Source organism: Leucoraja erinacea, chromosome 17 (assembly GCF_028641065.1).
Source record: "Leucoraja erinacea ecotype New England chromosome 17, Leri_hhj_1, whole genome shotgun sequence".
NCBI classification, from domain to species: Eukaryota; Metazoa; Chordata; class Chondrichthyes; order Rajiformes; family Rajidae; genus Leucoraja; species Leucoraja erinaceus.
Window position 1 is genome coordinate 37,958,249 of NC_073393.1, and position 144,179 is coordinate 38,102,427.

General features: G+C 41.9%; 2 protein-coding genes across 2 annotated transcripts; one reads left to right on the forward strand and one right to left on the reverse strand.

Moving 5' to 3' along the window:
* Positions 1 to 18,515: 18,515 nt before the first annotated feature.
* LOC129705509 (polycystic kidney disease protein 1-like 2) lies at positions 18,516 to 83,393 on the forward strand. The gene is made up of 27 exons (XM_055649096.1): positions 18,516 to 18,776; positions 21,509 to 21,679; positions 30,361 to 30,488; positions 30,808 to 30,928; positions 35,094 to 35,222; positions 35,478 to 35,706; positions 39,586 to 39,779; positions 42,602 to 42,832; positions 44,527 to 44,628; positions 45,253 to 45,431; positions 45,607 to 45,753; positions 49,408 to 49,607; positions 51,437 to 51,651; positions 54,183 to 54,363; positions 55,474 to 55,804; positions 57,438 to 57,657; positions 60,094 to 60,190; positions 62,484 to 62,627; positions 66,294 to 66,479; positions 67,405 to 67,723; positions 69,435 to 69,568; positions 69,985 to 70,112; positions 73,161 to 73,321; positions 76,827 to 77,037; positions 77,501 to 77,602; positions 78,812 to 78,943; positions 81,185 to 83,393. Exons 1-27 carry the CDS (start codon positions 18,591 to 18,593, stop codon positions 81,305 to 81,307), a joined length of 4,701 nt encoding a protein of 1,566 aa, XP_055505071.1. The 5' UTR covers positions 18,516 to 18,590; the 3' UTR covers positions 81,308 to 83,393.
* A 28,566-nt stretch (positions 83,394 to 111,959) lies between these two features.
* Positions 111,960 to 116,415, reverse strand: LOC129705479 (polycystic kidney disease protein 1-like 2). Its single transcript, XM_055649069.1, has 3 exons — positions 116,334 to 116,415; positions 114,160 to 114,337; positions 111,960 to 112,641 (listed from the first exon to the last, which is right to left on the reverse strand). The coding sequence occupies exons 1-3, from the start codon at positions 116,413 to 116,415 to the stop codon at positions 112,383 to 112,385; spliced, it is 519 nt and encodes a 172-aa protein (XP_055505044.1). The 3' UTR covers positions 111,960 to 112,382.
* Between the last annotated feature and the right edge of the window lie 27,764 nt (positions 116,416 to 144,179).

Consider the following 144,179-nt stretch of genomic DNA (forward strand, 5'->3'; position numbering starts at 1 on the left):
CACAACAACTGCATTTAACTAGACAAAAAAATAAAAAAAAGGACAGACAGGCTGCAGGGGCACAAACAGAATAAAGCAATTGGACTCCTGGAGGATGGCTGCTGTCTTGGAGTTGTCCTGGAATATTGGGCATGTGAATATGAAGATATTTTTGTACTTGTACTTGCGTCGCATATTTATGAAGTGGAAGATTTTGTGCTTGGCAAAGACTGAGTAAGCTCAGGATACCTTCTTTGCCATATGCTACAGTTAATTGACTAAAGACAGACACAACATGCTGTCCAGGCAACATCTCTGGAGAGAAGAAATGGGTGACGTTTTGGTTCGAGACCGTTCTCAGTCATCTGCGGCTAGAATTTGTTTGTAACAATCTGCAGGAGTTTGCTGAAGCATGGCAGAAGGTTGCGTGTAATGACGTCCTTTGCAAACTCTGATAAAGTGTACGTTAGGTCTGCTGAAAATTGAAATCAAAACTAAAACACATACAACATTTGGCAAAAATTTAATTGAATTAGAATCAACTTTATTTTGAATCTATAGTTAATTGCAAATCTATAAGTATTCAGTAACAGTGAGATGAATTAATTGCCATTCAACGTTAATTAATTATCAATTCATGTAAGTGGTAGGAAATTTTCTTGCTGCACTAAAGTATTGTCAAAAATGAAATATCCAATCACAGTTATTTCATAGTCCTGCTACCAACATTCAGACCCTCATCTCAGCATTTGGTTCTTTCTCTTATATCTTGCATATATTATCTATATTGAATCTTAATGTACAAAAATGATGGAGAATAAGTTTAATCTTTTTGGAAATCTGTTTATTTTCTTCATGCCAACAAACGGGATCATCACCGACATCAGCCAAAATGGTGGCTGGCAAAAGAATGAAACGGTGACGCAAGTCTCCAGAAACCCCATGACCCCGGCTGGTGTAGAGAACAACTAATGACTAAACATTAAACTAACATTTTTTAATTTGTTTCTGTTTTCAGCTCTTTCTTGGTTGGATGGATCTGCATTAAATTACAGTAACTGGGAATATGCTCAGCCATCCACTTCTCCAGCAGATTGTACCTATGTTCACAATCACTCTGGCTATTTAAAGTGGGCCATGATTAACTGCAACAACCTGCTTCCCTTCATTTGTGCATTTGGTATGATCATTTTTTATATTCCAGACTAATGGAAAATAAATTGGGGAGGGAAACTCAGTGTCAGAATTTTATGCATTCAACAAGTGTCTTGCAAGTGACTCTGAGGTCAGGTTTCCTCATCAATAGACAATAGGTGCAGGAGTAGGCCATTTGCCCGCCATTCAATGTGATCATGGCTGATCATCCCCCAATCAGTACCCCATTCCTGCCGTCTCCCCATATCCCCTGACTCCGCTATTTTTAATTCCTGATGTGATTGGAATTTAAGTAGCGCCTGATTCCTTTTGTGAAAAGGAAGACTTAGATTTGTATAGTACTTTTTACAATCTCATGACTCCCATACAACAGTAATGTACTTTTGAAATTTAGTCACTGCTGTGATGTAGGAAAGGCAGCAGTCAATATGCACCAAGTAAGATGCGCAAACAGCAAATGAGACGGGCTGTATAATCTGTGGTGAATATGGAGTGTCAGAATCTGCAATCTTTATTACTAAAAAGACAATGGGCCGGCGTGAGAAATATTGGTTGCCACGTCACTATTATTTGAGATTAAATTTACCAAATATGCTTGGGCAAAGAAAGAGTGAGCTTTACTGCAGCTGGTTTTGGATATACCTGATCAAAGAACATTTGATCTTGATAATAAATCTGCCACAATAGTGCACTCCACTCCTAAACCACAAGCTTGCTAAAATTAGAACTCAAAAATAGATGAGTAATAAAATGTGCAAATAAGATTTATCACATTATTTGACTAATTTTAGCTCATTATTAAAATTGCTATGGTGCAAACATATTTGAAGCAAATGGTGATGTCAGGAACACATGGAAAGTACATGTCAGTGGTTTTAGTTTTGCAAAGAGCCATCAGGGCTGTAATAATTATGTTATTATGTGCTTAAATATGCTGACTAGATTCCAATTCAATATCTCTTTTGCAAAATGTAACATAAATCAGTCATTGTAACTGCTTTTTGTCATTTAAGTATCTTCACAAGTATAAAGCCAATGTATAATGCGTTAATATTGTTCCTGTTGGATCTAGTGACTATCAACAATAGTAATTGGCACAAATTACTTTAGTGCAAATAAGACAACTTTGGCGTTGGTTATTCATGTTTAATAGCGATGTGATACTTTGTCAAGACTTACAGATGTCACCTGCCAAGAGCTATTCAGTCTTCCACATAATTATCCCTCTGGAATGGCAACTTAATCCATACTTGGGAAAGTTCTCATGCACATTTTCCACAGGAGATGGCAAAATGTATTATGTAGATCGCCAAGACCAGTGAGTAACTCTTAAAAATGTGCTTATCTTTCTTTTCAATGGAATGATAATTGTGAATGAAGTATTGAAGAAACAAATAAATGAAATTACTTCGAATGAAATATGCAACTGGTTTTCATTATTAGATGGACTAAGAGACTATCTTTTTCTTCATAATTTTTATATTTCATTTCCCACATGGCAACTCCAATCTCGTGGGATTTGATGGAAAAACAATGTGGAAAGTCTGAGGATAAAGGGGAAGAGTATGGAAAGCCCGCGATAGCAGCGAGGGAAGAGTGTTACAATTTGAGAGGCAGAGATGAGAGGGAGGAATAAAGAGAAGTGAGAACATTATGAAGGGAAGAGAGCCAGAGAGAAACAGATGTTGACAAGTGGGGGAATAACAAATGAAGAATGAAAGGGGAGAATGTGTGAAATTTGTATGATCCAAACTCTGCTTATCTATTTTTAATTTTGAGAAAACCACAAACAAATGAAACTGGTGTATTTACTGATGCATAAAATTAACCTCCTGAGCAGTAAATATACATGGGGTGATAAAGCTGTAATAACACATACTTATTAAGCTGTTCACACAAATGTGCCTTTAAATGCTTATCCTTTCAATGAACCGAATGACTAAGTCAACTTGATGATATTGATCTTCATCTCATTTATTTTCCCTTTTGTTCCTTCTTGTGTTTTATTAAGACCATTCACAGCTGCACATTTATATAACGCCGCAGGTGCTTATGCCATCTCCATTGAATGTCAGACCAGCAAAAGCCATTGGGCTGTTGACAGGAGCAACATTATACTTGAGCCAATTAATCAAATGGATGGTTTGCGGTGTTTCAGTCCCAGACAATTGGACACAATTCTTAACTGCGCTGTTCGTTATGGAGACACGTTGTGGATTCAGACAAAAAATGACACTGGTATAGTTCATTTAAGCTTAATGTCGGCATTGCAAATTTAAACGATTCAATCTCTTAGATTAGAACTCTTTGTTTTAAGATTTTACATTAGGATTTTAATTAGTAGCAAAACAACTCTTTAGACTTTCTAATGTCTAAAACAATATTTTATGGTTATCATCATCATCATCATCCTGGACCACAATTTAAAATGTGTTTTGAAATATAAAATGTGAAAAAAACTGCAGATTACTTTTTAACAAACTTCTTATATTTAGAAAATAAAATGTAAAACGGTGGAAATACTCAGCAGGAGAAATGGCATCTGCAGAGAAAAAATACAGAAGTGATGTTTCAGGTTTGTTTAAGAAAGAACTGCAGATGCTGGAAAATTCAAAGGTAGACAAAAATGCTGGAGAAACTCAGCGGGTGAGGCAGCATCTATGGAGAGAAGGAATAGGTGACGTTTCGGACCGAGATGAAAAAGTTACTTTTATAACAACTAAACGGGTTCGCTTCTTAATAAGCAGACACCACACAAACTGTTTGGTAGACCAGTTCAAAACTTTATTTATTATCAGCCGATGGAAGGGAGGGAGAACTCCAGTCAAGTGACCAATATAAACACTTCACTGTCCTCAGTCCACTTCTCTGAACAACAGAATTACATTGTATTATATAGTGTTTTTTTTTGTCACTTTAGCACATTCCACCGACATCAGTCATGGTCAGAGGTACAGGAAAATAAAGGTTTCTACAGAATGCATCCCATCAAAGGCATTTTTTCACATGGTACAAGATATATTAAAAACATTGGCCATTTGGTTTACGACATTTTATTTTTCAAATACATCAAAGAGATTTAGTTACTTCTGTGGTCTCTCTCACGTCACCTCGTCCCTCATAAACATAGGACACTTGGTTTACGATATCTTACTTTTCCAATACATCAAAGAGATCTAGTTACTTCTCTGGTTCCTCTCTCGTCACCTCGTCACCTGGGAGACAAATGTCTTTCTCTATTAATCTACTGGAGAAAAGCCTAATTCGGGACTAAATACAAGCTGTAAACTAGCCCAGGAATCACTTTAATATCTTCTTATATTTGTAACTTAATTAGGCTTTATCAGAGACCCTTCTTCAGGTTTGTGATCTTTCATATAGAGATAGGAAAAGTAATGCCCCTAAAGGAGGAGGGTAGAGAGAAAAAAGGGAAAGTCAGAGATCAGGCAAATTCCAAGAAGGACAGAATGGAGCTGGCAGAGAGAGGAGGGTGTGAATTGTTGATCACCACATTAACTTAAAGCAGAAGGAGCTGAATGAAGGAGATAAGGAGCGAGGCAAAAAAAAAAAAAAAATGCTGGAACCGTGAGATAGAAAAACTGTCGATGCTGGAAGGTCAAAATAAAACCAGGCAATATTCAATGGGTCGTGCAACAAATGTGGAGTAGAGAAACGGTGTTAACATAACAGATTAATGGCTGAACATGATATAGGATGGAAAAGCTAATTATTGCCAATTGTTGAATTCGGTGTTGGGTCTGCAACATTGTACTGTACCAAGTTGGTAGATGAGGTCCTGCTGTTTTAGGAGGCCAATGATGAAGAGGTAAGAGTGAGATAGATAATTGATGTGACAAGCAATTGGAGCGCCGTCTCAGTCCCGAGTCGTGCCGCTGCCAATGGAACGCCGGAACGCTGCCGCAGCTCGAAGACGGCCAGCCTCACGTTGTAAGTCCTGGCTGGCTCTGCTTCCGGAGCCTCGAGGTCGGTCGCAGTTGGAGGCGGCTAGCTCCGCCATTAGGCCTCAGCAAAGACGGAGGCAGAGAGGGGGGGATACGACAGAAAAAGTCGCATTCCCCCGAAGGGAGAGACAGAAAACCATGTTTCAGCTCCCCCCACACACATAACACAACCTAATAACTAAAATTTGACTAAAACAAGACAAAAAAAAACAACAACAAAAAATAGACAGACGGACTGCAGGCGAGCCGCAGCCACTTCCGCCAATACTTACTAAACAAAATCACCACAAAATATCACAAAAATAAGTTTTAGTAAATAATATTAAACAACTAAAGGCAGTTTAATACAGAAGGTTAATGACGGAAAAATGTATTATTTTTGAGTTTCAAATAGTTAAGTTTGAACTGTTCCATACGTTTTTATTCATAACATACAACATATAAATATTAATAAAGGGACATTTTATTAGCTGCATCTGATTATACGGTTATAAGTGATAGGAGCAGAATTAGGCCATTCGGCCCATCAAGTCTACTCCACCATTTAATCATGGCTGATCAACCGCTCCCTCCTAACCCCATTCTGCAGCCTTCTCCCCATAACCCCTGACACCCGTACTAATCAAATGTATGTTTTGGTTTTATGTACTGTGTATATAAATTAAATGAAGATATTTTTCTCCTGTAGGTTTTGATATGATCTACACTGCATCAGTTGGAAATGTTGTTCTTCAGGCATCCACTCTACTACCAGGAGTTATCCCATTTGACCAATCTTCACAGTTGCTTATCGGGCCGGGCCGACATAATGTTACTGTAACCGCAACAAATAGTTCGACGGAGATATCTCAGAATTTGACAATTTACCTTCTTGTTGAGATCAGTGGCTTGCAAGCAACGTTAGAGCCACCTGTCCTGAAACCTGGCGATAATATCACCGTACAGGTGTCTGTATCTGAGGGTGCACCAGTAAACCTACAGTTTGATTTTATTAGTTCTTATAATGTTTCAACATATGCAGTGGAGAGCTCAACTGGAATACTTCCAGTTTATACATTTCCAATTAACCAGGAAGGTAACATTTTCCACTGTCATTGCATTTAATTGTATTTTTCCAGTTATCTGCTAAGTACAACTTCAGATTAAATTGAATTGCATTAATTTACACAGAACATACCTGAGTTTTAGTTACCTGTCCACCTAATTATATTAATGTAAATGATAATGCCCAGTCAGAATCGCGGTTGCTAACCATTTTGACTCCCCCTCCACATTTCCATATCAACCTTTCTGTGCTCAGCTTCCTCCATTGCCAGATGAGCACACACGCAAACTCTTATTCTGTTTGGGTAGCGCTTAACCCAATGGTATGACCATTGAATTCTCCAGTTTCAAGTCACCACCCCACCACCTCTCTCTTTCCCCCCCCCCCCCCCCATCCCAACAGTACACATAGCTCCCAAAATCTCCCATCCCCCAGTCGCTCTGCTCCTTTACTCCCCATTCATGCACTCATCTCTAATCACTAAGTACAACATTTCCTTTTTATCCACTACTGCTGTCACCAGTGTCCTTCCGCCTACTCCCCACCCTCCAGCTTTACATTTCACTCCTTGTCTCTCCATATCCGACATCTTTCCCGTTCACCTTTAACCTTTGTCACCTAGTCGACCTGTGCCAATCAACCCCCCCACCTGTATCCACCTATCACTTGCTGGGTTCTGTCCCATCCTCGCCTCCCTTTTCCAACTTTCTCCCACCTACTTTAATCAGTCTGAAGGAAGGTTCCCCCCAAATTACATCAGTTCATTTCCATCCACAGATGCTGCCTGACCCATTGAGTTCCTCTAGCTCTCTGTTTATTCTCACGATTCCAGCAACTGCAGTGCCTTACATCTCCAAAATTATGCCATAACGCTTCTAATTAAAGACATGAGAAGCCCACACCCATCCCTTTGCTACCTCTGGAGCTAACAACTATCCCAATAATTGCCAGCTGGACTCCCTTCTTCAAACCTGAGTATATCTATTACTTTGCTGTCTATTAAGGCGCTTGCACACATTGCGTCTGATCTATTTTAGTTTCTCTATAAGAAATGTCTTGGTTTTACAATGCTCACTGTGTTTTTAAAGCTAAAGCTAATAAGGGCCTTGAACTTTTCCATCTCTGTAATGTCCTTCAGCCCTGAAGTCTCTGAAATGTCCACAGTTGTCCATCTCGGGCTTCTTGAGCATCCTTGATTACAATTGGTCCATTATCAGCAGCCGTGCCATTGCTGTCCATATTCTGCCCGTTTCCGTTCCTGCTTTCTTCATTCAAGATGCCCCTTAAGATATCCGACCAAAGATTTTGACATCTGTGTGAAAGTGTTCCTTTGTGTTTGCTATCAAATTTTGTTGAAGTGAGTTGGGATGTTTTATGATGTTGTTGAAGGTGTGGCATACAAATAAGTTAATGTTCTTCCCTTCTCCTAAATTTGATGCTAATTCAACTCTGGCTTTGTATCCAAAGGAAGAAAAAAACTGAGCATTCGAAAAACGCAAAATGTATTTTGACTCTATAGATGCTGTTTGACATAATGAGTTCTTCCTGTTCTGTTTTTTGGTTCCAATAGACAATAGGTGCAGGAGTAGCCCATTCAGTCCTTCGAACCAGCACCGCCATTTAATGTGATCATGGCTGATCATCCCCAATCAGTACCCCCGTTCCTGCCTTCTCCCCATATCCCCTGACTCCGCCATCTTTAAGAGCCCTATTTAGCTCTCTCTTGAAAGTATCCAGAGAACCGGCCTCCATCGCCCTCTGAGGCAGAGAATTCCACACTCACAACTCTCTGTGAGAAAAGGTGTTTCCTCGTCTCCAATTCTCAATGGCTTACCCCTTATTCTTAAACTGTGGCCCCTGGTTCTGTACTCCCTCAACATCGGGAACATGTTTCCTGCCTCTAGTGTGTCCAAACCCTTAATAATCTTATATGTTTCAACAATATGCCCTCACATCCTTCTAAACTCCAGAGTGTACAAGCCCAGCCGCTCCATTCTCTCAGCATATGACAGTCCCGCAATCCCGGGAATTAACCTTGTAAACCTACGCTGCACTCCCTCAATAGCAAGAATGTCCTTCCTCAAATTAGGGGACCAAAACTGCACACAATACTCCAGGTGTGGTCTCACTAGGGCCCTATACAGCAGCAGGCAGAAGGACCTCTTTGCTCCTATACTCCTCTTTTTATAAAGGCCAACATGCCATTCGCTTTCTTCACTGCCTGCTGTACCTGCATGCTTACTTTAATTGACTGATGAACAAGGACCCCAAGGTCCCATTGTACTTCCCCTTTACCCAACTTGACACCATTTAGATAGTAATCTGCCTTCCTGTTTTTACTACCAAAGTGGATAACTTCACATTTATCCACATTAAACTGCATCTGCCATGCATCTGCCCACTCACCCAACCTATCCAAGTCACCCTGCATTCTCATAGCATCCTCCTCACAGTTCACACTGCCACCCAGCTTTGTGTCACCTACAAATTTGCTAATGTTACTTTGAATCCCTTTATCTAAATCATTGATGTATATTGTAAATAGCTGCGGTCCCAGCACCGAGCCTTGCGGTACCCCACCAGTCACTGCCTGCCATTCTGAAAGGGACCCGTTAATCCCTACTCTTTGTTTCCTGTCTGATATCCAATTTTCTATCCATGTCAGCACTCTACCCTCAATACCATGTGCCCTAATTTTGTCCACTGATCTCCTATGTGGGACCTTACCAAATGGTTTCTGAAAGTCCAGGTACACTATATCCATTGGCTCTCCCTTGTCCATTTTCCTAGTTACATCCTCAAAAAATTTCAGAAGATTAGTCAAGCATGATTTCCCCTTCGTAAATCCATGCTGACTGGATTCTAGCATCTGCAATCTCTTCAGTATTTTTTGTATCCAATGTGTCTGCTTCAATCATTCACTGATGCAGCCCACGTTCTGGCTCACGCAATGGTATAAAATGGAATAGGGCTAAGAAAAAGCGGACCTCCCGACATAGGTCCAACTCTCTCCCTATACCATCTCTTGATATTCGCCATCAATGATAAGAGTCAAAGTGATTACGGTGGAAATCAATTAAATGAAATAACAACATTTAATGTTGAGACGTACTGATTTTTTAAAGTTGCCATTTCAGTATTTTCCTTCTGCTGACTACAGGCACATTTCTTGTGAGAGTCACTGCTTCGAACTTCATATCTGTTGACCAACATGTCGCTGGACATGTCATTGTCACAAACAATCTCTCCAAAAGGAGCATTGGAAAAGGTAAGGACAGCGACGATTTTCTGAACACTATTGACGTTTAAGATCTAATTTTTCAGATTTGATAGTTAAGCAAGTGGGGACACTGCAGGTGTAGGGAAGGAACTGCAGATGCTGGTTTACACTGAAGATAGAGTCATAGAGTGATATAGTGTGGAAACAGGTCCTTCGGCCCAACTTGCCCACTCCGGCCACATGTCCCAGCTACGGTAGTCCCACCTGCCTGCGCTTTGGCCTTGTCCCTCCAAACTTGTCCTATTCATGTACTGTCTGTTTTTTAAACGTTGGGATAGTCCCAGCCACAACTACCTCCTCTGGCAGCTAGTTCCATACACCCACCACCCTTTGTGTGAAAAGGTTACCCCTCAGATTCCTATTAGATCTTTCCCCCTTCAACCTATGTCCCCTGGTTCTCGATTCTCCTACTCTGGGCAAGAGATTTTGTGCATATACCAGAGCAAAACACAAAGTGCTAGAATAACTTAGCAGGTTAGGCAGCATCTGTGGAGGAAATAGATAGGTGGTTCTTCTGAAGAGGGGTCCCAATCCGAAATGCCTCAGTGACCACAGCTATCCATTCATCTATCCATTTCCTCTGCTCAGTAGGTTACTCCAGCACTTTGTATTTTGAGTAAGTAACACAAATCATCAACGTGAAATAATAACTCTGCTTCTTTCTCCCCAATTGCTGCCAGACTTGATGAGAGTTGCCAGCATTTTCACCTGAAATTACAGATTTTCTTTTGTTTTAGTTTACTTCCAATAGTCAATAGTCAATTTAATTGTCATTATGACAAAGTAAATATGATTGCTTCAAATAAAAGCTGAAAATATAATGCATGCAATCCCTCTAATTGCAAATGTGCAGAGATACAGTCTATTAATATTTTAAGTGTGTTTCTACCTTAGATTAGAAATCCCATATGTTCACCTGTGTTGGCTCTATACTGATTGACATGCAATGCACTTCCTTGGTTTACTCTTGAAGTTAATTCATAGAGCCATATCGACTATATATTTTTTGAGCAGTAAATATTTGTGCCTTCACAGTAGGGATTTGCTAAGTGATTATCAGGTTTTATCAATGCGATTATTAATATTTGTGGACTATATTCAGAACTATAACTGGTACTGCATTCACATGAACCACAGGAAGCCAAGTAAACGACAGAGTCTGAGCATCTTTGCTCAAACAGAATCAGAAGTTTAAAGGCAGTGCAGATTGCTCAAAATACAGATCTGAAGAAAGATGTACATTTCAACAGTGCCTTAATATATTACATTATTGAAATACAAAGGTTTTAAAATGGATGTTTCATTAAAGGAATTTACATCTTTTATAGATTCACAAAGCGGTGCCAGAAGAAAAAGATCTTTGCCGGAAGTAAGTGATTATTGTTGACCACATATTTAGTTTCACAAACTAATGTTTTTGAGAGTACTGAACATAATTACTAATGTAGACGCAAAATGCTGGAGTATCTCAGCGGGACAGGCAGCATCTCTGGAGAGCAGGAATGGGTGACGTTTCGGGTTGAGACCCTTCTTCGGACCACCCATTCCTTCTCTCCAGTGACGCTGCCTGTCCTGCTGCGTTACTCCAGCATTTTGTGTCTATCTTTGGTGTAAACCAGCATCTGCAGTTCCTTCCTACACATAATTATTAGTATGCCAGCTTTGGTTTGTTGTTACTTGCATAATGATTGTTGATATTCCATAGCTGATGACACATCTGTACAATCAGGAGTTCATTAGAGTATTTGCAATACTTTAGAGAATGGCTGTGACATGTCGTTGAGTTGGCTGTGTTCCATATTCCATGAGAGTCTTTGAACTAGTGCCACAGAGCAATCTGATAAAAGTTTCACACAGGGTTCCAGGAGAGTGACCACTCTGAGGTTATTTGGTCTTTTCCCTCAAAGGTTGAGAGCCAGTGCCGAGAATTACTGCCATTGACAGGCAGGAGCTTTAATGGTGGATTGGGACTGACTGTATCTTGTTTACCAGGAATATACCAGGTTGTTCTTTAGACTGGACTCTCAGAGTAAAAGCTTTCCTTGGTCTTGCATTACTGCTCCTGCCATTCCAATAGCACCCAAGAGGAGTACAATGAATGGTTATAAACACAAAGTTCATTATTGGTGTCAAGGGTAAATACCATAAACAAGATGTTTACCTATTAAGAGTGAGGTTGTGCCCAAAGAATATAGAGCAGAGCAAGATAGACCACTCCTCCGAAATCCAATGGGCTGATGTGTAGTACGTAACGGAACGTCACGGCCGCCATTTGTTTATGCCAAATGCTACATCTTTGGTAGCGGGGACGGACTCCACAGATATACAATCTGCTCTTACACCAGGTCGCAGGGAAAAGCAAAGATACTAGAGGCTCCTCTAGTATCTTTGGGGGAAGAGGACGTTTCCTGCACTCCTGAGTTGATCCAGGACTGATTCTCGGTCCTCCCGATACCAGATGGCGGCGGCCGGTGGGAGAGCCTCGATCGAGCGTCTGCCCGCGGTCGGCGCTCCCGAGGGAGGCAGCGGGTGGGCAATGCTCCTCTAGTATCTACGGTGTAATCCGTTCCAAAGATTGAACTGCTCTATCATCTTTTGTGTAATCAGTGTTGTAGGGAAAAGTGTGTTATATATAATCGATCACTTCACATATTTAGTTAATATTATTGTAAATTGCTGCTCAATAAAATGGCGTCGTGTCATACCCATGTCATACTACGTTTTTTTTCGCAGAGTGGCGCATCTTGCTCTGCTCTATAATCTTTGGTTGTGCCTACTGATGTTAAATTTGTGACGGTCTGAAAATTGTCTTCAGCTGATTAACTCTCTATGTAGGGGCAAAACCTCTAGGAGGTTTTGCCCCTACATAGAGAGTTAATCAGCTGAAGACAATTTTCAGACTGTCACAAATTTAACATCAGTAGGCACAACCAAAGATTATAGAGGTAGGGGTAAATGGAGGGCTCAAGAGTCTCATGTTGGATATTCTGAATAAAAAAGGCAGCAGGGTGTTAGACTGCAACTTGTAGTTGCATGGATTCTTGCTGGGCAAGAGGTTGTTTCCTGCAGTGTCTGCAAACTGGACAAGACAGTAAAAGAATGATCCCATTTAGCTGCTGATGCCACAATCCGTGGACTCTCAGGGCAGGGGTTATTATTGTGGTGGTCTTGTGTTGAAGCTAAGAGGAGCAGTGGCTAAACTTCCTTTCCCCATGACGTCGAGCTCTTCATCCTCCACCTTCATTTTTGGCTTGCTGCTTCGGGGGGGAGTTCTCATCCCACGCAGTGATGCCTGTCGCTTGCCTTCCGAATTCCCAAACCTTGCCGACCGTTACCGGCATCCGCTTTCCCTCTAGATCGTTCCAATGTGAATTACCAGCGTCACATAACCTCAACTTTCCACTCTAAACGTCAGCATCATTCATTCAGGACTAATACCGGCTTTGTCATTTCACATAATATTTCCTTTGATGAAAGGCCTTGATTCTGAAATGTTAAATGTTTCACTTTCTCCACCCTGGCATTTTCTGTTCGTACATGATACCCATCAAAGGCAGTGTTTGTGTGACTGACTCTTCTCCATTAAGGTTCTCCACAAGTAACCTGTAATAATTTACCCTCAGTAACTTTAGAGAATACTACTATATCTATATATATTATTTTGTTGCCTTTGTCTATTTTCCTATTGCAGCCTCTCAGCTTCCATTATAAGACTTTTCATAAGGCAATACCACACAAGATGGGTCTTTAAAAAAAAAAAAAAAGGAAAAATGTGATGTTTCTACTCTCGGGGAGTAAACATAAATCAACATGAAATAGTGACTATATTTTCAATATAGAATCCAGGACTTCACTCGAGAGGGGTTAGAATGTGGATCTTACTACTTTGGGTAGAAGGAATGGGTGACGTTTTGGGTCGAGACCCTTCAATCTGAAGAATGGGTCTCGACCCGAAACATCACCCATTCCTTTTCTCCAGAGATGCTGCCTGTCCCGCTGAGTTACTACAGTTTTTTGTGTCTATCTTCGGTTTAAGCCAGCATCTGCAGTTCCTTCCTACACACTACTACTTTGGGGAATAGTTGAGATGACTAAGTAAGAGAGAAAGGAATAGAAGGAGAGGCTCAAAATGTTGGAGTATCTCAACGGGACAAGCAACATTTCTGGAGAGAAGGTATGGGTGACGTTTCGGGTTGAGACCCTTCTTCAGACTGAGAGTCAGGGGAGAGAGAGAGAGAGATGAAAGATATGTAGAAGGGGTGGGGGAGACACAGAGAAAGAGGGAATGCAAGGATTACTTGAAGTTAGAGAAATTAATATTCATACTGCTGGGTTGTAAGCTGCCCAAAGATATATTTCCATGTCAGGCATGATCATTTCTGTGATGTTGTAGCGGCGCCTACTGGCGCACGCAGGTATCGTTGGAATTTTGGAAGAAGCTGTTCCTCAGCCTGCTGGTGCGAGACCTGAGGCTCCTGTACCGCCTCCCTGATGGGAGGAGGGCAAATAGTCCATGGTTGGGGTGTGAGGGGACCTTAATGATTTTCCCAGCCCGTCTCGGACACCGTGTGCGGTGGAGGGCAGCCATGGCAGGGAGCGGGGCACCGATGATGTGCTGAGCGGTTTTCACCACCCGTTGTAGTGCCTTCCTGTCAGCTGTGGTGCAGCTGCTGTACCACACCGTGAAGCAGGTGGTCAGGATGCTTTCGATGGAATCCAAAGAGTTATTTCTGGAATAAATAAGTTCACAAAAACTTGGTTGCCGTTCTTTCATCTGCCAAAACGTAGTTTTTCTCAAATTTTATAGTGATAGAGAGATAATCGCTGAAATGGGTCCTTCAACCCACTGAGTCCAGGTGAACATCAAGCACCAGTGATCCTATTCAAACCCATTTAATCTCTCCACATTCTTGTCACCTTCCTCCTGGACTCAGCTGCCTGCTAAAGTGGAATTTACAATAGGTAATTAACTAACAAGATGTATGTTTTTTGGAACGGGGGGGGGGGGGGGGGGGGGGGGGGGGGGGGAAATCTTTGATCTGGAGCAAACCCATGCAGTCACATGGAAAATGTGTACATTTTATGCAGACACAGCACCGAAGCTGAGGATTGCATACAGCATAATCTGCAATGGTATTTTTGTATGGAATGAGGTCGCAGTAAGAAATGCTGCCTGAACAAATGCAGGTGTCTGTGTATATTTGTGCATTTGGATGCCTGGAATCCTGTCTCACCTCTCATCATGGAGAAGTCTCACTGGGATATATGTTTTGGTAAATGCTTCACACCCTCACTACTGTAGGCTTCTTAAGATTTTTTACTTCCTTCCACACTTACTCCAAGATGCTTTGGGTCACAGGAGATCATGTGCTTCAAAAAGGAAGTATTTATGATGCTCCATTAGTGGTGGCTGCCAGGTGAGTGATGCTGCCAGAATGCCTCCTGGGCAAGTGAAGTAATGTTAGTCGGGTTAGGCAGTATCTATGACATCCATCGCCAACTCAATTCACCCTTGGGCTGAAGAACCAGAATGTCACCCATTCCGTCACTCCAGAGATGCTGCCTGGTCCCGCTGAGTTACTCCAGCATTTTGTGTCTATCTTCGGTGTAAATCAGCATCTGCCCCCTCCCCCCACACACACACACAATTCACACACCTCTTGGATCCTGCAAGACCTGCTAGGCAAGGTGTGCCTGTTTATTTGTGATTGACTCTCCTGGAATGTTCAACAGGCCAGCTCAAAGATCTTATAGCGGAGCTCCGCTATAAGATCTTTGGGCCAGCTCTTGTTGATGACTCCACCCCTCCCTCCCTTTGCTTTTACTCTTATGTTCAGCAGCTCTATTTGTGACTCGTGACTATTTGGCTCCTCTTTCAGGCCATTATGTGAAGTTTGTGAATGTTTGTGCCAATTGTTCTTTCTTTTTGTTACTTTTAACTTCCAAAGTTGGTTTCAAAGTGTTAGTAAAGCCAATCCTCACGTCACAACTGGTTAAGTGACAGAAATGTGCCCTTGCGGAATTCACAAATCACAACCCCCCCGAAAAAAACGGAGACATGGAACAACATTTGTTGTCACGTACTTTATGTAAGAAAAAGTAATGAAGCAAACACAAAATGTTATTTTTCAACGTGTGCACCTTGATGCATGCACGGATGACGTGGCTTTGTATTATGGAAAGTCATGATACTAACCATTTTCTAGAAACGCATATCTTCTCGCATAACATGGGATCACCTGTAATGGGAAAATCGGAGAAACTCCATGCAAAATGTCTGTAAAAAAGAGGAATAGCAGAGGAATTGTGCATGGGATGGATGGGTGGAGGTGGCCAGTGGAATCAGAATCGATATACTTTTGCGAGTATTTGCTTTGCTGTAACTGCAGTAGGGTGCAAAATGCTTCATTTTAGCAGATATTGGTGGAGGCTTCTCTCCACAATACTCTCTGTATTGACAATAAAACAGATAGCATTAATAAACCTGAAATAACTATCTGCCTGTTAATGGTGGCTATTTGTCCCATTTTCTTTTTCTCAAATCCAGAAAATTCAGAAATATATTAAATAATTTATAGACTAGCTATTCAACACACTGCATTGCTTCAAACTGCAATTTGCGCTTATAAAATATTATTTTTCTTTAAGCTTGCACTAATGTTAAACTATGATTACAAGACCATTAACGTTATTTCATTTTACAGAATTTACGAATTTGCACTGCAAGATGCCCAATACCAGATTCAGATCCAACAGAGAGATTATTGAAAGATCTTCCAAACACTGAGGATTTTTTTACCGAAGTTCCCGCCAATGAACTCACACAGGTACAGGTGGTAGAATTAGACCAATTGTTGCTGTTATCAAGGCAGCAAGAACTTCCACAATGGCAAAAAGAATGAGTGGAAAAAAACCATGAGAACAATGATCCTGTACGTTAGTGTAAGAAGGGAACGATCTTTGCTAATAGAGGGTGGACAGAAATGCTGGAGAATTCCATGGAGCAAAGGAATAGGTGACATTTCATGTTGAGATCCTTCTTCAGACCCTTCTTTGCCAATATATCTGCAATATACAATTATATCAGAAACCAAATTTCGTTTGAACCTCAATGAGGTTCAAATGACAACAAATAAATGGTATCATTGTACAGGTGCACAACCTTTTATCCGGTGTTCCAGAAACCGAAAAGCTCCGAAAACCGGCCATTTTTTCCAGATGTCGTCTGCGCACGAAAGCTCGCGTTTGGCGCCAAACTTGACCCAAAACGACCCACGGTCAACCCAGGTCTGTACTACTGTAGCGGCTGCCTCCTCCCTGGAGACCGGGAGACGCTTAAACATCTGTAAATCATTGCTTAAATGTTAGTCAGTTAGTTTGGAGGGCTTTTATGTGAAGGGGGGTGAAGGGGTAAACTTTAATTCTTAGTCCCCTACCTGGTCGGACAGGCGGGGAGCGGTCAATGCCTTACCGGGTCGCTGTGCAGTAAGCTCCGGAGCGCTGTGGCCGGTGGGGCCGCGGGCGGCGCCGGTTGTAGCTCCGACCCCGGCAACTCTACCCCTGGCTGCGAGGCGCTCCAAATCCAGCGCGGCCCGCGGCCGGACGCCCCAGCTCCGCGAATGTCAGGAGTCGGCGGCGTCGCAGCGCTGGGATACCAGCGGGGTGCGGGCAATGCCTTACCGGGTCGCCGTGCGGTAAGCTCCGGAGCGCTGTGGCCGCCGACACACAACATCGCGGAGCGTCGCTGGATTTGGAGCCGTGCAGCCAGGGGTAGAGTTGCCGGGGTCGGAGCTCCAACCGGCGCCGCCCGCGGCCGGACGGAGCCCCCAGCTCCGCGAGGTTGGGAGTCGCCGACCAGGTAGGTAGGGGACTAAGAATTAAAGTTTCCCCCTTCACCCCTACACCACCACCACCACATAAAATCCCTCCAAACTAACTGACTAACATTTATGCAATGATTCTCCCGGTCTCCGGGGAGGGAGGCAGCAGCTCCAGACTTTTCAAGCCGCCCGCGCTACCTACCTAATCTACGCTAAAAATCTTCCATTCTGAAATCCGAAAATGTCCGAAATCCGACAAGTGTCTGGTCCCAAGGCTTTCGGATAAAAGGTTGTGCACCTGTATATCCACAATGTGCAGTTTACAAATGATCAAGTTTATAGATTTAATTTTATTTGTCCTCATATTACAATCCAACACCACAATGTTTGAAGTTCTCTTCGCTGTCATTTCAAGGGATTTAAATAGGTAGCCACATTCCCATTTATACTAAGCCTGCAGTCTTGTAACTGATAAAGTACATTTGGACAGATAAACATTCCTTAGACTAAGAAAAACCTCTTAATGCTGTTGTCACAGAAAATGTTATGATCCTGATATAATCCATCCACGTACGCCTGATAATGAAATCTAATTTTAATGTCCTCCAATTCAAAACCGCTTACTGGCATTGCCCAATACGCCCTGATGAAATATAAAGCCAGCTTTTATTTGTAATCATGTGAATATCAATTTCACTATTCCAAACAAAATAAATGTCAGTCAAAGAAAAATCACAATTCTTCCAAAAGATTACCATGTGCAAGCTAATTAATCTTGAAAGTAATATAACTCATTAGTTAAAATATTGGAAAATCCATTCAATATATTTGGGAATATCTGGAAAAAAAATGATTTTAACTATTTCAAAATATATCCAATTATTTAAAGAAATTTGCAGTATCTTTTAATATAGATGATATTTATTTTGATGTGAATATTTAGTTTTTCATATATGAGAATTATTATCCCATGCTTGAGTAACTGATTCATTGAGGTATTTCAAACTGCAATATAAAAGATCAGGGGGTATGGAGAGAAGGCAGGTACAGAATACTGAGTTGGATGATCAGCCATGGTCATATTGAATGGTGGTGCTGGCTCGAAGGGCCGAATGGCTTACTCCTGCACCTATTTTCTATGTTTCTATGTTTCTAAAACAAGCAAGATCCATAAAAGTTGCAAATGGAAAATTATAATTTATTTTTGTCAAAGTAACAAAAGGGTTTGTTTAATGTATGTTTGGAGAAGGTTTCACCATTAAGCCTAGGTTTATCTCTATTGCTTTCATAATATCTGCTCTATCACCTAAAAAGCTTACGTCTCACCTAAGCTTTCATTTGCTTTGTGCATGAAACAGAATTTTCTTCTTCTCAAATGTCTTTCCCTGTTTTATTTTTATAAGGCCATAGAGAATGTCCTACAGAACTTTTCTTCGATAGCTATGAATTCATCCACAACAAAGGGAATAACAAAAGCAAATACATATCTTAATTTTATTACCTCTCAACCAGACAAAATGACGGTTACATCGCAGGTAATATATTTGTTTTGCTATTAACTCGAATTTTATCACTGCTTTATAAATGAGGAGTAACATTTACTTGTAGCTGCAGGTCACATATTTCTTGTAACATTCTCACACGCTCATTATTTCTAATTGTTTTTCTCTTTGATCTGGGCATTCCTGCAAGGCCAACATTTATGGCTTATTCCTGATGTCCTTGTATTAACTGGCTTGGCCATTTCTGAGGCCATGTTGCTGTGGGTCTGGGGCCATTTGCAGGCTAGGCAAGGTAAGGGCATCATAGTTCAATCGCTGAAAGATACTGATTAATCAGGTAGGTTCTTTGGTGCAGGAAGGAACTGCACATGCTAGTTTACACTGAAGATGGATACAAAATGCTGGAGTAACAGCGGGATAGGCAGCATCTCTGGAGAGAAGGAATGGGCGACGTTTTGAGTAGGTTCTTTTTCAGGTTATTAGTTCGAGGTCACCATACTAAGTATTAAAAAAATCCTAATTACTTGAGCAATTAAATTTAAATTCTCCAGCTGATGTGGAACACAAATTCCTTAGTCTAAATCTCTTGTTGCTAGGCAGCGTAAGCCTCTGAAATTCTGGTTTTAGCTTCTTTAGACAGTTGGGTTACTGAAAGAGAAATAGTTTTGCCACTAAGTTTCAGATCCTGCTTTGCGACAAGCTTCCTTTCTTAATTAGAAGTGGTTTTATATTTGAAACAAGTATAAAAAGCATAATGCCTGATTATGTTCATGTATACAAGTATGATATGCTCCCAATTATCTCATATATTCATGTCCATCCATGGCAACGAAGAGGCTATTGTGTCGCGGGTGGCTGAAAACGGGGAGAACGTACAAACTCCGTATAGATAGCACCTGTAGTTGGGATCAAACCTGTGTCACCAGCGCTGTAAGCCATGATGGGCAGCAACTCTTCCCCTGCGCCACGATGCCTTGTGTTTGCAAACCGTGACGTCACATCTGACATTAAAGTGTCATTCGTTACATATCTGGGATTTCTGTAACTTTGCAATGCTCAATTAGCCTCCTCTTTCTAAAGAAATCAACCCTAAACTAGCAAATCTCTCCTTAGAATTCTGCCCCAACCCTGGTAACCTCTCAGGTGCTGTTACGCCTTCTAGCGATGTGATGTCCTGAAATATCAATAGTATTGCAGCAGTGACCTAACAAGTGTTTTAGACAATTCTATCATAATCCTCCTCCTGTTTGGCATGATGATAGAGCTACTGCCTTGCAGCGCCATAGACCCAGGTTCAATCCTGACTATGGGTGCTAGTTTGTACGGAGTTTGTATGTTCTCCCCGTGACCTGCGTGGGATTTCTCCGAGATCTTCGGTTTCCTCCCGCACTCCAAAGGCGTACAGGTTTGTAGGTTAATTGGCTTGGTGTAAATGTAAAATTGTCCTCAGTGTGTGTAGGGTAGTGTTAATGTGCGGGAATCGCTGGTCGGTGTGGTGGAAGAGCCTGTTTCCGCGCTGTATCTCTAAACTAAGCTAAACTCCCACCCACTGCTCCTTTATAACCTAAGGTTCCTTTTGTGTTTTGTAATATTTGTTGTAACATGCAGAAATGGTTCTAGGGCCATTCATTGCAATGGGTGACTATATTTATGTTAAATGCAATTATGTAAGTATTGCATCTTTAAGCTCAACTTTCATGATTGAGTATTTTTAAATTTAAATACAAATTCCAGGCTACTGTCTTGAGCTCTAGTCTTGTGAAGTCTGAGTCTCATCCAATGTCTTAGAAATATAGAACGTAGAAAAATAGGTGCAGAAGTAGGCCATACGGCCCTTCGACCCAGCACCGCCATTCAATATGATCATGGCTGATAATCTAAAATCAGTACCCCATTCCTGCTTTTTTCCCATATCCCTTGATTCCTTTAGCCCTAAGAGCCAAATCTAACTCTCTCTTAAAAACATCAAGTGAATTGGCCTCCACTGCCTTCTGTGGCAGAGAATTCCACAGATTCACAACTCTCTGGGTGAAGACATTTTTCCACATCTCAGTCTTAAATGGCCTACCCCTTTTCTTAAACTGTGACCCCTGGTTCTGGATTCCCCCAACATCAGGAACATTTTTCCTGCATCTAGCCTGTCCAATCCTTTAAGAATTTTATATGTTTCTATAAGACTTACAAAATGTTGAATTACCATTCTAAAGTTTGGTAAAACCGTTCAGAATCGACTCTGAACGCAAGCATTTATGCGACCCTGATCTTCTTCAAGCCTATGAGAATGGTTGATGTCGCAAATGTCCAACCACCTGCAGTTATGGGGCCAGACCGGGACGACAACTGAAACTCTAAAGCTTTTATATAACATTGGAAGTTGTTAGTCCAGAGGCTGATGAAGCTACTGTACCAATAGCCAAAGTGGTATTTGCAAAGGGCTTCATTGCAATGTGTGCATCCTGATGTGCCCTATGTGGAACGGGCACCAACTTATGGACGAGGTCAAAGAAACCTTTTGTAGTTGATGTCTCTGGAGTAATTGGGCAGCAACGATTCAGAGCAGTTGTTCTCAGCGCTAGTGCTAAGCTCCTTGTCCATTGTATATTCTGTTCAGTTGTTGAGATATGTTGTAGCGGATGGCAATGTTAAACATGAATTATGTTAAACATGATTATTATTATAAGGGTCCTTTCAACAACCATTATGATTGGCACTTGTTGGGACATACCTGTAATCTGGTGATTTATCTGCTCCATTTTTCCACTCAGGACAAAGCCAGTGATTCACTCCTGACCCTGAGTGACAAGTTGGACCATCTTCCTGTTGTGAAACCGAGTGACATCATGTGGAAACTGGCTGCAGCAAAGTCAGGCCTCTATGGAATTAGCAATCTGATAAACGCTTCAATGACAATAAATGACGTGGATATGAAAGAAAAGGTAAACATCCTCATAAGCTTTGAATTGAATAGCTCAGAAATATTTGCTGAAAAGGCTGCAGTCCCCTTCCTTCCAGAGGCACCTGTTATGCTTTGGAACTTTAATCAAGTTTCATATAAAACTTCATCTTCAAGAGAGCATGCACATGCTGTATTTATCCTATTCTTTTTGACTAAAGACACAAAGTGCTGGAGTAACTCAACAGATCAGGCGGCATCTCTGGAGAACATGGATAGGTGTTCATGTTAATCTCTCTATGTTTTCCAGACATGCTGCCTGACCCGCTGAGTTAGTCCAGCACTTTGTGTCTCTTTTGTAAACTAACACCTGCTGTTCCTTGTTTCGATTCTAATTTGACTGTTTAATAAGTTGCCAACTAGTGGGAAAGATATTGAGGGAAAGCATCAAAATGACATGTGTGCCGAGCTCATGGAATGGTGCTAATGCGGGACTTCAGCTGTAAATATGGGCTATGATAGCTAAAACATACGGGACAAAAGGTCTCCCCAGCTAGATCCTTTCCCACTCCACTGGAAAAACAAAACATCTTTAGTTTAGAGATACAGCGGGGAAACAGGCCCAGCGATCCCAGCACTATCCTACCCACACTAGGGACAATTTTTACACTTATACCAAGCCAATTAACCTACAAACCTGTACGTCTTTGGAGTGTGGGAGGAAACCGAAGATCTCGGAGAAATCCCACGCGGTCACGGGGAGAACGTACAAACTCCGTACAAACCGCACCCGTAGTCGGGATCGAACCCGGGTCTCTGGCGCTGCAAGCGCTGTAAGGCAGCAACTCCACGGCTGCGCCACCGAGCTGCCCTTTGAAGATTGTTTTTCCACCATTTAAATTCCATGCCATTAATCAATAATAACTACACAGAAATATAATTATGTGTAGGAAGGAACTGCAGATGCTGGTTCAAACCGAAGATAGACACAAAATGCTGGAGTAACTCAGCGGGACAGGCAGCATCTCTGGAGAGAAGGAATGGGTGATGTTTCGGGTCAAGGCCCTTCTTCAGACTGATGTCAGGGGAGTGGGAGATACATAGATAAGGAAGTGCCTCACAGTACGTTTTTATCTCTGTTTGCTTTGTTGTTACCTTCTCCCAGCTAACAATGATCTATTCAACATTTTCCTTTGATTCCCGGACCCTTTCTCGTGGTTTCACACCTTACACTTCCTTATCTATGTATTTCCCTCTCCCCTGACATCAGTCTGAAGAAGGGTCCCGACCCAAACGTCACCCATTCCTTCTCTCCAGAGATGCTGCCTGTCCCGCTGAGTTACTCCAGCATTTTGTGTCTGTCTTAAGAATATAATTAATTCATTATGTTTCAAGAATGCCACATGTGGCAACTAAAATTCTCACAGCCTGCTAAGCAACCTCATTTGTGCGATTTGCTAGCAGATGCATGGCAGTGGTGTAAAGCTGCCTTTACCAGAAGAGTAAAAACGGGGGCAGAAATAGTGCGAAAGTCAGTCTACCCCACGACAGAAGGGGGAGGACTTGTACAATTTAATGGCCACAGGGGGGATTCTGTACTGGGTCTTGATGGAACTAGTCTGTTGCTGACGGTACTCCTCGGGTTAACCAGTGTATCATGAAGGGGGTTACTGCTTGGCAATGACAACATAGCATACACCTTGATACATACACCGAGCGAGAATATTAAGGACATTCTTTGATGCCAGCATTTGCAGTGCAGATCCATTTGGTCAATGTAGAGCAAGATTGGGCATGTTACTGTAGGCCAGACAGTAAAACTAATGTATCATCATGACGGCAGCAAAATACCAGGGTGGAAGGAATCCACCCTGCAAAGTGAAGTCACCAGCATGTCAAAGAATGTCACCAGGGCGAGGTGCCCTGAGGTGAAGGAGAGCCCAGTGGAAGTAATTAGAGCTAACAGTACATTGTGGATAATTGTTTAGCATTTTCAGAACAATGGGAATGTTGACAATCTTTGGCAACATGCAAACCACATGAGGAATGAGACATTGAGGGTTTGGCAGTATTCACAACGAGCTGGAAATTCTTGCATACAAATACCTGAAAGGTTGCATACTAATACACACGCAATTGTGAAGACAAATGTATGTTACTACATTCTCCATTTACTTCTGAACTACGTAGATTATTATTGCACTATTATCATTTGTTTTTTATGTGTATATATGTAAGCGTGTGTGTATATATCACCCCCCCCCCCTGCATACACACGCACACACATGTACACACACATCAGTGATGTGCGGTGAGGTCAATGGCTGGGGAGGCACTGGCTTCTACCCGATCCTAATTTAGTTGTGTGTGTGTGTGTGTGTGTGTTAGTTGTCTGTGCGTGATGTGTCTGGGAGGAAAGGAGAGGAGGGAGGGAAGTAGAGAATAAAGGGAGGGAAGGAGAGAAGGGAAAAGAGAGAGAGGAAGGAGGAAGGGAAGAAGGGGAGGGAGGGAAGGGAAGGAGAGAAGGATGGGAGAGGGCCGGCAGCGGGAGTGGATGCCGGGGTCATGAGCCGAGAGTAGATTACTCCAGCGCAGGGCCCAATTGGGAGCTCTCAGCGACCCAGAGCCTCCGAATCGGCTGCTACAAATCAACTAATCAACCTACCAATCAGTGCCACCTGCAGTGGAATCCAGTGCTGCACCGCTGATGTTGAAGCTAGCTAACGTGGGGGGAGAGCGAGGCAGCATCAATTACATTGGCCTACGTAATTGACGCTCGCTCTCCCTCCACTGGACTCAAGACACGCCCCCTCAGTGAGGCAAACTTGATAGCTGCCTCCCCTGCTGCTTTTTCATTGCAGTTTTATGAAGAGACCAGCCAGCCTAAATTTAATATATTTATATGTGAAATAAGTTACCTGGACTATGGAAGGTGGGGACATGTAATGAAGAGGTTTACACACATTACATTGGTGACGTACAAAGAGATAGTAACAGGCACACGCTTATTGGCTGCGCTCCATACAGTTTATGAGGGGTTGCGCAATCAGAGGGGAGGCTCAGCTCGTCACTGCCTCACCTCTCATCTCTCCCTGTATTTGCAGCGGAGCTGCGCAAAATTGGCGATTTTGACTATAAAAAATGATTGGATTCATATAGAAATTACATTTATAACACAGATCAGTGGAAAAATCATTTTATATTTTTTATTTTATTATTATTTTTCTTTACTTTTCTTAACAGCTATTTTCATTGGGAGTATGACAGGTGAGGCTCTGCCTCCCCTGACTGCACGTCCCTGACACACATACTCAATGTTTGTGTGCATTGTTCTATCTGGGACCTCTGACAATGAAACGCTATTGGCTTGATGTTGACTCTTGCACTAAAAAGAGATTTTGAGCACAAGAATGAAGAGGTCTTACTATAGGGATTTGGTGGGCGTGCACCAGAATAATCTGTGGAGATCTGGCCTCCCCACCTAAGGAAGGCTACTCGTACAATTGAGTGAGTGCAACAATATATTTCCCGGTTGATTCCTGAGATGTTGCGTTGGTCCTCCCAGGGACAATTACGCGTACTGGGACTATGCTGCTGTGAATTCAGAAGAATGAGAGATTAAACCGAAATTTGTTCAGGACATGTCGTGGCAGACGCAAGGAACCATTTTCCTCGAGTCTCTGGAACAAGGAATCATTTCTCAAAGAAGGAGTTGGCCATTTAGAGCTGATATGAAGAGATGTTTCTTCATCCAGAGGGTGGTGAATATTTGCTATTCCCTACTGAAGAGTTGTGTTTCGGCTGTTGTAATAACTGAAGCCTTACACCATGATAAAGATCCAAAGACTTTATTAACGATATAGCATATATAACTTCATACTGGCACATCTTTCTAATTCTAAAGGGGACAGGCAGGGAGGACTACTGTAAAAGCAAGTGGGCATAACTACCAAAGCATGACTCATAACATGAGTGACACTGATCTCTTATAGAAACTTACAAAATTCTTAAGGGGTTGGACAGGCTAGATGCAGGAAGATTGCTCCCGATGTTGGGGAAGTCCAGGACAAGGGGTCACAGCTTAAGGATAAGGGGGAAATCCTTTAAAACCGAGATGAGAAGAACCTTTTTCACACAGAGAGTGGTGAATCTCTGGAACTCTCTGCCGCAGAGGGTAGTCGAGGCCAGTTCATTGGCTATATTTAAGAGGGAGTTAGATGTGGCCCTTGTGGCTAAGGGGATCAGAGGGTATGGAGAGAAGGCAGGTACGGGATACTGAGTTGGATGATCAGCCATGATCATATTGAATGGCGGTGCAGGCTCGAAGGGCCAAATGGCCTACTCCTGCACCTTATTTGTATGTTTCTATGTTTCTATGATCTACATCCTCCCTCTTAAAGAATTAATAACATGACAAACCCATTAACTAAGTAAGGCATGCATAGCAGTTAATAATAAACTGGAGGAAAGTCAAACAGAGTTCGGGTACTTCACAACCGGCCTACAAACACATGTACAATAGAGACCATCTCCGTTATTTCCCCCCGGGGAGAGGGCAGGTGGCTTCACAAGCGAGGGAGACTGGACCAGCATTCCTGGAGACGAAGCAGGAGACTGGGGCGCAGGCGAAGATATCACGGGTAGAGGAGCCGTTGCAGACATGGATTGTTGTTAGAGGCATAAGAGTGCTGCTAGACACAGACGTAAGTGAACTTGTACGGTCTGGATAATATGGAGGAAGAACCGCTTCGTTCACAGGCAGGATATGTTGTCTGTAGGTGCCGCCATCGCCACTGACGATATACGAGCCTGGCTCTGAGGCAATTCCAAAAATCACTCCTATATGGTCATGGCCTTTGTCAGTCTGTAAACGGAACACCTGCCCCTTGGCCAGTGGTGGCAGTGGCAGTGGCCTACTTGTCTTGTCAAACCATTGTTCTTGAATGTCACCCTTCTGTTGTAACCTGGATTGAACCTCCTCAGGTGGAAAAACTTGTGGGATCAATGCCTGATCCGCTACAGGCACCGTGGCACGGGTCTGCCTTGACTATAAACATTGAGCGGGTGAGCCCAAGATGGGGTCACGGGAGATGTTACGAAAGTTGAGCAGATCCAAGAATACATCGGATTTAGCTCTGCATGAACATTCCATGAGCTGTTTAGCACTTTTGACAGCTCGTTCAGCCAGCACATTAGAGTGTGGATATTCAGGGCCGCTGGTGATGTAGCAAAAATTCCAGTGTCTAGCAAACTCCTTGAAGTGTTGGCTGGTGAATTGACTGCCGTTGTCAGTTAGCAGTCTGCCCGGAGATCCGTGGACTAAAAAGTAGCGAGATAACTTTGAAATCACTCCGTTGGAAGTGGGGCTGCTAAGAAAATCAATGTCAAACCATCCTGAATACGAATCAACAAGCACAAAGTACTGCTTACCATGCCGATCAAATATATCAGCTGCGACTGTAGACCGCGGGAGCGCAGGTATTGGATGTGAAAGAAGTGGTTGCTTTTGTTGGTAAGGTGCCAAACTGTTGCACACTGCACAGGGTACCACATTCTCGGTGATGTATTCGGCCATGCCAGGCCAGTAAAACATGCTTCTTGCCCGTAAGATGGTGGCTTCAACACCTGGGTGTCCTGCATGGACAGCGTTAAAATACTAGTTGTGCAGTGAAACAGGAACCACAACCTTGTGTCCTTTTAAAATAATGCCATCCTGCAGCACTAGCTCATCACGGACGGCAAAGAAAGGCCGGACTGGCAGCGGAACGTTGTAGTGTTTGGCGCGCCGCGCTTAATGACGGAGGTAAGCGACTGTAGAGTACTGTCAGCAGCAGTGTGGGCAACCAAGTCCTCCATACAAGACGAGGGAATAAAATACACAGTCATTACCAGAAAGGCATCATCTGGATCCTCGCAAGTCTTCCGGGGTGAGAGCATGTCAGCCAAGTGCATTTCCTTCCCAAGTTTGTGGATCAGAACAATGTCATATTTTTGAGGTTGCAGTAACATCCTCTGTAGACGCGCAGGAGAGGCGTGGATAGGTTTGTTGAAAATGCTGATCAGAGGTTGGTGGTCCGTTTCAATTGTGACCGTGTGACCAAAGATGAAATCATTGAATTTCTTGCAGGTGAAAACAACCACTAACAGTTCTTTCTCAATTTGGGCTTATCGTTGCTCTGTGTCAGTCATGGTGTGCGACGCATGGGCAACAGGCATATTGCCATTACCATCATTCTGAAGACATGCTGCGCCTAGCCCATGTTGTGAGGCATCACAAGTCAATCTCAACCGGTAGTTTAGGATCAAAGTAAGCCAGAGTAGGAGCACTAGACATCTGCTGCTTAACTGTGTCGAACACTTTCTGTTGTTGCTCGTGCCAAGTCCAAGCAGTATCTTTGTGTGTAAATTGCCGCAAATGGGGCTGATATTTTCGCTGAAACCCGGAATGAATTTGCTTAAATAGTTAACCATGCCAAGGAATCTCTGCAAACTCAGCAGGTCTGTGGGAGCTGGGAGCCCATTGATAGCACTGGTTTTCACTGGATCCGTTTTTAGACTGTCTTTGGTAAATACTTGGCCTAAGTATTTTACTTAATTCACTCTGAATTTGGATTTTTGAGGATTCAGCTTGAGATGGATGGCCTTGGCACGATCCAAGACCTTTGTCAGATTGGCATCGTGTTCTTCGACCGTTCTTCCAGCAATGAGGATATCATCCACTATGATGGAACATGGGTAGCCTGCAAACAATTGCTCCATAGCTTGTTGAAATACTTCACCAGCAGAACTTATTCCAAAGGGCAAGAGAAGAAATTTATAACGACCAAATGGAGTGCTGAAAGTTGTCAAATTGGAGGAGTTATGTTCCAGCAAAATCTTCCAGCATGAAGTCTAGCACTGTGAACACAGTTGCCTCTGGTATCAGCGCAGCAATCTCATCCACAGTGCGCATGGGATAGCGGGGTTGTTTAATTGCTGTGTTTAAGTCCATTGGGGTTGATACAAATCCGTATCTCGTCTCTGTTCTTCTTAGTAGCAACGACCATTGTGGACACCCAGTCTGAGGGGTCAGTTACGGGAGTAATCAAACCTAGAGACACTATTCTGTTACGTTCCCTTTGAACACGGTCCCGCATAGCATGGGGAATCTTATGAGCCGGCCGAACAACTGGAATTGCCTCAGGGTCAATAGTAATTGTGTACCTGACAAGCCACCTGCCCAGCTTGTTGTCAAACAAATCCTTGTATTGTGTTAGGATTTGATGGTTAAAGTCACAGTTTGTAGTCAGTGGACAGACAGACGTGCTGAAACTAATCAAACCCATGTCTGGGCATGTGTTGGCACCCAGTAGAGATGGTACATTTTCACATACCACATAGAAATCCAGGTTGTGGACACGTGAGTTAAGACAGCAGCACAACTCAACTTGGCCGATAGGGTGCACTCGACTTCCAGCAAACGAGACCAGAGATGCAGCTATTGGAGATACCATTTCTGTTTTTCTTAGCAAGAAATTTTCTGTTTTCTGGAAACCAGCCAAGCAGATAACGTTGCAATGAGCTCCAGAATCGACCTTCATATAAAGGGTTTTGCCATTAATGAGCAAAGCGACCTTGGGGTCCAGTTGTTTATGCACTAAATCAGACAAGGCTTGTACATCAATGTCAGCACCTTCGCCAGCAGCTTGTAAATCCATAGGAACTGGTTGTGAGAACTCAGAGATAACACTTTCATGGCCAAGCGAATTAACAGATTTTCTCGTTAAATCTGTTACTACGTGAATGACAGCACTTAATGAAATGGTTTATTTTGTTGTAGAATCAACATCGTTTCCCATACACAGGGCAACGGTCACAAACAGCGGCATGTGAACCCACACAGTAAAAGTAATTATCGATTAGTCTTAGCTTGGTATCCGGCACTTGAGAAAAACGAGGAGAGATTTGATAAGACATACTGGCAGCATTAACTTCATGAGTAGTGGAATGCCCCAGAACTTTAATGTGAGCATCAGTCATTTCAGCAATGCGACAGCGGTTTTCTGCATCCTCTGGGGTCAAGTCAACATCCCGCAGTAACTCATCGGGTAACTCACTTCTGGTCTCCGATTGGAGGCGTGGGTTTGTATACCACTTCTGACACCATGTTGTGTTTCAGCTGTTGTAATAACTGAAGCCTTACACCATGATAAAGGTCCAAAGACTTTATTAATGACATAGCATTTATAACTTCATACTGGCATGTCTTTCTAATTCTAAAGGGAACAGGTAGGGAGGGCTACTGTAAAAACAAGTGTGCATAACTACCAAAGCATGATTCATAACATGAGTGACACTGATCTACAAGAGTGCAGGAGTCTCAGTATCTTGGTGTGTTCACAATTTTTTGGGGATTAAGGCACTACAAGCTGTATTGATTAAAACTGAATTAAAGGCGAGAACTATAAATGTATTTTGGTGAAGAACCAGGGAGTTTGTTATCTTCTGGTCAATATTTAACTTCAAGTTATCACAGGTCACACATAGCTGATTTTAGGAATATATTTTGTGTAAAATGTCATGAAATACAGTTACATAATGGATGCTCGACTCTCTTCCGTCAGTTTATCATCTTGCCTGAAATTATGGCTTTCCAAAATGAAATAGTTGGCGACAATATACTTTGAAGATTTTTGAGTAAATCGGAATTTACTCGATTATAAACCTTTAACATTTTGTATCTAGATGGCAAACGTATCTGAGATTCTCCTGAAATCCATGGATAAATTACATTCTTCCCTTGAGAGTCTCATGCATGAAGAGGACCCTACACTGGTTTTCCATACAGATTCCTTCAGCATGATCTTAAACAGGTAAATAACTAAGAGAATACTCTTTTATGTAACTGCAAAAAAATATTTTATGAGAGTATGCGTCAGTGATTTAAGAGAATTGAAAGGAGATTTGAAAAGTTGTTGTAAATGGAGTGGGTTTCTTATTTTTTTTCTGAGTGTGTAATTAGACCAGCGAACGTATCAAATCATATTTGCTACCATGGACGATATCTTACTGAAGAGTACAATTACAGTTACAAAGCAGATAATAGCCGATCCAAAAGTATTATTCTGTAATAAGAACACAGACATACTAACACCGGACAAAAGCAACGTACCTCTTTTTTTTTAACTTCAGGTACAACTCCAGTGAATTGAAAACGAGCAATGTTAACACTTCAGAACAAAATCCGTTTAGTTGCACTTTTCCAGATTCTGCAGACTTCCAGGATATTTCAGATGAATATATTCAAATTAGGGTAAGTATCATGTTATAGCCCCTGATGAATCAAACGCCTCACTGACAATTCTCTATTTTGGTTTTACTTAGACATAATTATACTAGCATGGTATTTTGTTAGTTTGATTAGTGAATTTGACTCAATATTACATTAGTGATGATAAACATTGACAATATGTGCCTTTCTAATTTTGTCCCTGGATCTTCCCCTCTTAATTATTCATAAATGCCAATGTGCAGCATTGTTATAATTTCATTCATGCTACCAGTGTGTGGTACTGTGTGAGAGTATAAATTAAGGGGACGGAACTGTAGACATTCTGACCCCAATATCTAACAACAACATTGGCGCGTTTTTAAGGAGGTACCTGGATAATGATCAGGACTACATAAGCTCCAAACCGAAAGCAGAAACAAACTTGTGGAGTAGTCAGGAGTATTTCTGATCTTCTCCTTTACGGGTACAAATCCGAGATACAGTTAGTAATAAGGTGGGCAAAACAACAGCGCTTGGCAAGCTGCAAAATAGCGCCCTTACATATCTAGAAATCTTTATCATGTGACATTTATGCTCATCTTTTAGTTTCAGCATCATTGTTCTCTATAATGTTGGCTGATGCTTCTTCTGCATTATATTCTATATTCTTAATTCATGTTTGCAATGTTAATTTATTGTCTTCTCTGATTACCAAACAATCGTGTTCAATGCAATTTGCTCCATTGATCAACATGTAATTTTATGAGTGTTTGTTCTCTGTGCTTTAATTAATGTCTTGTACGAGGTGTTAGCAAATGTTACAAACCTGCGTGGTTTCATTTTTGCCTTTGGTTTCTCATCTTTTTTTACATGTTGCAGGTGGCAATAGCTTCAAACATAGCCCTCTCCATGGACAGAGCTTCACAAACTAAATCACAGGGTAATTCAATGTTAATAACCCTGTGAATTAGTCTGCTTATTCGCAAAGGGAGTAGTGAAACAGTAGCCGAGCTGGCTTCTCATGCTACTGGCTGGGACCCAGTGTCTGTGGATTCGGCAAGAAGTCCACTGATGCAGGATCCAGTCCACTGATACAGGACGCTGATTGTATGTGTAGAACTGCATAGCCAGGAGAAGGGGCAGTCCTGGGATCATCAGTATTGAAGATTTTCTCTTCATTCTGGAATCTAAATCCTCATAGCCCTGTCCCACGTTACGAGTTCATTCCAAGAGCTCTCCCGAGTTTAAAAAAAAAATCAAACTCATGGTAAGCACGGAGAATGAACGTAGCGGGCACGTCGGAGCTCGGGGAAGTCTCTTAGCGGCTCGTAACGCTAACGGCAGGTACTTGGGAAGACTCGCTAACGTCAGGTAAGCACGGGAAGACTCGTGAAGATTTTTCAACGTTGAAAAATGTCCACGAGTGCCCCAAGTAACGACGAGCGGCCATTATCGTAAGTTTCCGAGTTCGAATCAGGGCAAACTCGGGAGAGCTCTTGGAATGAACTCGTACCGTGGGACAGTGCTCTTCAATGCTCTGGAATAAGGCAGGTGGTAATTAAGAGAATCAGAGCAGTGTCGTTGTAATTGGGAGTTCAACTTCCACCATCCTATTCCATCAGTTCTAATGTGAAAATATTTACTTCCAATTTAAAAGTTTAGCATCCATGCTGTGAAGTCCAGTACCTTAGGACTTGATTTGAACAAGTGTGACGTAATGCATTTTGGGATATCAAATACATGAGGGAAGTTTACAGTAAATGGCAGAACCATTTGGAGCATTGATGTACAGAGGGATGATAAGGTGCAAGTACTTAGCTGTGTACATGGATAGGGTGGTAAAGAAGGCACATGGCTTGCTTGCTTTCATAAAAGTATAAAAGTCATGTGGCATCGGTACAAACATTTGGTTGAGCCATGTTTGGAGCTTTGTCTGCATTTATGGTCACTACACTACAGGAAGGATGTGCAGTTTACCAGGATGTTGCCTGGATTGTAGTATATTAGCTATAGCGAGAGCTTGGACAAACTTGTTTTCTCTGGATCTTCGGAGGCAGAGGGGTGACCTGATACAAGTATCATACAGGATGAGAGGCATAGATTAGGTAGGTTTTTAGGAAGAATTGTATCCCAAAATAGCAGAGAGCATTGGTTTAAGATGAGAGGGGGACATGTAAAAGGATACATGCAGAGCAAAACATTATACAGACAGTGTTGAGAGACCAGCATGCACTGCCGGGTGAGATAGATGTCGCAGATATGCAAGCGGCTTTTAAAAAGCATCTGTTTAAGAAAGAACTTCAGATGCTGGAAAAATCGAAGATAGACAAAAATGCTGGAGAAACTCAGCAGGTGAGGCAGCATCTACAGAGCGAAGGAATAGGTGACGTTTCGGGTTGAGACTCAGTCTGAAGAAGGGTCTCAACCCAAAACGTCACCTATTCCTTCGCTCCGTAGATGCTGCCTCACCCGCTGAGCTTCTCCAGCATTTTTGTCTACCTTTAAAAAGCATCTAGATAGACTCATGAACAAGTAGGGAATAGAGGAATACAAACATGCAGTCTGGTGTGATTATTTAAAAATGGCATCATGAACAATGTAGACATAATCGCCAAATTGACCTGTTCCTGTACTTTGCTGTTCCATGTTATTCGAATTTCACTCTACCTTAATTGGCACATGTGACAATAAACCGACCTTGAAACCTATGTTCTATTATAGACAATATGCTAGTTAGAAGTCCTTAGTTACAAATTGAAATATTTATCCTCTTAAAGAGGACCTGATTATCATTTCCCTACAATGTTCTTCCTCTTCATCAGTCTATATCCAATAGTTGCACATGTGTAAACCTGCAAGGCATTTTTAATCCTGGCTCCCTCTGCTTGTGTTTGTCCTCTCCCACCTCTGTAATGCTGATTCACCTCTTCTCCTTATAGGATGATCGCTCACTGGTGCATTTCCTTTCCCCCATGCTTACACTGCAGAATATAAACAAGTCTCTGTCCTTCATTCATATAATACAAGTCAGGCCGTGTTTGACGTCATATGCAGATGCACAGTGGAGTCCAGGTACAATGACATTCTTGCTTGGAGCAGCCGCACAGGCCCATAGACCCAGACAACACACAACCACATACATTACACAAGATACACAAGTCCTTCAAGATACTTATTACAAGGAACAAGATGGCAATAAAAAGTGCAAAACACAATTAGAAAAACAAGTCCATTGGATTGCAAAAGGTGCTGGGAAGTGTTCTGTTGCCAAGGATTAGGGTTGTGTCGGTTTTATTTTATAGACATTTGTACACATTTATTCTAAAATTCTAAGTGTTTTTCATATTATAAGAACAAGCAAATATCTATGATCCATTGATATTTCAGAGTAAGAATTACTGAGTTTATCTTATATTCACATCTGATAGTTACAAAATCTGTCACTAATTAAATAAGTGGGATTTGGGCAGCAGTGAGATGTGATCGTTCCTAATGTCAGACCTTTTAATTTGTTCACAAGCAATATTAAGTTATGGAAAACAATGTATGGAAATATTTACTATATTATCGCCGATGGTGGGGCCTCGGCAACGGTGGGGTCTTGGCGGCAACGTGAGCCTCGGCGGTGGTGGGGCCTCCGGCAGCAACAGGAACTTTGGCGGTGATGGGGCCTTGACGACAATGTGAGCCTCGGCAGCAGTGGGAGCCTCGGCGGCAATGGAAACTTCGGTGGCGGTGGGGCCTCGTGATTGACCCACGATCAGTGATTGATGAGCGTGACGGGAGGAGGGGAAGACAATGGGGACCCGGCGTGGGGGGGGGGCCGCCGGTGTGAGGGATGGTGGGAGAACAAAGGGGGATTCGAATCCTCTGAGGGGGGGGACACACTCTACTTTTAGAATCCTCTGCCCAGGGGATGTTCGTTTGTTCCGGTACACACCAGCCAGCCAACAGTTGCTTTTTTTTTTCTTTTCGATTTCACTTTTAATTTCACGTTTTCGTGTACCTTGTGGGCTGTTATTGTCGGCACACCAATTTCTCTCCAAGTATGAATAAAGTTCTATCATATTGTATCGTTTCAATGATTTCCATAGCTCCATCTGTTTATCACTCACATATAAAGGTTGTAATTAAGTTGGTGAAATAATATACTAATAAGGAATTTCTCACTTGGGTTTTTATCCCTTTTTTTACCTGCATCTTTTAGATGGTGAATTATAGAGAAAACCCTTTAATCTGGCTCGAGCAAAGTAATGTCAGCGGACCAATGACCAATATATCTTTGTCTTCAAATGGAAGTGAAGTAAAGATTGAGAATTTATCCGAAACCTTTGAGGTAAATATATCATATCGCTCAGTTCTCCCTGCCCTGACTCTCAATCTGAAGAAGGGTCTCAACCCAAAACGTCACCTGTTCCTTTTCTCCAGAGATGCTGCCTGACCCGCGGAGTTACTCCAGCTTTTTGTGTCTACCTTAATTAATAAGGAAGATGTGTTTGTGTAAATTGCAAACTGTCTCCCCCTGTTTATATGTGAACTATTTTGAGATTAATTGCCTCAAATTTAATGCCAATTTTCTTTTTCTCTTAAGATTATACTTCCCAGACCCAATGCAACGCAGTCTTTCTCAGATACATCTACCACATTTACAAACCCGATCTTACAAGGGTTCCATGTAACAGATACTGAGTCAACGTTAGTTATCTCCGTAGCGACTGAACCAGTTACTTCAGTGCAACTATATCTTGGGTATGAATACAAACCCAATGAGACGCTGTATGACTTTGAAACAAGCTTCTTTCCAGAAAATGACAGTGAAGGTAACGTGATGCTATTTTAATTTGTTACCCTGAAAACTGAATATAAATATCATCAGGTTATGAGTAAAGTTTCATTGGTAATTGAGACTAAGTACAGTATTTATAGAAACATAGAAACATAGAAATTAGGTGCAGGAGTAGGCCATTCGGCCCTTCGAGCCTGCACCGCCATTCAATATGATCATGGCTGATCATCCAACTCAGTATCCCGTACCTGCCTTCTCTCCATACCCCCTGATCCCCTTAGCCAGAAGGGCCACATCTAACTCCCTCTTAAATATAGCCAATGAACTGGCCTCAACTACCCTCTGTAGCAGAGAGTTCCAGAGATTCACCACTCTGTGTGTGAAAAAAGTTCTTCTCATCTTGGTTTTAAAAGATTTCCCCCTTATCCTTAAGCTGTGACCCCTTGTCCTGGACTTCCCCAACATCGGGAACAATCTTCCTGCATCTAGCCTGTCCAACCCCTTAAGAATTTTGTAAGTTTCTATAAGATCCCCTCTCAATCTCCTAAATTCTAGGGAGTATAAACCAAGTCTATCCAGTCTTTCCTCATAAGACAGTCCTGACATCCCAGGAATCAGTCTGGTGAACCGTCTCTGCACTCCCTCTATGGCAATAATGTCCTTCCTCCGATTTTGGAGACCAAAACTGTACGCAATACTCCAGGTGTGGTCTCACCAAGACCCTGTACAACTGCAGTAGAACCTCCCTGCTCCTATACTCAAATCCTTTTGCAATGAAAGCTAACATACCATTCACTTTCTTTACTGCCTGCTGCACGTGCATGCCTACCTTCAATGACTGGTGTACCATGACACCCAGGTCTCGCTGCATCTCCCCCTTTCCCAATCTGCCACCAGTTTATGTCAAGCAAATTTAAGTAAATAAATAACTGAACCATGAATGGGAGAGGAGAGAGAACATAATAGAGGAGGGGTGGGGAGGGGGAAAAGGGGAACAAGGGAAGAAGAGAGGGCTGGTATAGGAATAGAAGAAAGCCAAAGTCACACAAGGATAGGTGCAAGAAACAGGAATGTAGAGAGGGATATCATTGTCTTATGGAAATTGAGAACTGGGATTGGGGTTGGAGAAATGGAGGGAGGAGATGATGAAGAAGACTGGAGGAGGTGGATGTGGATAAAGAGATGGTAAGACAGGAGGGAGGGTCTGTGTAGGATAACTACTGAGGGGTAAGCTGTTTTGAAGGTACGTATTAAATCACTGCTGGTTAGTGGTGGGTTAAGCTGCGTGAGGCATAACGAAAGTCAGAGTCGTATTCCCAAAATGGCGGAGGTTCCGCTCTGTTGCATTCTGCACGTCAGTCCATTGGATTTTGCAGGAGTGGTTTATCTTGGCCTTCTACGATCTTTGGCAAGGGATGTGGAATATCAATAGATCAGAAATAGGAGGCAGCTTGTTCTCAGTACGATTTATAAATTACGTTGTTTATAATCCCCCAATGATCAGTGAACTTTTGTCACTTCATCCTGTGATTCACAATAAAACCTCCGTATAATTCCCCTTCCCATTCCCACACTGACCTTTCTGTCCTAGGCCTCCTCTACTGTCAGAGTGAGGCTAAATGCAAATTGGATGAACAGCACCTCATATTTTGTTTGGGCAGTGCTATGAATATTGAGTTCTCTAACTTCGTAACCGTTGCATCCCCTCCCTCTCCATCCCTCCCCCATGCAAGTCGTAGTCGCTTCAAGGTCTTGTTGAATCTCATTGTCTGTACTCGTTTTCACCTAACAAACCGCTAACAATTCAGACTGAAGAAGGGTTTTGGCCCGATACGTTACCTATTTCCTTCGCTCCATAGATGCTGCTGCACCCGCTGAGTTTCTCCAGCATTTTTGTCTACCTTCGATTTTCCAGCATCTGCAGTTCTTTCTTGATCAAACAGCTAACAATGGCCTGTTTCCTTTGTCATCGTTACTTTTTGCATATCTTTCATTCAGTTGTTCTATATCTCTCTATATCACCGTTTATATCTCACGTTTCCCATTCCCCTAACTCTCAGTCTGAAGGAGGTTCTTGACCTGAAACGTCATGTATTCCTTTTCTTCAGAGATGCTGTCTGATCCGCTGAGTCACTCCAGCTTTCTGTGTCTTTCTTCGGTTTAAACCAGCATCTGCAGTTCCTTCCTACACACTCCGTAGGTTGGTCAGAAAGCATTGCCACTGCTCAATGTTTGAGATGTTCATTACAAAGGAGGAAAAAACTAAAATCTAGTCTGAAAGGGATGAGGAACTCTGGCTGAAATGTTTCAAATATAAGAATGGAACATAATGGGAAACTTTTGAACAAAGGGACTTTGAAGCAGAGACTTTATTAACTTTTTATTTCAAATACCATGTATATTTTCACAGCAGTTCAACATAAACTATCACAAACCTTCTGAAACATTTTTCTTGGAAAGATTGAACAGAAAGTTTGAGTTTGCTCTCCTTACAAACATAGAAAATGTTAACAGGGGATTTAACGGGGACGTTTAAAATCATGGGAGATTTTATTCCAGTCGATAGGAAGAAAATGTTGATGTTGGTGGGGCTATTGATAATCAAAGAAATTAGATTTAAGATTATTGGGGGGAAATAATCAACAGGAAGATGAAATCATCACTTTAGGAACGATTTTCATTTTGCCTTATAACATCTCAAAAATTGAGATATGACATTGGGATTATTTTATAAATAGTGAGATGTGATCATCTCGAATAGATTGCCTGGAAGTGTAGTACAAATAGATTAAATTGTAATGGCTTAAACAAATGGGATGAATGCAGTTTTACACTGAAGGGGGACTGGGTTTCTGTTCAGTTCAGTTTAGTTTATTGTCACATGTCCCGAGGTACAGTGAAAAGCTTTTGTTGTGTGCTAACCAGCCAGCGGAAAGCCAATACATGATTACAAGGAAGGTTTAAGTTTGAGTATAGAAGTTGGGATGTAATGTTAAAATTGTACAAGGCATTGGTGAGACCAATTCTGGAGTATGGTGTACAATTTTGGTCGCCTCATTATAGGAAGGATGTCAACAAAATAGAGAGAGTACAGAGGAGATTTACTAGAATGTTGCCTGGGTTTCAGCAACTAAGTTACAGAGAAAGGTTGAACAAGTTAGGGCTTTATTCTTTGGAGCGCAGAAGGTTAAGGGGGGACTTGATAGAGGTTTTTAAAATGATGAGAGGGATAGACAGAGTTGACGTGGATAAGCTTTTCCCACTGAGAGTAGGGAAGATTCAAACAAGGGGACATGACATGAGAATTAAGGGACTGAAGTTTAGGGGTAACATGAGGGGGAACTTCTTTACTCAGAGAGTGGTAGCTGTGTGGAATGAGCTTCCAGTGAAGGTGGTGGAGGCAGGTTCGTTTTTATCATTTAAAAATAAATTGGATAATTATATGGATGGGAAGGGAATGGAGGGTTATGGTCTGAGCGCAGGTATATGGGACTAGGGGAGATTATGTGTTCAGCACGGACTAGAAGGGTCGAGATGGCCTGTTTCCGTGCTGTAATTGTTATATGGTTATATGGTTTAATTGGGAAAACTCTGTGAAAAATCTAGCACAGGCACAATGGCTGCTGCCACTGGAGTTCTAAAGGGCCCAGTGCTCAGTCCTTTACTTTTTGAAATATCTATAAATTATTTATATTTAAGAGTAAGGGGCATATAAAAGGAGTTGCAGATGATGTAAAAGTAGGTTCATTGATTTTCAGTGAGGATCTGTTTCTATATTGTAAGATTCTATGATACCTTCAGTTGAATCATATGTAAATTTCTCAGTAAGCCCTCTTCTCAAATGAGTTTGTATATTGTAATTTTACCAATGAACAAGAAGTGGAATATTGATACTTTATTTACCTCTTTCCAGCCAACATCTCCAGTTGGGTCATTCATCCTGAAATGTTAATGGGAAGGAATGGAACTTATTACTTGACAGCCAAGCCTCTCCTGAAGGCAAATGTGTCTGAGGTCAACGCTACAACTTTTACCATAACCACCTTCAATGCTAAGTGCTTGTATTGGGATGAAGTGCAGCATTTTTGGTCAACGCAAGGATGTAAGGTGAGATGAGTGGAAGATGGGAGCTTTTTAAAGGGGAGCGAGTAAGAGTTGAAGGCCACCGTGTTCCAGGAGGGGAAAGGAAAAGGCAATGAGATTAAGGAATCTTGGATGACAAAGGATATTGGAAAAAGAGTAAACATATGGCAGATATAGACAACTGAGATCAAGGACTAATCCCTCCCTATACCAGGTGTACACTCGCTCCATCCCCGAACTCTATCTCCACTAAAAGTACGTGTTGTGAATTTGTGGGATTCCCTGCCACAGAGGGCAGTGGAGGCCAAATCACTGGATGGATTAAGAGAGAGTTAGATAGAGCTCTAGGGGCTAGTGGAATCAAGGGATATGGGGAGAAGGCAGGCACGGGTTATTGATTGGGGACGATCAGCCATGATCACACTGAATGTCGGTGCTGGATCGAAGGGCCGAATGGCCTCCTCCTGCACCTATTTTCTATGTTTCTATGTTTACGTCGAACAATCCTTGTTCTTGGCGTACACCGGCTCCATCCTGGAACTCTATCCCCGCTAAACATTCTACATTTCCCTTGAGCTTCATACCCTTTGATCTCCCGTTTTCACACCTTACCCTTCCATATCTTTGGGTCTCAGTCTCCCCAGACTCTCAGTCTGTAGAAGGGTCTCGATCTGAAATGTCACCCATTCCTTCTCTCCAGAGATGCTGCCTGACCCGCTGAGATACTCCAGCATTTTGTGTCTACCGTCGATGTAGAGCATCGTTGGCAGTAACTTCCCACACATGCGATCGAGGAAGTTTCTTGAAGAATACTGAGTGTGTAGGAGATAACTTAATATATTAGGAGAATAAAATGGGGCCATGAAATACTCTGGGCAAGTAAACTAAGGAGAAACACAATATTGTGTAAATATATCAGGAGCAGGACATTAGTCAGGGAAAGAACTGTCCCCATAGGGAACAAAAGTGTAAACTATATTTATAAAATTCTGAAAGGTATTGATAGGGTAGACCTGTGCTTCTTAAACTGGTGAATGAAATTATTTTGGGGTGAATGAAACTAGAGGGATGAATGATGGGTGAATGACTTAATTTATTCAGATATTTATATATATTTTTCTATACTTAAAAAAGGCATTGCTATTAAAGTGGTTAGTAGTGGGGGAGAGAGAAGGGTGTGGGGGAGGGGGTGTGTGTGGGCGGGAAGCGTGTTTGGGTGAGGGGGGGTGTTGGGGGGGGGGGGTGTGGGGATAATGGGGGAGGGGGTGTGTGTGGTGGGGGGGGGGGGGGGGGGGGGGGGGGTGGGGGGGGGGGGGGGGGGGGGGGGGGTGGAGGGGAGTGTGTGGGGGGGGGGGGTGTGGGGGAGGGGGGGTGTGGGGGAGGGGGGGTGTGGGGGAGGTGGGCTGTGGGGAGAGGGGGGTGTGTGGGGGAGGTGGGCTGTGGGGGAGGGGGGGTGTTTTGGGGGAGGGGTGTGTGTGGGGGAGGATGGGGTGTGGGGGAGGGGGGAGGGGTGTGAGTGTGGGGGGGGAGGGGTGTGTGTGTGGGGGGGGGAGGAGTGTGTGGGGGGGGTGAGTGGGTGTTGGGGGAGGGGAGTGAGTGTGTGGGGGGGGGTGGTGTGTGGGGGGGGGGTGTGTGTGGGAGGGGGGTGTGTGTGGGGGAGGGTGTGTGTGTGGGGGTGAGTGTGTGTGTTTGTGGGTGTTGGTGTGGGGGGGGGGGGGGGGGGGGTGTGTGTGTGGGGGGAGGGGGTGTGTGTGGGGGAGGGGTGTGTGTGGGGGAGGGGGGGTGTGTGGGGGTGTGTGGGGGGAGGGGTGTGTGTGGGGGGGGGGGTGTTGTGTATGGGGGGAGGGGGGGTGGGTGGGGGAGGGGGGGGTTTTGTGGGGTGGGGGAGGGGGGGTGGGTGGGTGGTGAGTGGGGGGGGGGGAATGTGTGTGGAGGGGGGGGAGTGGGGGGGGGGGGGGTGGGGGGGGGGGGGGTGGGGCGCGGGGGTGTGTGTGGGCGAAGCATCAACAGATACTTGCGTTTTCACTTATACTTCATCACCCATGCAATTTGCTCACATTTCCTTTGCACTCACTCTGGCTTCCTTCCTGTAGTTTTCTGACCAGAACTGTAAATGTGCTCTAATTTTTAAACTGCTGTTTCTTGGCCCATCTGCTTGCAAAGGTATGCCTTCTTCACCTCTTTTTCTACCCTCAGAAATTTGTGGAGATGCCTTCAAAATCCTTTGTTCCCTATAACTTCTCAATATATTCCTATTAATATTGATTGCCTTCCTTAATTATATTCCTTCATTCTTTACTAGATGGGATGTCATTTGCCACTTCTGTGGCTAGCTAACCGTCAAATGATGTTTTCTGCAGCCTAGAACTTCCTTCCTCACTATGAACTGCACTGCCAATTTAATATCATCTACAAACTTCCTAATTAGTCAATGAAGTCCAAACCAATTCTACATTCTATGGAAAGCCATCTCCTTGTTCACCTTTTATGGGTCCTCATCACAATTCACCCATTTACAGATGTTGTAATTCCATCGCTTACTGGGCCATTCTCATTTACCATTCATCACATTCCCAAGCCTACTTCAAAGTCATTCCCTTCAGCTCTCTCCTCTTCATTAGAACTGTGCTCTAATGAGGATCTGTTTTTGAGATAGTCCTCATTAATGGATGAAGACTGAGTGAGACATTAGTCACGATGGGACCAATGACAGAATATCCAGAATGGTGTATTTCAGGTAGTTGTTGAATTTGGCTCTCGGGGTTTGTTGGGTAAATTTCTACTGTACTTCATCTTTCATATTGAACATAGAATGATTCACATTCAAATTGATTTCATCCCTGCAGGTGGGCCCAAGAACAAACCCAGAAAGGATCCAGTGCCTCTGCAATCACTTCAGTTTATTTGCGACCTCTTTCATTGTTTTGCCCAATACAGTGGATATCACAGAAACAGTAGAATTGTTTTCTAAGGTCAAAGACAACTCTGTGGTTGTCTCATTATTGGCTGCTGTAGTTGGAGTGTACATCATCTTAGTTATATGGGCTCGGGCAAAGGACAGGCAGGATTTAGTGAAGGTAAGAGGGTTCTGTCACTTCAATACTCTGTCTATTATTTACTACTGAGGTTAAGTGAAACATTACAATTACAAGGCGTATTCATGAACTTGTACTGACATTTTTCAAAATACATTGAATTCAAATAATATGAGACAGCTGAAGAACTTAAATGGAAGTGATGTCATATTGTTGAAAAAATGCAAAAGTTAAATTTCGTATTAAGTTGGCATTGCAGAATAGTTTGATGTTAACAGTCACGGTGGCACAGCGGTAGAGTTGCTGCCTTGCAGCGAATGCAGCCGGGTTCGATCTCGATTACGGGTGCTGTCTGTACGGAGTATGTACATTCTTCCCGTGACCTGCGTGGGTTTTCTCCGAGATCTTCGGTTTCCTCCCACATTCCAAAGATGTACAGGCTTGTAGGTTAATTGGCTTGGTAAATGTAAAAATTGTCCCTAGTGGGTGTAGGATAGTGTTAATGTGTGGGGATCACTTGTCAGCGTGGACCCAGTGGGCCGAAGGGCCGGTTTCTCTGCTGTATCTCTAAACTAAACTAAACTGGAATTCAACATCATTGTGATCTGAACGTGAATATTTACAAATCAGATCAATTTTGTACAAGAACATAACATTGAACAGAATATTGGATAGAAGACCAACGCATCATTTGGTGGTTATATTCTAGTCTCCTGTTCAATTACCCCAATTATATGGGATGGATTCTACCTGACGTTGAACATTTGGAAATCCTTATCGACTTATTACCTTGCACTTCCCTTGTTCTTGCTTATTGTTCCTTTCAATCACCTGATGCATCTAGTTCTTGGTTCACCTGGTGCAGAATCCAAGAGCAGATTAATCAAAACATTAGAGCTGGGGAACTCCAGCAATGCTCCTCCGTACAGACGATATGAGGACTCTTGTCCTGGAAGGGATCAGCCATGATCACAATGAATGGCGCTGCTGGCTCGAAGGGCCGAATGACCTCCTCCTGCACCTATTCTCTAGTGTTTCTATGAAGCCAGGCATTTTGCAACAGAACTAAGTCATTAGGATCAGGATTTCGGCATTTGAATAGCAGATAAGAAACTTGCAGACACTTGTTTAGGTGAATGGCAGCAGTTTTCTGCAGAACCACAACAAAAACATGGAAAAGTCCAAATGTCTGGTGTGCCAACACTTATTTGATATCAAAGCTGGGGTAAAAAAAAACTTTTGAAGATTTGCAAACCACCACTCATTTTTATAATTCTTCAACGGCACATCCTGGCAATGTCTAAAAGTGCGATGTTTTTTATTTACACTTAAAAATTTATTACTTAATTCTTTATGAGCCGGGGGTCATTTCAATGTGCCTTTCCAGTGCTACACACCAGAGTTGAGTTAAGTGTTCACTGGAACTTCCGAGCTTCCAAAAGTTCCCATGTTTCCTTCATTTCCCTTTTAGTGAAGTTTTGCACTTTCATTTTCTCAGGGAAACATCGAAGGACATAGTATTGAAATGTTTATGAATATGCGTCATCGATGAACTCGTATCTTATTTTTAGCGATAAGAAATTATCCTGAACAATAATCGGGTCGGCTGCTCCTGCAGAATCTTAAAATAATCTGCTGCATAAAAAAAGTATAATTTTACCTGTGAATCTACACCCCAACGTTGATGTTTGTAAACATTCAATAGCCTTTCCTTAATTTTTGTTTCTTCCTTAAAGGTGAAAAAAACTCTTCTTGCGGATAATGACCCATTTGCCAAATACTTTTACTTGGTGAAAGTCTTCACTGGGCATCGAAGAGGAGCAGGAACTACATCTAAGGTTGGGAAAAATATTTTGAATGGTGCGAAAATAGAACTAAATTGAAATGTTAAAATAGCATTGTTCCAAAAAATCTACAAATATAGAGAGGATAAAGTCATTAAGAGTTGCAGGTAAGAACAGGAGAATAATATATTTTTCATAAATTACAATTAAGATGAAGTTTCTAATTACTCTTCGGATATTGTTGTGGGAGGTAAGATTACACTTATTGACCATCTTTACCAAAGATGCAGACTTTGATCGGGATAATATTTAGCAGGAAAACTTTATAGATTGAAATGTAGTTGATGGGAATATGGCTTAAACAAGGTCACAGATGGATGTGTGCAATAACATTCAGTAGTGCGTGAAAAAGATCAGCTATAGGGGAAGAAAACCCACGATGATGTGAACATTAGCATCCAGTGGCCTTAATAGCCCAGATGACACAATAGTTCTTCTGTCAACATTGCTACGTTAATTGTTTGCCACCATATCACCTTATCACCATATTCAAACAGTTACTTCTTTTGAATCCTATCTAAATATCATCTGAATTTTTAAGACCCAGCTGGAAAGTCGGCCTCTGCTGAGTCGACAGATGGGGATTTAGTAGTAATAAATACTTGTATACTTTCACAGGTAGTAATAACACTCTATGGTTCAGCCGGCTGCAGTGACTCCCATCATTTATTTGACCCAAAGAAACCAGTATTTCAGCAAAGTTCAGAAGATGAATTTCTTCTTGCTACCCCCTTTCCGCTGGGAGACCTCACCAGCATCAGACTGTGGCATAATAATTCCGGATCCAGCTCATCCTGGTAAGTCCCAGTCATTGAATCTTACTATAGTACTTTCCCAATCCCAAACAGCGCACGTTTCATGTATGATCAATGCCTTTTGACAGCATTTAATCTGACAAAGCATAACTTGCAAAATAACTCTCGAATGTTTAGACTCTAGAATGTGCTGCTTTTAACATCTCTCTAATTACAGGTACATTAATTACGTAATTATACAAGACCCCGAAACAGAACAGCGATGGCTTTTCTTCTGCAATTGCTGGTTGGCAGTTGACTTTGGAGAGTTTAGTCTTGACAAAGTTTTCCCTGTTGCTTCCGAGGCAGAAATGAAAGACTTCCGGTAAATTCTATATGAATAATTTGGCTCGTTTTATTCTTGGTTGAGTTTATTTTGTTTACTTTGTTGTAACAGTGGCAATATATGAGAGTTTGAGACAGTTGCCGAGTAATAATGAACTCGACTCACCTCAGACTTGTGAGCAAATAGCATTTGATTTCAACTAGAGTAGTATTGACAGTTTATTTTTCATTAATGAAGTGCATGAAATCTTAGCATGAAATTTAAAATATTTAGTTGTTAAATTTAAATCAACCAATATTCTGATGGCCAATCCCCATCCTGAACTAAATCCTGTTTACACTTCATCCCAATCATCATTGGTCTACAAACATCCTGCAATATTTAGACATTTGCTCTCTTCATAAATTCCTCCAGCCCTTCCATAATCTCTCCTGCGGAAATTTGGCAGAATGAAGAAGTTCCTATCCCATTGTGTTCAAGACAACATTTTGGTTTTCCTGGTTAAATCGCAAGTCCGGGCCAGAAACTATCCATGACTTCCCATTCCCAAATATTGATGAACTGTTTTCTAAGTTGGATGCACCAATAACAAAGCCACACTTCTAGTCCAGCTTGGGATGATTGCTGGAACAATCAGGTCTAATGTTTGTCACAAGCAGACCAAGCTTTCTTAGTAGCACCTGTTTAGCACTGCATGGTTTAAAAAGGCCTTGGTGCTCTGATCCTAACTGAGTGTTGGGATTCTACACAGACCGGTTCTGACCCCCATCTCTTCTCACCCCAGTGTCCCACCAAAGTCCCCACCTCTCTAACAAGGGACTCCTTGTGCCCTCAACCTTATGAGCCAGGCTGCACCCCATTTACAAATCCAAGGAGCCGCTGACTGATCTCCTGCAACCTTCCCACATCCACACAATGCAGTGATGGTTGCTTTATCTCAACCCCTCCACACCACACACAGGTAACAGTTTTACCCTACATGAGCTCGACAATAGCCTTACCTACCACCACTTTAACCCTCCAACGTACTGACCACCCACCACCCAACCCCCCCTTCACCCATGATTAGCAATGACATGGCCCATCGCCATCTATCAATGATAATGGGCCCTTCTGACCAACAACGACAGTCCTCCCCAATGATCCTCAGAATCAGATCCTGACATATGATATCCTTTGCAGCATGGCGCATAAGGAAGAGGAATTCCTTGTGTCAGGCTGATTCAGTAGTGCTCAATGGTACTACAATTCTTCACAAACTCATCAGGAAGGCCGGCTCTGGCCTGGGGGTGCAGTTGGATTCAGTGGGGGGTGGTCTTGGAGGGGAGGATGCTCCTCAAACTGCGGAGCATCTTGGACAATACAGCTGGACATGACACACTGGTCAACCTGAGGAGTACCTTCAGCAACAGGTGCAGGAAAGAACTGCAGATGCTGGTTTAAATCGAAGGTAGACACAAAATGCTGGAGTAACTCAGCGGGACAGGCAGCATGTCTTCTGGGCTGGAATGGGTGACGTTTTGGGTCGAGACCCTTTTGCAGACTGGTAAGTCTGAAGTAGGGTCTTGACCCGAAACATCACCCATTCCTCTCCAGAGATGCTGCCTGTCCTGCTGAGTTACTCCAGCATTGTGTGTCTACCTTCAGCAACAGACTAGTTCCACCAAGATGCAGTACAGAATGCCACAGGAGATTATTTTTCCCTGTGGCTATCAAACTGTACATCTCATCCCCCTTCTGTTGTGGGCTAGACTGACTCACCTCCCCAATGTCTGCACATCCTCAATCCTTTCCACTCGTCGCTTTAATTTCATGTGTCATGTATCTTGAGTCAGCAGATCAATTTCCCTCCTGGGATAAATAAAGTTATATTGTATCATAAGAAACCAATGACCAAAATGCTCACTGCACAGCAACTAACTAGTGCCCCCTGCTGGAACTGAAGAATCTATTCCGAATATTCTGGCCTCAGAATTTCCATTTTCCCTTGATCTATGAAGTTATTTATCTTCAACCTCCTCAGCTCCAACCTCCATCATTCCTCATCTTTTACAGCTTCATTGCAAATCCTTCTCCAAGTTCTTCTACGATCAAACTTTTAGCCATTTTCCTTAAAATAATTTATTTGTTTGTTAAGGTGGACAAAAATGCTGGAGAAACTCAGCAGGTGAGGCAGCATCTATGGAGCGAAGGAAATGGGCGACGTTTCGGGTCGAGACCCTTCTTCACACCCCAACTCTATTTGTTTGTTAATGTCTTTTTCTCAATATACCACTGATATGCCCTGGGTATCTTTCTACACGGAGGGTGCTCTATAAATCAAGGTCCTTGTGATCCTGTGGCCTCAATCAGCTGGATCAAAGTTGTTTGCAGTTTAATGTGTGACTATGTTTGAATTACTTCAACTTCACTAAATATGGAACTATACTGTATCTTGTTTACTGTATTATCTTAAGCCTGCTTTGAAAGGCATACAGATTCAGGTTCTCATTCCAACATGGTCTTCTCCCAATTCTGTTAGTCCTTGCTGTCTCCTCCCCTTCCTCAGCTCCCCTGCTGTCTCCTCCCACCCTCCAGCCTTCCGGCTACTCCTCCTTTTCCCTTTCTTGTCCCCCCCCCACCCCCACCCCTGATCAGTCTGAAGAAGGGTTTCGGCCCGAAACGTTGCCTATTTCCTTCGCTCCATAGATGCTGCTGCACCCGCTGAGTTTCTCCAGCTTTTCTGTGTAACCTGGTTTTATCAAATGTGTTTTCTATTCCTCAAAATGCTATCAATATCATCTTAATAGGACACTTCAGTTCAGAAGCACTGACAATATCATAGACAATAGACAATTTATCGAGCATCGCGTTTAAAATGCTATGTAGGTTCAGACAGAAGAGAACTTTCCTTTCATGGGATTAAACTGACACCGAAAGGTGTGCCAACGCAATGCAATGTGAGAGTTCCAAAAATGTGCTTGTTGGAAGTGCAGAGCAAGGCTTTCATTATATTTAAATAGAAAAGAATGGCTGGCGCTCTGAGTTGCTGATGCAAATACATCGATAGATGCTCCTGAACACATCATCAGTGATGTAACCTGGGGTCAATGGGTGTTTCGGGTCTTTCAACATCAGACACCCTCACCCAGTCGACCCAGCCGTGGTTGATCAGACCACGACTTGTGTTCAGGTGGCATACACAAGTCGTGATCTGATCAACTAGCCTGATGAAAATAGTAAACCATTAGGGAAGAAAGACTGGCATCAGTAAGGCCTTTCATGATCTCTGGATGTCTGAAACTATTGTGCATTAGATTCATCTTTGTTCTAACGTGAGATCATTTAGAACGATTCCCTGATGGTTATGTAGTTCCAACCTTTTATAGAATATTTGCACCCTATCCTGTTTCTAATAATTTATATGAGTCAATCCACAAAAATAATCATAATAGCAACTTTATAATGGAATCTAGAAATGAATTTCAATTGTGATTTTATATTCAATTCATGATGTTTCCATTTTTGTTTTCCACGGGAAAATGTTATCAACTGCAGACATGTGGCCCATAAATCACGTGCTCACATTATGCCATGATTCAAATGTTCTTTGCTCCATTATTAACGTGCATCAATTGCTTATTCAATATTGATTCAGGACGGATGTTCTCAAAGAATTGATTAATCACGTTGATTGAATTTGACACATTGCAGCAACTTGTTCTACATGAAGACAGCTGAAAGCTTCACCGATCAACATATCTGGTTTTCTGTGATTGCTCGTCCTCCAAGGAGTTCCTTCACCAGAGTCCAGCGAGTTTCCTGCTGCTTTTCCCTCCTGCTCTGCACAATGCTGACCAACATCATGTTCTGGAACACAGCTGCCAATGGAAATGACCAGGAAGAGGAACTAGGTACATGTTACAAAATGAAAATTAAAACAAAACGAAATGCACAATAGACTGACCAGAAAGGTGAACCTATCCTAGTATTTCATATATTTATCAACTATATATCCACTATATATCCACGCACACTGGACTTTTTTTTCTCGTATTATTATATTGTTTACAGTGTACTATGTTTACATATTCTGCTCTGCTGCTGCAAGTAAGAATGTCACTGTTCTATCTGGGATATATGACAATAAAACCCTCTTGGCTCTCGAATCTCGAACTAACTTCATATTTCCATTTGGTTCTGGTCTCTTTTAACTTATTTTCTTTGGGTGGTAATTGCTCTCTTTGCTGCAAAAGCCCTTGTCTCCTGGTCACATATAGAAGCCAGCATTGTCTAGGCTGGCTGTGGAAGACATGACATTGAAATAATCCTGTTTATTCCTATTGTCCACACGGATGTTTTTTTGCAGCAGGATTCATTTAGCAATGAGCTGTTTTGCCCACTTATGAATCAAGAGGCTACTTATTTAAATATAACATCTCAGCCACTGGACTGCTGAGATTAGTATCTCATCAGTGGCTAAGAATTAAATCCTGCTTCTTTAGACCTGTTGATGTAATGAGTTGGATTTTCTCTTCATTTAGTAGTATTCCATATTAGTGTACAAGAGACAGGAGTGTGCGCGGGGCTTTAAACATTCTGCTTTTGGAGGGGTGACGATAGACAATAGACAATAGACAATAGGTGCAGGAGTAGGCCATTCGGCCCTTCGAGCCAGCACCGCCATTCAATGTGATCATGGCTGATCATCCTCAATCAGTACCCCGTTCCTGCCTTCTCCCCATACCCCCTGACTCCGCTATTTTTTAAGAGCCCTATCTAGCTCTCTCTTGAAAGCATCCAGAGAACCTGCCTCCACCGCCCTCTGAGGCAGCCACACATGCTGAGTATTACCAGACGAACAAATTCTTAATCTCACCATGTTATTTGGGTAGTTGGAAGATTCCCTAACTTCCACCATTCCTCCTCCCGACTCCCCCCTCCCCCCCCACTGCCTCCTGCAATTTGCCTCCTGCAACCCCTGCACCCCACCACTTATTTACGCATTTCACTGGAATTCTTGCTAAAGACTGATAAGTATATTTGCTTCTTCAATCCCACCTGACTTGGTGAAAATGGTCCCATCTCTGGATTTAAACTTACATTCCACGTCCATCTGTATCTGTCATCAAAGATAACTCGTGGCAAGGGTTTAAATGTATGAATGTACACAATTATTTGATTTTACGACCATCACAATTTGTCATTTGTTGGAATCATGTTCAATATTGAAAGTCAACACAAATTATTTAGTTAAAATATGAGAAATTAAACTAAAATTATTATTTTTAATGAACAGGTATGCAATGACAATTGCCATTAGTAACTTAATGGGATTTTAAAAGTTGGGCCCATTGATTGCATTGTGTCTAATGCCTCTATTACAAGTTTATTACAAACACAAAAAGGGGAACATGCTGTAATATATAAATTATTTAATTAGAGTGTGTTTTATTCTTCAAGGAATAAGGAGGAGACTAGCCTGTCGCTGACATGTTGTTTGTAGGAAGGAACAGCAAATGCGGGTTTAAACCAAAGATAGACCACAAAAAACTAGAGTAACTCAACAGGTCAGACAGCATCTCTGGAGAGAAGGAATAGGTGATGTTTCGGATCTGAAGAAGGGTCTCGACCTGAAACGTCACGTATTCCTTTTGCCTGACCTGCTGAGGTACTGCAGCATTTTGTGCGTCCATCTTTGCTGACATGTTGTTTACCAGGTTGTATGTTTTATTTATTGCAGATGGCAGTACTGTCACATGGCGGGAGCTAATTATCGGAATCGAAAGTGCCTTCATTATTTTTCCTGTGAATCTTGTAATTGTACAAATTTTTCGCAACGTCCGTCCCAAACCAATTAAGATGAAGAAAACGGTGAAAAAGTCAGGCGTTATCTGTGACCCGTCAGGGTGTCAACGGACACCTGAGGATTTAATGATAGTGAGAGCTTCTTCTTATGTTTGACGGCATGTCTTATGACTAATCTCAGTTCTTTGTATCAGAGTTTTAGAGTTCAGATGATTGATCTCAGATTGGTGTTAACAGTGCTTTATAAATCTACACATGTCCAGAAAAAATATTCAGTTTCTAAATTGCAGCAAAAGTTATTTTCACTTATTACAATCAATTAAGAAATCTGGCCTCACAGCGCCAGAGAGCCGGGTTTGACCCTGACTATGGGTGCTTGTCTGTATTGAGTCTGTACGTTCTCCCCGTGATCTGCGTGGATTTTCACCGGGACATTTGGTTTCCTCCCACACCCCAAAGACGTACAGGTTTGTTCCTTGATTGGCTTGGTATCCATGTAAAAAATTATCCCTAGTGTGTGTAGGGTAGTGTTGATGTGCGGGGATAGCTGGTCGGCGCGAACCTGATGGGCCGAAGGGCCTGTATCCGTGCTGTTTCTCTAAACTAAACTAAACTAAATAATAAATTTATATCTGCTTTTCAGATATAGCACGTTGATTTCATTAAGTTGACAAATGTGAGAAAGTTCCACACTTCTCCATTACAAATGTATTACAAACACTAAGGTTGGAGGACCTTCTATCGAGTATAATTGGTTTCATTAGTATGGTTACATTCTTGCCTTGTCTCTTTTCTGTATTCATAGCAACATGTCGACATTTTCTGCCAGGAAATTTCATTCTATCTCTGAAAGAATATCTTTAATATCCTAAAGAAAACAGTGTCACCATAGCAATCAGAAATTCCAATAATCCAAAGCATAGAACAATTAAAAAATTACAAAACCTGATGACTTTAGAGCAAACATAAAAAACTATTATTGACAGTATATGTATTGTAAACACCAAGGAGATTTTTGGCACCAAGTGGGTTCTTCCTGATGTATTGAGTTATAGTTTAGGCATTTCTTTGCTTGTCTAACACTGTAAAATGTGAGTGAAATTACATTGATGGGCGTCTACAATGCCAACCTTGCCAAAGAACAGTGCAGGTTAGTGCAAGGCAGTGGAAGAGAGGGCATTGAGATAAAAAGAAAAAGGATGAAGAAGATAGTGAGGTGAAGAATTAAGGTAAAAGAGAACATACAATTAGAGAAGTAAGAGACAGGGGATTAAAAATAGAAATTAACTGGTTTTAATTTCTAGGAAATAGATTTGGGCCATAACGAGTTGGAGGAAAAATGCTGAATTCCATGGCTTTATTTTTCAGGGAATGGAAAAGATCCTTGCAACTTATTAGCCATATCTCTCAACACCTTCCAGCTGCCACTTGTCAGACAGTATATATCTCTCACAGTCATTTACTACTCTTTCACCTCTTAAGGGCCTGTCCCACTTGGCGATTTTTCTGTGACTGCCGGCATCATATTAGTGTCGACAAAATATTTTGAACATTTCAAAATCCAGCGGCGATAAAAAAATGTTGCGACACTTGAAAAACACCGTGCGTCCTGCGTCATCACGCCACATCACCACCGCAAATTTCTCGGTGACCTGATACGTCAGTCAAAAAATCGGCAAGTGGGACAGGCCCTTTACGCTTCAGTGTTCCTCTTGCATAATTCAATTAGCATGAACCATCCACTGTCCTTGACAAACATATGTGATAATTGGCTTATAACATTTAAAAGCAGACTGTGCTGGTGGGAGGAAGGCATGTCTAAGACTGAGACCAGGCAAATGTTATACCCGGAGATAGATAGATACAAAATGCCTGTCCCACTTGGCCATCATTTGCACGCCATTTACGCGACCTCCAAAAATGTTGTCGTTGCATAGTGACGCACGGGTAGTGTGTGGGTAGTGTGGGACTGGCGCATGGAAAGGCGTGGAGGGGTGTGGTTGTGAGAGTGATGCACGAAATCCTCGCGCACCACCTGCGTGACATATTGCGTACGCATGCTGACGCAATGGGTACGCACGCTGACACATTGGTGTCGCACGCTGGCGTCCTGACGTCTCACGTGTATCGTGTGGTGACGCTTGGTTACGTCACCGTGCGTAACCATGCGTCGCCGTGCGCCGCAGGGTATTCTAATGATGCCACAGTGATTTGCGCGCGAAGTCGCGCGTTATGACGCGTCGACCTATTTTACATATGACGCGTAAATGAGGCGCAAATAACAGCCAAGTGGGACAGGCCCTAAACTCAGCCGGTCAGGTAACCTCTGGGGAGAAGGAATGGGTGTCGTTTCGGGTCGAGCCCCTTCTTCAGACTGAACGTCAGGGGAGAAGGAAACTATAGATATGGAAGGGTAAGGTGTGAAAATGATAGATCAAAGCAGAGGATGGTCAAGGAATTGTAGAATGGTTCATTGTTGGTTGAGGGGCAGTGGACCCAATCTGTAGGGCTCAATATTACCATTAGATTTCAATTACAAAATATTATTCCCTTCCAAACAATGACATTCCCCACCAAGAACAGAATATTTATACATTGGTGTAAACATACTATAAAATGATTAAACAGGTAATCTGTGAGCTACACCTCGAGGGTGTGACTTTTATTCTCTGAACCTTTAGGCCATCAAAGGGATTGCCAGTTGTTTGCCAAGGAAACTGAAAGATGCCATGCCCTCCCTGGAAGACGATATTAGAAACACTGATGACATGAATAAATTGTTGGCTTTAATAGCAGACATTATTCAGCACTATAATGAAATTGAAGATTCTGAGACTCAGGGGACAACTGTTCCAGATAGGGGTGAGTATATCTGCCTGTCTTTTGCAATCTTCACAAGGCCACTTTACACAGCAATAATGAAGCACTTACTCACACAGCAGCAAATGCACACCCTGGGCCAAAAAATGCTATTAAGGCAAGAGCAACTGAAACTTCAAAACTTCTGCACAATAGATGTGAGTATTAAAGATGCAGACCCAAGAGTACTTATGGAGGCAAGATTATTTGTGGGCTGGGCCCATATTGTTGGCCCTGAGATGTGAAGGGTATGGGTGCTGTCGTTTCACCTATTTCCAGGCTACATTTTTTTGCTTCGGGAGTAACTCAGCAGAACAGGCAGCATCTCCGGACAGAAGGAATGGGTGACGTTTTGGGTTGAGACCCTTCACCAGACCAGAGGTTCACCCATTCCTTCTATCCAGAGATGCTGCCTATTCTGCTGAGCTACTCCAGCATTTTGTATCTATCTAACAATAATAACACCATTTCCAATTGTGAAGTGGCCTAGTGGAGAGTTGCCCCTTAAGATCCTTGCCCTGATATTAATTGATGCATGGTTAGAATGTGGTGTTGAAATACAAAACAATACCTTGCTTTGGGAATAGACGTTTTGTGAGTGATCATTTTATTAATAATGAAATATGATGTCGAGCTTACACCGGAACAAGTGTACGTGTTAACCCAATCACATGGAGTATAGATTTATATTAGAAACATAGACATAGAAATTAGGTGCAGGAGTAGGCCATTCGGCCCTTCGAGCCTGCACCGCCATTCAATATGATCATGGCTGATCATCCAACTCAGTATCCCGTACCTGCCTTCTCTCCATACCCCCTGATCCCCTTAGCCACAAGGGCCACATCTAACTCCCTCTTAAAAATAGCCAATGAACTGGCCTCAACTACCCTCTGTGGCAGAGAGTTCCAGAGATTCACCACTCTTATTAAGGAGGAATCTAATTCCTATTGCTCCTCTCCAGAGCTAGCATCTACCTGCTTTAACCCATTCTCAATAATCAGAAATTTTGAAAGCATATAGAAATATTTCCATTCCGGGTGCGAGCCAGAGACACTGAAGGACTATGTGAGACACATATCCCCAAAGTAATGGAAATGGTTGTGTTTTCAGAAAATGATTCTTCCACCGACTCTTATCGAAATGTGGATGATGGAGATTCAATGTCCCGTAACCCTGAAGAAAATGAAGACGCTGAGTTTACTGACAGCAACTCCGAGAAGCAGAAGGACCAAATCATGCAACACTTCTATCACTATGTGAATCTTTTGCTTCAGTTTGTGGAAACTGAGCTGCAACAGATGGGTGTGAAGAAATTTCAGAACCCGTACACTCAGATTCATGCCACAGATCAAGTGCAGAAGATGATTCACTTTATCAAAGCTGCAGTTAAGGCTGAAGATGGCGATGAAGGCGAGGATGATGACAGCAGTAGTACTAATGGGTAGAGTTCACCTTTCCAAGTACTTCACCTTTCCTGTTCATAGTTCAAAGCATTTGTTAAAAGTGACAACGAGTGTTTGGTTTGTGAATAATTGGTTTGTGAGTAAAGGGAATTGTGGGACATCGTACTTGCACAGCTGGTGGAGCGGCTGCCTCACGGCACCAGAGAGCCAGCTTCCATCCTGACCTCGGGTGCTGCCTGTGTGGAGTTTGCACGTTCTTCATGTGACAGCATGAACTTCTTCTGGGTGCTCCAATTTCCTCCCACATCTCCTAAAAACACGGTGGTTTGAAGGTTTATTGGCCTCTGTAAATTGTCCCTAATGTGTACGGGGTGGATGAGAAAATAGATAGAACAAATGTGAACTTGTTCAGATTCAGATTCAGATTCAATTTCAATTAGAGACAACGAAATGCATTTAGCATCTCCCTGGAAGAGCGACATAGCAAACGATTTGAATAAATAATAATCAGTGTCTGGGGGGGGGGGATGGTGATTGGCAGTCACCGAGGTACGTTGTTGAGTAGAGTGACAGCCGCCGGAAAGAAGCTGTTCCTCGACCTGCTGGTTCAGCAACGGAGAGACCTGTAGCGCCTCCCGGATGGTAGGAGGGTAAACAGTCCATGCTTGGGGTGAGAGCAGTCCTTGGCGATGCTGAGCGCCCTCCGCAGACAGCGCTTGCTTTGGACAGACTCAATGGAGGGGAGCGTGGAACCGGTGATGCGTTGGGCAATTTTCACCACCCTCTGCAATGCCTTCCGGTCGGAGACAGAGCAGTTGCCATACCATACTGTGATGCAGTTTGACTCGGGTGAATGAACAAGTGATGGATGGTTGGTGTGGATATGGTGGGCGGAAGGGCCTGTTTCCAAGCACCATCTCCAAAATAAACCTGTGGGCGGCACAGTGGTGCAGCACTGCCTTACAGCACCAGAGACCCAGGTTCGATCCATACTCCAGGTGTTGTCTGTGTAGAGTTTGAACGTTCTCCCTGTGACCGTGTGGGTTTTCTCTGGGTGCACCAGTTTTCCTCCCACATTCCAAGGACGTGCAAGTTTGCAGGTTAATTGGCTTCTGTAAATTGTCCCTGGTGTGTAGAATAGAACTAGTGTATGGGTGATTGTTGGTGAGTGTGGGCTTGGCTGTCCAAAAGGCCTGTTTCCACCCTGTATCTCTAATGTAAACTAAAGTAGGGGTCACAGCTTAAGGATAAGGGGGAAATCCTTTAAAACCGAGATGAGAAGAACTTTTCTCACACAGAGTGGTGAATCTCTGGAACTCTCTGCCACAGAGGGTAGTCGAGGCCAGTTCATTGGCTATATTTAAGAGGAAGTTAGATGTGGCCCTTGTGGCTAAGGGGATCAGAGGGTATGGAGAGAAGGCAGGTACGGGATACTGAGTTGGATGATCAGCCATGATCATATTGAATGGCGGTGCAGGCTCGAAGGGCCGAATGGCCTACTCCTGCACCTAATTTCTATGTTTCTAACTATACTCTCGTGTCCACATTCAACATTTATAGTTAACCTAATTTTCAGAGACCTTGAGTCAAACATCTACATTTTTAAACTGTATTTTGTAATGTCTATTCATTGTCTTCCATTTCACGAGTAGTTTGTAAATTATTCAACAGGGAAGCTGTGTCTGGAAGTGAAAAGCAAGGCCTTCGTCAGGAAGGACTGCCTTGGTGGTTTGTTTACATTGGCTGGCTCCTGGTGTTCGTTACAAGTGCTGTCTCTGCATTTTTTACCATGCTCTACAGTTTTGATTACGGCAAAGAACAGTCCATTCAATGGCTGGTGTCGATGACCATCAGCTTCCTCGAGAGTATTTTGATCATTCAACCAGTAAAGGTAAAGAATTAACCGATAAAGGAAATTAATCTGTCAATGTAATGAATGTTAAAAAAAAATAGAGAGAGTATAGAGGAGATTTACTACAATGTTGCCTGGGTTTCAGCACCTAAGTTACAGAGAAAGGTTGAACAGGATAGGTCTTTATTCTTTGGAGGGCAGAAGGTTAAAGGGAGGACTTGATAGAGGTCTTTAAAATGATGAGGGGGATAGACAGAGTTGTCGTGGATAAGCTTTTTTCCATTGAGAGTAGGGAAGATTCAAACAATAGGACATGATTTGAGAATTAAGGGACAAACGTTTAGGGGTAATATGAGGGGGAACTTCTTTACTCAGAGAGTGGTAGCTGTGTGGAATGAGCTCCCAGTGGTGGAGGCAGGTTCGATTTTATTATTTAAAAATAAATTGGATAGGTATATGGACGGGAAAGGGATGGAGGGTTATGGTCTGAGTGCAGGTACATGGGACTAGGTGAGAGTAAGTGTTCGGCACGGACTAGAAGGGCCGAGATGGCCTGTTTCCGTGCTGTAATGGTTATATGGTTATATGTTGAACACAGCCAGAATTGTAGTGCTTTTGGAGCTAGGCTAACCACTAGCTAACATTACCTAGTTCAGCGACGTTAGCTAGCGAATAGAATTAGAATAAGCTCCATATGCAGAGAGGAACTGCAGATGCTGGTTTACACCGAAGACACCAAATGCTGGAGTGACTCAGCAGGACTGGCAGCATCTCTGGAGAGAAGGAATGGATGACGCTTTGGGTTGAAACCCTTCTTCAGACTGAGAGTCAGGGGAGAGGGAGACAAAAAGATATGGAAGAATAAGTTGTGAAAACGACAGAATCACAGAGGGGGATCAGCAAGAGTAGGCGTTGCAGAATTCTCATCAGAGAAAGGAGGAGAACCCCTTCAAAGTAAGCATACCCAAGGAGATTTCATGATGGAGCAGATAATATATGTAGGAAGGAACTACAGATGCTGGTTTAAATCGAAGATAGACACAACATTCTGGAGTAATTCAGCAGAGACAGGCAATATCTCGAGAGAGAGGGAATGGGTGACGATTTGGGTCCAGTTCACCTTCGAGAGAAGGAATGTCACAGGGCCATTTCTCTTTATCTCCCTCTCTCCTGACTCTCTAATGATAGGGAAAACCAAAAGACAATCCTCCCTGGAACCTTTTCTGCCATTGTGTCCTGTTACACCAAGCAATCTACAGTGCTATGGAAACAGTATAATGTATACATGTCAAAGTAAGTGGATTTACTGCTCTATACACAGGTGCAATGAGGTTCAAGTACAATAAAAAATCTTGGGTAGAGCACTGGCAATTAGAATGGAAGCGTGCTGATAGAAAGCATTGCCATGTTTGGTCAAGCTTTGGGCTCTTTTTCTTGTATTAAAGTGTCCTTTGAATATTGCGGGAACATATATAGTGTCCTGACATATTTGTGGTGTCATTCATGCAAACAAACAAGTATACATGCCAGGAACAGGAGGAGGCCTTTCAGCCCTTCGAGCCTGCACTGTCACTAATGAGATCAATTATTCTGGTCAATACTATGAATGTATAAACTGGTTATGCATTCTATAATGGTTTCAATTTGCAAAGACCTGCAGGGAACGTTGTCAACATAACTGAATAGTTTTTTTTAATTTACTTTGGGACGCAAGTACTGATTGATTAAGAAGGTAGACAAAAATGTTGGAAAAAAATGCTGAGTCTCTCCAGCATTTTTGTCGACCTTCGGTTTTCCAGCATCTGCAGTTCCTTCTTAAACAAACTAAGAGATTATTTGCCCAGTCCTCTCTGCACTTGCCAGAGGAACAGCCAGAGGTGACACTGGTAATCAGCAGTGTAGTTAGCACTGGCTATATTCTTTGATAATATAATAATAATAATAATAATAATTTTATTTATAGAGCACTTTAAAAACAAACATAGCTGCAACAAAGTGCTGTACATCACTAATCATTGACAAAAAAGCACCAAAAGCACCAAAAATACACACCAAAAATAACAATCAAAAGAAATAGTAGGAAAAGACATGTAAAATAAAGAAACATCAAAAACACCACAAACAGAAGCAAAGCCTCAGGCATGGTCAAAAGCCAGGGAGTACAAATGTGTTTTAACACTGGATTTGAAGATGGACAGAGAGGGGGCCTGTCTGATGTGCAACGGCAGGGTGTTCCAGAGTGCTGGAGCAGCAACAGAGAAGGCTCTATCCCCTCTGAGCCTCCGACTAGACCTCGGTACCTCCAGGAGCAGCTGACCAGATAAGTACAATAAGCAGGCATAAAGCTATGAGAATGCAGGCTCTGTTTTAGTGAAGAGGTGCAGGTTTGTTGTGCTTCATAGTCTGTGCATTTTTCAGGCTAAACAAGTTGGAGGCCTGTTGTAACTAACCAGCGTTAATGGTCTCTTCTTTAAGGTTTTACTTGTGGCTGCTTTTGTCGCTCTTATTATCAAAAAGATTGAAAGAAATGACACCGAGCAAAATTTCAATAAACATCTTCTATCTTCTGAAGGTAAGTCTTTGTACTGTAAAGAATATGACATGAAAAAAAGGGATGGTTCTGGTATCTATTTGTATTGAATGATAATATAATTAACACAATGAAACTGCTCATAGACACAAAGCTGGAGTAACTCAGCGGGTCAGGCAGCATCTCTGGAGAAAAGGAATAGGTGACATTTTGGATCGAGAACCCGAAACGTTGCCTATTCCTGTTCTCCGTAGACGCTGACTGTCCCGCTGAGTAACTCCAGCTTTTTGTGTCTATCTTTGTTTTAAACCATCGCCTGCAGTTCCTTCCTGCACAATGAAACTGCTTCTATATTTAGCATTAACGATCAACTTGGGCGGCCAACCAGCCACAGCGGGAGATTTCCAAAGGGACCCATTGGTTTAGTTGAGTCGGCCTATTTCATTGGAGCTCCGCGCAGCTCGGCCTGTAGACTTCGGAGGCCGCGGTCTCCGGTAGGAAGCGGCTGATCCGGAACTCCAAGCCGCTGAGAGTGTTCTTCCGTTCCGGCATCGGAGTTTCATCATCCCGGCGAGAGGGCCTGAAACATCGAGCCGCTGTTGCGGCGACTGTGGAGGCCTGAATAGGCCCCGACCACGGGTGAACATGACGTAAAGGACTGAGCTTTATGCCAGAAACGTTGACTCTGCTGTGGGGGGATGTTTATGTTAAATTCTATAGTGTTGTGTTCATTTTATTTGTGTGGCTGCATGGTAACTCAAATTTCATTGCACCAATTGGTGTATGTGACAATAAATGTAACTTGAACTTGAACTGAACTTCATCGTCCAAGCCGCCTCTTGGGAGCGGCCATATTGGGAAAGAACCTGACTGGATGGGAAGTGCTGTGTGGAGGGGGAATGTGAGGCTTTGGCTCAAGGGGCTTAAGTGCTGTGTGGAGAGTAAGTGCAAGGATTTGGCTCAAGAGGCTTTGACGAGAAGGCTAAAAGAGGAGAAGCTCACAGAAGATAAAAAGGTACAGTCTGCTATTTCTTGTGTATGTTTGTTGTGTTGTTCCCTCTTGGTTTTAGTGCAGCGGTGAGGGCAGGTAGAACAGTGCAATGATACTCCTGCAGAATGTGGGAAGTCAGGGAAACTGTTGGGTGTCTCTGTTGACTACATCTGTACTTCCCCTTTACCCAACTTGACGCCATTTAGATAGTAATCTGCCTTCCTGTTTTTGCTACCAAAGTGGATAAGCTAACATTGGTCCACATTAAACTGCATCTGCCATGCATCTGCCCACTCACCCACTATCCAAGTCACCCTGCATTCTCAGAGCACCCTCCTCACAGTTCACACTGCCACCCAGCTTTGTGTCATCTGCAAATTTGCTAATGTTACTTTGAATCCCTTCATCTAAATCATTGATGTATATTGTAAATAGCTGCGGTCCCAGCACCGAGCCTTGCGGTATCCCACCAGTCACTGCCTGCCATTCTGAAAGAGACCCGTTAATCCCTACTCTTTGTTTCCTGTCTGATATCCAATTTTCTATCCCTGTCAGCACTCTACCCCCAATAACATGTGCCCTAATTTTGCCCACTAATCTATGTGGGACCTTACCAAATGCTTTCTGAAAGTCCAGGTACATTACATCCACTGGCTCACCCTTGTCCATTTTCCTAGTTACATCCTCAAAAAATTCCAGAAGATTAGTCAAGCATGATTTCCCCTTCGTAAATCCATGCTGACTGGATTCTAGCATCTGCAATCCAGGGGGTAACTTTTTCACATGATTCATCGAACAAGCTGCCAGAGTAGGTAGTTGAGGCAGGGACTATCCCATCGTTTAAGAAACAGTTTACATGGATAGGAAAGGTTTGGAGGGATATGGACCGAGCGCAGGCAGCTGGGACTAGTGTAGCTGGGACATGTTGGCCGGTGTGGGCAAGTTGGGCTGAAGGACCTGTTTCCACACTGTATCACTCTACGACTCTACGGCAGAAGATGTGAGACAACGGATTGAAGAATTGCGAACTGTGAAGCTAGAGGAGGAAATGTAGGTGGGAGGGGAGAAGTCGGTATGAGTACAAGTGGGGCACACAGGGGAGAGGGAGAGGGGGTGGGGGAGGTTTGGTGTTGGCATGATATTTGTCCAGACACTGTGGCTGAATGGCCTATCCCTGCTCTGTACCATTCTATGTTCTATGCCATGTACACATTCCTAGCACACAAAAGATGTAAGAATAAACTGGTGAATATCATATTTATCTCAATTCCTGTATCTCCGTCTCACTATGAAATATGTATAATTGGCAACTTTTAAACCTGTTTACGTGAAATGTTTCATTAGATGATACACATGACATGTTGACTTACAATGCCCAAAGAAGTGATAGTACTATTTACCAACCGCCGTCATTGAGAAATGTGGAGAAACTGAAAGCACTGCACATGAAAGAAAGGAAAATGTATTGCTTGGTTAAAAACATAATTGGTATGTATATTTAATTTAATATATTGCCGTATATATACAGACTGTTGTTCTATACACACAATGCTCTAATCATTGGCAAGAGGAAAGTAAACTGCTACAGGCCAGTAGTGGTAAGAAATTGATGTTATTTCCATCCCTGATTATCTATTTAAACCTGTCCCACATATATAATTTTCAACATATCCTTACCTCTGAAAGTACAACATAAGAAGCCATTTGTGGACATATAAGAAGGATTTGAGTATAGGAGCAGGGAGGTTCTACTACAGTTGTACAGGGTCTTGGTGAGACCACATCTGGAGTATTGCGTACAGTTTTGGTCTCCAAATCTGAGGAAGGACATTATTGCCATGGAGGGAGTGCAGTGAAGGTTCACCAGACTGATTCCTGGGATGTCAGGACTTTCATATGAAGAAAGACTGGATAGACTCGGCTTGTACTTGCTAGAATTTAGGAGATTGAGGGGGGATCTTATAGAAACTTACAAAATTCTGGACAGGCTAGATGCAGGAAGGTTGTTCCCAATGTTGGGGAAGTCCAGGACAAGGGGTCACAGCTTAAGGATAGAGGGGAAATCCTTTAGGACCGAGTTGAGAAAAACCTTTTTCACACAGAGAGTGGTGAATCTCTGGAACTCTCTGCCACAGAAGGTAGTTGAGGCCAGTTCATTGGCTATATTTAAGAGGGAGTTAGATGTGGCCCTAGTGGCTAAAGGGATCAGGGGGTGCGGAGAGAAGGCAGGTACAGTATACTGAGTTAGATGATCAGCCATGATCATATTGAATGGCGGTGCAGGCTCGAAGGGCCGAATGACCTATTCCTGCACCTATCTTCTATGTTTCTATGAAATAATGGGTTGACTGGGCTTGTATTCACTGGAATTTAGAGGGATGAGAGGGAATCTTATGGAAACATAAAATTCTTAAAGGATTGGACAGGCAAGATGCAGGAAAAATGTTCCTGATGTTGGGGGAAGTCCAGAACAAGTGGCCACAGTTTAAGAATAAGGGGAGGCCATTTAGGACTGAGATGAGGAAAAACTTCTTCACCCAAAGAGTTATGAATCTGTGGAATTCTCTGCCAGTGGAGGCCAATTCACGGGATATTTTTCAGAGAGAGTTAGATTTAGCTGTTAGGGCTAAAGGAATCAAGGGATATGGGGAAAAAGCAGGTACAGGGTACTGATTTTGGATGATCAGCCATGATCATATTGATTGGCGGGGCTGGCTCGAAGGGCCGAATGGCCTTCTCCTACTTACTATGTTTCTATGTTTCTACTTTGCTCCTAGTTGTTCAAGGCATAGAATGTAAGGGCAACATCAAGCTAATTGGACCACAGCCAACATACTGTGCATATTTCAGAAAAGCACATTATATGGAAGGTGCTAGAGCACTAGCGAGTACAAGAGCATAGTCAGCTCTTGGGAACTATTATTATGAGGAGAGATTAGTTAGATGGTCATTGTCTTTGGGGGAAAGCAGACAGATTACAGATTTAATTGAAGTGTGTAAAATTATGAGCAGTTTAGACTCATTAACCTTACCATTGAGGCCAATAGCTAAGGGACATAGATTGGAAAATTGGTAGAAAGATCCAAGGGGAGTTCTTTGAAAAGTTCAATTGGATCAACATAATCAATGAAAAAAGACAGGCACAAACTGGAAATTGTAGGCCAATAGTGACGTTAACAATTCAGTAGCCAATAAGATGAAATATTTTCATTTCATATTGTACATTCAATGTCATGTGGTGTTCCAAATCCATTCACCAATTTAGACCGTTAAAGTATAGTTAACATTGCAAACCAAAAAATGACATCATTTGGTACATTTGTTTATTGAAAGATAATTATTGGCCTGGACAGCAGACCTAATGTCCTTCAAACAATATAACATTTTGGAAAACATACTAATTTTCAGAATGAATGATGAATACTTTGTTTTGATATTAGTCGCAGAAAAAAATGTCCTGGCCATTGGGATGACCGTGGTGTTTTTTCTTTGCAATGTTCTCTGATGTTTCACATCCAACTGAGTGAGTGGAAAGGACATTAGTTGAGATTCATTGGAAAGACAGCATTTCAAATCCAAATTTCCATTAGCACTGAATTGAGGTTGCCACCATTGAATGTATCCACTAATGTAATAATTTACAAAAATATAATATGTGTTTCAGCCCCTTAAGTGTTCTACTTCCTGATTAAGCTAGAGTGTATGATTGAGACCTGGAGAAACCAGGGAGTACATAGGGGTAGATGAATATTGAAAGGTAGCTAATGAATATATAAAATGATTTACAGTAAAATGACTTTTGGTAAAGAAAGAAGGAAATAACTAGGTTGTGGGAAAGAGACATCTATGATATTGTGAAAAACACATGAGGCGAGGAAAGAGGGATGGTCAGAAAGGAGAGCGAGAGAACGAGAGAGAGAGAACGAGAGAGAGAGAACGAGAGAGAGAGAGAGAATGAGAGACAACGAGGAGAGAGAGAGAGACAACGAGAGAGAGAGAGAGAGAGAGAGAGAGAGAGACAACTTCGACCTTTGGAGCCTGATGCATACAATGTTAACAGCAGCTTGTAGCATTCTGCTCCTGAAACTCAGCAGCTGCTATTTTTCAAATTTAGTGAGACCAAATTTTCCTTCAGAGATTGATTATAGAAAAAAGCAGGAAAAAAGTAAAAGTATAACTGTATTTTTTTTTATTTTATAAATTCTGGTGTATTATACCTATAAATTAGAACTGGGTAAATTGTATGAAAATAGTTCTTATTCTTAAAGTACTATAGTAGCTAATGCTTAATGATATATAGTGCAGAAAGGCTAAAGGGCCTGTCCCACTTACGCAACTTTTTCGGCAACTACCAGCACCCGTCATAAGTCGTTGCAGGTCGGCAAAAATTTTCAACATGGCGACCAGAACAAGGTCCGACTCTTTGGGCGACTACTCACGGCCATACAGGCTTCACCCCACGACATATCGCCAGGGTGTCGCCTGTATGGTCGTGAGTAGTCTCTTCAGTCGCCCAAAGAGTCCTAGCGTCTTTCTGGTCGCCGCTGAATTTTTAACGTTGAAAATTTTCGCTGACCTCCAACTACCTATGACGGGTGCCGGCAGTCGCTGATAAAGTTGCGTATGTGGGGCAGGCCCTTTAGCACATTGCTCTTCAAAAACGTTATTATGCTGTGACCCAACTTTTGCTACTTCCATCAGTTTTTCTGCCATTGTTATGAAGATACAAATGAGTAAAATAGATTTAGTGAGTTAATGTACTGAGATACATCTGATACCTGGGTAAAGCAACATAAGCGACCCTTGCTTGTGAGAGGAAATGTTGTATTCCTAGAAAACGGGCCGTGTCGTGATTTTATGTAGTGGGAAGTTGTGTCATCTGCTCCAATATCAGGAATTGTGTAGAAAAAAACATTTTTGCTTTTGATCACATTAATTCCATGTGCAAATTTTATTCTGGGATAATTTGTAAATTTTGTAAGGACAAGTTCCCATGACCTTAAAAGCTGTAACATGAAGTCTGTCTGCATTGCTGTATTTTGGTCCTTTGGTGTGCAAGCCACAGATACATGCGGCGTATATATCATTGTGCCCAATGTGGCAAAAATAGAACAATGGTAAAACTATTTATTCTGCATTTCTTCTTTATTTTAGCACATGTACTATTTCTGGTGTCATTGTCGATTATTGCCTATGGCGAACGAAGTCCCCATTCATTTTATTTAAACAAAGCTCTCAATGATAGTTTTACCAAGAAGTTCAATGGTTCAATAACTGTCAATGATTTTTACGATTGGACTGAAGAAATCTTATTACCGAATCTATATGGAGCTTTTGAAGGTAAATGTTAAAATAATATTACACATAAAAACATAGAAACATAAAAAATAGGTGCAGGAGAAGGCCATTCGGCCCTTCGAGCCTGCACCGCCATTCAATATGATCATGGCTGATCATCCAACTCAGTATCCCGTACCTGCCTTCTCTCCATACCCCCTGATCCTTTTAGCCACAAGGGCCACATCTAACTCCCTCTTAAATATAGCCAACGAACAGGCCTCAACTACCTTCTGTGGCAGAGAGTTCCAGAGATTCACCACTCTCTGTGTGAAAAAAGTTTTTCTCATCTCGGTCCTAAATGATTTCCCCTCTATCCTTAAGCTGTGACCCCTTGTCCTGGACTTCCCCAACATTGGGAACAATCTTCCTGCATCTAGCCTGTCCAACCCCTTAGACACGTGTGATAAAGAAGAGAATTGATTCCTTTGATAGACACAAAAAGCTGGAGTAACTCAGCTGCAATCACTCTCAGTCTAAAGGTCTTAACCAAAAACATCACCTATTCCTTTTCTCCAGAGTTGCTCTGACCCGCTGAGATACTCCAGCTTTTTGTGTCTATCTTCGGTTTAAACTAGCACCTGCAGTTTCTCCCTATAGAGCTGGTACTTGGGTCATTTCATCATTTGATTCCCAAAGATGGTTTGTGAAATTGAGATTCTGCATTGCCTTCTACAAGGACTTTATTTATTTCATTGATGAGTAATGCTCAAATATTTTTGGTGTGTGCATGGGTTCTAGAAACTTTGAAAATGTTCTCTGGTATTTCTTCATAATATTCAAAACGTTACTTTAATATGTACCCTGCAAATCCCAAAATGTCAATGTAAGCATCTGAAAAACGTCCAGTGCAGTCACAGATTATCAGGTGGCAATTGTAAATAGATGTTACGACTGACCTGAAAATGTCTGTGTACTTTTGAACCAGGATTTATAACAGATGGGAATTCAAAGCTGATCGGCAGCCCTCGCCTACGGCAGGTGAGAGTGAAAGCAGCTCCTTGTCCTGTGCCAACGCGATTGGTGGATAGGATCAAGGAATGCCGTGCTCCCTACTCTTACAGTGATGAATACATGTTGGACTTTGGAAACCTTAGTGTATATGCAGACTCCTCAAGCCTCGGCTCCTCTTGGCGATATCAGAGTGAATCGCAGTTGAATGGATATCCCGTTTGGGGAAAGCTGGCAGTTTATCGAGGAGGTGGCTATGTCGCTGAGCTGGGAACAGAATTCAAAACTGCATCCAGGTAATTAAAAATAGTGAGGATAATAAAGGGATTTTTTCTATAAGACCTCAGTTATGGAAATTATGTCATACCTGGAAACATCAGGAAATAATTTACTCACCTTATTGTCATCAAAGATTGGGGGATTTTCAAATTCTAGCTGATAGCAGTCCAAAAAAAATATTTTTTTCAACAAAAAAACAAGCTGCTGGATAAACTCAGTAGGTCAGACTGATGACTGATGAAGTGTCTCCACCTGAAACCTCAACTATCCATGTTCTCCAGAGATGCTGACTGACCCGCTGAGTTACTACAGCACTCTGGGTCCTTTCGTGTATTAACCAGCATCTGCAAACATCTATGTTTCGACAAAACGTTTCTGTTTTTGGTTACTAATCTGAAACCATTTCATGACCTCTTTCTCTGTCTCAAGTTTTATAGTTTTAGTTACTACTATTCCTTTGTGAGATAAGAGTTTCAGTAAAAGGTCTTTAAACATTCATATATTCATTTGTAATCTTTCCACCTTGAATGAGCTCATTTCGGATGGAATATTCTCTGCAGCATCTGCTGCATTTAAATATCTTTTCCACATAATTAGTCATGCAGAAGACTAGGCAAGCTGCGTAAGACTGATGATGTTATAACCACAACTTATTCTGTTGGTACACACCTTGCAGGAAGCATCTCCGGAGCAAGAGCAACTTTTGTCCATTGGTGGTTGACATACAGCAGCTATCTTCTTCAATGAACCACAGTTCAATAGTCAATAGTCTATTTAATTGTCATTTGGACCCCTGGAGGTCCAAATGAAATGCCGTTTCTGCAGCCATACATTACACACAAATACGCCCCAGACACAACATAATTACATTTTACATAAACATCCATCACATAGCTGTGATGGAAGGCCAAATAAACTTATCTCTCCACTGCACTCTCTCCCCCCCGAGGTCAGAGTCAAAGTCAAAGCCCCCGGCTGGCGATGGCGATTGTCCCGCGGCCATCAAAGCCACGCCAGGTGGTGCGAGGTCGCACACTGGGTCTTGGTGTTAAAGACCCCGGCGTGCGCTCGCAGAGTCCCGCGGCCATTCCAAGCCGCGCGGGGCAGTGGTGCTAGGCCCCGCTCCAGGAGCTCTTTGACCCCGCAACTCGGGCGGGAGAAGTCGCCGTTGCAGGAGCCCCGAAAAGCGGTCTCCCTCCAGGGATCCGCGGGCTCCCGGTGCCGCCGTCCACAGACCCGCAGCAGCAGCCTCCGACTCAGCAGCAGCAGCGGCAGCGCTCCTCCACCGCTCCACCCGCTCCGGTCTCGGCCAGCTCCGCGACGGTGAGGTGAGTCGGCACCTGAGTCCCCGGCTTCTTCCTGTTGGAGGCCGCTCCTCGTTGCAGCCCCAACGACAACTGAGACCCGACGAGAAAAGGTCGGGTCTCCAGTGCAGGGAGAGATTCAAAAGTTTTCCCCCGTCCCCTCCCCACCCCACCCCCACCCCCCCCCACACACACACCCCAACATAAAATAACAAAAACTACATAAAAACACAGACAAAAAATAATAAAAACGCGGACAGGCTGCAGAGGCCGCTGCTGGCCAGAGTCGCGCCGCCTACCGGACAGTTACAGGCATCATTGTATTTTGATGTATATTTGCAGGCTTCTCCATTATAGTGTTTGTTTCTTCCTCTTATCCAAAAATCGAGATGAAATCTAGTGTTTAACTTTATTTTCCCTGCAGAGTTATTACGTTTCTGAAAGACAACAGCTGGGTTGATATGTACACCAGAGCCATCTTTATAGAGTTTACAGTCTACAATGCCAATGTAAACTTGTTTTGCGTAGTCACGCTGATGCTGGAGATGAACGCCATTGGTAAGAGACAAATATATTTTGCTTTTATGCAGTTATTAAGATGACACCAGAGGGAGAACTGAGCACATCTAAGTGGAGGGAGAAAATAAAACGATGCATGTAATTAAATGTAATAATAATAATAATAATAATAACTTTATTTATAAAGCGCTTTTAGACAACATCAGTTACCACAAAGTGCTGTACATGGGAAATCAACAAAAAGTTATTACAAACTGCTAAAACCATTAAGACGACAGGACTATAAAAACAGTAAAAAATTAAAAGACATTAAAAGACATCTACTGCACATGAGAGTAGACAACTGCACAGCCTGGTCTCAACAGCTTGTTTCTGTACTGCGATCTCAATGCAAACTATATGGTCATGTTTTGTACTGTGGTAAATACTCAGCAGTTGTAAACCTCTCTCCTCAGGTGTCTTTCTTGGCAATATGGAGAAGGAAATCATCCGGTTGTACCACTACATTGACGGAAATTATCCTTCCGTTATAGGGGCACAAATTGTTTTTATGCTTGTGGTTATTTATTATATGGTCATGCAGGTAGGTGGAATGATTAGCAAAACATTTTTTTAATTGAATTGAGATAATCTTCTGGAAATTATGCTATTTAATATTGTTGTCGAATTGTGCGAAGCATTGAAATTGGGTAATTTCCAGGTTTTAATGTTAGTTTCCTTTATACCGTAATGTTTGCATCGTGGTCCTGAGACCTTTCATGTTGAGTCACCAGCTAGAAGCATTGGTCCTTGTCAGACTGGGATCGGAGAGGGGAAAGGGAAGGTGAATTACTGGCAGTCCAAATGCAATGATCTGCAATTCACTCCAAAGTCTGCAGAAGCCTGATCATTTTCAATCATTAAAAACACTTTTGAAAACAAGGAATTAAAGAAAGGTTTCGGATTCTATTCAATTAATTTTATGTGTTGTTTAATTGAAATTACTGGGACTCTGTGGACTTTGAGTGATCGGGCAAACCATGTCCCAGATGCCTGGCAGTGTGGGACAGGCTGGTTCCTGGGCTCTGCTTCTGCCACTAATTCAATGCTGTATTGAATTAAAATAACTACTTTGAACAATGTGGCTGAACCTTGATCACCTACCAATGTAATTGGAGTATCTTATTTAATAAGAACACAATACCTGAGCATTCAAGACCCGTGGCATTAGTTGCATCAGTGTTATGACTTGTCGCTTCTTATGTTTACAACTTGCTAAGTATTTTTTGCCAAGTGCCAATGTAGTGAATGGGAGACGTCCTTTACTTTAAAACTGCACATCACAGCCGGTAAGTCCCTGAGCTTCCCTGTAAGAAACTGGTAGGGTGCTAAAAACAAATGAACATTACACACAGATCATGATTTCTTTAACCCATATCTAAAATTAATTACAGGCCATCCTAGATAACAAACGGGATCCATTTTTACAAAGGTGAATTTTGTCCATGTCAGAAAATATACAAACTATATCCACAAACATTGAATGACATTAAAAGCACACACAATAGATAGATCAATGACTGGAAGTGGAGCAAGAGGGGAAACTAGTCCTGTTGTTGATAGGAACAAAGATATTAACATACATTCAACATGGAATTGAATGATATTATGGGAGCTCCCTATGTACAGTGTCCATAAGCAGAACACGAAGTGCTGATGGAACTCAAGTCAGGCAGCATCTGTGGAGGGAATGGTGACTAAGTTCTAGAGAAAGGTTGCGACCCAAAATGTCGCCTGTCCATTCCTTCCCACATGCTGCCTGATCTGCTGATTCCTCCAGCACTTTGTGTTTTGTTCAGTAGTCCAGCATCTGCAGTTTCCCGTGTGTACAGTGTTCATAAAGTCTGGCACTCACAAGGGTCTCAACCCGAAACAGGGTCTCACAACCCGAACACTCACAAGGGTCTCAACCCGAAGTAAGACTTTCATTGTTTGGGATATATGACAATAAAACATTCCTTGACTCTTAACTTTAGTTTCATCTTGGCTCAAACAAAGATCATTCATGATTGGGGGACTTAGGAGGACTTTGAAAGCCCGGGATACTTTCTATGATCATAGATAATGTGTGTTTTAAACTGAAAGCATTTCATCTGAATTTTGAACATCTGAAGCCAGAGAGATCACAGAGCTTGGGGAACAGTGGCCATGTTGAGGGTGGGTGGATGGAGGCCAGGGGCAGGTGCTGATTAACAGAAACAAAATGAAGAACCCTGTTCTGCTCTATTGTGTCCTGCCGCCAAGTGGCTGGATCACCTCCCCTCCTCTGGGACAAGGTTCTTTGATACTGTGTTTAAGAAGGAACTGCAGATGCTGGAAAATCAAAGGTACACAAAAATGCTGGAGAAACTCAGCAGGTGCAGCAGCATCTATGGAGCGAAGGAAATAGGCAACGTTTCGGGCGAGAAGGGTTTCGGTCCGAAAAGTTGCCTATTTCCTTCGCTCCATAGATGCTGCTGCACCTGCTGAGTTTCTCCAGCTTTTTTGTGTATCTCTGATACTGTGGTTGTTGGGAGACCACATATTGGACCATGCATTGTGCAAGTTCTTCCATTTTACTGCAGATGGCTACTCTGTGGTCTCTGGATATATTTTCCTGAAACTTGCTGTTTTGCCTGAGGTGATAATCCATTTATTATGAATTAAAATACTAGAGAGAATTGTTTTGATAAAACTTGTTATGCAATGATTCTTATTCTCCCAATCATGTGTCAAGTATTTTGAGACTAAACTATTTGTCTCTCCTTGACTATCAGTGGCTAACTGTTGTACACACTATATGTTGCTACAGTTAACCTATCTAAAAGAAAACCACAATTTATCAAAGTCACAAGGTTTAATCAAGAATGATGGAAAATTATATTTGCATTTTTAATCTACTTTCCCTCGAGGCTATTCATGATTCTTGCTGGTCTGTAATTGTATTCATTCTCTGGTAATTAATTAAATGGACCACAAATCATGTTAAGTTTTGCCTGTTAAGAGCTATCAAGTAACTTCATTATGTAGCTAATCTTAAAGCAGTCCTCCCCAGCTCTCAGCAGAGACTGCTGGAGTGTAATCAAGGTTCCATTCAACTTACCCCTCTCTCACGATTCACGAGGCAAATTAGTACCTGGACAATTTCCGCGGAGCTTTGGAACCTTCTGCACCTGTCCAGTTTAGTAAAATGCGTCATTAATCAACTGAGCAAACAGAAGGTTTATTACATTGACTAACAAGGGCACTGGACTGAGATTAATCCTGATCAATTAAACTCAGATCAATTATAACTGATGAAAGCAACTGAAGTGTATTTAGTTAGAAGATAGACACAAATGCTTGAGTAACTTAGCGGGACAGGTTGTATCTCTGGAGAGAAGGAATGGGTGACTTTTCGGGTTGAGACTCTTCAGTTTTGACCTGTAACGTTGCCCATTCCTTCTCTCCAGCGATGCTGAGTGAGTAACTCCTGCATTTTATGTCGATCTTCGGTGTGAACAGGCATTTGCAGTTCCTTCCTACACATTATGTATAGTTAGATATGGAGCATGCTGAAACAAATAAAAAACACAAAGTTGACATTAACCCCATGCCCAATCTCCGTTCTCAGGGAAAACAGCTAAAACAGAAAAGACTGCAGTATTTCTGGAACAAATGGAACATGATTGACGTGGCCATTGTACTGTGCAGCTGGAGTGCATTTGGACTGTATATAAAACGAGCAGTGATTGGACCTAGAGTTATAGCGGACTACCTCCAGAATCGGGACAGGTAACTGGGATATTTATCCAGTTCCTGTAAACACTGGAACATTCTGTACTTCCTATGTTGCAGAAATTGAAAGCCTTGGTGTGTGATTGTTGGCCATAAAAGTTGTGAATTTGTGTCCTAAATCTAATCTAGCATTATTTTCTGGTTGGTGATAAACAATAGACAATAGGTGCAGGAGTAGGCCATTCAGCCCTTCAAAATAGTCACTTGAAATAGCGATGTGACTATTTGTGCCATTTAATTTTAATGTGCTGTTGGCTGTGATAATGCATTTTTACACATTGTGTCTCATGGAAGTAAGGTGAGAATAAACTCTTCATCTTAAGCCCTTTGCTCCTCTAGTATGCACTAGGCCATTGACAAGTGTCCTCCACCTCACCGCAGTTCTTTTGAGATCTCCCCAGTTGAGACATTTCAGACATTTCTGTCTGGACACTTGGTCAAGAACAAAATACCTGATTATATTTATTTAAAAAAAACAGATAAATCTCATTCCCGATTGATGAAGGATAGAACACCTGTTATCCTGCTCCTCTGAGAACAAGAAATGGGTTTAAAATAATTCTTGAAGTAATATTTTCTCCAGCATGAAGGATCTAATATTATTCAACCACTGAGATGTGTAAAGCAGTTGCAAAACAGTGACTTCCAATAAGCGAGTTCGGTATTCCGAAAAACGCAAGGAATCATGGGGTTTGTCAAAGGTCATTCGCCATAAAGAAGCGCTCGCTGAACAAACTGCGGATAAATTCTCATCTTTATTCATAATTTGTGTGTAAAAATATATTTAATCTGTGGAACGGGGGTGCCAGGTAGCGGGAGAGTGGGGTTTAGCAGCGAGACAGAGGGGGCAGACTGGACCAGCGGAGAGACATTCTGCTGGCAGTTGCACGCACAGACCCGGGCCTCATCCGCAGCCAGGATCGAACCCGGGTCCTCGGCGGTGCGAGCGCTGCCGAACCCCCACTGGACTGCCCCCCCCTGAGTGTCCCTATCCCCGCCCGGGGGGATGGCTGGAGACATCCGGGGCAACCCTGGACCGACGGGACACCGGCCCAGAGCAGCAGCCCACGGGGCCACAGCTAGCTCGGAGAAGAAGCGCCAACTCCAGCCCAATCCCACCCCAACTCCCGAGGAATCCGCTCCCCGATGGGCCGGGGACCATCAGCCACACCCCTGCCCCATCCAGCAGCCACCGGCCAACCCCCCCTGGCACCAGTGAAAGCCGAGCACCAGCCATCAGTGGGGACACACACAAAGTGCTGCAGCAACCCAGCTGGACAGACAGCATCCCCGGAGAAAAGGAATGGGTGATGTTTCGGGTCGAGACCCTTCTCCAGAGGTGTTGCCTGACCCGCAGAGCCACCGCAGCACCCCGTGTGTATCCCCGCCAGCACCGAGAGGGTCAACTGACAGCCACTGGACAAGAAGAGAGGCGCAGCCGACGGTCCCCAGCCCCCACCCCAACCCTAACCCTAACCCTAACTGCAGTAGGACCTCCTTGCTTCTAAACACAAATCCTCTCGCAATGAAGGTCAACATGCCAATAGCTTTCCTCACTGCCTGTTGTACCTGCATGCTTACTTTCAGTGACTGATGTACAAGCACAACTAGGTCTCGTTTCACCTTCCCTTTTCCTAATTTTCCCAGCAGCACGTGAGGCTGGGAAAATACATCTCGGACCCGCAGACCCTCAATATAGGAGCACCGCAAGGACGTGTACTCTCCCCTCTCCTTTACTCTTTCTACACCAACGACTGCACCTCCACAGACTCCTCTGTCAAGCTTCTCAAGTTTGCAGATGACACAACCCTGATTGGACTGATCCAGGATCGGGAGGAATCTTCCTACAGACAGGAAAGTGACACAGCTGGCGTCCTGGTGCCATCGCAACAACCTGGAGCTCAATGCCCTTAAGACAGTGGAATTGATAGTAAACTTTAGGAGAGCTTCCCCTCCCCTCCCCCCACTCACCATCAACAACACCACAGTCACATCTGTGGAGACTTTAAAGTTCCTTGGAACCATCATCTCCAAGGACCTAAAAATGGGAGGCCACCATCGACTCCACAGTCAAAAAGGCCCAACAGAGGATGTACTTCCTGCGGCAGCTGTGGAAACACAATCTGCCACAGGCAATGATGGTCCAGTTTTATACTGCCATCATAGAGTCTGTCCTCACCTTCTCCATCAGCTGAGAAGGTTGTTGGCTGCAACCTTCCCCCCCATTTAGAAACTGAACACTGCAAGGGCCAGGAAGCGAGCGGGTAAGATCATCTCTGACCCCTCTCATCCTGGCCACAAACTCGTTGAATCACTTCCCTCTGGAAGGCGACACCGGACTGTCAAAGCTGCCACAGCCAGACATAAAAACTGCTTTTATCACATGAGCAGTAACTCTACTCAATAACCAAAAGTCTGTAGCCTCCTTTTGCTCTGATATTTTATTGCATTCACATGTTAAACTATAATGTTTTATTCTTAATGTGTTATGTTTTATTCTTAATTGATTACTGTATATTGCGCTGTTACTTGCGAGTGGAGCACCAAGGCAAATTCCTTGTATGTACACATACTTGGCAAATAAACGTACTTATTCATTCATTCATTCATTCATCTGAAACCATTCAGAAAATAATCTTCCTTCCTGTTCTTGCCACCAAAGTGGATAACCTCACGATAACCAGACAGGGCTGAACAATTTCTGGAGTTCATCCACGCAGTCTTTAAATCTTTGCCATTGCATCTCCACACTCAACTCTTTAAGCATAATTTGCCAGTTAATCCTAGCCAAATCCTATCTCATACCTTCAAAGTCTCCTTTATTCAAGTTCAGGAGCATCATCCCTGGATTAACCGTGTCACTCTCCTTCCTAATGTAGAATTCCACCATATTATGGTCGCCCTAACGGTAACATTTTTAGATATTCCGGTAGAGATTTTTCCCCTGGAGTCCAAAATCACCTTATCTGAAAAATTCATGCTTTCTCTGCAGCTCGTTCCTCTTAGCCACCATGCTCTTTGTGGAAATAGCTGCCCCTTTCAGTACCTTTGAAATCTTTACTCTCACCTTAAACCTATTCCTTTTAGCTTTAGGTAGACACAAAATTCTGGAATAACTCAACGGGACAAGCTGCATCTCTGGAGAGAAGGAATGGGCGATGCTTTGGGTTGACACCCTTCTTCAGACTTCAGCATTTTGGTTTGACCTTCGATTTAAACCAGCATCTGCAGTTCTTTCTTACACCCTTTAGCTTTAGTCTCCCTTCTGTTCACCTTATCTACACCCCTCATGAGACACTTCTATAGGCTGTGAAATGGTAGTTGAAAAATGTCCTAAAGCTGTAACATGGGCTACAAAACATTTGGATGCAGATATACCAATTTGATCATGACTTCAAAGAACTGCAAAAAGATAAAGGTTTACAGTAGATTTAATAATAAAACATTTGTCTTGATAATCATATTATATATGTAAACTGATGGTGTACGTGGTTACTTGCAGGTTCATCAACTTCTATGAGACTGCAATTACTGACTCTGCCCTTGGTTACGTGATTGCTTTCCTGGTCTTACTAGCGACCGTCAAATTCTGGAGTCTGCTGCATTTGAACCCGAAGATGCACTTAATTACTTCTTCCATGGAGCGAGCTTGGGGTAATCTTCTGGGACTTCTGCTCATCATGCTGGTGTTGCTCGTGAGCTACTCCTCTATAGTAAGCAAACTGGTATCCCCACTGTTCTCCCTTGTCCTCGCCCCTTGTCCCCACCCTTTGACTCCATGACCTCCTGCCATCCTACATCCCTTTCAGATATCTTAATATTTTATTTGCATCACCATCTGTGCCATAAAAGCCCTGAAGTCTGGAAAGTCCTCCCTATGTCTCTCTCAAGTTGCTCTATACATAATTTTTTTGTTTATGCTTCTGATCATGTGTGAAACTTTACTTGGTTGCTCCTGTGAAGTATCATGAGGGATGCTTTGACCTGGCTAAAGGAGCCATATAAATGCAAGTTGTTAATTCTGTAGAAACATATTTTATTATAATTACCCTTACCAAAAAAATTTACCAGAACATACGAGTGAATTCCCAGTTCAATTGGTCCGTTTGTCCCTTCTTTGTTATGTCACTAACATCATTACAGATTAAAACCAGGGCTTTATCTTCTCTTCCACAGTGTAACCTGGTCCTGGGTTTGAACCTCTCCTCCTACAGAACCTTCACTAGTGCAGTTGTAACAATGGTCCGTCTACAGCTTGGAGTCTTCAACTATGATGAGGTGAAACTGTTGCAATATCACTAAAACAATTGCAAATTGCTCTAATCCTGTGGATGTGTCAGAAATGTGATTTAATTACTGTTTGTGAATGTTTAATTAGGGATAATTTTGGTGCAGCCTAAAATTTACATTGGGGCTGGCATGGTGGCGTAGCGGTAGAGCTACTGCCTAACAGCGTCAGAGAACCGGGTTCCATCGGTTCAGAGTTTGTACGTTCTCCCCGTGACCTGTGTGGGTTTTCTCCGAGATCTTCGGTTTCCTCCCACACTACAAAGACGTACAGGTTTGGAGGTTAATTGGCTTGGTATGAATGTAAAACTGTCCCAAGTGTGTGTAGGGCAGTGTAGGTGTAGCAACTCTGGAAAGAAGGGATGGGTGACGTTTCAGGTCGAGACCATTCTTCAGACTGAATCAAGGGCGAGGGAAACACAGAGATATGGAAGGGTAAGGTGTGAGAATGAGAGATCAAGGGGGACCAAGCTCAAGGAAGATGTAGAATAGATCATTGTTAGCTCGGCGAAGGTGAGATGTCATTTTTATCTATATGTATGGATTGCAGCCCTTGCAAGGTGCAAATCATGCAGATTGTGAAATGCTGGTAAACAATGTACCAGATGGAGCTGGCTGCTGGGTGTGTGAGGAGCCACTATCCCAACTTTAGCTTGAGTCAGTCTTGTATAAATCTCACCCTCTCCTCCATCAGTGTTGGAGCACTGATGTGCTGAGAATATGGTGGGTGTACATTGGTGTGATCTCTCACTGATGTTGCCAGGAGGACTGGTGTACAAAAAAGCAAGCCCTTGCATTTGAACTGGGTCAGCAATCCTGTAGAGCAAGGTAACACAGGCACATGCTTCACTTAATTGAAATGTTTTTCAGTGATGCCATCAGAGTGGAGTCTGACAGCAGGTGAAATGGGTCAGCCTGTCCAGCACCAACCTCTGGGCTGATGGGCACCAAGGGGGTGTGTCTGGCCACCGGGCTGGATCCATGGTAGCAATAGCATGGGTTTCCCCCCCTTCTGCCATCATCACCTTGTCAGGGGAGTTTCTCCCAAACCAATTCTGAGGAATTCAGCCCTTAAATGATAGTATGTAATGCAACATTTAATCATCTGTACGTACATACCATAAGTGTCGGGGCTTGAATACTGTGAGATTTGATGCTGATTTTTGAATTATGCATGACATTTTGTTCCATTTTGTTCAGGTGCTGAGAACTAATCCAGTCTTGGGTGCATTCATCATCACTACCTGTGTGATCTTCATGACCTTCATCCTCATCAATGTCTTTATTTCTGCCCTACTCGTGTCCTTCAGTGAGGAGCGACATAATCCTACGGTGCGTACCCACAGTGGGCGCACTCTTTGTTGCTTTTGCCAACTGCTGGTGTTGCTTTACCGTCTGAAATGATCACATAGTCAACTCATGTTACACACGTGCACACACACACACACCGAAGAGTGATCTTTCTCTCCCTCACCCAATTACCATTCATAAACAAAACTCAGGAGCAAGTTGCAAACACAAATGTATACATATTGATCCCCAGCTGCATCTCATGTCTTCAGAAGATTTTATCCTTGGTTCTCTTATAAAAATAACAGAAATAATCTTTTGCTCAAACTTACTCCAAAAAGATACTACAGAAGATGATGCTGTTAATATTCAAAGCTCTGATTTTTAATTCATTTGCAGTCTGATTTCATAATATTTGGTGTCGTGCATTTGTTTCTTTAACTGTTTTACTTCAGTTTTGGGGGCTTATTCCGAAAAATACTTCCCTTAATTATTTTTGATGGCTTTATTTAAATTTCCCATACACAATTGTGAGAAATGTAATGCTTTCATACGTTCCAATACCACTGCCTGATCATTGTAGTAGTAGCCAACTTAACGGATGGGTAAATGCACCTTGAATGTCTTTTTTACCCAGAGGGTTGTGAATCTGTAGAATTCTCTGCCTCAGAAGGCGGTGGAGGCCAATTGGCTGGATGCTTTCAAGAGGGAGTTAGATAGAGCTCTTAAAGATAGCGGAGTCAGGGGATATGGTGAGAAAGCAGGAACTGGGTACTGAATGTGGATGATCAGGCCATGATCACAGTGAATGGCAGTGGTAGTATCTTAACCTCCTGATGATAACTCGTGGAATAGATTCGAGAGACATTTATTGTCATATGCACCAATTGGTACAGTGAAATTCGGGGTCACCATACAGCCAGACGAATAAAAAAGAACAAAACACGATAGTATTTTAACATAAACATCCCCTGCACAGTGGAATCAAAGTTTCCTACTGTGAGGGAAGGCCCAAAGTTCAGGCATCCTCCTCTTTGATGTTCTTTGATTTTATGGAACGGCTGGTCCATTCTAAGTGGACAGATTCTTGGTTCTTGGTTACTTGGACCTCCAAAATATTCCAACTGGAATTTAAACTGGAGGTGGTGAAGGGAGAATAGTCCTGCATGCCTGGGAAATCTCATTCAAATATAAACATATTTTTGGAGACCTTGAAAGAGCAGTTGTTGATTCCTTCGTCTGGGGCCATGGGTTCAGATTAAGATTTGGGAAAGCACGGACTGAGATGTTCAGCAATTTTCTCAGCATTGCAAATCCATGGAATTCTCCACCAAAGGAGCAGCACGGTGGCGCAGGGGAAGAGTTGCTGCCTTACAACGCTCGCAGCACCAGAGATCCGGGATCGATCCCGATTACGGGTGCTGCCTGTAAGGAGTTTGTACGTTCTCCCCGTGACTGCGTGGGATTTCTCTGAGATCTTTGGTTTCCTCACACACTCCTAAGACATACAGGTTTGTAGGTTCATTGGCTTGGGTTTGTATACTGGGTGTAAAGTGTCCTTAGGCTTGTGTTAATGTGTGGGGATCGCTGGCTGGTGCAGACTCGGTGGGCCGAAGGGACTGTTTCCTTGCTGTATCTCTGAACTAAACTAAAAAACTGTGTTTAGTCAAGATGAGATTGATAAATTGCTGGAAACTAAGGGAATTGAGGAAATTGGGGATCGGGTGAGAATGCGGAGAGTGTATAGGGTCTCATTAATCAGCAAGGCACACTTAAAGAGGAGAGTAGAATACTGAACATTTTATGCATCACCTAACCTGGGGCATTACAATGGAGTTGGCTCCATATTGGCTTTAGATAACTACAGGCCAGGACTGGTGTCCCAGTAATTTATGCAATACATATATTTTGTCCCTTTTCATTTTATTTACCTGGATTTATTTTTCTTTAACCTAATCTGCTGCTGCTTTATTGTGGGGAATGGAAAAAATCTAATTTTCTTGCAGTAATTCAGTAAAGCATGTTGCATTTCAATGAATTCTATTTCTATGATGTTGTTAGCTGAAAGTATTGTAAGGTTTGTGTGCGTATAGGGATTTTTTAAAAAATAGACTACAGATAAAAGCAAAGTCACAGGAAGTGAAAGATGAGACATCCAAAGTTCAGTGATTATATTGACTAATTCTATAGCCGTTACTGAGAAATGTAAACGCAGATGAACAGTGTTGTAAGAATCGAATACTTAAACTTTTCTGTTACCTGGTTGATCCAATTACTTTTCAGCCTTCGGAAAATGAAGAAATAGTTGACTTACTTTTGACAAGATTATGCGGCATCGTTGGAGTTCAAAGGAAGAAGAAGAGAACGCCCCAGTCAAATGCTGAAGTAATGGAATCTTTGCTCTAAGGGGAAAAGGCTAATCACCTAAAGGAACCAAATGGAGAAAACCAGACACCTTATTGAATGGTTGCAGAATTCTGCAAAGGGGAGAAACTATGTGATGCAAGAGCTAAGGAAGAGTGCAGATTATTTCACAACAAAAATGCAGTGCTTTTTTTTTGAATAATGTCTTCATTATTTTTTTTTTTCGCCTTCCATCACAGTGAGGAAAGTGGAGGAGTCACTGTGGTGGATGTTTATGTTCAAATGTATTTTGTGTGTTTTGTTGCTTTTTATTGGCATGAGTGTACGGCAAATCAAATGTTGCAAAACTTACTATGATTATTATTAGTGTTTTAGGTAATTATTAGACGTCTTAGAATTCATGTAAAGTTGATAAATTGCTAGAAAATATTCCATTTGGGAACATGAAAGCAGGGAAGAAGAAACAAGGAAATTGGATGCTGAAAGAACTCAGTAGACAACAGAGACAAAGGGTGTGCGGTTGCTAAACACTTTAACTCCCCCTCTAATTCCCGCACTGACCTTCTTGTCCTGGGCCTCCTCCACTGTCAGAGTGAGGTCCAATGCAAATTGGAGGAACAGCACCTCATATTTTGCTTAGGCAGCTTATAACCCAGCGGTATGAATTCTAATTTCTCTAACTTCAGGTAACCCTTACACCCCCTCTCTCTCCATCCCTCCCCCACCTTAGTTCTCCGACTAGTTTCACTGTCCTGATTAATTTTACTGATTGTATGCCTCCTTGTCACCTTCTCCTCTATGGAAATGTGGAACCATTCTCCATTTCCATATCATCATCTGCTTTGATCTGTCATTTTCACACCTTACCCTTCCATATCTCTAGACTCCCTCTCCCCTGATTCTCAATCTGAAGAAGGGTATCAACTCAAAACCGTTCCTTCTCTCCAGAGATGCTGCCTGTCCCGCTGTTACTACAGCATTTGTGTCTATCTTCTGAATGTCAATGATGCAGGTTGAGATCGCCCGACCTGCTTTGTCCCAGATTCCAGCATCTGCAGTATCTTTTGTCCTCATTTAACCCTGCATCTGAGCCTATTCTGCCAGTCTATGGTCTCGCTCTACGGTTAAGACAGTGGGAATATGATTTTTTCAAACACTCAGTCGAGTTCTTTTCAACGAGCATCACTTACAACTTCTTGTATTCCAACTTCTTTGTGGTAGAAATCCATTTTTGAATACATTTTGTCTATGAGATAACTTTTTGTAATGCACCTGAGCACCTCATCGTTTTGGATTCTAATTTCTCACCATTAAAAATACATTTAAATTTTAATATTGAAGAAGGGTCCCGACCCGTAACATCACCCATTCCTTCTCTCCAGAGATGCTGCCTGTCCCGCTGAGTTACTCCAGCTATTTGTGTTTATCTTCAGTTTAAACCAGCATTTGCAGTTCCTTCCTACATATAATGTATTCTTTAATAACTTTGGTTAACAAAAATCTCAGATGTAAAGTTAACAATTGACATTGTAGCAGTTACTCTATCTGCACCATTTATGGCAGACATGTTTTTTTTTTAATTGAAAGCGAAAGCCAGAAATTGTGGCAGGACTGAATTAATACATAGAGTTAATGATCTATATTCTAAAGCCTGAGTATCATTCAATTAAGTAACAACATGATGGGTGCTATTTAGGACATTTTTGAGGACTGTAATGTAAAGTTTTTAGAAAACTTGCTCAATTATGTTATAATATCAATGAGAAGGGAAATTTGAGTCACAACTAATGCAAACAACAAAAATGAAAACAGTTAGAAGGATACAAAATAATACATCTGTAGCTAAATCATGACAGACTTTGTGTTTGGTGTTTATATTCATTGCTTTGCTTTTTTTAAAGTTTGTTGTGAATGCTGTGTTACTTTTGTTACCTGCACTGTACTTAATGTAAACTCCTGTACAATTTAATCTTAAATAAATTCAGGCTTTACAATCTCCATGTAATTGTAAAGATTTTTCTGTGACCTGAAGATCTGCTTTGCTCTGTCAATATGAATTTCAGTGGTTAGATGGTGGAATCCTGGAACATTGTCTACAGGATTATCTTGAGGATGAATAAAAAAAATATTATATAAACAAAATACTTGTCTCTAGTTTCCAGCAAATACTTCAGCTCAACCAATATAATTGCAAAGAAAATATATAGAGATAGTATTTGCCTCAGGATTTGATTAAAAATTCCAAATGTTACCATTGCAAAACACTGCAAATGCTGAAAATTAGAAAATATTACAAATATTATAAATGTCAATGTGCAGCAGGTCAGGCAGCACTTTTAGAAAGAGATTTGTTTTGATTTAACATAAATACAAACTAGAGATCATATTAATCTTAATCATTTTACCGAGGACAAAAATGAAGTTGGCAGTGATCTGGATGAGTGGTTTTTATCTTTTGTGCATGAGAGTATTTTGTACATGGTGATTTTCAGTCGGGCTGATGCAATTTATAAGCAGGGTGTAGCAAAGTGACAAATATTCATGGATGTTTAGTATCTGTATAATACACGACAGATTAAGCCACAAGTAAGGTGCAGCGTAGCACCATACTGCACAGCACTGATGTTTGTTGGAGTTTTGTTCCATAGCTGTCCATGGTAGCATCATGCTTCTCCTGAAAATATATGACATTTCCTTTGTCTGAAACTCGTCATTTGCAAAACCATGAATTGACGAAGTAGATAATTCCACAGGCAGAGCATCTTTTGAAAGAAAATTGGCTCAATTCAGAAGAAGATTATAGAATCACAGAGAGAGAAATTAGATTTGGAATAGTCAACAAAAGCGACAGCACAGATATAGTACTAGAGTTATACAGCATGAAAACAGGCCCTTCGGCCCAATTCGACTATACCAACCAACCTTCCCCACACCCTCCATCCCATTCCTATCATGTATCTGTCCAAATGTCTTTTAAATGCTGTAATTGTACCCATCTTAACCATGTTACAGATTGTGGAGGCATTGATAGTGATCTTTCAATAAGCACTAGTCAGAAGTGGTTCCAGAGGACTAGAAAATTACAAATGTTACTCCGCTGTTCAAGAAGGGAAACTAACTTGGTCTGACTTCAGGATGAGGTTTCCGAGTGATTAGAAGCACAGGATAAAATAGGCAAAAGTCACCATGGTTTTGTGAAAGGGAGATCTTGCCTGACAAATCTGTTGGAATTCTTTGAGGAAATAAATAGGATATGAGCAGGATTGACAAAGGAGAGTCAGTGGATGTTGTATCTCAGTAGGCCTTTGATAAACTGCTGCACGTGAGGCTGCTAAATAAGACAAGAGCCCATGGTATTAGAGGAAAAATACTAGCAAGGATATCGGGTTGTCTAGCTGACAGAAGGCAAAGAGTGTCAAAAGGCGAAGAGTTCCACATGGGGTCGGTGCTGGGGCCGCTACTCTATTTGAATGAGGGAATTGAAGGCTCTGTTGGCAAGTATGCAGATGCAATATTCGCATTTATTTCAAGAGAACTAGGATATAAAAACAGGGATGTAATGCTGAGGCTTTATAAGGCGCTGATCAGACTGCCGTTGGGGTATTGGGAGCAGTTTTGGGCCCCATATTTGAGGGGGGATATGTTGGCATTGGAGAGGGTCCAGAGAAGATTTACGAGAATTATCTCGTGATAATTGCATTAACTTATGATGAGTGTTTGACAGAACAGGGCCAGTACTCGCTGGAGTTTAGAAAGATGAGGAAGGACCTCATCAAAACTTACTGAATAGAGAACAGCCTGGATAGAGTGAATGTGGAGACAATGCTTCCACTAATAGGAGTGTCTAGGACCAGAGGGCACAACCTCAGAATAAAAGGATGTATTTTTAGAAAGTAGATGAGAATGAATTTCTTTAGTGGTGAATCTGTGGAATTCATTGCCACAGGTGGCTGTGGAGGCCGTCATTGAGTATTTTTAAGGTTGAGATTGATAGATTCCTGATTTTAAGTGTGTCAAAGGTTATGGGGATAAGGCCGGAGAATGGGGTTGAGGAAAAGATCAATCAGCCATGATTGAATGGCGGAGTAGACCCGATGGGCTGAATGGCCTAATTCTGCTTCTATGAATTTGAACTTATGTATTCAGTAACATCTAGTCTTAATGCGTTGTACATCAATGATCTAAACAAAAATACTTTTGCAATAGCGTTCGTTTCTTACCTGGATTGGTTCATTCTTCACCTTTGTAATCTGAGAGAATGAGTGAATAATAAAACGGTGCTCTATTGTTATTGGTTTAATGAAACCTAACAAATGTGTTCACTTAGGGTGGAATAAAGGAGGCCAACAGTTACCCAACCCCAAGGCAAAAAGCATGAGCAGTACAACAACCTATACTTATAGTTTGAAAACAATGTATTTGCAGTAATGTTTAAGAATCTTCAGTACACTTACTTTGGACAAATTTAAGCAAAGGTTTACTATTACAACAATAAGAGGCATTCATTTTACCTCAAAATTCGGACTCGACAAAGGGAAACGTGAATTTTGAGATTAAACTTTGTTAGTCGCAATAAAGTATTGGCTCTTATTAACAATCTTAAAATGCTTCACATAATCCCAAGGGCATTACTGCGCTCCTTAACGCAAACACTGCAAAGCTGACACATCCTGAGGCAAGATCACAGAGGTACTGAAGTCAAGTCAAGTCGTCAAGTCAAGTCAAGTTTATTTGTCACATACACATACGAGATGTGCAGTGAAATGAAAGTGGCAATGCCTGCGGACTTTTGTGCAAAAGACAAACAACAAAACAACCAAACAAATTATAAACACAATCATAACACACATATTATTCATTGAAGAATCACAAGCTAAGGGCTGAAGCACAATGATGAAGGCGTCAAAGTTGTGGCACTGTTCTAGCAAGGCAATTGCAGCGTCCCAGTTATTTGAGAACATGCCTCAGCCATGACATGTATGAAAAACAAAAAATAGTCGTTGTCCAGTATTAATTTCAAAGGGAGTCTGTTTTGAGGTGACCCTCTGCACGACATAGGGCAGCAAATCTCTCTGGACTGCTTATCTCTTTCACCCCTGTGGTGATAGCTCGATGTTTTCCCCTTCATTATATCGACAAATATCAGAAAACATCCACGTTGCAATAATTATCCAGCCGGCAAACAGTGGGAATAAAGACCAGTGAAACTATGTCCATAACCTTGCCACTTCACAAATAGATGGGCAGCTGAAATCAAGGCCATTGATCATAGGCAGGGCATCTTTTAGGGAAACAAGGAGATAAGCCAAGTACCATTGTGAATGGCAAAGGGTTAGTTCTGAATGATTGGTCTCACTTCAACAATGAGAATCTTGGGGCATAACACAAGTTTGATGATCGCTGTGGGAAACAACTGGATTCCTCAAATTCAACCAAAGCAAGCAACAATGGAACGGCATCTAAAATATTAACTTTTCTGATATGGCCGTGCGGCAGCTGCACTACATTGTAAAGATTCTTCTTTAATAAGCTGAAAGAAGAACATTTTCCCTTACTTTTATTGGTCTGGTTTCCATTTCCCAAAAGCGTGCCAATGCCTTGTGGAGAGTCACAGGTAGAACAAAATGTCATTTAAAATCTTCCACCATGATTATGCCATGGATTTTTAATAGCTTGCAGTGGTTCCTTACCGCCTTTGTCTTTGATCAGACAGGGCTTAACATTGAGGACTGAGAATGGGTGAATATTCTGGATTTCTGTTTGGAATCTTGGGAAGCAAGAAGCATTTATCTGGACACTCTTTCAAGAGATTAGCAGAGCCATGAAAATCAAGATAGCACACAAGCTGCGAAGTGAATGGGTTTGGTAGTCCAAACGTTGCTTTGTGTGTCTAGAACCCAGTAGCCTGCTTCCCTTCATTAGATGTCTTCCCTCTGCTGTGGGTTCCAAACAACCCATTGAGTTTCTCCAACAGTAGGTCTATTAGTTCCTCATCTTCAGTTGGCTGGACAGCAAAGAAATACAATTTAAATAATGGTTAGATCTTAAAGCATACAAGCTAAATGAATACTGATTAAAAAAGGAATATAAACGATATTTTATATATATATATAGTTGCAAAAGGTTTGTTTTCTGTCAAGAAACATATACCTACTGTTGGGGACTGTCGCTCTATTGTGAAGGTCACCAGAAGCAAGGACAGAATGAGATTTAAAACCAAAAAGGACATACAGATGGTGGAAGTGGTGACAATGATTGCACCTGTAATGGGATAAAGCTCCATCACCTGGATGTGAAAAACAGCACAGAGACATAGTTAGAAAAGGAGAAATTACATGCATCTGTAATCTAGTAGTTTACAACCAGGATGACTAACAGGTAACATTCTAATTTCATTAAACTGGTGAGAGACGACTCCTTGCCTTGAAAATGGGAGAAAATAGCTGAGATTTTCATTTATTGGTGGTGGCTAATGGGCATTCAATTCAAGGGCAGTGGTTGTCATAAAATAAGTAATCCCTCTTCTGCAGTTTCTGATATTGGAGAGGATGAAAAATAGTTCAACAGAAAGATTCAACAGAAGGTGTTTGTAAAATGACAATGAGAAATCGCAGACCAGCACTAGTACCATGAGCTGTTTGAACTTGGAGTCTCCACTACATATATTGTTCAAGCTCTTAAAGATAGCAGAGTCGGGGGATATGGGGAGAAGACAGGAACGGGGTATTGATTGGGGATGATCAGCCATGATCACATTGAATGGCGGTGCTGGTTCGAAGGGCCGAATGGCCTACTCCTGCACCTATTGTCTATTGTCTATTGACTCAACCAGGCAAATAGTACTAACAAATTGCAATTACCAAAATAAACTCAGGGATTACTCAAATGTAATGAAAATGCTAACTTATTGGACACGGAGAAACTGGAGGTTTTACCAGATTAATGTCCACAACTTGCCTCTTTAATGTCTCTGAAATGATTCGCACCAGAACAGAAACAGTGACATTTATTGAACTCTTTCAAAATGTCGAGGCACCAATTGAATCTAGTTTAGGAATCTCAATCATACACTGATGGAAACTAGAGAAACGTTATAGGACTACAATTCTCTGGCAGCAACATTAAGTTGCTCATGATTTTTGCTCGCTGGCCAGCTATTTCCACAATGACCGTCTGTGGTTTTCGCAGAAGCAAAGACCTCATCAAGGCCACCACAGTCTTGTTGATAAAGGCCTGTGTAGAAGGGGGCCTTCTTAGTGTAAATTCCAGCAGGTAAAGCGTCTAGAATTAGCACATACTCTACTCCAATGTATTCTCTGGGCACCCCTCTATCCCCGATGTAAAGTCAACAAGCCAGACAGAAAGTGCTGGAGCAACTCAGCAGGACAGGCAGCATCTCTGAAGACAAGGAACGGGTGACGTTTCGGGTCGAGACCCTTCTTCAGACCCTTGTAAAATAAACAATGTTGCCTCTGTAGGTCTACCTATTGTGGATCTAAAACAGGTGCAATAACTAGTGGAGTGAGTGAGCTATACAGGCAGGATCGTCAGTGATAATACATTGGAGGGAACCTATTTTTAGACACCTGTGAGCCAACAGAAATGAATGCAGATTTCTGATCCTATTTTAGGCCAATGATATTAAATTTATTTATACAGGGCAGAACATTTGATGAGAAAGGCTCGTTAAACAGTATTCACTCCAAAATACTTTGTAGCATGTTAAACATTCTCTCACCTCAGCACAGTTGGAGTATCCCAGCTGGAGACTGAGCAATGATAACGCTGCCTTGAAGAACGTAGCATACGATGGCAAGTATGGACCCAGCACCACATAGGACTGCAGCATATAACGTTACAAATGACTTAAATAATCTCTCCTTAGTACAGTAAAACTTTCTCAACTGCTTTTATTTTAACGAATTACAGCAATAAATGTCAGCAACGTTTGTATTCCAGTGCAATGGAGAAAGTGAAAGCCCCATAGACACAAGACCAAGACTCGAACAACTAGTGTTATCAGTTACCTGAAATTACATATTTGTCTTAATTTGATCTTTTCCCATTCAGCTGAATAGATGCTCCATCTGAAATTAACCTAGAATTTTTGGGAATTTGGGCCTGTGCAAGATAATCTTCAATCAGGTGGATGAATTATTTTGAAGGATAGATCACAAAGGATTCAAGGAGACAGCTGAATGGATAGAAAATTGGCTTCATGGAAGGAAGCAGAGGGTGATGGTAGAAGGTTGCTTCTCAGACTGGATGCCTGTGACTAGTAGTGGGCCTCAGGGTTCAGTGTCGGGCCTGTTACTGTTTGTCATCTACATCAATGATTTGGATGAGGACATACAGGGCAAGATTAGCAAGTTTGCGGATGATACAAAAGTGGATGGTTTTGCAGATAGTGAAGATAGTTGTGAAAAATTGCAGCAGGATCTGGATCAATTGGCCGGATGGGCTGAGGAATGGTTGATGGAATTTAATACAGAGAAATGTGAGTTGTTACATTTTGGGACGTCGAACAAGGGCAGGACCTACACAATGAATGGTCGGGCTCTGATGATTGTAGAGCAGAGGGATCTAGGAGTGCAGGTGCATGGTTCCTTGAAGGTGGAGTCGCAGGTAGATAGGGTGGTCAAAAATGGTTTTGGCACATTGGCCTTCATTAGTCAGAGTATTGAGTATAAAAGTTGGGAGGTCATGTTGCAATTGTATAAGACATTGGTGAGGCCACATTTAGAATATTGTGTTCAGCTCTGGGCACCATGTTGTAGGAAAAATGTTGTCAAGCTGGAGAGGGTACAGAGAAGATTTACGAGGATGTTGGCAGGCCTAGAGGGTCTGAGCTGTAGGGAGAGGTTGCATAGGCTGGGACTCTATTCCTTGGAGCGCAGGAGGATGAGGGGGATCTTATAGAAGTGTGTAAAATCATGAGAGGAATTGATCAGGTAGATGCACAGAGTCTCTTGCCCAGTGTAGGTGAATCGAGGACCAGAGGATATAAGTTTAAGGTCAAGGGGAAAAAATTTAATAGGAATCAGAGGGGCAGCTGTTTCACACAAAGGGTGGTTGGTGTATGGAACAAGCTGCTAGAGGAGGTGGTTGAGGCTGGGACTAGCCCAATGTTTAAGAAACAGCTAGACAATACATATGTAGGTCAGGTTTGAAGGGATATGGTCCAAATGCGGGCAGTGTAACTGGGACATCTTTTCCGGTGTGAGCAAGTCTAAGGCTTTGGGAAAGATACACAAGGGCAACATCTGTTTCAGGGCTCAAAGTGGACTTGAAATTACTTCTCAGCCCTTCCCAACCTATGGAGGTGGACATGGTTGCAAAGGGCTACATAAAAACCCGAGGCAAATCCAAATGAGGCAAATGCTGTGTTCAGCAACTACCTCTTAATGTCAAAGTACAAGATTTGAGTATAGGAGCAGGGAGGTTCTACTGCAGTTGTACAGGGTCTTGGTGAGACCACACCTGGAGTATCGCATACAGTTTTGGTCTCCTAATCTGAGGAAAGACATCCTTGCCATAGAGGGAGTACAGAGAAGGTTCACCAGACTGATTCCTGGGATGTCAGGACTTTCATATGAAGAACGACTGGATAGACTCGGCTTGTACTCGCTAGAATTTAGAAGATTGAGGGGGGATCTTATAGAAACTTACAAAATTCTTAAGGGGTTGGGCAGGCTAGATGCAGGAAGATTGTTCCCGATGTTGGGGAAGTCCAAGACAAGGGGTCACAGTTTAAGGATAAGGGGGAAATCTTTTAGGACCGAGATGAGAAAAACATTTTTCACACAGAGAGTGGTGGATCTCTGGAATTCTCTGCCGCAGAAGGTAGTTGAGGCCAGTTCATTGGCTATATTTAAGAGGGAATTAGATGTGGCCCTTGTGGCTAACGGGATCAGGGGGTATGGAGAGAAGGGAGGTACAGGATATTGAGTGGATGATCAGTCATGATCATATTGAATGGCGGTGCAGTTTCGAAGGGCCGAATGGCCTACCCCTGCACCTATTTTCTATGTTTCTATTTTAATAATATTGATTAGATACTGGCATACAGCCTTTGATAATGTGGAGAGACAAAGTGAGATTTGTTTGTTCACCTACAGCTATTTGCAACCAATCCATGTTCAGCTGCTGCACCTACGTACACAGGTGAAACATTACAAGTGTGATACAAAATTAATCCTAACCTCGTGTTACATTCTTTGCTGTTTTTCAATAAGCTTAGAACAAAATATAATCAGTTATGTAAAATTTCTAAAGAGACTGAACATTTATAGTTTTGGATAATGACAGGAGTCACTACTTTCATTTCATTAATTACTATGTTCTAATCTAAATAATCTGTACAGGAATGTTACAAAGTGCTGGAATACCTTGGTGGGTCAGGCAGCATCTCTGGGAAACACGAATAAGTGATGCTTCAGGTCGGGACCATCTGCAAACAGAAGAATGTAGAGTCTGTCTGAAGAAGGATCCCGACCCGAAACGTTGCCTATCCATGTTCCCCAGAAATGCGACCTGACCCACTGAGTTACTGCAGCACTTTGTATCTATTTAGTAAAGCAGCAACTACAGCTCCATATGTGTACCGGGAAGGTGCTTACCACACTGGAGTAGGCCACGAGTAGCAGTCCTACAACTAGAAATAAACCTTTGAGTTCCTCCCAGGCTCTTTGCATTGCGCATGTGAGTAGATACAGCTTTGGGTTCAGATGCAACAGGTTCCAGAGCTTCACCGTGTTCAGCACCACCAATATAGAGATGGTGTAATTAAGGGCAGAGTTAATGAAGGCCACATCATGGAAACTTATATAACTGCAGAAATAATAGACGCGAAAGGTTGATTTATTGATGTTGGTAGATCCTTCAATAGAACTTTTAGTTAAATTACAATTAAAACACAAAGTACTTGCTCTATAACTCCAGGAAAAGCATTCAACTTAGAAAACCAAGCCCAAAGCCAAAGTATTATCTCACTATCTAGCTGAATATGCCAACTTATGCTAAGGACAAAAAATAACTCTGTATGCGAAAATCAACTACTGACATGTTAACTCGCTCTTTAAAAAAAACTAATCTTTTAGATGCAAGGATACAAAGAAAGATATCCAATATTCATCTATGAGAAAGATATCCAATATTCAAACATAAATTCAATGAAATTTAAATGGACTAAAGTGTAAAAACAAAATCATGTATTGAAAAGGAAAGTCACAAAAAGCTGGAGTAATTCAGCGTCTTTAGAGAAAGTGGATAGGTGACGTTCTGGGTCGGGACCCTTTTTCCGACTGATTGCAGGGGTGGGGGGGGAAAGAGAACTAGAAGAGTACTGAGAGCTGGCGTCTGGCATCAGTTCGCCAGACAACAACGGCACCTCGCTTGTCGGCGGGTTCAATGACAGTGTTGGGATTGTTGCTGAGAGAGTGGAATGCTCGCGTTCCAAAGAGGTGAGATTGAAGTGGGTAAGGGGAGTGGAGGAGTCAAAACGGCGAATTTTGTGCTCGCAGTTGGAAGTAAAGGGGTCCAGAGTGAGTAGAAGGCCGGCAGGCGGGGGGTCCAAAAGGAGGAGGAAAGTTGGAGATGGGAGAAGAGGTCCCTTGCCATAGAAAAATGCCCAGAGGTGTAGGCGAGGGAAGAAGAGCTTCACATCATTTGCAGGCCTGGAATTTGTTGGAGTGAGTGCATAGGGATTCGAAGATAAGGCTTTTATTGATGACGTTCTGTTCAGTATCAGTAAGTGGGAGGTCAGGGGCGGGATGGTGAACACACGACAGGGGTGAGGGATGCTCGGGCGAGGAGGTACTGTGGGAGGGGTGATGGGGGTTCAGGGAGAAGGGGGGCTGTAACAATGGGAGGGGGGTAGGAGAGGTAACGTTGTGAGGATGGGGAGGGGGGGAGGGCATCAGGACCCAGTTGTACCATTACAGAGTTCCATGTTGGAAGGGGGAGAAAGTTGGAGAAAACAAACCTACGGTTCCGAAACCAAATTGTTAGGGATGAAAATATATGTGAAGAATTAGATGTTTATTGTGGAAATACCTTTGAGGATTTTTGAGATAATTGTCTAGAGTAGCCCTTTCCAGTAATAATCGTTTCAGAAACAGTGCAAATCCACTCCAGCTGCACAGGATGATAGAGATTTCCATCAGATTAGCCTTCTTTGAAAAATACTTCCAGCTCTGCTGTTTGAGAAGTTTTCCCTAGGAACAAAAAGGCACAACGAATATTTCTGCACGATTGAAATATATTTAAACAAGATGTTTAGGTGTCTTTGCATTTACATTTTACATTTACAGTTAGATTATTGTGAAATAATTTGGATATGAAAATGTTGCCATTGCTGTTTATCATGGCGTAGCACTTTCAACGCAAGCTACGTTTCCTTTCACAAAGGCTGATATCTTCAACTTTAGTCACCAGTTCTTAGTTGTCTTAAGGTAGATTAGCTCTGTGAACATGTTTTGGTTACCTGTTGCACCATGTAGTAAATGGTGAGGAGCATATATGCAATCTTCACTGCAGCAAACAGAACTGTAATCTCTCTGTGGAGCAGTTGTATGCTTTCCAGAGAAGTCGAGGTTATAAAGGCCCCTGTACAAATAAATGAAAGCAAAGAGATACATAAACACAGTGGGCGGAAAATGTATAGTCAGATTCAGATTCAGATTCAAATTCAATTTTAATTGTCATTGTCAGTGTACAGTACAGAGACAACAAAATGCATTTAGCATCTCCCTGGAAGAGCGACATAGCAAATGATTTGAATAAATAATAATAAGTGTCCGGGGGGGGGGGGTGGTGATTGGCAGTCACCGAGGTACGTTGTTGAGTAGAGTGACAGCCGCCGGGAAGAAGCTGTTCCTCGACCTGCTGGTTCGGCAACGGAGAGACCTGTAGCGCCTCCCGGATGGTAAGAGGGTAAACAGTCCATGGTTGGGGTGAGAGCAGTCCTTGGCGATGCTGAGCGCCCTCCAACATTGACATTTTTGTTCTATCTTTAACTTGACTAATACATGCTCTGGTGTTGTGAGATCAGTTGCAAGACATGGGAGAGTAAAAATCCAACTATGTGTTCAACACCCCAAATATAATAAGCAACAAACTCTGACTTAAACAAAACCTATTGTGCAATAGATGTACACGACCAAAGGTTGATTCTTGCAAATTAGTTTCAGAACCGTCCATGACCAAAGACAAATTTATCTATTCACAATGCCATTATATGTTTTTTCTCTCAGGATGTGCCTACTAATGCTGAGTTCGGCATTTAATTAAACCTCTTGAGAAGGTGGTGAATTTAGCACCAGATTAAGTCATTGCTGCCAGTGCAATAAATCCTTTTAGATAAGGAACTATGAGAGGGCAGTGAGTGAAGTGGGAGGCAGCACCGAACATACATTGTAGCAGCATTTTAGAACCAATAGACACTTTTTGCAAGCATTTTACAACCAATAGAGAGACTCTTTGCAACCATTTTAGAACCAATAGACACATTTTGCAAGCATTTTAGAACCAATAGAGACACTTTTGCAAGCATGTTAGAACCAATAGAGACACTTTTTGCAAGCATGTTAGAAAACAAAGATCCTATAGCAGAGCTCTGCTATAGGATCTTTGGTTAGAACCATGGTCACTTTTTGCAAGCATTTTAGAACCAATGGACACTTTTTGCAAGCATTTTAGAACCAATAGACACACTTTTTGCAACCATTTTAGAACCAAAAACAGACACTTTTTGGAACCATTTTAGAACCAATAGAGACACTTTTTGCAACCATTTTAGAACTAATAGAGACACGTTTTGCAACCATGTTAGAACCAATAGACACTTTTTGCAACCATTTTATAACCAATAGAGACTTTTTGTAACCATGTTAGAACCAATAGACACTTTTTGCAAGCATGTTAGAACCAATAGAGCCACTTTTCGCAAGCATGTTAGAACCAATAGAGACACATTTGCAACCATGTTAGAACCAACAGAGACACTTTTTGCAAGCATTTTAGAACCAATGGACACTTTTTGCAAGCATTTTAGAACCAATACACAGTTTTTGCAACCATGTTAGAACCAATAGACACTTTTTGCAACCATTTTAGAACCAATAGACACACTTTTTGCAAGCATGTTAGAACCAAAGATCCTATAGCAGAGCTCTGCTATAGGATCTTTGGTTAGAACCATGGTCACTTTTTGCAAGCATTTTAGAACCAATAGAGACACTTTTTGCAAGCATTTTAGAACCAATGGGCATTTTTGGAAGCATTTTAGAACCAATAGAGACACTTTTTGCAAGCATTTTAGAATCAATAGACACTTTTTTTGCAACCATTTTAGAACCAATAGACACACTTTTTGCAAGCATTTTAGAACCAAAAACAGACACTTTTTGGAACCATTTTAGAACCAATAGACACGTTTTGCAACCATGTTAGAACCAATAGACACTTTTTGCAACCATTTTATAACAAATAGAGACTTTTTGCAACCATGTTAGAACCAATAGACACTTTTTGCAAGCATATTAGATCCATATAACCATATAACCATATAACAATTACAGCACGGAAACAGGCCATCTCGACCCTTCTAGTCCATGCCGAACACGTATTCTCCCCTAGTCCCATATACCTGCGCTCAGACCATAACCCTCCATTCCTTTCTCGTCCATATAACTATCCAATGTATTTTTAAATGATAAAAACAAACCTGCCTCCACCACCTTCACTGGAAGCTCATTCCACACAGCCACCACTCTCTGAGTAAAGAATCCAATAGAGCCACTTTTCGCAAGCATGTTAGAACCAATAGAGACACATTTGCAACCATGTTAGAACCAATAGAGACACTTTTTGCTAGCATTTTAGAACCAATACACAGTTTTTGTAACCATGTTAGAACCAATAGAGGCACTTTTTGCAAGCATTTTAAAACCAAAAACACACTTTTTAGAACCATTTTAGAACCAATAGAGACACTTTTTGCAACCATTTTAGAACCAATAGAGACACATTTTGCAACCATGTTAGAACCAATAGACACTTTTTGCAACCATTTTATAACCAATAGAGACTTTTTGCAACCATGTTAGAACCAATAGACACTTTTTGCAAGCATGTTAGAACCAATAGAGCCACTTTTTGCAAGCATGTTAGAACCAATAGAGACACATTTGCAACCATGTTAGAACCAATAGAGACACATTTGCAACCATGTTAGAACCAATAGACACTTTTTGCAAACATTTTACAACCAATAGAGAGACTCTTTGCAACCATTTTAGAACCAATAGACACATTTTGCAAGCATTTTAGAACCAATAGAGACACTTTTGCAAGCATGTTAGAACCAATAGAGACACATTTGCAACCATGTTAGAACCAATAGAGACACTTTTTGCAAGCATTTTAGAACCAATGGACACTTTTTACAAGCATGTTAGAACCAATGGACACTTTTTACAAGCATTTTAGAACCAAAAGAGACTCTTTTTGCAAGCATTTACAACCAACAGAGACATTTTTTGCAAGCTTTTTGCAAGCATTTTAGAACCAATAGATACTTTTTGCAACCATTTTAGAACGAATAGAGACACTTTTTGCAAGCATTTTAGAAGCAATAGAGACATTTTTTGCAAGCATTTTAGAACGAATAGAGACACTTTTTGCAAGCATTTTAGAACCAATACACACTTTTTGCAACCATGTTAGAACCAATAGAGACACTTTTTGCAACCATTTTAGAACCAATAGACACACTTTTTGCAAGCATTTTAGAACCAAAAACAGGCACTTTTGGGAACCATTTTAGAACCAATAGTGACACTTTTTGCAACCATTTTAGAACCAATAGAGACACTTTTTGCAACCATTTTAGAAGCAATAGAGACACTTTTCTCTGCAAACATTTTAGAACAAATAGACACTTTTTGCAAGCATGTTAGAAGCAATAGACACTTTTTGCAAGCATGTTAGTAGCAATAGAGACACTTTTTGCAACCATTTTAGAAGCAATAGACACTTTTTGCAAACATTTTAGAACAAATAGACACTTTTTGCAAGCATTTTAGAACCAATAGACACTTTTTGCAAGCATTTTAGAACCAATGAAGACACTTTTTGCAAGCATTTCAGAACAAATAAAGATGCTTTTTGCAAGCATTTTAGAACCAATACTTTTTGCAAGCATTTTAGAACCAATACTTTTTGCAAGCATTTTAGAACCAATACTTTTTGCAAGCATTTTAGAACCAATAGAGACATTTTTTGCAAGCATGTTAGAAGCAATAGAGACACTTTTTGAATGCATTTTAGAACCAATAGACACTTTTTGCAAGCATTTACAACCAATAGAGACATTTTTTGCAAGCTTTTTGCAAGCATTTTAGAACCAATAGATACTTTTTGCAAGCATTTTAGAACCAATAGAGACACTTTTTGCAAGCATTTTAGAACCAATAGAGACACTTTTTGCAAGCATTTTAGAACCAATAGAGACACTTTTTGCAAGCATTTAGAACCAATAGCGACACTTTTTGCAAGCATTTTAGAACCAATAGAGACACATTTTGCAAGCATGTTAGAAGCAATAGAGACACTTTTTGAATGCATTTTAGAACCAATAGACACTTTTTGCAAGCATTTACAACCAATAGAGACAGCTTTTTGCAAGCATTTTAGAACCAATAGATACTTTTTGCAAGCATTTTAGAACCAATAGCGACACTTTTTGCAAGCATGTTAGAACCAATAGAGACACTTTTTGCAACCATTTTAGAACCAATAGACACTTTTTGCAACCATTTTAGAACCAATAGACACTTTTTGCAAGCATTTTAGAACCAATGGACACTTTTTACAAGCATTTTAGAACCAAAAGAGACTCTTTTTGCAAGCATTTTAGAACCAATAGAGACACTTTTTGCAAGCATGTTAGAACCAATAGAGACACTTTTTGCAAGCATGTTAGAACCAATACACACTTTTTGCAAGCATTTTAGACCCAAAAGAGACTCTTTTTGCAAGCATTTTACAACCAATAGAGAGACTTTTTGCAACCATTTTAGAACCAATAGACACATTTTGCACGCATTTTAGATCCAATAGTGACACTTTTTGCAAGTATGTGTTGGTCTATCACATAAAATCACAATTAAATACATTTATGTTTGTGGTTGTAGCGTGACAAAATGTGGAAAAGTTCAAGGGGTATGAAAACGTTTGCAACCCACTGTATAGTCATTGATGAAATAGCTGAAAATTATTGGATCTAAGTTCCTGTCCCAAGTAATTCCTGTTCATGTTTTGGATGTTGCACCGAATAGATTCAATCATGAAATTCAGTAAAGGATCTGCAACATTTTAAATATACATTGGGTTTTAACTTTTCCGGGTTCTTTGTGACTTCTCATTTAATTATAAGCAATTTTATGACAATGATAAACACATCAACATTGAACTGGGAATCATTAAAATTCAACTCCATGATAAAGAGTCTTAATTTACAAACTTACAGAAGCCTAATCCATCATGCTGAGTTTGATATATAGCAGCAAAGCGTTCCAAAGGACAAACTTAATTTTAAAATGTTTGACAGCAAACTCTGTTTCATGCATTGGAATGACTGAACAACACTGTCCCATACATCATGTAGTTTGCATTATAACATGTACTCTATATTGAATGATGACTGGAATGATTGTGAATGCATGTCACATAAATTAAAAGAGAAAATATCATTCTATTTATCTCGCCTTTGTTCCTGGCCTGATTCATCACAAAGTCGGAAATTTATAAACAACTAAAAGTATGAAAAGTCCAAATAGGTCTTTCCTGGACAGCCTATTATTCTAGATTTGACTAGATAAAAAGCACCTACTGTAGTCTCAAGAAGGGTCTTGACCCGAAACGTCGCCTATTCCTTCGCTCCATAGATGCTGCCTCACCTGGTGAGTTTCCTTAGCTTTTTTGACTACCTACTATAATCTCTGGTAAGTCCTTACCTATGCCATTGACTACAGTGGCGGACTGGGCCTAAAAATATTGGTTGCCAGGAGACAAAGGGGGCCGACTTCATCAGGGGCCCACTTGATATAGGGGGCCCACTTCATCAACACCCTGGCCAGTCCGCCACTGATTGACTACATATAAAGCAATACATCTCTGTTAGTCCTTACCTATGCCGTTGGTCTCCAGTGTCTGAATGACTACACAGAAGAGATTCACATTCGCATTATACACTGTGAACTCGACAAAGATGGCCCTAGTGTAACTGTCTATCCAATTATTTTCAGCCAAGTATTTAACAATCCTGCAGAGAAAATCAGAATAAAAATGCTGTAAAACCAATGCCCAGGAAGAAAGTACAGGAGCCTGAAGACTGTAACGTCCAGGTTCAGGAACAACTTCTTCCCTACAGCCATCAGACTATTAAACACAGCAAATAAACTATGAGCTCTGAGCTGCAAAAGACTATATTATTATTTATTATCTGCACTATATTTGTTATTTATTTATTTTTTTTCCCCGTTATATACAATGTTTACATATTCACATATTCTGTTATGCAGCAGCAAGTAAGAATTTCATTGTCCCATCCGAGACATATGACAATAAAACACTCTTGACTTTCATTACTTTACAAAAAGACACACAAAGGGGCACGTTGAAGGAACGCGTATCTGCAGAATAACTGATTTACCTGGAGGCATTCTCTATTTCTGTGGTTAGATCAACCACATATCCACTTCCTCTGTACAATGCAAGAGATCCCCAGAATGGATACTCCTGTAATTTTGACTGGTAGTGCCAGATGTAACTGAGATTTGAGGTCTGCGCTGATATGTTCTTTGTCCATTGCTCTCCATAGTTTGACATGTCCTCCTCATCAAAAGAGTACGGTACTTTGCATTTTTTAACAATTCCTTTCAATATTTTCAATGTAGGGCAATCATGCCTGTTTACTCTCAGTTGTTGAATGCGAGGACTCCCAAGCAGTATCCAATAACCATTGGTTATAAGTCCTGGCAACAGAATCATTCACATTAGTTCTTGGATGAGCTTTGTCTTGGAGCTCTGAAAGGAATACTCCACAATCAACACATTATCCTCCGACATTTTCATCACCTCCTAAGGGACCTTACCACTAATCACAACTTCCCATCTCTACCCCTTTCCACCTTCCGCAAGGACCGCTCCCTCCGCAACTCTTTGGTTCATTCATCCCTTCCCACCCACACCACTGTCTCCCCAGATACTTTCCCTTGCAACCGCAGGAGATGCAACACCTGTCCCTATACCTCCTCCCTCGACTCCATCGAGGGACCCCAGCAGAGTGATGCCACATGTAAACTGGAGGGCCAGAACCCCACATTTCACTTGGGTAGCTTTCAACCCAGCAGCATGAACATTGATTTATCTAATTTAAGTAATTTCATCTCATGCTCCCTTCCTCTCTTTCCCCCCCCCCCCCCCCTTGCCCCCTTTCTCTTCCAGAGTCGTTTAACCAGTTCCACAGTTCTCCACGTTGCATCTCTTGAGATCACACCTTCCCAAGCCAACAATGGATCTACCGGGCAATGCCCTGCCTGAGGTCATTTGTGGCTATCCTGATTAATCCTGGTCTTTTCTCGTCTCCAGCTCTTCACCTCCCTCCAATACTGAAGAAGGGTCCCGACCCGAAACATCACCCAACCTTTTTCTCCAGAGGTGCTGCCTGACCCAAATGAGTTAGGCAGCACTTTGTATCTATCTATGATAAAACTAAGTGTTATCTAAAAAATACAATCTGTATCTAACTCACAAATCAAGCAGGAAGAAATTCTTACATGTAAATTCTTGAATGAGGTATGGTTATTAATTTCTGATAGGAATATCACTAAACTAAGCATCGCTTGAAAAGACAATCTGTACCAAATTCGCAAATTAGTCATAAATTTACCAGCAACCTTTTTCCGTGAGAATTCACATAGAATATGCTTACCTTCATAACTTCCATACAGTTTGGGCAGTAACAGTTTGTTGGCCCAGAAGTAGAAGTCATCGGTGCTTCGGATATGATTGAAGGAAGGAGTGAAGGTTTGGTTAATAGCACTGTTGAAGTGGAATGAACTGAGATTTTTCTCTCCATATGCAATAGTTAGCAACAAGGAGAGAAACATCAAATGAACTGAAAGATAAAAGCACACATCAGTATATGAAGATCTCAAAGCTTTCAGTTAGTGTATATATATATATATATATCTTTATTATGAAAACACTGAAGTGATCTTAAAGCAGAGAGAATACAAGCCCTAATTGATATTAGTGAGCAATTAAAAAAATCATTCATGTACCTAGAATCTCCTGCATCCGAGCATTCAATTTCTTCTCTTTTCTTTTCATTTCTTTAATGTGTTCTACAAATTGGACTGCGGGTGGATGGTAGATTTCACTATTTTGTTCAGCTGGTAAAACTTTCTCATGTGTCCCTGTGAATAAATCAAAATCTTTTTAAGGATGCGAATAAATTAGAGATGGTCCTTCAAGGTGAGATCAAATTAGATAATAGGTATTTGGGTCACCAGGTTTATATGTTATTAGTTATATCCTGCCCACTCTGGTCTTGAGATGGGGTCAGTGGCATTCAACAGAGTGACTTTCTAGAGAAACAGAACAGCAAAAATCACCTTTGCATATTAACTGGATATTCTCCAAGAATTGAGGAGGAAATTGACGCAGGTATTTCCAAACACAATGAGCACATCAGACATTTGAAGGGCAGGCTGTGGATGAGGTCATGTGATTCATTGCACCGTTCAACTAGAGCATTGCAAATAAACCGGGGCATGCATTTCCAATCTAGGAAAGCTGTGACCATTCATATGAAGCATAAACTTTCAAATATTGCAAGTGCAAACTGCATTTGCATCAGCTGACAACTCCAAAATGCTCTGGAGATCATAAGTGATAGGAGCAGAATTAGGCCATTTGGCCCATAAAGTCTACTGTCATTCAATCATGGCTAATCTATCTCAGCCTCCAAAACCATTCTCCTGCCTTCTCCCCATAACCCGACATCTTATTACCCATTACTGATAGAGGATGCAGAGAAGGTTTACCAGAATGCTGCCTGGACTATTGACAATGGTGGGGGCGCTGTCCTGAACGGCGCCTATCTTGCAGCTGTCCGTTTTCTTTCACTTCTTTTTATTGTTTTTAGTACGTTAAAGTGTTTAGTTGGGGGTCTAATCTATTATGTGTGGGGGGGTGGTGGGAGGGGAAGGGGGAAACTGCTTTTCAAGTCCCTACCTGGTCGGAGAGGCTGCCTTCCTCCGAGCAGCACTTTCGACCTGTCCTGGCGGCCTACCAGCGGGTCCTGGAGCGACGTTTCCCTGAGGGGACCTGGCCAGAACATCGGCTTTGGCGGCGGCGCGGCGCTGGAGCGCTATTGCGGAGCGGGTGATGCCCTGTCTGGGTCGCCGCGCTGGAACTCCAGTATGCTGGGACCGCCGATAATAACATCATGGAGCCGGGGTTCTGTGGAGCGGCCAGCTGCGGCGCTGAACTTACATCTCGGAGCCTGGGATCTCTCGCCGAGATCGCCAGTGTGTGGGGCTCCATTCGGCGTGGTCTGTTGGCTTGGTAGGAGGGCGGCCATTCCTGGCACTCCAAGCCGCTGAGGGTTCTCCCGACGTCGGAATACCATCACCCGGCGAGAACGGCCGGGAACATCGGGCCCCCGTAGCGGCGACTGTGGAGGCCTCATAGGCCCGACTTTGGGTGGACAAGAGGATGGGGACTGGACTTTGTGCCTTCCCCCACAGTGGGAACCATTGTGGGGGGATGTTTTTATGTTCTAATGTTAAAGTTCTTGAATGCTATGTTGTATTTTTATTAGTGTGCTGCAGGAACATCTGAATTGCCCCTCGGGGACAAATAAAGTGTTTTGTATTGTATTGTATTGTATTGTATAATTGCCTGTGCATAGTTGAGATTGGGCAAAGGAATGTGAGGTGTAAAGTGACGGCTATAGAGTGCAACTTGTGCAGTTGTAGAGAGAGGAAGTGTGTGTGTGGAGTGGTTGCACTGTTTTGTGTGCATTTGTGTATATTTTGTGCAGCCATTGGTCTATCGTGATGTCTATGAGTGAGTGTTGCAGCTAAAGGCAGCATGCGAGGCAAAGTTCCAACAGTGAGAGCACTTTCTTTGTCTGGTCATGGAATTTTATCCTGCATTTCTCCCGCTAGTGATTAACATGGGAGCATTCAGCTGCCTCACCCTCTTCCCTTCAGGCATAGCTGATTTCCTATGACCTCATCCATGCCAACTCATCAAGCACATTGATGGGATACACTGTCTATATCTCTCGTTCCCCAAGTACTGTCTATATCTCTCGTTCCCCTTTCCCCCGACTCTCAGTCTGAAGAAGGGTCTCGACCCGAAACGTCATCTATTCCTTTACTCCAGAAATGCTGCCTGACCAGCTGAGTTACTCCAGCATTTTGTGCCTACCCTCAAAGATATTAATTTTCTTCTATTTATTCATTCATTTCCAACTGAGCCATACTGGATTAGCACTGCAACCACGAAGTAAGTCATTTTTTGGACACTTCACTTTATTACAATATTTAATTACGTCCTGTTGCTGGTGAGTTAGAAATACCAGCAATGTGCAGGTTTAACTAATGTAGTAGGGATTTTCTATGCAAGTTTAAAGCATTACTTTTCACACATCTGCAAGAAGGGCTGATACTCAAATCGTATCAACACAAATCCAACAGGGCGGTTTGATAAATAATAGTCGTGTGAAAATCTGAAGATATCTGATGCTGTTTTAGCTTCCAACACATAGAGCAGTTAGCTGGACCATATCAAGTGATTCAGCCCTACATGTCTATGCCAAAAGAACCCGCTTCTCAAAATATAACAGGAACCTTTGTTTTTCTGTCCTCTATCTATTATTTTCATACACCCTTCCCATCTGGGAATTTCGCAAATACTTCCACAAGTAATGGATTCTTGTGGATCTTTTTGTCATTGAAACTATTCAACTTCTGCTCCCCGCACTTTAATTTATCTTGTTTGTCAAAGCAAACCTACAATGTGTCTAAGTCAACCCATGTGGCTGGCCGGCATCTTGAGTTTCTCTCCCATATGACACCATGAAGCACAACTAGTTCAGAGATCCACTCCCTGCCCTGCCAACCTTCAACCAAACTGCGAACATTAAAACTTCCGTTCTCGGATTCCATGCTAGCTGACATTGCAAATGCATCCCTCTTCTCAGATATCCTCTACTTTCCCATCAAATCTGCCGATGCATTCCCCTCCACAGAAAAAAAGCAAACATTGTATGTTTTCTTTTGTAAAGTCTTAGTTTGTTTCCATACAACCAGGGGCACCGGGACATTGGCTGCCCTGTCAGCAGTCTGTTCGTTTTTTCATACGTTTTGTTATTTTTTTAGTGTGTTAAAAGTTTGTTTCAATGTTCTTTGGTTTGTTTTATGAGGGGGGAGGGGATCGGGGGAAACTTTTTTTTAGGTTCTTACCTTGCCGGAGATGTGATTAATATTCGGACCACATTCTCCGGGCGATCTGCGGCCCTCCATCGATGGAGCTGGTGCCTCCTCGGACTGACTTTGAACCTTATCGCCGGGCGCGGACTTAACATCAGAGGTGATCCCTTGCCTGGAATCGCTCCCACCACGACCACTGCGGACTTACCATCAAGAGCTCGCAGTCTTCGGGAGAGGCTAGTCAGGAAGCTCCAACGTCGCAAAGGTTCGACCAGACCCGACGTGAGGTTCGATAGCCCGGCGCAGGGGTGCTGACATCCCCCTGATGCAGGAGCTGATCGCCTCGACGCAGAGGGCCTGAACGCCGCCGGCTACGGGACTCAAGATCGTCCCGTCAACGGGGGCTCGAGACCCTCGACCGAGGAAGAAATAAGGGAAGGACATGAACTTTATTTCGCCTTCCATCACAGTGAGGAATGTGTAGGAGTCACTGTGGTGGATGTTCATGTTAAAATATGCTTTTTAGTCTGTTGCTTTTAATTGTATGACGGATCTGGCCAATGAAATTCCTCGTATGTTGCAAAACATACTTGGCGAATAAAGTGTGATTCTGATTCTGATTCTGATATGCATTTCCCCCTACAACTGCAAGTAATAAGCCATTTCCTTCCTACATCAAGAAGGGAGTTTGTACGAGTTCATCTTTGATAATAAGGTGATTCTAAAAACTGTATACATACTTGTTGTCAGCTGGAATGTCTGTTCATCGTCATGACGATCTACTTTTTTCATGAATACAGCGACAAAGACTGCAGCACAAAAAACCTTCAGGACAAAGGATTTAGGCGATGGAATGAAAAATATAATTTTGCATTATTAGCCAGAACCTAAATATGTGCAAATTCTTCAGTAATTCAGAATTTTAATTTTTCATGTAGTTAAAATGCAAAAGCAATTTTCTTTCATCCTAAAACAACAGAAAGTTAAAATGAAATGTTGTCTGATACACATTTTTCTTTATCAAAACTATCTGCCATCTTAGAAACATAGAAACATAGAAAATAGGTGCAGGAGTAGGCCATTCGGCCCTTCGAGCCTGCACCGCCATTCAATATGATCACGGCTGATCATCCAACTCAGTATCCTGTACATGCCTTCTCTCCATACCCCCTGATCCCTTTAGCCACAAGGGCCACATCTAACTCACTCTTAAATATAGCCAATGAACTGGCCTCAACTACCCTCTGTGACCAGATTCACCACTCTCTGTGTAAACTTCAAATATTTAATTCAGATATGGAGTTAGCTAGTTCCTTTAATATGTTCCACTGGGATTTGTAAGGGCACTCTCGCATCCGAAAACTCGCTAAGTTATCAGAGCCTTGAAAAACTTATGTTGAATAGCCTGGAGCTAACTCTTGAGTTACATCAAATGGATGTGCGGTGAAGGCTTTCGGTAAATTACTTCACACAGTGTAATATTGACATGTACAGCTGAGATTTTATGTCAATGATAATGAGAACAGGATCACACCCTTCAGCCCACAATGTCTATGCTGAATATGATGCCAAATCACACTCATCTCCTCTTCCTGCATGTGATCCATATCCCTTCATTCCCTGTATATCCATGGCCTTAGCTTTTGTATCTGCTCCACCACCATCCTTGGCAGTGCGTTCAAGGCAAGCACCGCTCTCTGTGTAGAAACATTTGCCCTGCATTTCCTCTTTAAACTTTCCTGCTCTGACCTTAAAGCTATGCCTTCTTGTCTTTGACATTTCTAGGAGAAGGATTCTATCTATGCCTCTCATAATTGTATATACTTTCTATTAGATTGTCCTTCAACCTCCAATGATCCAGAGAAAACAATCCAGGTTTGTCCAATATCTGCAACCTTCTAATCCAGGCAACATTCTGGGAAACCTTTACTGCATCCTCTCCAAAACCTCCTTATCTTGCTGTAAAAGGGAAACCAGATCTGCACGCAAATGTGACCCAACCAAAGTTTTATCAAGCTACTCATTTATCAACCATTTCTTCAGGCCTCTTACCTTTACTGGCTGCAGAATAAACACACTTTGAAACAGCGATGTTGCCATGGAGATTAGCCACTTTATTGACTGCACTTTACCATACGTTAGTCCATATAACATGGTGAAGAAGGCAGATGTAGCACTCGTTACAACCACTAGGGACCAAGCAATGTACACAAACCACCAAGGCAATCCATTAAAGTGCCTTTGTCCAATCTTGTCCTCCTGAGTGTCAGGGTGAGTCGTTGCCCTGTTCGATCCTCCAGTGGCCGCTGTACTTCTGTCACAAAAACATTTAAGGTTTCACGGTTTCAAGGTCAGTTTATTGTCACATGTACCAGTTAAGGTACAGTGACATTTGATGCAATTAAATTACATTTTCACCTCCTGCAGTAATAAAAATATTACAGAAACAAAATGTCACATGGTGTTGCACGTTTTCCTGATTGTACTTCATGAGATCTTGATTTCATGAATTTTGGTGATATAGGATCAGCAGCAAGGAAACTGAATGCCTTAAAATCACATGGTCTTAATGTAGAAGGCCATAACTGCTCCACCATCCCATCAGATAATGGCTGATCAGCACCTCCACTCCATTTTATGCCATAGTAGCAATGTTACAACATTTTGAGATTTAAAAAATCAAGTCTGCAATTTATCCCATCAGATAAAGCATAACAATAAGTTTAATTTGACACCTAATTCACTTTCATATCTCAAGTAATAAAAAAGTTATGGCCATTTTCATACTCGGAAATTAGCATCTTGTTCCCTATTGATTTTCTATGGTCATAACAAAAAAGCTGTGATCGTGGACAGTCAAAAGCCCATAACCTTCTTAAAAATTAAGAGAACTGAATGAAATTTTCAGTTATCATAGATTGAAGCATTCTGAAACAAATATAAAATAATCTTACTTGGATGACCTGAAATTAAAGCATATAATCAGTTAGTTACCCAATTGTAGCCAATTTCAAACTTCAATTACTAGATCTAAACATCTATCCATTTCTTAATAAATGATTAACATTTTTAAATAGCCCAAGTGTCCAAATAATATTCACAAATAATTCACAATAAAACATGATTTTTAAATCTCATTTACATCAATTTATAGGCCAAATGGAAGGAATTTAGTGTTCAATTGCTGTAAATTAAAGTCAATTTAAATCAGCTTTCTAGTGGGTTCCTGTGAACGCGCTCGTTTAGAACGCTCATATTGCGCTGGATTTGTGCCCTCAAGTGCCCAGAAAAATACTGCGGGATATAAAGAGCCCAAAATGAACTACTCGCTATAGAAAACTTTATAAACAGGGTTCTTAAGAAGCCCCATTTAATGTAAAAATAAGGTACACACCTTTAATTGTTTGCTTTATAAAACCCTGGGGCTGCGAGAGGTTGCGAGCTTAGAGAGTGATTTAAACTACTATAACTATTTTACAAGGCCATAAAAACTAATAATACCTTTTGCGACGGGGTCTTTCAGCGATTTTCCGTTAATGATTTACTAGGCTGAACATTTTCGATTGCAACAGCCTAGTAAAAATCGCGTTTTAAACCCGCCCCCTCTAAACAGCGCCAAAATCGCGCACACGGGGTGGGGCAGATGCTCAGACACGATTCAGGTAGGTTTTGTAACATACCTATGCCATAGCTCCACATCCCTTTAAACCATCACCTGATAATGATCAGAAACGTCAGATGCAGTTGCAAAACTAATTTTATAATGGAGATGAAATATGTGAGATAATAAGAGGGCTTTTGACATGTCTTTATAAGGCATGCCACTAAAAGCTTGCATTATCAGTGGTGTTATTTATGTCCCCTCTCTCTCCCATTCTAACTGTATATGTGCCACATGAAATAGTCGGTGCATTCAGTGTCTCTGCCATTCACCAGCACTGATGGACGGTGACTTATCTCTGGTGAAAACCAAGCAAAGGCAGCAGCTGGCCTTGCAGAGATCTACTGTATGCCGGTGCTACTGATTCTTGCCTGGTTTTACTACAATGGAACTCAGTCTATGGGTGGCATTTATTGAGGTTTGATCCCAAAACCCTGCGCTGGATGATAAACTGTTCTGATGCTATTGGAGAAAGGGTTTTGGAAAACCTACTCAACATTCTTAACAATTAATAGATATTGTGCCACCGTCAATAAAACAGTATATATTTTTGACGCGATTGGATTTCAGCTTCGAGGTGGAATTGGGTGATGATGAAAGATGTTAAAATTAAATGGGCGGCACATTGGTGCAGTGGTAGAACTGCTGCCTTACAGCGCCACAGACCCGGGTTCAATCTTAAGGGAGCTGTTTGTACAGCGTTTGTACGTTCTCCCCGTGACAGCGTGGATTTTCTCCGGGTGCTCTGGTTTCCTCCCACACTCCAAAAACGTACAGGTTTGTAGGCTAATTGGCTTCGGCAAAAAAAAATTGTAAATTGTCCGTGGTGTGTAGGATAGTGTTAGTGTACAGGGTGATTCAAGAGTTTCACGAGTGTTTATTGTCATGTGTCCCAGATGGGACAATGAAATTCTTGCTTTGCTTCAGCACAACAGAATATTGTAGGCCGACTTGGTGGGCTAAAGGGCCTGTTTCCACACTGTAATCGCTAAAGGTGAGCTCCACTGGGGATTCTGTTGTTAGGTTATGAAACCCAAAAGAATGAGTTTCCTCCAGACTTATGCAGTAGTCAAGTGCTCGAAGCCACAGAACAGTGGTCCTTAACAGCTGCCAAGTTACACATACTTTTACTTTGCAAAAACACAGCATGACTATTTCAGACTATGCTTATCATCGGAGATCAACTACTAATGGTCAATCACTTTTGAAAGTGATAAAGTAGCTCTGTGATATAAAATGTCTGCCGTGCTGCTCCTTGGTTCAATTCAGAAATCAAAAATCATCTGTGATTTTCTGTCGACTAATTTTAAAGAATAAGGTGACATAAACTTCCAATGTCTGAGTGGATTGCTGGATACATGTTACACCCTCAAGCCCTTGTCCCACTTAGGAAACCTCTGGAGACTTTGCGCCCCACCCAAGGTTTCTGTGCGGTTCCCAGAGGTTTTTGTCAGTCTCCCTCCCTGCTTCCACCACCTGCAACCTCCGGCAATCACCTGCAACCTCCGGGAACCGCACGGAAATCTTGGGTGGGGCGCAAAGTCTCCAGAGGTTTCCGTTCAGGTTTCCTAAGTGGGACAGGGTAAGGCGGCACCCGTCGGTCAAAATGCATCATCAGTCTTTATTAAATTTTAATTATCTAACTATTGCTTTGTTTATAACATCCATGAATCAAATAATTCCCCATTTGACTAATTTGAATTAATTACTTGCATTTCCTATGTTTCTAATGCACTTTTACATGGTCACATTGTACCAAATTATGAGGAAGATTTTAGGGACCGTCTTGATTGCGAGTACAGTCAAGGTTTGAGGGACCATTTCACAAATGAATAATTAGCCCATGTACCTTTCACGTACTGCATCTTTCCACTGAGGGGAACTTCTCAGTAAATGGGTAATTTTCCGCACCTGATCAGCCGCATGTATCTGACTGTATGGATTCTTGAATTTGTTCATACCCATCTCATTCAACTTCTCTTCCACTTGTTCCAACATTGTGCCCAGCCGGCATAGTTGGAGGCTCGGTCTCGGATTCTTCAAACCAGTTGCGGGATTTCCTGAAAGGAGAAAAATTGGAATCTATACTTTTCAATAAACTAATTTGATCTTGGACTGTCATTGATGCAAGAGACAAAATACTGTCTGTTTGGATGTCATTGCATCAGCCGTTAGAGGCTTATTATGGGAATCAAAATTACTAATGAAGCAAAACACTGGCTTCATAGACAATAGACAATAGGCCATTCAGACCTTCGAGCCAGCACCGCCATTCACTGTCATCATAGCTGATCATCCACAATCAGGACCTCGTTCCTGCCTTCTCCCCATTGACTCTGCGATCTTTAAGAGCTCTATCTAACTCTTGAAAGCATCTAGAGAATTGGCCTCCATTGGAGAATTCATACTGCAGAATATAATTTCAACTGGACCTTCCCATCCTGACTGAAAGGGGTCAAGATTACAACTTGTTACTGTGTCATTTCTTGCAGCACATTAATTGTTTGACATTTCTGTAGCAAAAGCACTACTCGATTAAGCGACCGGCCATTTCAAGCGTGTAGATGCAGTTATCCTCTGGTAGATTGATGGTTAGGAACAGAAGAATATATAATGCCTGAAATTAAAACAGTATATCATAGCAATGCAAGGAAAGTTGGTCAGAAGCTGACAGAGTACATTTAAGTTTTCATCAGGACCGCCGCTGGAACAAACATCAACAGCAGCTCAAATATCATTCATTTGTTGAAAGGAGCATTTTAGTTTACCCGAAATGTGCTGATCTTCTAATGCAACGTGTTGCCGGCAATCATATGCTACAGACTGGTGCATTCAAAGGTGCAGAGATATACACTGACGGATGCACTGATGCTTAGTAAATGTAGTCTATGTACATCAAGATTTTAGATGAGCTCTTCTAATCATCGGGTGTTTCGGGTCTCACAACATCAGACACCCTCGCCCAGGCGACCCAGCCGGGGTTGATCAGGCCCCGACTTGCATCCCAGCAGCAACCGCCCACGGATCAGCCATCTTAATAACTACTCTGCAGGGGTTGGGAGATTCTAGTGCGCGGAGGGGCTGGGCTCTATGGGTTACTAAAATAGTAGTGACATTGAAGTGCTTTCCTTACCCTTTGTCATATTTTCATTCTGGCTCATTTTCTGTTGTTCCACACTCATCTGGAGGACATTTGCTAACAGCACTAAAAGCTGGTTGACATCACCAACATTGACTTCCTCTTCCACTGATGGTACATCATCCTTCAGGGTCTTGGAAATAAGATTGATGATCTGTTTAATATCCTATTAGAATGGTAAGAAAAATATGAGGCAAAACAAATAACATATATAATCAAAAATGTCTTCCCTTTTACAAAAAAGGACAATTGCCTGGGTGAAGCAAGGAGAGGAAAATAGTACAGATTTTAGGCTCATTATACGTTCTTTTTAACAAAGGTTTTAGAGTTTTTTAAAACTTTTGTAAAAGGCACTTTTTTTTCTTTCCAAAGTAGCCGTAGAAATGCTGACCTGCAATAGAGACTCGGGAGTGAGTGGACGGGCATTGGGACTGGTGAACGAGGGGCTCTGCGTGCGTTGGTATTTCAATGCATTTGTCTCACTTGGACGAGGGCGGACGGATCTGAAAATCTGTACAATTCCCAGGTTGATGGGAAACATAATGATGGCACTCTCGATCCCGATTATGAACTCTCTCATGAAGAGACTGAATTCTCCTGCAGTAAATAATGAAAGGATAACATCAGCAACTGCTGACATCGTTTTACCAGCAGGAACAATTATTCAGCTGAATGATATTAGCATTTTGTCAATTTTCTTTCTATTGTGAAATAAGAAGTTATACATAAGTATTAATTATATTTTAGAGCTCTGTCTCTACTTTTTTTAATTCAGAAAGTAATAAATCATAAGTTATCATGAGTGATTTATGATTGAATCAAATCGTAAATGATATGCATGTTGATGTTATAAATATCACTGGTACCCAGAGTTGTGTACTGCAATGACTCATTGGGTGATGTGCCCCAGAACATGATGTTGGTCAACATTGAACCAAGAAGGAGCGAAAAGCAGCAGGAAACTCGCTGAACACGAGTGAAGGGACTTCTTGATGGACGCTCAACAACTGAAAACCAGATATGTTGGTCGGTCAGACTTTCAGCTATCTTCATGAAGAACAGGTTTCTAGAGTAAACAAACAAAGACGTTAACACAGCCTTTAAAGTACAATGCACCATTTCTGCTGCGTACGAGCATGAAAAGTTATCATCTAGAGAACGGTTGAAATTTTCTTTGTTTCATGTGTTGCATTTCCCCACTCATTGCAACCAGTTTACATAAAGTCACAATCTTAAGCTTAATCCACAACTGAAGTCCAACTAATGCTCCGCATATGGTCTATCATTTTAATATATGTACTTCTGCATCCTATCAAAACAAACTCCCAAAGACCCTTCTGCCTTGTTAATGGTTTTCATCAGTCAAACTACTTTAAAGAGAATATTAATTTCAAGCATACAGGGAAATATAAAATAACAAACAAGTTGAGATAAAGAGCAGATAACATAGAACATTACAGCACAGGAACTGGCCCTGTGGCCGGCAATGTCTGTGTCAAATATAATGCCAAGCTAAGCTAATCTTGCTGCCTGCTCCTGATCCTGATCCATAACTGTTCTATTCTTGCATATTTATGTGCCTTTCTAAAAGCACCTTACACACTACTATTGTACCTGCCACCTCCACCACACCCAGCAGCATGTTTCCCGCACCCACTACCTTCTGTGTAAACTTGCTCCGCAAATGTCCTTTAAACTTTGCCCCTCTCGCTGTAAAGGCAGGATGACAGTTCCACCCTGGATAAAAAGGTTCTGACTGTCTACCCTATCTATGTCTCTCATAATGTTATATACTTTTATCAGGTCTCACCTCAACCTCCATGGTCTAGAGAAAACAATCCAATGTGTTCAACTTTTCTTACAGCTAATACCCCATAACCCAGAGACCACACTGTTAAACCTCTTCTGCACCTTCTCCAAAACTACATCCTGCAATGGGGTGACCAGAACTACATGCAATATTCCAAATGCGGCCTTTCCACAGTCATATAGACTTGCATCAGGACTTCCTAAGTCTTATCAATGCCCCGACCAATGAAGCCAAGTATACAATATGTCTTCTTTGCACTCTATCTACTTATGTTGTCTCTTTCAGGGAGCTATAGATTTGCATCCCAAAATCCCTCCACATGTCAATGCTGTTAAGGATTTTGCCATTAACCTTATACCTTCCTCTTACATTCAACCTTCCAAAGTACACCACCTCATATTTGCTTGGATTAAACTCCATCTGCCATTTCTCTGCCCATTTCTGTAGCTGCTCTATGTTCAACACTATATTTCACAGTGTTCCCGTCTGCAACTCCAGCATCTTGGTGTCATCTGCAAAACTACTAACTAACCCATCTACATTTATCGCCTCATCATTTGCATACGTGACAAATAACTGAGGTCCCAGCATAGATCCCTACAGAATTCCACTGGTCACTGACCTCCAGCCAGAATAATATCATTCCACCACAACCCTGTGCTTTTTTTAATGAGTAAGCCAGATCTGCAAACCTGTGACCAAGTCACTGTGAATCCTATGCATCTTAAAGAAGAATCACTAATCCAATCCAATCCAATATATTTTATTGATTACTGGAAGAGCTTCATTTCCACATCAGAAGCTGCATGGAATACTTTGTCCAGTATGTTTTCGCCAATGTCGATGGCCAGCCATGAATTGCAGATGAAGTGCCATTGCTGGCCAGCTTTAATATCCATGATAGTCACACGGTTCACATACCTGCAGAGTAGGTAAAGCTGAGAGTCATAAACTGGAGAATAAGAACAAAGGAAGAAAATTGAAAATAGTGGAATAACACATTTGAATTAAGTTCAAACCTATGCAACTCGTAGTCCAATGAAATATGGACACAGTTGCTGCCATTCACTCATGCACCAGACTATCTGAAGGAATATATTAATGTTCAATATCTGGATGTGATTGGCAAGATGCCAGTACATTCCTAATTGGGCTTGTGATGGTGATGGTTTTTCTGGGGACCAAGTTCCAGGATTTAGACCTGGTGACAATAAAGAACCAATGATATATTTCCAAATCAAGATGATGCACAACTTAGAGGGATATCTGCTGATGGGGGTGTTCCCATTCATTGCTACCTTTGATCTCTAAGGCAGAGCTTGTGGGTACGTGACGTGCTGTCAGAGTGGACTGGGTAACTAAATTGCAGCGCATTTTGTAGATGACATACAAGGCAGCCTCTGTACATTGGAGATGAAAGGCAAGTGGTTGATGGAATGCTAATCTGCTTTTCTGTGGGTGATGTTGAGTTTCCTGGTAAATCAAGAATATTCTACCTTTCTCATCATTTGTGATTTGTGGAAAGTGGATATGCTTTGGCATTTCAGGAGGTGAGTTGCTCCACATAGGACACTCAATTTTTGGACCTCCTCTAGTTGTGATAATATTCAAGTTGCTGGCCCAGTTGGATTTCTGATCAATGTTGACCCCCAGGTCAGGTCGGGGAGAGTCTGATAAGTGGTAGCTGGAAGGTACTGAGAGATATGGCTAATAAGCTGCAAGGATCTTTTCCCATTCCCTGAAAGATAAAGCCATGGAATTCAGCATTTTTCCTCCAACTCGATATGGCCCAAATCTATTTCCTAGAAATTAAAACCATGGCTTCCAGCTCCAGTTCCCTACCTCCCAGTTCGGACCCAAGCCGGACTATCGGTACCAACTGGCTATCTACCTCCATACACAATAATTCTCCCACTATACTTAATCCGCCGGAAGATCCATGTCTTCAATCAGGAAGGGTTTCGGCCTGAAACGTTGCCTATTTCCTTCGCTCCATAGATGCTGCTGCACCCGCTGAATTTCTCCATCACTTTTGTCTGCCTTGGGTAATTATCCACATTGATGGATAGATCCTTGTATTGTAACTGCACTGCAGCAGTTTGACTGAAGATGGAGTAAGTCCTGGAGTATATCTACAGTGTAATATTGTCTTGTCCCATAGCCTCTATTATATTAATACTCTTGGCTTTTTGTTGCTATCACATAGAGTGAATGGAATTGGCTGGAGATTGGCTTCTGTGATGGTGGCAATCTCTGGAGGAATCCAAGATGGAGAATGTAGTTGGCATTTCAAAGTGAAATTGTTGCAAATACTTCAGCCTTTAATTTTGCATGCATATGCTGGGTTCCGCCATCGTTAATCGCCATCACGACTTTCATATGAAGAAAGACTGGATAGACACGGCTTGTACTCGCTAGAATTTAGAAGATTGAGGGGGGATCTTATAGAAACTTACAAAATTCTTAAGGGGTTGGACAGGCTAGATGCAGGAAGATTGTTCCCGATGTTGGGGAATTCCAGAACAAGGGGTCACAGTTTAAGGATAAGGGGGAAATCCTTTAAAACCGAGATGAGAAGAACTTTTTTCACACAGAGAGTGGTGAATCTCTGGAACTCTCTGCCGCAGAGGGTAGTCGAGGCCAGTTCATTGGCTATATTTAAGAGGGAGTTAGATGTGGCCCTTGTGGCTAAGGGGATCAGAGGGTATGGAGAGAAGGCAGGTACGGGATACTGAGTTGGATGATCAGCCATGATCATATTGAATGGCGGTGCAGGCTCGAAGGGCCGAATGGCCTACTCCTCCACATATTTTTCTATGTTTCTATGTTAAAAATGGGATGGGGATGCTCTTAGAAGTTCCTCCTCCTGTTAGCTGTTTAACAGTCCATCACCATTCATGACTAGATGTGATAGATCTGCGGAGCTCTGATCCAGTGAGACTATTTACCTTTGTCTATCGCACGTTGCTTTTTTAACTTGGCGTGTAAGTAGTATTGATTTGCAGAGACACTTAGCTGGTGCCACCTCATTTTTAGGTATTCCGGATGATCTTCCCAGCAAATTCTCTTGCATCCCTCATAAATCAAAGTTAAGCCCCAGTCTTGATAGTAAGAATGGAGTGTGGGATATGATCAGCCATGAGGTTACAAATTGTGGCAACATAGATCTCTTCTACTGCTTAAGGTCCGATGTGTCATGGTTGCCCAGTTTGGGGCTGCCAGACTTGTTCTGCATCTTTCCCATTTAGTATGTTTGTGATATCACTTAACACTATTCAGCCTCTAAAAAGTTTTTGTGGAGGCATCAACCAACCACTGCTGTCATCGACTGGTGAGAGTGAAGTGTATTCCTTGCGCAGGACGTTATTTTAGTGCACTTAAAAAGTAATTAGTTGTTCTTGATTTACTGGAGTACATTTTCTATTTCTGATGGGCATCAGTTATACTACCCCCCCCCCCCCCCACCCCCCACTGGGGTGGCGCGCCGGCCGTTATACCTCCCCCTCGGCGGGGCTCTTGAACATGCGGCGGCCTTCTCCGGGATTCCCCGGAGTGCTGCGACTGGGCAACATCATCGGAGCTGCGGCATAGCGGGACGGCGCTTTTAGTCCTATTTTTCATAGGCTTGCATGAGCCTTGCGTGCTTTTACGAGCCCACCTATTCAATTTGTTGACACCAGTCATTGAAAGTAGGCATGCAGGTGCTGCAGGCAGTGAAGAAAGCGAATGGTATGTTAGCTTTCATAGCAAAAGGATTTGAGTATAGGAGCAGGGAGGTTCTACTGCAGTTGTACAGGGCCTTGGTGAGACCACACCTGGAGTATTGCGTACAGTTTTGGTCTCCGAATCTGAGGAAGGAGACCATCTTGCCATAGAGGGAGTGCAGAGAAGGTTAACCAGACTGATTCCTGGGATGTCAGGACTGTTTTATGAAGAAAGACTGGATATTTTTTGGTTTATACTCTCTAGAATTTAGGCGTCTTGAGAGGGGATCTTATAGAAACTTACATAAATTCAGTTTAAGGGTCTTGGGACAGGCTAGATGCAGGAAAGACGTTATTGCTCCCGATGTTGGGGAACTGTCCAGGGACAACTGGGGGAATTTCACATCTTATTAAGGATGCAGGAAGATTGGGGAAACGGCTTAAGGATAAGGGGGAAATCCTTTAAAACCGAGATGAGAAGAACTTTTTTCACACAGAGAGTGGTGAATCTCTGGAACTCTCTGCCGCAGAGGGTAGTCGAGGCCAGTTCATTGGCTATATTTAAGAGGGAGTTAGATGTGGGCCTTGTGGCTAAGGGGATCAGAGGGTATGGAGAGAAGGCAGGTACGGGATACTGAGTTGGATGATCAGCCATGATCATATTGAATGGCGGTGCAGGCTCGAAGGGCCGAATGGCCTATTCCTGCACCTAATTTCTATGTTTCTATGTTTCTATACATTACAGTCAAAATGTCCAATGAAAGTTAAATTACCCAGGTTTAGGTTTAGGAATAAATACATTATGTAGATGGCACATACCAAGAAGGACTGGACCCCGAGTTGTCATGCCATAATCTTATGGTTTGAAGATTTCCCAAGGGAAAGAAAGTCGTCAGAAGAAAATCATCAACTCCACCTCTTTCAAGGACAGGTTTCTCCGGATCAGTCAGGAGATGAGGATCGCTATGTCCCTCTGAGCCACCGAGCAGAATTACAACCTGTTTTGTAACAGCAGAATGAAATCATCTCTAAAATGACATGACATAAATAAAAAGATCTTGAATTGCTATCGTACATTTTATATCCTTACCACATCCCAAAGTGCTTTGAATTACTTTCACTGGAGTATTCACTGGTGCTGTATAGTTTAGAGAGATACAGCATAGAAACAGGCCACCACGACCATCGATCATCTGTTCAAACTAGTTCTGGGCTATCCCACTTTCCCATCCACTCCCTGCACTCTATGACATTTTACAGAGGCCAATTTAGCTACAAATCAGCACATCTTTGGAATGAGGGAGAAAACCGGAACACCCAGATGAAAGCCATGCAGTCACGGGGAGAATGTGCAAACTCCACAAAGGCAGCACCAGGGTCAAGATTGAAGCCTAGTTTCATGCACAATGGGGTAGCAGCTCTAACAGCAGTGCCACTCTGTCACCCTTAATTTAGGACTGACTTTGGTACCTTCCCTCACTGTGGGAAACCTTTGATTCTGCTGTGTGGGGATGTTTTATGTTGAACTCTGTGTTGTGTTCTTTATTTTTATTGTATGGCTGTATGGCGATCACATTTCACCGTGCCAACTGGCACATGTGACAAATACATGTATCTTGTATCTTGTATTAAGGTTCTTGGGTCTGTTTTGTATTTCTGACTGATTACATTGTGTTCATTAACCTGGAAGTGAACCTGGATTATTATGCATCATGTTTATATAGTGACCCTGATTAACAATGCATAGACTTGAGTTAAATCCCCCCTTGATAGACACAATTGCTGGAGTAATTCAGCGGGACAGGCGGCATCTCTGGAGAGAAGGAATGGGTGATATTTCGGATCTGAAGAAATCCCCCATTCCAGTTGTGCAATTTAAATTCAGTTAATCTGAAATATGACCAATAGTACCCACATTGTGTATTGCAAAGTACCACATTGAGATAAATCATCAGATAATGCTTTGAAGTTATAATTTAACACATTATATGTGCCCCAAAAATGTTGTTTTTCCTTTGTACCCAATCCTGACGATGGTCTTCAACCTGAGATGATAGCTGTGTTACTCTGTTACAAAGGCCGCTTAACCTGCAGAGTATTTCCAGCATTTTCTATATTTTATTTAAAATTTCCAACATCTGCAGTTTTTTGATTCAATATATGATTGCCATACACAACTTGAATTGTAAATATTAGTTTACAGGTGGAACCAACTGAAACAAAAATTTGGGGACAAGCCTAGTAACAATTGCGGCTGGATTTTGCAGCATGGTTCTGCGTGTCCTCTGAGCGTATTTTCCTCAGTGTGTGGACTTTGGTGAGTGAGGGCACTTCATGAGGTAGAGGTGACAATAAAGTGTGACTAGTGCACGTGCTGCGAGTTTGTCCAGTTGGATCAGCTGTAATCCTATGTTCTGGAGCTGGAGCCAAGGCTTTAGTCACAGCGACACAACTGTGAGACTGAAGACTTGGTTGCCGGCATGTATAGTGTGGTGAGCACGATACAGATATCAAGGGAATGGGCGATTAGGACCCTGACAAATTAGGAGAAGTAAGTCGTTCAGGAAATCCCCCCAGTTCATCTTGTTCACTCATAAGCTCAGTCACTGGCTGGGTTCAAAGCCAAGATCAACAGTTTTCGGTTTAATAATAGAATCAAGGGATATGGGGATAATGGAGGAAAATAGTGCTTGAGGTGGAAGATCAACTGTTATCTTGCTGAATGGCAGAAGAGCCTCAAAAGGCTGAAAGGTCTTTACCAGAGCCGTTTTTAATGCTCTTAATGATAGTGGTAATATCTACATTGCCTGTAGACACTCAATTAGTGACTAAGACTCAACGCAGATGCAGATGATGTTACTTGATTTTCATCTGTAAATCTGTAGGACTGTTTGGAGGATAAGGCGAAGGAGAAATGATGAGAGTCAAGTGAAAATTACCAAAGGATAGGCGGGGAATAACTTTTACAATTAATTACTGAATACTGGACGAAAAGTTTGTCTTGTTCACCAACAGATTTCTCATTTTAAACACAGGTGGGAGCAATGGCTCCTCTCGGGATTACAGTCAAAATATGTACGCAGTGGGAATAAAGCTGGGAACTAAATATTCCAGGGACTTCAATGTTCGGGAAGGACAGGAAAAAAGAAAGGAAGGATGTTGCTGTTAATAAAAGATGACATCAAACAATAACTTAATTAAAAATGTTCATGTCCCAGCAAACGGCTGTACAGGAAATTAATTATATGAGATACTTCCAACAGGGCTAATATAGTAATCATTGTTGACTTTAATCAAATCAGTACTAATATTGTACAAAGTGAATTTGCTGGAATATGCAATCAATTTCTCAATCAGTTTGTTGAGGAAATGGCCAGAGATACGATATTTGAGATTTAATACAAGAAAAGATTGATTAATAATCTTTCTGAAGAGGAACCCTAAAGCAGAAGGGACCAAACTATGATAGATTTTACATTAAATTTAATAATTATGTCATTTAACCGAGAAGTAAAGTTTTGAATTAAACAAAGGAAACAAAATTGAAGTATAGGCTACGTATTTGGAAGCAACATTAATGGGCATCACAACAGGAAATTATTGGAAAGGGCAAATGTGCTCTTGTTTCAGACAGAGCTGCGATAATTCATAATGGAAAATAAATAAATAAATAGTAAAGGAATTAAACAATTACTTTATATCTGTCTTCATGGTAGAAGACAAAAAAATCTTCCAAATACCTCCCTGTCAAAATAAGGGAATAAAATAAATAAGTATTTATAAAGAGCTGGTTCTTAGAAACTAACGAGCCTAAAAACTGATAAAACCCAAAGATCTGATGATCTACATCCCAGAGTTCAGAAAAGGGTGACTGTGGAGGTACTGGATCTGACCATTATTTTCTCACATTCTATGGATTTTGAAATCATCTGCTTCAGATTGGAGGGTTGCCGAGGCAACCCCGCTATTGAAGAAAGGAATTAGAGCGAAAACAGAGAATAACCGACCTACTGTGCAGGAGGGAACTGCAGATGCTGGTTTAAACTGGAGATAGACACAATAAGCTGGAGTAACTCAGCGGGACAGGTAGTATCTTTGGAGAGAAGGAATGGATGACGTTTCGGGTCGAGAGGTCTCGACCCAAAACATCACCCATTCTTTCCTCCAGAGATGCTGCCTGTCCAGCTGCATTACTCCAGCATTTTGTGTCCATAACCAATCTACTGTCCTGGCATTAGTAGTAGGGAAAGTATTGGAACCTATAATAAAGGTCATGGTATCAAGTCACTTAAATGTAATAACATGATTGGGTAATGTCAATGTTGATTCATGAAAGTCATATTGTGTTTGACTAACTTAGTTGGGTACTTTAGCGGTTGTATCGAGTGGAGTAGTTCGAGGGGAACCCCTGGGTATGTTGTATTTGCTTTTTGGAAGGATTTCATTAAGGTTGCATCAGGTGACTGGTACACAGGCTTAGAAAATATGGAATTGGGGATAATATATTGGTGTAGATTGAGCGATAATGAACGAAGAACAAAGAACAAAGATCAAAAGCGGACTGAGACAGGTGGATCACCAGAGGGAATGGTGCCTGCCTGGGCATCACTGAGGACTAAGCTGCCAGGACAAATTGTAAATATTTCCAAATTTGCTGATGACGTGAATGTGAGGTCATCAAGATGGAAATAAACATTAAGGACAAATAAGCAACCTAAGGGAATGGGAAACAACATGGCAGTTGCGGGACAATGTGGAAAAATGGGAGGTTATCCATTTTGGTTTAAAAAAAACAAAGAAATGGTAAGTATTTTTAAATGGTGAAAGATGGGGAGAGTTGATGCTCAAATGGAGCTGGATATCCTTCGACACAAGTTACTGACAGCTGCAGGAGCAGTGGGCAATCAGGAAGGCTAATGATGTGTAGGAAGGAACTGCAGATGCTGGTTTAAGCTGAAGATCGACACAAAATCCTGGAGTAACTCTGCGGGTCAGACAGCATCTCTGGAGAGAAGGATTAGGCCACGTTTTGTGTTGCACCCCTTCGATCACTTGAAGGCCAATGTGGATTGACAAAAGTAAAGGTATCTAACCACAATTATATACAGTAAGACCATAATTATCTACAGTTCCGTTTTTTTAAACCTAAAAAAGTAAAATAGCTGCTATAGAGGGAATGCACTGAATATTCAATAGATGGGAATATTATTTGGAGAGATTTAAGCAGGACTAGTCCTGTATTCTCTGGAGTTTATGTGAATGAGAGGTGACCTCAGAGAAACATACAAACCTCTTATAGAGCTCAATTGCATAGATATGGGGAAGAAGATTCATTTTGGTAAGGAATCCAGAATTTGGGTTCAAATATCCAAAATAAGGAATAAGCCATTAGTGGCTGAAATAAGAGGAAATATGTTCACTAAAAGAGTGGCGAATGTTCAGAATTCTCAACCCTGGATCAGAAGCTCAATCACTAGCAAGGTTCAAAGCCAAGATCAATGGTTTTCTGGTTTATAATAGAATCAAGGGATATGAGGATCATGCAGGACAATAGTGCTTGAGGTCGAAGATCAACTGTGATCTTGCTACGTGGTAATATCTACAATACCTGTAGACACTCATTAGAATCTAAGTGACTAATGCCCGATGCATATGAAGGTGATGTTACTTGATTTTTATCTGTAGATCTGCAGGACTGTTTGGAGAAGGAGAAATGATGAGACCAAGTGAAAATTTCAAAGGGACAATTGGGGCATAACATTTACTCTTAATTATGAAATACTGGGGGAAAAAAAAGTAAATTGAACAACTTGTTGGAAAAAGTTGAACTATTCCCTACTTTAATTATCCATTTGACTAATGATTTAAGTTTAAATTAAACGAACTGAAAGACAGAAATAAACACACTACTATGTTCTATAATTCCATCTTAAAGACCTTAGCCGTGGTAGCTGCTCCTCTGCGAAAACCAGTGTGAACTCTGATCAGGTAACAATATTGTGCAAGTGGGTCATTATCATGCAGGATTGTTACCTTCACCTGGAACGGAATAAGCGAATACAACATCAGTGAAAGAGAAGCAACAAAATAAAGAGGAAATGTTAATGAGAAATATCTTGGTAACCAAGTTAAACATCCACTACTAAACATTTGTACCTGACAATGGCCCCAACTGGACTCTATAACTAAAGTAATAGTTTTTAATATGGACCAAAGAATATTGTATTAAAGGATTGAAGAGACAGTGGCCACGTATAAGAAAAGATGTTAACAATTTTCTTTGGAACTAAGGAATTGGGCTGCCACCAATTTTAGCCTAGCATTCTGTACAGGCATCACAACCTCATACAACTGGTCCTCATATCTCATCTACAAACATGCTTGTTACTCCCACACTTCCCTTTCACAAAGTTTTCAGTAATTATGCTTCTAACAATCCTTTAACAAAAATAAATGTCTGGTTTAAAATATGTTAAAACAAAATTGTTTGTTGCATTGGGAAATAAAATAATAATGGAAGTAACCTCTTATAGAAAAAATATTAAAGGTGTCATTAAGTCATAGGGACACCCAGCATGGAAAAAGCTCCTTTTGGTGATGGATTTGAGTCAAACATCAAACGTTCTCTCATGCTACATTAATCACGGAAAGATGGCCTCACCTTGTTTAAGTCGCTTCTATCTTTCATTCGAGCCCAAACCACAACAATGATGTAAGCACCAAAGATACTGGCCACCAGGGACACCACCACAGGATTTTGACTGGTTTGACTGAACAGTTCTGGTATCTGTGTCAAATCCAATGCATTGGGCATTACAAAGAAGGTGGTGGCAAAGGAAGTGAGATGGTTACAAAGACAATGGCTGTTGTCAGGTGTTGTCTTCAATCCAACCTAAAGGAAAAGAATGATTAAATAAATATTATTTTACATCTGCATTTAATAAAGCACAGAATAATGTCCATGTCTTCTTTCTGTGTATCATATTGTGAATTCAATACACTGTCTACATTCTTATTTTGTGAAATGTTCATATTACATTCAAATGTTAATACAAATACATCATGAAAAAAAACAAAATATGTTTGATTTCATAGCGAATAGAACAGATAAACTTGTGTTTGGCTACCCAGCACCTGATGTGCTTTATCCACCAAGTCAGGTAAAGATTTTAATTATTCAGTAGGCAAGAATATTAAACAAAAGTCAAAACTTTCTACAAAGTTTAATCATTAAACTATGAAAATAAGCAGAAAATGGTCTAACAATAGAGGCCTGTGTCTTAATTAATCTCCAGACATCTCCAGAAAGTACAATGTTGCCATCCTCAGTTAGACTCTACAATTAGTTCCAGAAGATCCAGTAAATAACTCCAGATTTTTCACAGACTCAAACCCAAACATGGGAAACTTCACTACCAACTCGGTAGATGTGCATCATATATCTTCCATTAAAGGGGTAAGAATATCCACAGTTGTTAAAATTCATGACGTATTAAAAGTCAAAATTGTTTTGTCATTTGTTGCCAAGCATTAATTCATAACTCCGTCAATATACATGTATTTTGAAGCCAAAGACCAGTTCAAGGTGCAGTACAATAATTGCCTTGCACTGCCAATAGTGATGGTTTAAACTTACTAGAACATCCACGCTCCGCACATCAACACCTCTGTAATGAAGGATTGAGCAAACCGCATTCACAATTTGGCAAAATTCTGTCAACAACATACAGTACTATTGTTTACAATCTGTCACACTACACAATTTACCCCGGTAACAACTTACATGGCATTGATCAGCTGTCCAATTTTGTCCTCCCCAGGACAAACACTGTGTTGTAAAGACATTGGCCGTGTAGTTTATGTCCTCTGCCTGGGTGGTTTTAGGAGGTGCGACCATCACATAGTAAATTCCTGCTCCATGCGTTAACATTTCAGGAGTCAGAATCCATGTATATATGTGATCTTTTGAAAGACAGATCAACTTGTTAGACTATCAATAGGAAGCCTAGTCATATTGTTGTAAACAAGGCCCCAAAATTCAAGACGACCAAATATATTTTATCTCCGAATTCTTGGAATGTTCCCATTCACATTCCAGCAGTTTACCTAACATCCCGAATCTTGCAAGCTGGTCTGGCTGCCCTTCTGAGGTAGTGGTAAACAGTTTACTGCAAACAAACACACGTGGTGGGAGCAGTATGGTCAGACATTTACATTTGTGACTGAGGCAGATAATTGAGGGAAGCTGATGTCTTCCACAAATTAAATTACAAGGTAAAGGATTGTGCAACTTGAGCGCCCTGGAAAGGAAAAGACTACAAAAAGTAGTAAACACTGCCCAGTCCATCATCTGCTCTGACCTTCCTTCAATCGAGGGGATTTATCGCAGTAGCTGCCTCAAAAAGGCTGGCAGTATCATCAAAGACCCACAACATCCTGGCCACACACTCATCCCCCTGCTACCTTCAGGTAGAAGGTACAGGAGCCTGAAGACTGCCAACAACTAGGTTCAGGAATAGCTACTTCCCCACAGCCATCAGGCTATTAAACCTGGCTCGGACAAAACTTTGATTATTAATAACCAATTATCTGTTATTTGCACTTTATCATTTTATTTATTCATGTGTGTATATATTTATATTATAGTACATGGACACACTGATCTGTTTTGTAGTAAATGACTATTATGTTCTGTGTGCTGAAGCAAAGCAAGAATTTCATTGTCCTATAAGGGACACATGACAATAAACTCACTTGAACTTGAACTTGAATCAAGGCAACGAAACAGAAGAGAGGGAGGGAACCCACATCTGCCACCATGGCAATGGTGGAGTTATGGAATCATACTGCATGAAAACAGACCCTTATGCCCCTGTCCCACTTAGGAAACCTGAATGGAAACCTCTGGAGACTTTGTGCCCCACCCAAGGTTTCCGTGCGGTTCCCGGAGGTTTTTGTCAGTCTCCCTACCTGCTTCCACTACCTGCAACCTCCGGCAACCACCTGCAACCACTCTCTGTGTAAAAAATGATTTTCTCATCTCAGTCCTAAAAGACTTCCCTCTTATCCTTAAACTGTGACCCCTTATTCTGGACTTCCCCAACATCGGGAATAATCTTCCTGCATCTAGCCTGTCCAACCCCTTAAGAATTTTGTAAGTTTCTATAAGATCCCCTCTCAATCTTCTAAATTCTAGCGAGTACAAGCCGAGTGCAAATCACAGTCGTAGGTGAAGGATAGCCCTGTCAAGCTCAGGGATTGGTGAAGAGCTGCAGGCGTCCATGTTGTCCATCTTCACGAATTATAAGGATAGAGTCTTTGAAGGAGGCATAGTGGGAAGCAGTGTCGATTAGGTAGTTGTGGGAGTCAGTACGTTTATAATAGAATGTGCAGGGAGGAACTGGAGATGTTGATTTCAACCGCTGGAGTAATTAAGTGGGTGGAGTAATTAAGTGGGTCAGACAGCATCTCTGGAGAAAAGGAATAGGTGATGTTTCGTGTCGAGACTCTTCTTCAGAAGCGAAATCACGAAAGGGAAGGAAGGTGTCGGTGATGGTCCAAGTGCATTTGAGTGCAGGATGGAAATTAGTAGTGAAGCACCATTGCAGTCATCAATGTAGCGGAGATAGAATTTGGAGATAGGGACATTGTACGCCTGGAACACGGATTGCTTGATGTACCTTACTAAGGGGTGGGCACAGCTGGGGCCCATGCGAGCACCCATGGCTACGCCTTTGATTTGGAGGAAGTGGGAGGATTTGAAAGAGAAATTGTTGAGAGTGAGGACCAGCTCCAAAGGTGGAGGAGAATGTTCAGGGATGGAAATTGGCTGGTTATACGATCGAGGAAGAAACGTATGACCTTAAGGCCTTCCTTGTAGGGGATGGAGGTGGAGAGGGGCTGAATGTCCATAGTAAAGATATTGATTGTTCACCAACACCCTGGGTGCAGATATATGTTGATAAAGGGGAGAAGAATCAGAGATGGATCATATGAAAGTGGAAATGGTGTAAATTGATAGCAAACATAACATATTTTATGAATTCTAAATGAGAGCAGAAAGCGACACTAATGCAGCCATTAATTTACTGGATGAAGAGATGAAGGAGGATCATGTTCACAGGCCGAAGATAGCCACAAAGTGCTGGAGTAACTCAGCGGGACAGGCAGCATCTCTGCAGAGAAGGAATGGGTGACATTTCGGGTCGAGACCCTTCTTCAAACTAATATCAGGGGAAAGGGAGATACATAGATTAGGAAGTGTAAGGTGTGAAAATAGGACAAAGGGAATGGAGATCAAGGAAAATGTAAAATAGATCATTGTTAGTTGAGAGAAGATAACAAAAAAGCAAACAGAGATAAAATGTAGTCAGAGACAGTAAGGCTGGACGGAGAACTGGGAAAGGATGGAGGGAGAGGGAAAGCAAGGGTTATTTGAAGTTAGAGAAGTCAATGTTCATAGCGCTGGGGTGTAAACTGCTCAAGCGACATGCTGTTCCTCCAATTTGCACTGGGTCTCACTCTGACAATGGAGGAAGCCCAGGACAGACAGGTCAGTGTGGGAATGGGAGGGGAAGTTAAGTGATGAGGTTGGAGGAGGTGCAAGTGAACCTCTGCCTCACCCGAAAAGACTGTCGCGGTCCTTGGACAGAGTCAAGGGGGGAGGTATAGGGACAGGTGTTGCATCTCCTGTGGTTGCAGGGGGAAGTACCTGGGGAGCTGGTGGTTTGGGTGGGAAGGGACGGGGTTGACCAGGGAGCGGCAGAGGGAACGGTCTCTGCGGAAAGGGGTGGAGATGGTATGATGTGGCTAGTGGTGGGATCCCGTCAGGAGGTGACGAAAATGTTGGAGGATTATGTGCTGTTTGCGACAGATGATGGGGTGCAAGTTGAAACTTTGGTTCCCAACGTTTTTTAGCTCATGGCCCCCTTGGGATCTTTTAATTTTTCTGTGCCCCCCCCCCCCCTGACATTATTAGCGGAAACAAAGCACTTCAATATTATAATACCTTCCATAAAAATATCAGTGTCTATTAATTGCACATATATTCTCTTTTATTCTATTCCACAAACATCAAAAATATTTCAACTACATAGATTTAATTTTATTAGAACTGAAATTTAGGAGGCAACAGGGTGGTAGCTCTGTGGCCCCCTTCATTGAACCTGTGGCCCCCTAAATCCCAAAATTCTTCTGTGGCCCCCCTGAAATTTGCCATATGGCCCCAGGCTGGGAATCAGTGGTTTAAACCAGCACCTGCAGTTCCTTCCTACAAATGTTCATAGCCCTACAAGAAACATAGAAACATAGAATTTAGGTGCAGGAGTAGGCCATTCGGCCCTTCGAGCCTGCACCGCCATTCAATATGATCATGGCTGATCATCCAACTCAGTATCCCGTACCTGCCTTCTCTCCATACCCTCTGATCCCCTTAGCCACAAGGGCCACATCTAACTCCCTCTTAAATATAGCCAATGAACTGGCCTCGACTACCCTCTGCGGCAGAGAGTTCCAGAGATTCACCACTCTCTGTGTGAAAAAAGTTTTTCTCATCTCGGTTTTAAAGGATTTCCCCCTTATCCTTAAGCTGTGACCCCTTGTCCTGGACTTCCCCAACACCGGGAGCAATCTTCCTGCATCTAGCCTGTCCAACCCCTTAAGAATTTTGTAAGTTTCTATAAGATCCCCTCTCAATCTCCTAAATTCTAGCGAGTATAAACCAAGTCCATCTAGTCTTTCTTCATAAGACAGTCCTGACATCCCAGGAATCAGTTTGGTGAACTTTCTCTGCACTCCCTCTATGGCAATAATGTCCTTCCTCAGATTTGGAGACCAAAACTGTACGCAATACTAATTGAAATAAAATCTGAAATGCCTCTTGAGACACTAAAGCCAGAGAAAATATTAAAATCCTAGTACAATAAACAGCAGAATGAGGTGTAAGTATTGCAGCAGTATAGTTATTTGGCATAGAGGAGAACAGAGACACCTGGGGTGGTGGAAGTAAAGGTGGTGGGGTTGGAAGTGCTTCATCCTTTTGACGTTCAGAGGTTTAACAATGCTCACTAGTCATCAGATCCTGTTTTTCATCCGCCAGGTGTGCTAACGCAGTGCTGAACATGGCCATTTGATTGTTAGCAAAGCCCTAGTGTGGGGTTATTCACATCACGAGACACTGGTATAACAATAGGTGTGAACATTGAGAATGGGACTTTGCGAACAAGGGGGGAAGCAGGAAATCCAATGAATTTGTCAAACTGTAAACACATTGGCTGAGATAATATATGATATTTCCTGTGTAGGAAGGAACTGCAGATGCTGGTTTAAACCGAAGATAGACATAAATTGCTGGAGTAACTCAGCGGGACATGCAGCATCTCTGGAGAGAAGGAATGGGTGACGTTTCGGGTCGAAACGTCACCCATTCCTTCTCTCCAGAGTTGCTGCCTGTCCTGTTGAGTTACTCCAGCATTTTGTGTCTATGATATTTCTTGTTCCCTTTAAGCATAAAAAGGAAGCCAAACGAAGGTTTGTCACAAAGTAATTTATTACATATTGTCAGCATCATGTAATATGACAACATTGTAGATATTTGTGGGAATAAAGCAAGTAGAAATTCCAGGAAAGAGCTCACAGAACCGCAAGATGCCAAACTCCAATGGAAGCCAAGTTTAGTCACTTTAGGGTTGGTAGGAAACCAGATTGTACGAGCTAATTGCGTAAACATAACAGTTACTATATTTTTTGAAACTGAGAACTGCACTTGGAATTGGAAACAGACTTGAGCCCGAATCAGAAGGAATAATTTAATTGGATTTATGGAGATTTCCTTCTCATGTTTACCATTGAAAGGCAGACGTGCTTCAAATGTTTAAACCATTGGAGTTTCTACAGTGAAAGATCATTTTGTTGATGAAGTAGCAACAAGAGATGTAGCAGGAGTTTTCAAAACCAAGGATAACCGACCGTTAATGTTAAATGCCCGCCAAACTTCACAGCTGTGTATCTCTGACTTATTAAAAGTTGTCTGGCTTCTTAAAAGTGTCTCCCCCCTTCTCCCCTCCCCCCTTCTTTTAAAGGATATACCGTACACTGTGCTAGCCATCTTAACCTTCCTGTTCATCGCGGTGTGTGTCTGTATCAATTTGGCTTTGCACCGTGTGAATTTCAGACAGAGGTCCCCCTGCTTTCTCTGGCCCCTGCCTTTGGGTGTGTGTGTGTGTGTGTGTGTGTGTGTGTGTGTGTGTGTGTGTGTGTGTGTGTGTGTGTGTGTGTGTGTGTGTGTGTGTGTGTGTGTGTGTGTGTGTGTGTGTGTGTGTGTGTGTGTGTGTGTGTGTGTGTGTGTGTGTGTGTGTGTGACTCTGACTGTCGCCGTTCCAGTTCCCGGTTTTTCAGCGAGTGCCGTGAACTAAGAGGGAGTTAGATGTGGCCCTTGTGGCTAAGGGGATCAGGAGGTATGGAGAGAAGGCGGGTACGGGATACTGAGTTGGATGATCAGCCATGATCATATTGAATGGCGGTGCAGGCTCGAAGGGCCGAATGGCCTACTCCTGCACCTAATTTCTATGTTTCTAACTTGACAGTCACCGGCAGTCCGTTGAAAAATCACTCAAGTGGGACAGGCCCTTAACTCCAGCTTTTTGTGTCTAACACCAATTATGTTTTCTTTTCATTTAACATAACTTGAATGACTCCAGTGGTTTTGTCTTTATTTTTTTTCTGCCGAGTGGATATTCCTGGGCATTTTAATTTATTTTACAAGGTTTTCGATGAATACCTCAAACCTAATTTTTGCAGATTTACTGGATTATTTAACCAATGTCATGTTCTCTATTCCCTATTCTCCAACAAAGCTGACAAAACCATTGGATTACATGTAAAAGGGAAAGTTTATATTAATAGGTCATCACTGGGCATTGCCAGATTTTCTTTTGCAAATCATATAGTTGGGCATCACAAAATTGTCATATTACATAATTGGGATTCAATATGGATTTCAACAATTTCACTTCTTTTCCCCCAACAAATGTTGTTGGATAATTCAGTTTCAACTTGTTCCTTCTTTTTTCTCTTCTATCTCTGGGTCTTTATTCTTTGGAGCGCAGAAGGTTAAGGGGGGACTTGATAGAGGTCTTTAAAATGATGAGAGGGATAGACAGAGTTGACGTGGATAAGCTTTTCCCACTGAGAGTAGGGAAGATTCAAACAAGGGGACATGACTTGAGAATTAAGGGACAGAAGTTTAGGGGTAACATGAGGGGGAACTCCTTTACTCAGAGAGTGGTGGCTGTGTGGAATGAGCTTCCAGTGAAGGTGGTGGAGGCAGGTTCGTTTTTATCATTTAAAAATAAATTGGATAGTTATATGGACAGGAAAGGAATGGAGGGTTATGGTCTGAGCGCAGGTATATGGGACTAGGGGAGAATACTAGAAGGGTCGAGATGGCCTCTTTCCGTGCTGTGATTGTTATATGGTTATATGGTTATATGTGTCCCGAACTGAAATGTCACCCATATTTCGCTTAGGCAGCTTACAATCCAGTGGTATGAGTGTTGATTTCTCCAACTTCATAACTCTTGCTTTCCCTCTCTCTCCGACCCTCCCCCATTCTAGTTTTCTGACTAGTCTCAATGTCCTCCTGATCAAATTTTACTGATTGCATGCCTCCTTGTCACCTTCCCCTCAGCTAACAATGAACCATTCTTCATTTCCTTATCATCGTCTGCTTTGATCTGCTTTCACACCTTACCCTTCCATATCTCCCTCTCCCCTGACAGTCAGAGGAAGGGTCTCGACCCAAAACATCACCCATTCCTTCTCTCCAGAAATGCTGCCTGATCTGCTGAGTTACTCCAGCATTTTGTGTCTATCTTTGGTGTAAAACAGCATCTGCAGTTCCTTCCTACATATTCCCTCACTCTGCCACCAGTGACTGCAGAGAGTGGGGAGTATTAGAATGGTGCAGGGTAAGTGCAGAGGCATAGACTGAATGGTCTTTCACCTACAGTTATCAACAGATCAATGCAGTAATAGTCGATTGGGAAACAAACTCTCATTTAATATATTATTATGCAGCCAAAATGTTAAAAATGTTGAGAATTTGAAAGGAAAACAAAAGGACTGTATGTCCACAACATAGTGAAGAGAAATATAAGGAGGAAGATAAATGTTAGGAATGTATCTTTGGAAACTCTGAAGAAGGATAAACTTTGACAAGTCATAAGTTAACCTATCCGTACAAATGGTGAGCAATTTGCTTCCAGCGATTCTTACTTTTTCATTTACTTTACCACTGATATAATTCTTCCATTGGCCCCATGCAAACACAAATTGGAATTAGTTACTAAATTATTATTTAAAAAGTGATATGGAACTGGTAAACCCCACAGCCTTAATGTTAATGGAGATAAACAAATGATAATTCCCTATTTTTGTGAATGAAAAAAGGTTTCAATTTACCTCCATTGTTATGTATAATGGGCAGCATTGTCTGAAGCTGAAATGTTGTCTCAGTTGGAGTATACTGAAAGCCTAGGAACAGCTGAAGAGGGTAGTGTTCTTGTGGTGTGATGTTGATTACCACTGTATCTTCAGCTGAAGTGACATTTAGCTCCATACTCAAGGGATTTGTAAATGACTGGAACACTTTGGTTACGTTTTTCCTGGGAAGGTTCATCTGACAAGAAAATGTGACAATCAAAAACATTTATCATGATTGGAAGATTTTTACGGTCTAACTGCACTGAAAAAAATAATGCATTGAATGATTCTGACCCGTCATAATATTGGCTCTTGCAAAGGAACACTGCCACTCTGTGGCATGGTCAACTGCACCAATCATGTAAGCTAGCAGGAGATGTACTGAAGGTGGACACAAAATGCCGGAGTAACTTAGCGGGGCAGGCAGCATCTCTGGGGCGAAGGAATGGGTGACGTTTTGGGTCGAGACCCTTCTTCAGACTGTCCTGCTACATTGGAGGTATGTCCATTTTCAGGGAAATGATCCAACTTGGTTCTAACAAAAACAAGACTGTGTATTACTCGAAAACGTTGATAAATACTCCAGATTTTCACAAGATTCAACTTCAGATGCTGCCAATAACAGTCCAAGGAGAATCATACATGATTAGGAGTAAAGGCCATGATTTGTCATCGATCAAACTCCCATGTCAGCAACTCCAGTTTGTTTTGGCAGTAGTATCTGAGAAGGGCACAATATTAGTGGATTAACTTTTGTGCAATTACTGGATTATTTAGCCAGAACCTGTGCTCCAATGAGATTGCAAGGAGTTCCTGGGGGATCGAAGGTCAGGGCATAGATTTCAGTCAGATTTGTATGGATGCAAATTTGGTTTGTAGATCTGAAGAAGGGTCTCAACCCAAAACATCACCCATTCCTTCTCTCCAAAGATGCTGCCTGTCCCGTTGAGTTACTCCAGGATTTAGTGTCTATCTTTGGTTTACAGTAAATTCAAACTAACTTTGAAAATCAGTCTTTCGCTCCAACATAAATGTAAAGACCTGGGAGATAGCCTGATCAATAACAAGGATTACCTCTATGTTCTTTGATAGATTGTAGACTGCTACTTCAGAGTTATTAGAGTTTAGCAGAATCAAACTACCCACATTCGCATTGACTTGTTTACCTCCAAAAGACGAAAAGGGATTGAATTCAAAACCAGCCAGCTGAAAAACAGAGAAGTTCACACATTTGTAACTAATAGTTCACTTTACAAGATAGTTAGTTAACGAGCTGAATGGACCGTTTCTGTCATCTATCAGTATGGACTCAGTCAGCCAAAGAGCCTGTTCTGGGCAGAATAGCTCCACGACTGACTCTATCCCATGTGGAGCTATCTAAAGATATTACGCTGAGAAGAAAATGCAATTACTTACTTTTATTTGAATTGAGGGATCTGCGTCGATGATGTGCTTTAAAGCTCTTTGAGAAGGAAAGGTGAAACTTACACGGCCAGGTCCTGGGGTGGAAACTGTACCATTTGCTAAGTCAGTTGATCTGATCCTGTGATGAAAACATGTGTTACTGTTCAGTGCTAATATATGAGTTAAATATCAATACAAAAAGCAGACTATTATCTAAAATGGTGGCCGACTAGGAAAAGGGGAGATGCAGCGAGACCTGGGTGTCATGGTACACCAGTCATTGAAAGTAGGCATGCAGGTGCAGCAGGCAGTGAAGAAAGCGAATGGTATGTTAGCTTTCATTGCAAAAGGATTTGAGTATAGGAGCAAGGAGGTTCTACTGCAGTTGTACAGGGTCTTGGTGAGACCACACCTGGAATATTGCGTACAATTTTGGTCTCCAAATCTGAGGAAGGACATTATTGCCATAGAGGGAGTGCAGAAAAGGTTCACCAGACTGATTCCTGGGATGTCAGGACTGTCTTATGAAGAAAGACTGGATAGACTTGGTTTATACTCTCTAGAATTTAGGAGATTGAGAGGGGATCTTATCCAAAAACTTACAAAATTCTTAAGGGGTTGGACAGGCTAGATGCAGGAAGATTGCTCCCGATGTTGGGGAAGTCCAGGACAAGGGGTCACAGCTTAAGGATAAGGGGGAAATCCTTTAAAACCGAGATGAAAGAACTTTTTTCACACAGAGAGTGGTGAATCTCTGGAACTCTCTGCCGCAGAGGGTAGTCGAGGCCAGTTCATTGGCTATATTTAAGAGGGAGTTAGATGTGGCCCTTGTGGCTAAGGGGATCAGAGGGAATGGAGAGAAGGCAGGTACGGGATACTGAGTTGGATGATCAGCCATGATCATATTGAATGGCGGTGCAGGCTCGAAGGGCCGAATGGCCTACTCCTGCACCTAGTTTCTATACTCTGCTTGTCAACTGAGAATTTAAACATAGGGCAGATCTTCTATTGCCCAGGGATTCCCAGTCGTCTGACCCCTGGTCCACATATTTTTATCCATCGTGCAGATGTAGTCATGCACTGGAAGCAACTGCTCCCAGACAATAGAGCATCAAGGCCTTAACGGACAGTGAGACAACCTCTCCTAACCGTATTCATATGCATTCAAAACCACACTGCAAAGAGGTGGGCAACCGTCTCCTCTCCATAGCACTCGTCTCGAGGGCAGTGTGCTCTGCGAGTGAGGTTCCGACGGTGCAGGAAGGATCTGACTGGGAGGGCTCCCCTCACCTCCAGCCAAGCCAGGTCTTGGTGCATGTTGGTGAGTTCTGGCCATGAGGCATTTTGCCAGACAAGCTGGGCAGTCTGCTCTGGGAACCACACCACAGGATAGTCAAATATAATCAAAAATGTAGATAATGAAAAAAATGTAATTGAAAGACTAAAACACATCTCTGTGATAGATGTCAATTTCAAGAAGCCAACAACGCATACCTTTGTAACTTGTATAAAAATTCAAAATTTTGGAGTGGACATTTTTTAAATTATTTCTGAAGTTATCAATATCCAATTGGACCAAGAGCCAAAATTAATATTAATAATATTAGAATTATCAGAACATACTACAAACTTTATGACAAGTCAGAGACAATTTCTTGACTACAGTCTAATAACTGCAAAAAGATTAATACTAAAATTTTGGAAAAAACAAAATGGGTTGCGGAAATGACTGAGACCTTGCATTTTGGAAAAAATAAGACTTGTCTTAATTGACAAACCGGAACTTTTTGTTAGAATATGGTCTCCAGTTATTGAATATTTGAAAAGGTAAACTGATTTAACACAAAACCAGGGTTGAAACCCGAGATTGGGATTGGATGAATAGTTACACTCAACATTTCCTGGATCTATCTCCATAATCTTGTCATTGGTAGTTTCCTTCTGCGTCTCCTTTTTTTTCTCTCTTCTTCTCCTCTCTCTATTACTTTCTCTCATCTCTTTCTGCCTTTATCTTAAAAAAAAACTGAAGCTATGTAAGAAATCTGTAATTAAATAGTCGCTTATTATTATTTGTACATACGCTTCTAATAAAAAATAATTATTTAAAAAAAAAAGAAAGACTAAAACACACACATTCACACATGTCAGACCAAATAAATTAATGTAAATAATGCAAATAATCTAATCAAAAAAAAATCTTCACCTACTTTTCTCCCTTTGATTTCAATGGGCCATCTGTATTTGTGCCAGGTTAGACTGGAACAGGTTCAGTTGAAATGTGCACTGTCCTTATGGACTCCAGAGTTATGCACTAGCACAGCTCAAGTTCCCAGGACAGTGGAGTGGTGGACAGTGTTGCAAACACTGCTTAGCAATAGCCAAGTATATGGGGTGGGAGATTGCAACCTTCACGTGGTCCGCCCTGTTTCAACGAATGCAATCAACCCGGCGTGCACAATCAAATAGAACAAGTTGTCCTACAACTTTAGGTTGTGCACGCCATTCGCAAGAAGAAGAAGAAGCCAAGTATATGTCTGATCTGATGGCAGATCCACACCGATTTTAATTGAAGAATTACTTTATGTCATTCCATTATCATTTTTACAGCAATGGAGGTACAAGGAACTGCAGATGGTATATAAAAAAAAGAGTTCCAACCCAAACCATCACCAGTGCATTCCACCATGGCTGCTGCCTGAACTTCTGAGTTACTCAAGTACTTTGTGTTTATTTACTTGCAGAGCGATTATGGTTTCATAATGTAATGCTGCATTGGAAAATGTCTAAGCTAAATGCCTTTACTTACCTTCTCTATTTCAGACCCTTCACCATGGTACCAACTCCCCTAACACACAGTCCCCCGACTCCCAGCCCAATTGTCCCCCATACTTCTCTGCTCCTTGATCTCCTAATCACCGACCCATCAAATTCCCTGATACTTACCATCTGCAGATTATTGGTCCTCATCCCCAAAACTAAAACAGGTTTTGATCTCCAAGCACCCCATCTAAAATGACGCTCTTGTCCATCCCAATGGATAATCCCTACACAACTCTGTCCCAAATCAGGGTCCTGCAATGTAGAGCTAGACCCAGTCAGGGCCTCTGTTGTAACACTCCACAGCATTCCTGGCCCAATCTCTCTCCCCTCTAACCTGGCCTCAGTCTCAGGCACTGAACCATACAGCACAATGTTTTTTGACCGTACCCATTAAGTGGACTCAAGAGTTCGACTCCATCAGCTCAGATCAGAGGTGAGAGCGTTTTCATTTGAGACACAGCTAAAACCCACAGCTGAAAGAAGGGTGGCAAAAGGCAGATTCTCCTCGTATCCAAATCAGCAAGGATGCCTTAAGGGTCTGTCCCACTTGTGCAATTATTTTTGGCGACTTGCTGGCACCCGTCAGAGTCGCAGCAGGTAGCCAAAAATGTTCAACATGTTGAAAGTTCACCCGGCGACATGCCTGTTTGGTCGTGAGTAGTCGCCCAAAGAATCGTACCATTTTCTGGTCGCCGCTGGATTTTTAACGTTGACATTGTTCGGCGACCTGCTGCGACTGTGACGGGTGCCGGTAAGTCGCCGAAAAAAATCACGTAACTGTGTCGGGCCCTTTAGTGAACTTCACCTAAAGCAATGCATCAGTCACTTTTCGCACCAGTGTTTAATAGTTAGATTCTGCACACAGGTTGGTTACCAGATTCCCTTAACAATTACATTTCAAAACTTAAAACTTTCTGGAGCTTTCAAAAATCTATAAAAGTTTGATTTTCTATCTAAAATATATCACTTCCTAAGGCATTCCTCCCCTCAGACAAACTGCCCAGTGGCACTGACCTATGCAGGGATTCATATATATAATGGCTAAATGCATGAGCAGGGAGTTAATAACATCATGTTCCACCCCTTCTGGAGAGAAAATGAATGTGACAAAAATTCTTCTTCTTCTTTCGTGTGGCGTGCACAGTCTAAAGTTGTTGGACAACTTGTTCTATTTGATCTTCTGTTTGTGCACGTCGAGTTGATTGCATTAGTCAAAACAGGGCGGACCACGTGAAGGTTGCAATCTTCCACCCCGTGACTAAACTGAAGACATTATACAGGTATATCTCCTAGTCACTGCATTGCACACAATTAGGTTGGAGTTAAGTGTAATTGGAATCAAATATTCATCCTGAAAAGACCCATTTTGAATGATTGACAAAGCACTGGTGTTCCAGAGAGCAGGAAGAATCCGTACAAAAACATCATATAAATTACCTTTGGTAATATTTGCCAATGAAGCACTTTGCCTTTTGTAAAATGTTCTTATATCCATTATAATAACTATTACCCTTTTTATTTTAATTAGTTTAACACTTCTATTAAAAATAAAACTAAGAGATCATATCAGTTTTAAATATGACCATAGTATTTCCTACCAAAGAACATAAAGGTTACAAATTTAAATGTCTCAAAAAGTTGTTTCCCAAAATATTAGTTTTGTTTTAAGGCCATAATTATCAGTAGTAATGTGAATGAATTACCTGCTTAAGTACACGCTAAGTTTCAGTCCTTGCAAAGTAACTGGTTTATCTCCTTCCTTTATCGTGGCCAAAATCACAGTTTGTATTTTCTCCAGAGACTGCATCAGATTGCTTGTCATTTGTGTCAACTAATGAAAGGGCAGAGAGCATTGATTGTTCAGTTTTATTAGGACATTGTTCATCTTCATTTCATTTATATCTCAAATTGAAAGTCAGTTAGAATATTATTTCTGTCCCTGATGCCTATAACAATTATATTACGGAAGCTCACTCTGATGAAAATATGGGATAGTAAAAATGCAAAGGGTAGAGTGGGGAAGAACTTCTTGTATGTATCTAGGAGAACTATATCTCAATAAGTACATTCGCAGGCTGACTCAGACATATGCACCATTGGTAGGAAGGAAGTGCAGATGTTGATTTACACCAAAGGTGTGTACAAAATGCTGGAGTAACTGAGGCAGCATCTCTGGAGAGAAGGAATCGGTGACATTTAGGGTCGAGACCCTTCTTCAGACCCCATTATTGGGTCAGGTACTAATGAACGAGGAAGGCCGAGTGAGGTAAGTGCCAGTGGGAAAACATTCAGGGAACAGTATTCATAGTATCTGGAATTTAGAATAATCATGGAATGGATCAAGTAGCGATTTAGAGTAAGAATCTATATTTAAAAGAATCATAATATCAATGAGTTGAAATAGATCCAACCAGGGTCTAAGGTTGAGGGACTTATGCAACATAGAGGGACATTGACAACATGGCTCCAGAATTAACTAAAGGACAGAGCAAATGTATCAGAGCTATGGTTACGTTTTGGGCTGGATGAAGAATACAGTGGTATTTAGCCAAAGATTATTATGAGGATCATTACTTTTCTTTACATGTATTAGATGAATATTGGGTTCTGTATAAAATGGAACTGTGTTCAGCCACAAAATGATTAATGGGCAACAGGTAGTATTTATAAAGATTATTTTAGCCAATCTACTCAACATCAATAATTTTAAGGAGTTACTCTGCATATTACACTTTATCTTGTAGTTAAGCTACTGAAAACTTGTAATGCTTTTTAAATAATCAATTTGTTGACATCATAAGTAACATAGATATTAGCTCTTGTATTTTCACAAATATTGGTCTCTGCTTTTCAAAAATAGTTCACACTGTTGACCATGGATAAGGCAGGCATGGGTTATTGATGGGGCCGATCAGCCATGATCACAATGAATGGCGGTGCTGGCTCGAAGGGCCGAATGACCTCCTCCTGCACCTATTTTTCTAATCTGAGACATTTTAACGTGAAACAACAGCAGTGTAAAATACATGTTACTTCTACATGGATTGTACTTTCAAATCCTCTGTTGTAGATTATACACAGTATGATAATTTACCATGTCGCTTGTGTGGGTATTTATTGCAGGTTCCAGCTCCATTGTTGCAAACAATTGATCCACTGCATGGAACAAAGAATTGGCAACCAAGTCTATTTTTTCAAGAGAGTTCTCAGCGTTATCTTGTAGGTGCAGCAACTGCGTACTCAGCGACAGAAGCACTTCACTGGCATTCACCTATGTAGAAAGTTGAAGAGTTCAAACAAATAAAATTGAATCAGAAAAAGAGAAGCCGAGTACATATTTTGATCGTCTACTTTCATTTTCCAAATTAATGGTTGACATTTTGGGACTTCACTCAATTTTTACTCCAGAGACTTGCGTTTTCGCCTGAGAGTGAATCAGTACTGTGTGTGTACCACGAGGGCTGCTATTATTTACCAATCTTAAGGAAATTGGAAATTTGCTTTTTGTTCTTTTCATTGCTTGTAAATATTGATTGTAATGTCCAATTGTTTGATAATTTCGATTTTGTTACTATTAATGTCTTTAATGTCTTTACTTGTTCGGAATAAATTAAAAAAAAAAAAAAAAAAAAAAAAAAAATCACTTGCTTAAAACTGAGCACTTCAATGTAATTACCTTCTGCAACATTATTGAGAGGTGAATGATTGCACAGAAAACACAGACTTGTCTTTCAAGGGGGTGGTGGGGGTGGGGGGGTCCAATTTTGGAGCATGAGAATCAATTATCGCTCCATAATCTGAAACGGTTGTGACTTGGTGTTGCAGTCTGCTCACTAAGGATACGGTAGAGGTTTTACTTCATGATAGAAAGGCACAAAATGCTGGAGTAACTCAGTGGGTCTGGCAACATCCCTGGAGAACATTGATAGGTGACGTTACGGGTCTTCAGTTTCAGTTAATCGCCTTTGCTGACCATTCATTTTCATTGGCTCATTGTGGAAAAACAACATAGGCACGAGTTTTCAGAACCAAGGAAAACCGACCAGTAATGTTAAATGCCCACCGAACCTCACAGCTGTGTATCTCTTATTAAAAGTTGGCTGGCTTCTTAAAAGTTGTCTCCACTCCTTCTCCCCCCTTTTAAATGACTTACCGTACACTGTGCTAGCCGTCTTAATTATAGCGCCAACCTTCCTGTTCATCGCGGTGTGTGTCTGTATCAAGTTGGCTTTGTACCGTGGGAATTTCAGACAGCGCTCCCCCACTTTCCCTGGCCCCTGCCTTTGCAGTGTGTGTGTGTGTGTGTGTGTGTGTGTGTGTGTGTGTGTGTGTGTGTGTGTGTGTGTGTGTGTGTGTGTGTGTGTGTGTGTGTGTGTGTGTGTGTGTGTGTGTGTGTGTGTGTGTGTGTGTGTGTGTCTGACTCTGACAGTCGCCGTTCCATTTCCTGGATTTTCAGGCGACTGCCGGCAAATTGACGTACAGGTTTGTAGGTAAATTGGCTTGATGTATGTGTAAATTGGCTTGGTGTATGTGTAAATTGGCTTGGTGTATGTGTAAATTGGCTTGGTGTATGTGTAAATTGGCTTGGTGTATGTGCAAATTGGCTTGGTGTATGTGTAAATTGGCTTGGTGTATGTGTAAATTGGCTTGGTGTATGTGTAAATTGGCTTGGTGTGTGTGTAAATTGTCCCGAGTGTGCGGAGGATAGCATTAATGTGCGGGAATCGCTGATCAGTGCGGACTCTCTTGGACCGAAGGGCCTGTTTCCGCGCGGTATCTCTAAATTAAACTAAACATTCTCTGCTCATCCATGTGCCTATCAAAAACCTCTTAAATGCTCTATTGTGTCTGCCTCCATCACCACCCCTGAAAGCATATTCCAGGCACCCCAACTATGTAAAAAATACACCCTAAACTTCCCTTTTAAGTTTTGCCCCACTCACCTTAAAGCTATGCCCTCTAATCTTTTATATTTCCAAGACTGGGAAAAAGATTCTGAATAAAATATATGTTTCTACTTAAATTCTATTAGTTACAACAAACAAGTTCTCTGCATCCTTACTTGTGATGTTAACGTCAGATTACTGCCGGTTTTGGTCAATCGATCTAGCAATGCTGATGCCTCTTCTACTTTGGTCAAGTCATCCCCACTTCTCATTATGCAGTGGAAATTCAGCATTTCCTCTTCCTTCGTCTTGCCACGATCCAGGCGAGTGTAGGAGAAACAACAGCTTCATGAGAAATCATGTCGTCTTACCCAGATCTCTACCATTTCTCCACATCCCTTGTTCTGGCGATTCTGTATTTGGAGGTGGAGTATGCAAATGTGATTCTCCCACCTGCTCTATCCGTGGCCCTCATCATCAGGCGTGAGAAGCTTCAAGTGTCCTTGGCTGTGGCAGCTACTCAGTGTCAATTTAAGAGACAGAATTCATCACAGTCACACAACTGACCTTGAGTTATGCAGTTCACTAGTTTTTATATGGAAATCCCAATTTAGGAGCAATGCTACAAAATTAAATCTATGCATGGGCTTGCACCCAAATTATTGAAGAATTCTCATTTAGTGTATTATTTCCAGTTTGCTACCTAGTCCAATCTGGTCAGGGGGAAGAGAGGTGCGACCTGGCCATCTGCAAACACATGAGGTGGCAGGGACATCTCTTCCTGGGACAATGTTTTTGCAAAGCATGTGCAGTCCTGCTTTCCACGCATGTTAATGAAATGAATGCTACAGTGGGCCTATTTCCCCTGCGAAATCTCAATTTATGACTCAGGTCATAAGGTCATAAGTGATAGGATCAGAATTAGGCCCATTCGGCCAGGGCAGAAAACCCGGGGGGGCCAGAGGGGACACGTCCCCCCCATGTTTTGAGAGGTGGGGGACATCTCCCCCAAGTTTTTGTGATCCCGATTTTAAAATCTCTGTTTTTAGCGCTGGATTGAGCCTCCGAAGCCTCGCGCGCACGTGTGTGAGTGTGCGCATGTGCGCGTGGCCGCCAAAAAACTGTGTCCCCCGTCCCCTTCCATGTTTTGATAGCGAGTTCTGCTCTTGCATTCAGCCCACCATGTCTACTCGCCATTCAATCACGGATGATCTATCTCTCCCTCCTAACCCCATTCTCCTGCCTTCTCCCCATAACCATTGACACCTGTACTAAACAAGAATTTATCTAGCTCTACCTTAAAAATATCCATTGAGTTGCGTGGTTGTGATAAATTCTGTCTCTTAAATCAAAGTTCCTTGCACAGCCAAGGACAAGGACACTTGCAGCTTCATGAATCTATTGCGTCTGCCACTTTCCAGTTTCATTGCCAGATTTGGGGATTATGTTTGTGGCTTATTTTGTGACATCCGTCTATTAAATGCACAGCAGGATTTGGATTCCCCTTCAAACACATGCAACAATGAGTGAAGCCATTTACTGTGACAAATTAACTGAACCCCACTTCCGTACAGCACTGCCCAGAGGTCATATTTAAGCGGACCAAATATGGAGATTTGTGGAACATAGTCCCGGTGTCTGGGACGGGCCGGGAAAATCATCAATGACCCCTCTCACGCTAACCATGGACTGTTTGCCCTCCTCCCATCAGGGAGGCGGTCGGTACAGGAGCCTCAGGTCTTGCACAAGCAGGCTGAGGAACAGCTTTTTCAACAACACCATTACACTGCTGAACTCGGAGTCCCGACGCTAGCCATCCTTAGACTCTCCCACTTGTATACAGTTATCTGCCTATGTATCAGTTTTAATTCATCCACAATCCACACATTGTTAACCAGTATTTTTTTTTACTTTTACTGTATGCCGACTTTGTATTTTTATTTTTATTTCTACTATCTTGCACTATGACGATGACCAGACGCTAAACTACATTTCGTTGTACCTTGACTTGTATTTGTGCAATGACAATAAACTTGAATTGAATTGAATTGAATTAGTTGAGGAGCTTTAAGCAAACAACGATTGGCTAACGGAAGAAATCAGCCATGATATCTAATGGATAGACTCAAAAAGCTGGAGTAACTCAGCGGGACAGGCAGCATCTCTGGAGAAAAGGAATAGGTGACATTTAGGGTCGAGACCCTTCTTCAGACAGAGAGTCAGGGGAAAGGGAAACGAGGGATATAGATGGTGATATAGACAGATAATAGAACAAATGATGGAAAGATATGCGGATGATAAAGGAAACAGGCCATTGTTAGCTGTGGGCTAGGTGAGAACAAGTTACAGACAATGAGACTCAACAAGGTGACTTTGAAACGAGTACGATGACTGGGGTGGTGGAGGGATGGAGAGAGTGGGAATGCAAGGGTTACTTGAAGTTAGAGAAGTCAATATTCATGCCACTGGGTTGTTAGCTGCCCCAGCGAGATATGAGGTG

Coding starts and splice junctions, on each gene's coding strand:
- LOC129705509 (XM_055649096.1), top strand. CDS start 18,591: ATGAAACAGAATTTTCTTCTTCTCAAATGTCTTTCCCTGTTTTATTTT. Junction 21,680..30,360: donor ACGTGGATATGAAAGAAAAG/GTAAACATCCTC, acceptor TTTTGTATCTAG/ATGGCAAACGTATCTGAGAT. Junction 69,569..69,984: donor GCTGGAGATGAACGCCATTG/GTAAGAGACAAA, acceptor CTCTCTCCTCAG/GTGTCTTTCTTGGCAATATG.
- LOC129705479 (XM_055649069.1), bottom strand. CDS start 116,415: ATGAGGTGGCACCAGCTAAGTGTCTCTGCAAATCAATACTACTTACAC. Junction 114,338..116,333: donor GCAACGTGCGATAGACAAAG/GTAAATAGTCTC, acceptor CTTATTCTCCAG/TTTATGACTCTCAGCTTTAC. Junction 112,642..114,159: donor GTGGAAATGAAGCTCTTCCA/GTAATCAATAAA, acceptor TGTTTACTCTAG/AAACCTGTTCTTCATGAAGA.